At 42.6% G+C, this 144,179-nt stretch overlaps 1 protein-coding gene, 1 long non-coding RNA gene and 1 pseudogene across 2 annotated transcripts; all 3 read right to left on the reverse strand.

Annotated features, from left to right (window-relative positions):
• Window positions 1-13,334: 13,334 nt before the first annotated feature.
• On the reverse strand, window positions 13,335-76,828 carry zmp:0000001168 (signal-induced proliferation-associated 1-like protein 1). Its single transcript, XM_034179089.1, has 16 exons — window positions 76,733-76,828; window positions 75,734-76,670; window positions 75,364-75,488; window positions 62,771-62,959; window positions 56,708-56,882; window positions 56,309-56,412; window positions 49,021-49,178; window positions 47,316-47,910; window positions 45,237-45,511; window positions 40,535-40,900; window positions 36,787-36,913; window positions 36,566-36,698; window positions 23,042-23,140; window positions 20,231-20,303; window positions 19,091-19,169; window positions 13,335-13,627 (listed from the first exon to the last, which is right to left on the reverse strand). Exons 1-16 carry the CDS (start codon window positions 76,826-76,828, stop codon window positions 13,484-13,486), a joined length of 3,675 nt encoding a protein of 1,224 aa, XP_034034980.1. The 3' UTR covers window positions 13,335-13,483.
• LOC117517526 lies at window positions 41,405-43,307 on the reverse strand. Its single transcript, XR_004562751.1, has 3 exons — window positions 43,134-43,307; window positions 42,335-42,339; window positions 41,405-41,415 (listed from the first exon to the last, which is right to left on the reverse strand). It is a non-coding gene; the product is annotated as an uncharacterized LOC117517526 (long non-coding RNA).
• Window positions 76,829-110,267: 33,439 nt separating the features above from the next.
• LOC117517971 lies at window positions 110,268-110,755 on the reverse strand (annotated as a pseudogene).
• Between the last annotated feature and the right edge of the window lie 33,424 nt (window positions 110,756-144,179).

Genomic DNA, 144,179 nt, shown 5'->3' on the forward strand with positions numbered 1-144,179 from the left:
AAGATTTGAAGGAGCGTGCAATTGGCATGCTGACAGCAGGAATGTCAACCAGAGCTGTTGCTCGTGTATTGAATGTTCATTTCTCTATCATAAGCCATCTCCAAAGGCGTTTCAGAGAATTTGGCAGTACATCCAACCAGCCTCACAACCGCAGACCACGTGTAACCACACCAGCCCAGGACCTCCACATCCAGCATGTTCACCTCCAAGATAGTCTGAGACCAGCCATTCGGACAGCTGCTGAAACAATCGGTTTGCATAACCAAAGAATTTCTGCACAAACTGTCAGAAACTGTCTCAGGGAAGCTCATCTGCATGCTCGTCGTCCTCATCGGGGTCTCGACCTGACTCCAGTTCGTCGTCGTAACCGATTTGAGTGGGCAAATGCTCACATTCGCTGCCGTTTGGCACGTTGGAGAGGTATTCTCTTCACGGATGATGCGAAGGAGATGTGTTGCACTGCATGAGGCAAATGGTGGTCACACCAGATACTGACTGGTATCCCCCCCAATAAAACAAAACTGCACCTTTCAGAGTGGCCTTTTATTGTGGGCAGTCTAAGGCACACCTGTGCACTAATCATGGTGTCTAATCAGCATCTTGATATGGCACACCTGTGAGGTGGGATGGATTATCTCAGCAAAGGAGAAGTGCTCACTATCACAGATTTAGACTGGTTTGTGAACAATATTTGAGGGAAATGGTGATATTGTGTATGTGGAAAAAGTTTTAGATCGTTGAGTTAATCTCATACAAAATGGGAGCAAAACCAAAAGTGTTGCGTTTATATATATATATATACACACACATACTACACACACACACTTAAATAAATAAAATAAAAATCACAACATCCAGCCAGCATAGTATACAAGTGCAGTTACTAAAATGCTGTGTACTGTATTAATAATTAATAGTAAAATAAAAGTAAAGTAGTAAAGTAAAAGTAGTATTATCAGTAATAGTCTGACACTAGCAAGTAAATGTAAATATTGAGCTGTAGAAAGCTTTCTAATTTTCATTTTTTTTTTCTTTTTCTCATCTCATACAGATGGATGCTGCAGACAGCAGCTGGAGGCTGACGTAAAGGAGCTGGATAAAGATTTTAGCCGCCCTTCAAGATGACAGGTGGGCATGACACAAAATCAACATTTCAAATGAAAATTGTAACCGTTAGTATTAAGGATTTTAAAATGTGCAAATAATTGTTGCTGAAATAATAATATGTATATATGTCATGGACATGAACAAGCGAAGCTCTTCAGCATCTCACCATGTCATTTAGGTCCTTCAGACTTTTGTTTTGAGTAAATGCTTCAGGGGAGCATTAGCATGGCAAAAACCTTTCAGCTTCTGGGGGAGCGGAGCGCTTCCTGTTTGACTGGTTGTGACACTTGGATGCAATCCAGTGACCTCAGGTAATGATGGAATGCCTTTTGTACTAGACCTGCCTGAGGATTGTTGGGTATCACTGCAATGACTTTATGTCAAATGAGGGAGACTCAGATGAGGAGTATCACTTGCAGAATGAGGGAATGTTAGCTGCAACATTTTGGCCATGTGGGGTGTTTCTCTGGGCATCTTCGAGCACGTAGGTGTTGAGAAACTTAGCAGCTAGTCAAGGCCAAGGAAATGTTTCAGCTGGCTGTGGCAGATAGATGCTACTTTCAAGACATGGAGATGGACCAGCATTATACCTTGATGGTTGCCATCTCGGAGCCAAGATGGTTCTGTCGTGTGGTGAATGCGGTGATGCACAGTAAGAGCAAATGCTCTGACATGACCTGACCTGGTGCTGGGTGTGAAAGTGATAACTGTGTTGGGTAGAAACTACCCGACACATAGGCCTGTCATGATAATCGATATTGACTTATAGTTCGATATATAAAGATGAACATGATCATGTTGCTGGTCTATATATCGTTCTTTACATGCACATTTGTTGTTGTGAACATTCCAGTGACTCATGCTGCTTCTTTTGTCCCTCTCAGCCTGCTGTCTGCAGGAGGGGCTGTGGGCTCAGCCCACTCTCTGTGTGAAGAGCTCCGCCCACACACTCGCGGAGCAAAACAATGTGCCGCAATAAACAGTCACCCAAGTCGGCTGCAGAAAGTTTTAAAACCAGAAAGTTTTGAAGCGTACATGGACTTGGTTTCAAAGCCTAATTCCAATTTCAATTTCAATTTAATAGATAGATTGCTCATAACCAAATCCATGGTATGGAGCACAAACAAAAACAAATTCATACTTTGACAAAATGAAAACACTAGAAATCAAAATTCAGTACAAATCCAGAACCCCTTTCAAATAGGCACCAAGTTTACAAATAATTTTCCTGTTTTCAGATTGAAACAGTAACACGAACTTATGTTTAGATGGACACTTTCTATAAAAAACAGGGATATATTTTTCTCTTAGTCTCTTAACCTCATGATGTGTACAAACAAACAAAACATGGAATTCATCTCCCACAGAACCGCTATTACAAAGGTTACAAGTCCTCAGTGATCTGTCCAGGCCTTTGTATCTGCCAGTGACCTTGGGGATCTTGGTGTTATTAGTTCTCAGGTTGCAAATGGCCTGCCTGTATTTGAGGTTTTCACACAATAGATACTTTTCTAGTTTGAATTCTTTTTTTAGTTCAACGTAAACGTCACACGATGTCATTTCCCGTAATTGGCTTTTCCATTTTTGTACATACTGGTCCTTTAAAATCCGTTCCACAGTTAACTTAAGCCACTAAACACTACTGAAAGACTATAAGGACCACACGTAGGACAGACCACATTCATCCAGGGTGTTCTTGACCTCCTGCAGCCACGGGGACATGAAAACACCCTCACAGAACTGTTGATACAAATATTGATACATATGTTGTACTAGTTTGTTATCATTATTTACTATCAATCTCCCCCAATACCCAATGATTCTCTTTTTTACAGCGTGGATGGGGAATCTGCTGAGCTCACCATAAACCAAGTTGTTACATTTAGATACTCTAACTTTCAAAATATATTTAAGAAATCGAATGTGCATTTTTTCTAAAATATCAAATTTTCCATAACCCCAAACTTCACATCCATATAACATAACTGGCATTACTAACTTGTCAAATAAATCAAGGGTGACATCTAGTGGCAATTAGAGATTTCTACATTTCGTGAGCAAAGCAAACATTGCCCTTGAAGCAGAATCATGCAACTCTTTAATGGCCAACTTAAATGATCCATTGTAATTTAAAATCAGTCCCAGGTATTTAAAACTAGGTACAATTTCCAAATTATTTCCATTACACATAAAGCTGAGATTTTTATTATTAATTTTTCTGTTGCCAAATACTGTTATTTTTGTATTATTGCTATTCATTTTTAACCTCCACTTGTTACAATACTCACACATGTGATCAATGGCTTTTTGTAACCCTGTTTTTGATGTAGCCATAACAATAGTGTCGTCAGCATAAATCAGGACCAATAACTTTAAATAGGTATCCAACGTGGGGCTGTCAAAATCTACTGTCTGGCAACCGTTCTGGATTAAATAAGATTCTAAATCATTAATAAATAATGCAAAAAGTAACGGAGACAAATTTTCCCCTTGTCTCACTCCTGTTTGACTCACAAAAAAATCAGATTTTTTCTCTAATTTATACCATAATGCATCGCGCCACACTGTATCAAAAGCCTTACTGTAATCTATAAAAGCACAGTACAGCCTCTTTCTCTTACAGCAAAACAAATCAATGACTTGTTTCAGTAAGAAAATATGATCAACAGTGGAGTAACTTTTTCTAAACCCTGCCTGGTTTTTCTTCAAGACAGAAGTATTTAAACAAAAATTATACAGTCAATCATTAAGCACATTTGTAAATAGTTTTCCAAGACAACTCAACAATGTAATTCCTCTATAATTATTACAATTATTTTCATCCCCCTTCTTTTTATATATAGGAACAATTAGGCCCAAAAGCCAATCTTCAGGAACAATACCCGTGTGCAAAATCATATTAAATAAAGTAACATAAATAGGCACAAATATATCCATTGTACTTTTTATATATTCATTGATTATCTATTCCAGCTGCCTTTCCTGTCTTCAGTTTTTGTATTGCCTTTTTAATTTCATCCTCAGTAAAATCTTTATTTAATATACTATTGTCAACTGTATCACAATCGATGTCAGTCTCTATAAAATCATTTACTGATTCAGTTTGATCAGATGACTCTTTAAAGTATTCAAACAAGGCTTCAATTGGAATGGGGCATTGTTTCCTATTTTTATCCCCTTGGTTAAGTTTCTCCCAAAAAAGACTAGGGTTTTTGGATTTAAGAAACACAAGGTCATTGTTAAATTGCCTTGAATAACTACTTCGAGCTTTATTTAAAATTGCTCTATATTGTTTACATTTATGTTTTAGAAATTGTAAGCTCTGCAAGGTGTTGTGCTTGAGATGTGCTCTTTTAGCTCTTCGATATTGTTGTCTTATTTGCTTACACTCTGTTAAACCATTTTGCCTTTACCTGGTTAGTATATTTCTTTTTTGACTTCACTTTTAGTTTAAATGTTTGTTTTGCACTATTAATCATTATTTCACATATACTTTTTACTATTTCATTCACAGACATATATTTCATATTATGTGACAAATCATTGACTCTGTGTAAATGTATATTTTCTATAAATTCATTACATCTTTCATTTTTCCATTTCCCAATTATTCCGTCTTGTTCTTCATTTAAAACTATAACATTTGACTGGTTGTTGTCAGGCCTACCCAAAATATTTACATCGAGTATAATTTCTACAATACAGTGCTTATCTGAAAGCAAAGGGTCAAATTCATGCACATAAAAATGCTTAACTTTACTAAGAAGTGGTGATCCAATCATGTAATCAATCACACTATTTTCAACTGTTGTTACCTTTCCAATCAAGTCAAATCCACATCTACCATTGAATATACAAAGGGAGAGATTTTTACATATTTCCAATAGTGCTTTTCTGTAACCACCATGATCCTTATGCATGTCTTTTGACTTTCTATGTGTTGGAATGTTAAGCATTTCTAACTGACTTAGAACTGTCAAGTTGTCTTCATCTTCAATTTCATCTACATAAACAAGATCACAATTTTCTTGAGTATGTGCATTCAAATCCCCACATATCATAACTGTTTTCCAAGTCATTGTTAAGGATGACCTGAGCAAGCTCATCAAAAAGTCCTATACTGGAATATTTGGTATTATACGGGGAATGTACACTGCCAAAATTATCAGATCTTTATCGTAATTAAGCACTTTCTTATTTACTTTTACACATATTTCATTTTGTACATTACTTACAGTACATTTTTGTACGATATTATTACTGACAGCCAGTATTATTCCTCCAGAGCGCCAATTCGTCATCTTATGTCTATTACTAGCAAATATACGATAACCAATATTGGCAAATTTGGCACTCAATTCAGGTAGGTCAATATTGTCAGTTTTGGTCTCCGTTAGGCACAAAACATCATATTTTCGGCACATTTCAACAAAGTCAGGCAAATCGATCTTACTGCATAATCCACAAACATTTAGAGTACAAATCCTGAGCCCTGGCTGGCCAAAAAGAGGCTCATCAACAGGTGCTCGTGCTCCGGCTGAATCCTATATATCAATACCGAACATTTTATAGTCCAGCTGATCATATCCAATGAGGAACAAGTCATCAGGGTTATTAATAGTCACATATCGGCTCTCATACTTGCAAATAACTTTACCTTCCCTGATGAAAGTATGAGGGCTTTTTTCCTTCGCAAACTTGAAAAGTTTATATCTTAAGTTAGTGAGATCCTCGCTGATATAAACAGTCTTTTTAGAATCACTACTCTTGTTTCTCATCAAGTCAGCCTTTTTCCTCCTGCTCACAAACTGCACGATCACTGGCCTGATCTTCCCTGATTTCTTTGCGCCCCCCAGTCTGTGCGCTGTGGAGATGTCCTGACCAGTGACGCTTGTGCCTGCAACTGCAGCCAGAAGACACACCTTCTCCATGAGACGCTCTTCATTAACCTCTTCTTCAATCCGACTGATGCGCACATTTTCCAGGCGACTATATTGTTCCAGCCAGTCTTCCTTGTAGCGACTTTCCAAGATGCACTTGTTAAAGCGATTACAGTCCACTGATGACAGCAACTGCTTCTGCACAGCTTTCACAATTGCAGGGACTGCCGCTTTGATGGTTATCAGCACAATCCTGGTAAGATCCTCAGTTCCAAAATCTTTCATAATTGCATCTGTTTCAGCCTCAATCGCTGCAACTATAGCCGTGCGTAATTCTTCTTCTTGGCTCTCGCCTCGTGTGTTTCGTAATACTGCTGCGTTCTCGTCACTTACTGCAAATCGGTTCACCAGAAACACACCAGGCTGCCTGTCCTTCGGTCTGGGTTGCTGAACCATTTTACGTGCTCCACCGTGACTGTCGCCACTGCCATGCCGGGTCCCATGCTGAGCCTCACCCTTGCCCTGCACGTGTACACCCGGGCCGGTACCCTCGCGCAAACCCCCGGCTTCCTTTTCCGTAGTTGCCAAACTGGGCTCGGCTTTCCCTTTATTCCGCAAATCTTCTTTGGCATTAGCTTTTGTCTTTCGTGCGGCCATGTCCCAAACAAACACAATACGCCAGATCACCTTCACATCCGTTCCAAATGCAAATATGTGGGTTTATCGTAATCCTTTTATAATATCCTTAAGACACCAAAGCGTGCAACTTTCCAGTGCACTTTTTATGGTTCCAGATATTTTAAAAAAAGTACTATTTCTAAGTATTTTCCTTTGTCAGCCAACAGCAAAAACTCAGCGTCTTTCTCTGTCGGCCATCTTGTCCTCTCCACAACTCCAGTGTCGCAGACTGAATGCCCCCCCCCTAAAAATTGGTCCGCCCTGCCTCCACTGTACATGCATCATTTGGGACCACAGCAGCTCGTCTGAGATGTACTTTTTGCCCAAAGCGATCAAAGGGTATAATGTTAACCATCAGATGACAAAGTAAAACCTCTTAAATAATTCTAAAGTCAGTTTTAAACAGAAACGAGGTGATAATCGGTGAGTTGTTACTGACGCTTTGAAATGATGGAGGCCAGTGAACGCACCGGTGTGAGAACATTTTTCACTGAAGACAAACAAGCCGATATGTCAAATTTGCTTGAAAATAGTGGCAACGAAAAGTAGAAAAACAACCAACCTGAAAATGCACCGTAAAAAGCACCATTCCATCCAGTTTTCCCAATTGGGAACAAAAACCTGCAGATGGCTGTGTAGAGGATCCCCACCCCAACAGTTTGCCATTACGGATGCATTTTGCCAACAATGCCAATATAAACAAGACAACATAAAATGCTGCACACTCACCCAGTGTTACTCGTTTTATAATTCAAGAGGTGCAGCCATTCAACACCGCTGTAAGACCAGTGTTTGAAAGGATGTACTTGCTATGCTGTCATTTTATCCGTGATATAAAATGGTCTTAAAATAATATAGACAATAATATCGTGATATCAATTATCGTGATATTTTTTAGGCAATATATCGTCCAGCAAAATTTCTTATCATGACAGGCCTAACCACACTTTCACTGTGTGCTGCGATACTTTGCGGTGGGTGGAAGACACACCGAGTGTGAAGATATGCTGCTCAACACCTTCGACATTCAATATGATTTCATTGTAAGTCACATTGAGCACTGTTTCCCCTTTAATTCACTTTAAAATTTCACTTTGTCGCTTTACTTCATTCAACAATCTCACTGAACTGTAAGCCTACGTGACAACACAGGCCCATCATTTTATGTTGTTTTGAGACATGTTTCACTCAATTTCTTTTGCTCACACAGAGGATTAAATCTAAAAACCTCAGTAAGTACAACCAAAGACAGTGAAACAAGATCAATGAGCTGGGCTGAGATACATTACATTTTCATGTAGGCACAAAGTCAAAGAAATATTCCTTCAAATTCAACCTGTATAATCAGTCCAGTTTGACTAGTTCTTACCATTCACTCTCATTAAGGCGTACCTAATGCTTTTCCGAGCTATAACTGAAATAGTTGTCTTCACATCAACTAAGATTTGCTTATAGTATTGTCATACCATGCTATTGGTTTCCACAATTAAACCCGTCTTACCATTTTGTCGTTCCCGAGTTTAAACAGCTACAAGAAAATCCACATTTGCATGATTAATAAGTTACATTTTTATACGTACACACATACAGAGGGGAGCTTGAACAGTGCGTGGAACATTCTCATGCTTGACCAACCTCCTACAATCTACATATCTATATGAGAAACAGTAAAACAGGTCTTCTTCCACCAGCTTCTCCCTGTAGGTCATGAGGTTCAGGCATGTCAAACAGCCTGCACAGCTCTGATTAACACTCGTCTCTACAAAAGGAAGGCATACACGACCCAATGCACTAACATGTAACAGCTGTACATACAGTATCTTCACATACTGATAAAGTTCAGATTCATAATTTAATCTGTATATACTGTATCTTAATATGCTGGTACCAGGTATTCACAGTGACCCTAAAATAAAATTACAAGACTTTGTACAAGAAATGAGAGCAGTGACAGTGAAAGTACCGCATTTTCCGGACAATAAGTTGCAGTGTTTGTTTATTTATTTATTACTAGTTTGGGAGGGCCTGAGACTTAGATTCCAACATGACATAATACGAAAAAATACTTTATTATCATCTATAGCCACAAGATGGCACTATCTACACACATGATGAGTTGCTTGTTTATACTGAATGGAGCACCAGAAGAAGATGATCTGAATGAGACAGATGTTCTGTGTCTTAGAGAATGAGGTGATGTTTGTCTTTCTGGTGTCCCTGTTTCTTCAGGGTCACCACCGCAGAGCTGGTAGAGATCCGCATTAGGATTTGGCACAAGTTTCACACCAGATCTCCTTCCTGAAGTAACTCCAGTTTTACCTGGAGAAGCACACAAAGCCCCATGTCTTCCTAAGAGGTCTCCCATTCCAAGTACTAATCAGGACCTATCCTGCTTAGCGTCTGAGATCTGAAAAGATCAGGCATCCACAAAGCAGAGCATCTGCTGTGTCTTTGAGAATGAGTAAATTTAAGAAATCGTGCTCTAAAACTGAAAGACCACAATATAGAATAAAAAGAGAATATAACTTTGATACTCCTTGGCACAAAACATGTTTGGACTGTGTGAGATAACAAGAACAGCAATACTAGGGGACCCGTTCCATAAAACAGGATAACCAAATAAGCCAGGCTTATTTCATTAGTCTGTCCAGAGGACACTGTAAAATAAGACAGACTAATAAACTAAGCCTGCCTTATTTGGCAGTCCTGTTTTAGCTAAAGTAAGCCTATTATCCTTTGCAATTTTTGTTACATTATAAACATACAATGCTCAGAATTTTCAAATATTTGATTAGATTGCACATTTGCCTCAGCTGTGATCGTCTGCTCAGTGGCGACAACAAGCACTTTCCTCAAATTCTGTCTTGTGTAATAATATTAATTAGCTCATTAGCTTCTGCTCCCTAATGCAGTGTTTGTGTTATAAATAAATAATGTGCAGAGTTTTCAAATGTTTAAGTACATTGCACATTTACCTCAACCATGAGTTCTTGAGTGGCCCCAAACGTAGCTTACTCACAATTTGTGTCCCATACAATAACAACAATTTGCTTGTTAGCTTCTGCTCACTAATACAAATAAATACTGTACCAATTAAATTCATTTTGCTTCTTGTTGCATGAAGTGGCAGCCCCACATTTCAAAAATAAATGCAATTTATAGGCCGGTGTGACTTGTATATGTTTTCCTCTTCAAGATGCATTTTTGGACAGATGTAGCTAACAGTCCAGTGCGACTTATAGTCTGGAAAATATGGTAACTGGTGACCGTTTGGCATCCCTTTACATCAGAGTTAAGACTTTATAGTTCCAGTTCGCATCTGAGTCAGTTCATTTTAATTTCAAGGGAGGATTCAGTTTGTTGGCACTGAGGAGAAAGAGTCCAGCTCCTCTATATTATTGGCGCCATCAGCAGTGGTGGTGAAAAGGTGAGGTAAAGTGGGCAAGATCTCCACCATCATATTTTGAACAAAAGGGAAACCTCGGTAGGCTCAATAAAGTACAATATTTGCCCTGTCCAGTGTAGAATTTTACTAAAAAAGTGCAAGAACATCACAGAAACAGACACAAACACACATCAGGGTGGAATGGTAAGCTTTTGCCTAGTCTTGTGACTGCTACCACTCCTAAACCATACCGAACAATCACCCTATATAGTTACTGTAGACATCCGCCAAACACAAAACATTTAAATACAATAATCTGTATTTCACTATTAGTTTAAGGTGTTTTATTCAGACACCTAAAGCTATTTTGCCAGCTGAGAGAAAAGCTGCCTTTAGGCGTTTTGTGTTCAGGCCAGCAGGAGGACTTCTGCAGTGTGGCTGCTACAGTAGTGAGGTTAGAAGAAAATGGCTACAAGCGATCATGAGAGGAAGCTGAAGCAGTTTGCTGTCTGCATCTTCACGAGAGCGTTAACCCTATCTCTATATCTTTAAGACCTTGTTATTTCGACCCACTTTAGCTGAGCTGACCCCAGGATATAAAAAATTGTCCTTCCTTGCGTGCTTCCATGGATGATATGACATATCTCAGGACCCAATGGTTCTATAGTCTTAATGTTGGTGTCAAATTATTGGCAAAATACAGTCTTCTATGGACTCTAATGGAACACTTAATCAGAAACTGAAACTTTACAAAGTTTCTCTTTATTCCAGTTGAACATTTGTCCTGAAGATGGCCAGAAATTCCTGTTTTGATCTTTAAGAAGTTATGTTGCTTTCACACTGGCTATAAGCAGCACACAGTAAACTGAATTTGCCATTGCTTTCAATGAGAGGGTGACGGAAAGTTCCATTGCCGCCGGCTGTAGGTGTCGCAACCATGCACCACAATGCACCTTTGATCAAAAGTTTAAGATTTTAAACTTTTACTGCTTGCTTTAGCAACAATGACCGAATGGATATTGCTTTATCTTTAATGATGAGAAAAGATGGGCAGCGAGAGATGGACTGTTTAGATGCAATGAGTCATCATCATCATCATCAGGCCTCATGCTCGACAAGGGGGGTGTCGTCATGCGTAGAGCTAATTATATTCGCCAATCTTCTCCACTTGGGTCGGTCTAATGCTAGTAGGTCAGCTTCAGCTAGTAATAGGCTCAAATGGTGTAGGTCCCTGGCGACCACATCAATCCAGCGGGTGCGGGGGGCTCCGCGGGGGCATTTTCAGGGGGAGTCTTTTGATGTGTCCGTACCAGCGCATCCGGCGCTGTGCTGCCAAATGGGATGCAGGGGGTTGTTGGGTGTGTTCCCGGAGCGACATGTTAGAGACTCTATCATACCATTTTATGCCCTCTATTATGCGCAGTATTCATAGATGCAATGAGTCACCTGATTTTACTCAGGTAAACATGAACAATTTGCTTGAAATTACAGAGAGAAATTAAACTGGAGCATCACAATAGATAACTTTTTGAATAACCTTCAGAAACTGAGCTTTCCGCTTTAAAGGAGCTCAATCTATTTCTACGTATATTAAGTGTCCATGAAATACAGTGGGGTTTTGTTTGTTTGTTTTTTGCAGAAATATAAATCTGCCAAGATTTTATTTTGGAACTATTTGCTTACTCCTGTACAAACTGAAAAAACTTGCACCAGTGCATTTGAAAATCAAATGCCTTCTCTCATTTCTTAACACTTGATCTTGGACTTATCAAGGATCCAATCGTTGTTTTTCAACCACTAGCATTCATTTTCCTTGTTGTTTGCAAGTTTTCACAATTGCGCAAGATTGTAACTCTGATGACGTGGTCTTGTTCTGATAAACAGACGCACATGCATTGTTAACTATTAAGACACAGTTTGTAAAACAGATGAATTAGAGACACTAAGTCCGTAAACCAGGGTGGTTTCGCTGAGAAACCTTGCAATAAAACAAAATGAACTGATAGCGGGAGATAATCAAATAATGGAAAGTAATTTAGTACCTTCAATATAACACTGTACAAAACACTAAATGCTGTAATAGCTTTCAAGTACTCATAAGTAAATTATTGTCCTGTCTGTTAACAGAAAAATGACCACGTCTCCATCTACAGTTTGCAGTGGCAGTCAACAGTCATTATGCCATAATGACTGGCATACCAGTATTTCTATCATCAACACATGAAACCAGCATAAGTCCAACATAGTCTTGTTCAAATATAGACAGGTAGCATGAAGCACAGACCTGGAATCAAACCCCAGTTTTTATATTAATGATCCATCTACTACCTCACTGACCCACCTGCTTTGCAGGTTTTGTTTGACTTTTAAGCTCAACAAACTCATCCTAACCCTGAGAACAGGTTTTGGGATGCGGTTACTGAGACACTCCAAGTATAAACTGTTTGATTCAAATGAACATTTTCCTTAAAATTTCAGATTTGCCCATTTGAACCAGATGAAATGACCTCTCACTACATTTTAAGAAGAAGTCAGTAAAATTGTTCCTTTGAGAGATAAATTTAGCATAATATAAAGAGTCAGCGTTAAAAAGCTACAGGCACTTTCAACTGATGATGATGATCCAATGCAGAAGGTACATTGTTTTGGATATTGGGAATAATTTGACACCAAAAGCAAAACCATGTGCCACATCCAAAAATCTGCTTGGGGAAGGCAACTTGTGATGTAGTGGGTCGTCCAGTGCAGAAAAATGTTACTTGGTTGCAATATTGTCTAGTTTAAGATGATTTAATTGATGAGGTTCTAAAAACTATTCTGTCCGAAATACGTTCAGGATCTGTTTGATACAGTATTACTTCAAAGTGACTCAGGGAGAGAGTGATGTTACACGGCAGATATTCTGAGGAGAGATGGGTAACTTCTGAAACAGAAGGCGGCTTACTTGTTAGCATCACCCCCCCACCCCCACCCCACACACACTTTCTGTTTTATTTCATCTTATATATATAAATCAATTTGGTCATTTCCGATCAGATACCACCTGACATGCTATTCAGTGTTTATCAGTCTAAATTTCCAATTTTTATGCAAGTGCTTTTGAGCCCAGCTTGTCAAGTATTTGAAGCAAGATACAGTAGGAGATGTACTCACGCACACATGCAGCACACATCCACGCACATACCACACACACACTAAGAGAAGCACTCCACCATGGTGCACCAACACAGCAGCCGAGCGCTGCACGCCGGCCACTCTGTGAAAGTCCTTGTTACAAGTTTTTGTTTCAGTTGGTTTGCATACTCCCTCACCGATCAGCAGGTCTGGTGGGTTTCAGTCCAGACTGAAGAGTCGCTGTTTGTCTGCATTTCCAAATGAGTATAAAATGATGATGTATGATTTTTTTTTTTTTTCCTGCTGATTTGTGATGAAGCTAACAGGGTTTGTTGACGTTGCACAGCAGCTCGGTGACTTTGATGAGGCGGGCCACTGTGGTCTGCGACTCCTCCTGCAGCCGCTGATTGTTCTGCCTGAGACTCTGCACCTCGGCCTGCAGCACTGCTTTGTCCTCTTTCTCCTAAAAGGCATCAAAAACAACAACAAGTCTCCAATCACTGTGGCAGCAAAGTGAGGAGAGCGACATGGAAAGATGAGGTTTTCAAGTGAAGTAGCAGAACCAATGAAACGGTGCAGGTACTGAGGTGATCACTGTAGTATGGGAACAATATGAACAGAATCCAGAAAAGAGCAAAGGTTTCACTGGATTTACACTCACAAAATGACACTCCTGGTGTCACAGACCAAACGGTCGCCACTAAAAATTGGTTCGCCCTGCCTTCACTGCGCATGCATCATTTCAGAGCTCAGCAGCTTTTCTGAGACAGAGTCTCTTCACCCAAAGCGATCAAATGGATTATTAGGGTTATTAACCATCAGATGACAAGGTAAAACCTCTTAAATCATTCTGAAGTCAGTCAGTCACGAGGCTGTTTTAAGCAGAAACAAGGCAATCGGTGGCGCAGTGAACGCAACAGCTAACAGCTTGTCTGGCTGTGCTGCTCTGATCGCTTCCTCCCTCTTTTATTATGAAATAATGCTGAATTTATGTGGAAACGATTGTTGTACAAAAGCTTCAGATATCTGTTGCTGAGATAGATGATGACTGGAGTGCAGTTTGAAGCAGAAACGAGGTGATAATCAGTGAACCACGGCAGTGAAGGCAGGGCGGACCGATTTTTAGTGGGGGACTGTTCGGTCTACGACACCGGGACCTCATTTATCAACTATTCATATGCACAAATTTATCAGCTTGTACTTATTCTTAGAAATGTGTACACGGTTGCATGTACACTGCTCTGACCATCAAATCAAATCAAATCAATTTTATTTATATAGTGCCAAATCACAACAACAGTTGCCCCAAGGCGCTTTATATTGCAAGGCAAAAGCCATACAGTAATTACAGAAAAACCCCAACGGTCAAAATGACCCCCTATGAGCAAGCACTTGGCGACAGTGGGAAGGAAAAACTCCCTTTTAACAGGAAGAAACCTCCAGCAGAACCAGGCTCAGGGAGGGGCAGTCTTCTGCTGGGACTGGTTGGGGCTGAGGGGAGAGAATCAGGAAAAAGACATGCTGTGGAAGAGAGCAGAGATCAATCACTAATGATTAAATGCAGAGTGGTGCATACAGAGCACAGAACCATGTGGAATTCTGTTTTTAAATCCTTGCTGTAGCACTTTGAGATTTCTTTGAAATGTAAGGTGCAATACAAATAAAATGTATTATTATTACTATTATTATAACTCCATAATTAACCTTAGTCTGTGAAGAAGATTCCCCATTTACATGAACAAATTGTAATCTACTAGATAAATATGGTTCAAACCACCGCAGCGCAGTGCCTTTAATACCTATGGCATGCTCTAATCTCTGCAATAAAATTTTATGGTCAACAGTATCAAAAGCAGCACTGAGGTCTAACAGAACAAGCACAGAGATGAGTCCACTGTCTGAGGCCATAAGAAGATCATTTGTAACCTTCACTAATGCTGTTTCTGTACTATGATGAATTCTTAAACCTGACTGAAACTCTTCAAATAGACCATTCCTCTGCAGATGATCAGTTAGCTGTTTTACAACTACCCTTTCAAGAATTTTTGAGAGAAAAGGAAGGTTGGAGATTGGCCTATAATTAGCTAAGATAGCTGGGTAAAGTGATGGCTTTTTAAGTAATGGTTTAATTACTGCCACCTTAAAAGCCTGTGGTACATAGCCAACTAATAAAGATAGACTGATCATATTTAAGATCGAAGCATTAATTAATGATGCATAGGCCATTAATTAATTAATTAATGGCCTATGCACAGCAGCTATTGGTAGAAAAAGGAAACTGCAACTAGAAAACATTACTGCCCTCACAGCATGCAACCTCATCCACAAGCATTCTTCATTTCCTAGTAATTATATCAACTTAAAAACTTATGTGCAGCCTCATTTGTGTAAAAACCTCCAAAAGACACCTATCTCAACTAAACAGCAGCTTTGATCTCATAAACAAGCACCTCAATCTCAGCCTACTGCTATAAAGAATGCAGCAAATGGCTTATCTTGTGCAATTTTATAATAAAAACCAGACCACATAAATTTTACTCCTCAAATGTCATTAGGACAGATATAATCTTAATAAAGACAGCGGTGTGGTGACAACACAAGATCTGCCACAAGGATCCTACCACAACTGTAAAGATAAATAATTGTCTACTTATTCTGTTAATTGGAAGGTTTTATGCTGGTTCTTGTGGTTAACTTGTTAAATTGTGTTAAAGTTATGTCCAGAAGTAATTGTGATGTCTAAATTAAGAAGCAACATGTCACACCATGAGTGAATGATCATTATAAATGGATGAGTTCAAAATTACTGGTGGACAGGCCACCTAGTGTTGCTGCTCACTGCATTTATTTTGTCATCCCAGTGCTGTGACCACACATAAGCACCTCAGTCTCCATTTCAAAATTTTCTTCTTTGCTCTCCTTTTCCATTATTCCAGGGAAGAACGCAAGCAACATGTGGTTTTTAAGCCTAAACAGTAAAACCATCAGTGTAAAACTAACACTGACAGTGTTAAATTAACAATGTCAGTGTACATATCAATCAATCAATCAATCAATTTTTTTTTTATATAGCGCCAAATCACAACAAACAGTTGCCCCAAGGCGCTTTATATTGTAAGGCAAGGCCATACAATAATTATGTAAAACCCCAACGGTCAAAACGACCCCCTGTGAGCAAGCACTTGGCTACAGTGGGAAGGAAAAACTCCCTTTTAACAGGAAGAAACCTCCAGCAGAACCAGGCTCAGGGAGGGGCAGTCTTCTGCTGGGACTGGTTGGGGCTGAGGGAGAGAACCAGGAAAAAGACATGCTGTGGAGGGGAGCAGAGATCGATCACTAATGATTAAATGCAGAGTGGTGCATACAGAGCAAAAAGAGAAAGAAACAGTGCATCATGGGAACCCCCCAGCAGTCTACGTCTATAGCAGCATAACTAAGGGATGGTTCAGGGTCACCTGATCCAGCCCTAACTATAAGCTTTAGCAAAAAGGAAAGTTTTAAGCCTAATCTTAAAAGTAGAGAGGGTGTCTGTCTCCCTGATCTGAATTGGGAGCTGGTTCCACAGGAGAGGAGCCTGAAAGCTGAAGGCTCTGCCTCCCATTCTACTCTTACAAACCCTAGGAACTACAAGTAAGCCTGCAGTCTGAGAGCGAAGCGCTCTATTGGGGTGATATGGTACTACGAGGTCCCTAAGATAAGATGGGACCTGATTATTCAAAACCTTATAAGTAAGAAGAAGAATTTTAAATTCTATTCTAGAATTAACAGGAAGCCAATGAAGAGAGGCCAATATGGGTGAGATATGCTCTCTCCTTCTAGTCCCCGTTAGTACTCTAGCTGCAGCATTTTGAATTAACTGAAGGCTTTTTAGGGAACTTTTAGGACAACCTGATAATAATGAATTACAATAGTCCAGCCTAGAGGAAATAAATGCATGAATTAGTTTTTCAGCATCACTCTGAGACAAGACCTTTCTAATTTTAGAGATATTGCGTAAATGCAAAAATGCAGTCCTACATATTTGTTTAATATGCGCTTTGAATGACATATCCTGATCAAAAATGACTCCAAGATTTCTCACAGTATTACTAGAGGTCAGGGTAATGCCATCCAGAGTAAGGATCTGGTTAGACACCATGTTTCTAAGATTTGTGGGGCCAAGTACAATAACTTCAGTTTTATCTGAGTTTAAAAGCAGGAAATTAGAGGTCATCCATGTCTTTATGTCTGTAAGACAATCCTGCAGTTTAGCTAATTGGTGTGTGTCCTCTGGCTTCATGGATAGATAAAGCTGGGTATCATCTGCATAACAATGAAAATTTAAGCAATACCGTCTAATAATACTGCCTAAGGGAAGCATGTATAAAGTGAATAAAATTAAGCTGCCGCGCGCTTGCAGATGACCCGGTTGGGTTCCCAATGAGTTCTATCAGCATTGAAATTTTGAATCGTCCAAAATTTTGTTCCCGATTATCCCAATGATCCCGACACTACAGATGGTAGAGGACGTGCGACCATGTATGTATCGGGAAGCCAACCACAATGTAATGGGATGCATGTGCACAGGGGGTTTTAAACAGATGTTTTGTTACCATATATGGTTAACTGAGGGCGTTACTGTGTACAAATGACGAGGAATGGGCATGAGTACGGTGGTTTAGAACAGCATGTGACTGTTTTTTTTAACAACATTTTATTCAGACAGCAGGATTTAGAACCTTTTCTATGAACTGTTTGATAAATGAGCCCCCCCCCCAGTCACAATTATTGTCATCCCTGAGTTTTAAGTTCAGAATTTAAAATATGTTCATAAAGTGCCCTTCAAACGTGTTGGAACACTTGGTGTTTCACACATTTTTGTTTATGTCATTTCAAATACAAAAAATATATATTTTTTAATTATCTGCCTTAAACTCAAACTGAAAGCAAATCTCTACAACTTCAAATAAATTAATTAAAAGTATAAAAGCAAAGATGATGGGTTTTATTTCCCTTCATATTTATATTCTTTGGTGTTGAGCATTTATGTTCCCCTCCCTCCCTTGACCTAACTATTTCACAAAAATTAAGGTTCTCAACCTTGTTAACCTGCACTAGCAACCAGTAGACAGTGTATTAGGGAGTTACCACTGATTTACTTTTTGTATTTGAAATGGCATAAACAAATTAAATTGTGTAAAATATCAAGTGTTCCAGTACTTTTGGAGGGCACTGTAAATGCAAATGAACCAATTCAGAATATTTAATAAACTGTTCAAAGTTACTGAGCAACACAACAAAAATACAACATGTAAAATATACATGCAACAGTTATTGGCACAATTTGAGGAATTTACAGCAAGTCATCCCATCACAGCCAGTTTTCTTTAAACAAATCGGGAGATGGATTCATGACCCCTGTACAAACTGTAATTGGCCTTTGTCACAGTTTTTGCTGTTTTTACCCCATAACTCTATACGTTTAGGTCATACATAGACCAAACTAGTTTTTTGCAATTCTTATGTTTATACAAATGATGCATTATACTTTTCAAAATCATTGGAGAATTTTTAAATGTTGATCTCAGTGCAGTCCTCGCTTGGAAGGATACCAGATATTTGCATGTAGACCTTTGTGTTTCGAGACTAGACTGTAAATGTTGTCGTCACTTTAGGGAGATACCGATAAGGTCAAAACAGCTTTAACCATAATCCTAAATTTATTACATTTGACTGCTTTAATGTCTCTACAGTGTGTGACAACACTTGACTTGCAAATGTTCCATAGATGGGAAGGATTTGTAGATAACAGGCTGCATCACGGAATGCCGATCATTATGCAACAACAGCATCAAGACAAGATGCCTGAGGTAATGATACTACACCTGATCTCTCAAATGATTATCACAGAGCAAAGTGTTGAATGCATTCATTACAGTCAAAGCACCTTTTGAAGGTCATCCTGTAGCTTCTTCAGCATGGATTCCAGCTGTGACACCTTCTCCTCGAGGTGGCCTGGAGAGTCACTGCAGCAAAGAGATGCAGTGACATGCATCAAAATCCCTTATACCATTAATAATAATAATAATAATAATAATAATAATACAGTATATGAAAATCACACTCATTTAAAACATAGTTTCCAAACCAACAGGTTTGTGTCATTACTGTCATTTCTGGAAAGGTTTCTTCTTCTTGGGCAGCACAGTGGTTTAGTGGTTAGCACTGTTGCCTCATAGCAAGAAGGTCATGGGATCAATTCCCACCTGTGGCCTTTCTGTGTGGAGTTTGTATGTTCTCCCCATGTTTGTGTTGGTTCCTTCCGGATGCTCCGGCTTCCCCCCACATCCAAAGACATGCAGGTTAGGTGAATTGGAAACTAAAAAATGTCTGTAGATGTGCGTGTGAATGTGTTTGTGTGTCTGTATGTGGCCCTGTGATAGACTGGCGTCCTGCCCAGGGTGTACCCAGCCTCACACCCTATGACTACTGGGATAGGCTCCAACCCCCTTGTTACCCTTAAATTGGAGTAAGCGGGTACAGAAAATGAACGGATTTCTTCTACTGTAATAAAACTATCATGTACACTATTCACTTTTTAATTCTGGTGATTAGTATGTGAACTGCTTGACACACTGAAAGTACATGTTTATTTTTCTAATTTACATTATTTAAATTCACAACCATATGATGCACACACTGTAAAAAAGAATTTGGTATAACTCATTCAAAGTAACAAGATCACTCATTCAGGTGGAGTCAACAAATCCTTTTTTAAGGTGTTTGATGGAGTAGATTAGGCTGTGTGTGTGTGTGTGTGTGTGTGTGTGTGTGTGTGTGTGTGTGTGTGTGTGTGTGTGTGTGTGTGTGTGTGTGTGTGTGTGTGTGTGTGTGTACATAAGTGCATCACTAAGTTAACAAAACATCAAACAGCTGGATGTTGAGGATAACAACAAAATAACCAAACTGGAATAAAAGAACTGATGTTTTACTGAGTTCAATAAAGACATAAATCAGACAAAAAGAATACCTCTCTTTGGATTAATGACAGACACATTAAAACAGAGAAGCTCATTATGAAACCCACCTCTCCTTTGTGTCTTTTAGTTTGCCATCTGTCTGCTCAGCTCCGGCTTGGGACGTGTCTCCTGCTTTGCGGTCTGTGATGAAGCACATGATCATAATGTTACGAATTAAGAGTCACTGTCGATGAAACACTGAAAGGAAAAGATAAGACACAAATGGACTAATGCATACAGTTTCCACATCAGCCTTCTGCTGTACACGGAGATCAGGCCCACCAATTTACATCGTCACAACTGTTTTTCCAACTATACGCATTTATTATGCAAAACGTTTTTTTTAACTTTTGGAGACAGAGGAAGCCAAAGACAAATTTGATTGACATGAAACTATTTGAGTCTGTGTGGGACCACTTTGAGCCCACAGTGTCTTACCCATACCCAGCATCATGGGCAGGCCTTAGGGTGCCTTGATCCAGAATTTGGATTGGGATCCAGATCACCTCCAAAATGTAATGGAGTCTTCCATGGCCTACTATCTATCTGCAGTGCAAATTTGGTGAGAATCTGTGAAGTAGTTTTGACGTAATCCTTCAAAGCCTATATAAAGTAAAACATGATCATGAATCCGGATCCAGATTGCCTCAAAAATTTAATAGGTTCTTCCATGGCCTAATATGTATCTGTGGTGAAAATATTGTCAAAATCTGTGCAGTAGTTTCGACAGAATCCTGCTAACAGACAGACAGACAAACAGTGGGAGGTGATGGTCTAGTGGTTAAGCATTGGGCTTGAGACCAGAGGATCCTCAGTTCAAACCCCAGCCTGACCGGAAAATTACTAAGGGCCCTTGGGCAAGGTCCTTAATCCCCTAGTTGCTCCCGGTGTGTAGTGAATTCCTTGTATGGCAGCACCCTCACATCGGGGTGAATGTGAGGCATTATTGTAAAGTGCTTTGAGCGTCTGATGTAGATGGAAAAGCGCTATATAAATGCAGTCCATTTACCATTTACGCGCAACGGACCGCAGGTTGGACACAAATTTTGTATGTGTTGTCACCTACAGCCTGTCAACATGAACGCAGCACATCAAACAGTGCACTCTGGAGCGCGCGCATGTGTGTGTCAGAAAGAGAGAGGGAGAAGACAAAAGAGAGAGGATATAAGTAATCATGTCTAGCCTGTTGGATGCCATTTAGAGAGCCTGTATACGAGTATATCCAAATTATTAATTACTTAGTTGGATGTCTGCTTTGCCAGTTTTTGATCCAACCCTGTTTGCACCTGCAGTTTTTTTCTCACCAAGCGTACCCACACCTGCCTGACCTGTGGGTCAACCTGTGAGTCGGGTGGTTTAAATCTTCTTTACAGGTCAGTCGTCCAGATGAATGTGCACGTGTTTAGTTCTCAGTGTGTGTTCACTCCTATTAGCCTGGCGTTGAATGTTGACTGTGGATCTCTAAGACATCCATTTTACAAACTGTTTTACTGGCTGGTTAATTATGTGTTTATCTGTCATTGCTTGACCTTTGCTTGTTTGGAATAACGCAGGTATCTTTTAAACAAACACAGTGTGCCACCCGCATGGTTCAGATGCTTACAGAAGCACCAGAAACCCAAAAGACCTTCATCCTCCTGCAACATTACCTACATTATCAATCACCTCTCTCCATGGATGCCGTGACTCCATAAAACTGCAGGGAGTGAGACTGATGAGTTCATCAATCTCCAACACAAGAACATCACTGCCGAGATAAGTAAATGTCTACAAGTTCAGCACTTTCTTCACATACACACACTTTTGGTGGCTGAGTCCAGGAAGTCATTGAAAGCTTGGATTAGTCTTGATCCAGGACAATCACAAACAGAGACACTCCAACTCCTCACTCATCTTTTTAAATGCTGCAAGGCCGTCCATTGATTCCACCATGAGTGTCATCCACGAAGTCAAAGACAGTAACCCTGTCCTCATTCAAGGAAGCCCATTTGCTATTTATTTAGTCTTTAACACTGAACACATTTTGTGGCAAATTGTGTTATTTTAAAGGTTTTCATTATTTTTACAGCACTTTTTCTCCATTGAATTTTATAAAATCATGCCTATGATACACAAGCAAGATGTAGCCTTAAAATATGTTTAAATGCTTCATCTCCAAATCCACTGTAATATTTCAACGCAGTTGTTTGGAGCATGTTTGTGAGACATGGGCCCCATTTAGCACAGCTTGTGATTCCTTGCTATTAATACGGACTCCAAAACAATGTTGGAAACAGGTTTAGAATAGTTCCAAGTCAGCATCATTAATTTAAAGAACAGGTGAATGATTTTGGCACCATACGCTCTATCTATAGCAGGGGTGGGCAATTAATTTTTACAAGGGGCCACATAGGGAACCTGAATTATGGCCAAGGGCCACACCATCGATAACTCGGCTGTCTCCCATTAGAAATTTTACAAAAAATTACTTATTTAATAGCTTTCATAGGTAATTTTTATTATTGTAATAATATGTAAATATTTAAATATACCTAAATAAACCTCTCTAATGATTTGCAACACACAAGCTTGACATTTTTAATATATGTAGTTTATATATATATATATATATATTGCAAGGCAAAAGCCATACAATAATTACAGAAAAACCCCAACGGTCAAAACGATCCCCTATGAGCAAGCACTTGGCGACAGTGGGAAGGAAAAGGAAAGGATAAAGACAGTTGGATATTTAATTTGGTGAAGTGACAAGATGACAGCACTTATCGTTTTTGAGTTCATGTCTGCAAAAATTGGCCAGGATTGATTCACTCACTCACCTACCCACTCACTGACATTTTTACTGCCCGAGTTCAGGGATTAAATACACGTGTTCTCACCCTCTCTTGACAAAGCCTCCAAGATGCTGCGGCAGGCTGTTGCCAGGTCAGCGATAGACTGCCACTCCTCTTCTGTAGAATCCGTTGTCTCTGAGATAACTGAGAAAAGCAGGTCAGGATTTATGTAGCAGCTACATCTGGGCCAATAGGCCCTGGAGAACCAGAACACACTGCAGGCTTCATAATGAGCACTGGGCTTCAGCAGTAACATAGAGTCACCACTGGAGGGTGGTGTTGCTTGAATGCAGAGTAAGTGCATGGTGCCTTTACTGTCTTGGGTCTTTAAAGAGTCTCAGTAGGGGAAACCAGGGCACAGTGAATCAGTAGCTATATCTGCAAAACTACATATATGTTTGCAGCAGTTATGCCATATTTTTATGCATAAAGACATCCCCCTTATAAATTAGTGTTTTGTTTTTGAATACATTAAGGGTAAAACTAAGTGGCAAGTGAAGTCAGTTTTTCACTATCAAAAGTAAATTTTGTGGATGTCAGTGTCTTTGCATTTATTTCTCACAACAGAGGAAAGGTGGCCCCAAAAAAATAGTTATTAGTTAGAAGACTACCGGGTCATTCCATGTCAGTTCAACGAGGGCCTCACACACTTTGTCTCAGATTTTCTTCAAATTTTAATCAAATATTCCCAGACTATTCAGAACAACAAATCTGAAGTTTGAGGCCAGTAGGCCAAGTAGTTTTTGAGATATGGACGGTTTATTTAGTGTGCATGGGGTCTGCTGTTTTTTAGGCAAAAATTATGGCCGTCATTTCTGGAGCCATGTTCAAGGTAGAATATCTCAGCAAATAATGGACTTAGAGGCCTGTAATTTTCTGTGGCAGTTGTCATGGACACCCAGACTTGGACTATAGTCAAACAACAGACATTGACACTAAACTGTGAAGTTTATGTATGCTCAAACTATGGAAAATATTACATTGACCATTACGAGCATCCATGTTTGAGACACTGAAGCATACCATTACACTCAAAGAAGCCTCTCCATTTCTTGGCTCCTTAATGCGAGCTATACTGGCTATGAAATATGTAAATTTGGCATATCTGTGGTAAACAGTTATTGTGGGAGAAACCTCTGAAATCTGAAAAAAGCATTTTTGAGGTCGAATTTTATTAGAAGAAAAGCTCATGTGGGCAATAAATAAAACTCTTCAAACTGATTGCATTTGGAAGGTATTGATATCTACTTTATTTGTTATAAATATGGCCTTCTTTACGAAACTCTTTCCTGGGTAATTTAAGCATCCAATTATGGCTAATTTGTGCACTCGCGAATGTATTTCTAGTGCTGAAATGACAATTTCATTTTAATTGTGTGCACACACTGCATTCATATGATTCATGGCACACCCCAGAATGCTTGCACATAGATCTGCCAGGGGGATTCCCCAAGGTTTCCACAGTTACTAGACTTACTTACTAAACCTGCATGATGAGCAATGCAGTGAATGGGGTACTGCATGTTTCCAAATGTTTTTTTCATGTTGTCATTATGGGGTGTTGTGAGTTGAATTTTGAAGGAAATAATGAATTCAACCATTGTGGAATAAAGCTGTAACACAACAAACTGGAAAAAAAAATGAAGCACTGTGAATACTTTCCAGATGCATCGTAAATCAATCAATCAATCAACTTTTTTTTTATATAGCGCCAGATCACAACAGACAGTTGCCCCAAGGCGCTCTATATTGTAAGGCAAGGCCATACAATAATTATGAAAAACCCCAACGGTCAAAACGACCTCCTGTGAGCATGCACTTGGCTACAGTGGGAAGGAAAAACTCCCCTTTAACAGGAAGAAACCTCCAGCAGAACCAGGCTCAGGGAGGGACAGTCTTCTGCTGAGACTGGTTGGGGCTGAGGGAAAGAACCAGGAAAAAGACATGCTGTGGAGGGGGGCAGAGATCGATCACTAATGATTAAATGCAGAGTGATGCATACAAAGCAAAAAGAGAAAGAAACAGTGCATCATGGGAACCCCCCCACAGTCTACGTCTAAAGCAGCATAACCAAGGGATGGTCCAGGGTCACCTGATCCAGCCCTAACTATAAGCCTTAGCAAAAAGGAAAGTTTTAAGCCTAATCTTAAAAGTAGAGAGGGTATCTGTCTCCCTGATCTGAATTGGGAGCTGGTTCCACAGGAGAGGAGCCTGAAAGCTGAAGGCTCTGCCTCCCATTCTACTCTTGCAAACCCTAGGAACTACGAGTAAGCCTGCAGTCTGAGAGCGAAGCGCTCTAATGGGGTAATATGGTACTACGAGGTCCCTAAGATAAGATGGGACCTGATTATTCAAAACCTTATAAGTAAGAAGAAGAATTTTAAATTCTATTCTAGAATTAACAGGAAGCCAATGAAGAGAGGCCAACACGGGTGAGATATGCTCTCTCCTGCTAGTTCCCGTCAGTACTCTAGCTGCAGCATTTTGAATTAACTGAAGGCTTTTTAGGGAACTTTTAGGACAACCTGATAATAATGAATTACAATAGTCCAGCCTAGAGGAAATAAATGCATGAATTAGTTTTTCAGCATCACTCTGAGACAAGACCTTTCTGATTTTAGAGATATTGCGTAAATGCAAAAAGGCAGTCCTACATATTTGTTTAATATGCGCCTTGAATGACATATCCTGATCAAAAATGACTCCAAGATTTCTCACAGTATTACTAGAGGTCAGGGTAATGCCATCCAGAGTAAGGATCTGGTTAGACACCATGTTTCTAAGATTTGTGGGGCCAAGTACAATAACTTCAGTTTTATCTGAGTTTAAAAGCAGGAAATTAGAGGTCATCCATGTCTTTATGTCTGTAAGACAATCCTGCAGTTTAGCTAATTGGTGTGTGTCCTCTGGCTTCATGGATAGATAAAGCTGGGTATCATCTGCGTAACAATGAAAACTTAAGCAATACCGTCTAATAATACTGCCTAAGGGAAGCATGTATAAAGTGAATAAAATTGGTCCTAGCACAGAACCTTGTGGAACTCCATAATTAACTTTAGTCTGTGAAGAAGATTCCCCATTTACATGAACAAACTGTAATCTATTAGACAAATATGATTCAAACCACCGCAGCGCAGTGCCTTTAATACCTATGACATGCTCTAATCTCTGTAATAAAATTTTATGGTCAACAGTATCAAAAGCAGCACTGAGGTCCAACAGAACAAGCACAGAGATGAGTCCACTGTCCGAAGCCATGAGAAGATCATTTGTAACCTTCACTAATGCTGTTTCTGTACTATGATGAATTCTAAAACCTGACTGAAACTCTTCAAATAGACCATTCCTCTGCAGATGATCAGTTAGCTGTTTTACAACTACCCTCTCAAGAATCTTTGAGAGAAACGGAAGGTTGGAGATTGGCCTATAATTAGCTAAGATAGCTGGGTCAAGTGATGGCTTTTTAAGTAATGGTTTAATTACTGCCACCTTAAAAGCCTGTGGTACATAGCCAACTAACAAAGATAGATTGATCATATTTAAGATTGAAGCATTAAATAATGGTAGGGCTTCCTTGAGCAGCCTGGCAGGAATGGGGTCTAATAAACATGTTGATGGTTTGGATGAAGTAACTAATGAAAATAACTCAGACAGAACAATCGGAGAGAAAGAGTCTAACCAAATACCGGCATCACTGAGACCAGCCAAAGATAACGATACATCTTTGGGATGGTTATGAGTAATTTTTTCTCTAACAGTCAAAATTTTGTTAGCAAAGAAAGTCATGAAGTCATTACTAGTTAAAGATAATGGAATACTCAGCTCAATAGAGCTCTGACTCTTTGGCAGCATGGCTACAGTGCTGAAAAGAAACCTGGGGTTGTTCTTATTTTCTTCAATTAGTGATGAGTAAAAAGATGTCCTAGCTTTACGGAGGGCTTTTTTATAGAGCAACAAACTCTTTTTCCAGGCTAAGTGAAGATCTTCTAAATTAGTGAGACGCCATTTCCTCTCCAACTTACGGGTTATCTGCTTTAAGCTACGAGTTTGTGAGTTATACCACGGAGTCAGACACTTCTGATTTAAAGCTCTCTTTTTCAGAGGAGCTACAGCATCCAAAGTTGTCTTCAATGAGGATGTAAAACTATTGACGAGATACTCTAACTCCCTTACAGAGTTTAGGTAGCTACTCTGCTCTGTGTTGGTATATGACATTAGAGAACATAAAGAAGGAATCATATCCTTAAACCTAGTTACAGCGCTTTCTGAGAGACTTCTAGTGTAATGAAACTTATTCCCCACTGCAGGGTAGTCCATCAGGGTAAATGTAAATGTTATTAAGAAGTGATCAGACAGAAGGGAGTTTTCAGGGAATACTGTTAAGTCTTCTATTTCCATACCATAAGTCAGAACAAGATCTAAGATATGATTAAAGTGGTGGGTGGACTCATTTACTTTTTGAGCAAAGCCAATAGAGTCTAATAATAGATTAAATGCAGTGTTGAGGCTGTCATTCTCAGCATCTGTGTGGATGTTAAAATCGCCCACTATAATTATCTTATCTGAGCTAAGCACTAAGTCAGACAAAAGGTCTGAAAATTCACAGAGAAACTCACAGTAACGACCAGGTGGACGATAGATAATAATAAATAAAACTGGTTTTGGGGACTTCCAATTTGGATGGACAAGACTAAGAGACAAGCCTTCAAATGAATTAAAGCTCTGTCTAGGTTTTTGATTAATTAATAAGCTGGAATGGAAGATTGCTGCTAATCCTCCGCCCCGGCCCGTGCTACGAGCATTCTGACAGTTAGTGTGACTCGGGGGTATTGACTCATTTAAACTAACATATTCATCCTGCTGTAACCAGGTTTCTGTTAGGCAGAATAAATCAATACGTTGATCAATTATTATATCATTTACCAACAGGGACTTAGAAGAGAGAGACCTAATGTTTAATAGACCACATTTAACTGTTTTAGTCTGTGGTACAGTTGAAGGTGCTATATTATTTTTTCTTTTTGAATTTTTATGCTTAAATAGATTTTTGCTGGTTATTGGTGGTCTGGGAGCAAGCACCGTCTCTACGGGGATGGGGTAATGAGGGGATGGCAGGGGGAGAGAAGCTGCAGAGAGGTGTATAAGACCACAGCTCTGCCTCCTGGTCCCAACGCTGGACGGTCACAGTTTGGAGGATCCAAGAAAATTGGCCAGATTTCTAGAAATGAGAGCTGCTCCATCCAAAGTGGGATGGATGCCGTCTCTCCTAACAAGACCAGGTTTTCCCCAGAAGCTTTGCCAATTATCTATGAAGCCCACCTCATTTTTTGGACACCACTCAGACAGCCAGCAATTCAAGGAGAACATGCGGCTAAACATGTCACTCCCGGTCCGATTGGGGAGGGGCCCAGAGAAAACAACAGAGTCCGACATTGTTTTTGCAAAGTTACACACCGATTTAATGTTAATTTTAGTGACCTCCGATTGGCGTAACCGAGTGTCATTACTGCCGACGTGAATTACAATCTTACCAAATTTACGCTTAGCCTTAGCCAGCAATTTCAAATTTCCTTCAATGTCGACTGCTCTGGCCCCCGGAAGACAATTGACTATGGTTGCTGGTGTCGCTAACTTCACATTTCTCAAAACAGAGTCGCCAATAACCAGAGTTTGATCCTCGGCGAGTGTATCGTCGAGTGGGGAAAAACGGTTAGAGATGTGAACGGGTTGACGGTGTACACGGGGCTTCTGTTTAGGGCTACGCTTCCTCCTCACAGTCACCCAGTCAGCCTGCTTTCCCAACTGCTCGGGATCTGCCAGAGGGGAACTAACGGCGGCTAAGCAACCGTGGTCCGCACCGACTACAGGGGCCTGGCTAATTGTAGAATTTTCCACGGTGCGGAGCCGAGTCTCCAATTCGCCCAGCCTGGCCTCCAAAGCTACGAATAAGCTACACTTATTACAAGTACCGTTACTGCTAAAGGAGGCCGAGGAATAACTAAACATTTCACACCCAGAGCAGAAAAGTACGGGAGAGACAGGAGAAGCCGCCATGCTAAATCGGCTAAGAGCTAGTAGGTACGCTAACCTAGCGGATTCCTAAAAACACGCAAAGTGAATAATGTGTAAATAATTTAGAGGTGATTCAGCAGAAGGAGCGCTTCAGTCAAGGCACCAGACAGACCATGAAGCAGCACAGATAACGCACGGCAACAGCGCCAAAAAACAAAATAAAATAAAAATCCACCAGACAGGCCGTGGAGCAGCACAGGTAACGCAGGGCAAGAGTACTAAAAAATAAAATAAAATAAAAATCCACCAGACAGGCTGTGGAGCAGCACAGGCAACGCACGGCAGCAGTGCTAGAAAATAAAATAAAAATCCACCAGACAGGCCATGAAGCAACACAGGTAACGCAGGGCAAGAGTACTAAAAAATAAAATAAAATAAAAATCCACCAGACAGGCTGTGGAGCAGCACAGGTGACGCATGGCAACAGTGCTAAAAAACAAAATAAAATCCACCAGACAGACCATGGAACAGCACAGGTAACACACGGCAACAGTGCTAAAAAATAAAATAAAAATCCAATGGAATCCGTAAATGGAAGCTGAAAGGCTCCACTACAAGCACAGCTTCAAATATCATACATCTCTACACATCATTATGACACTACCTTCATTAAAAAAATGTCATATCTCAAAATGTTATAACAACACTAAAAAATATCTTTTGTCTGTCCAGACGGTCAGAATTCATCCATTACTTTTCCATTAAATTTTTCACCACGAACAAATTGAAAAACTGACAAGCTCCATCCTCCTCTGCTGTCATAAAATATATACCTTACCAAGTTTTGCTAAACTACATATTGCCTGTTTAACCAGTAACATGACAATTTTCATGTTAACCCCTGGAACTGTATGTTGTCATTTGAAAGCAGTCTGTTATTTTAGAAAGCTGCAGGCATCCGGTGAATTCATGGAAGACAATGAAAAGGATAAGAATCTGCCCCTGCAAACATCAGACTCTGACGAGGAGTGAGCTGGATCTTATGGCGGTTAAATGATGAGTCTGTCAGCAGAGGGAGAGCAGATGGTGGAAGAGGGGTTCCTTGACTTGGGGCTGCCTAAAATCCCACCCCTCCCACCACCCATCTGTCCCCCTTTTATCCCAGCCCTGGCAGGGGGTGGCAGCAAGGCAAGGGTAATGTAAGATTAGCCAAATGAGGGGCAGCAGACATGAAAGAAGAGGCACAAAGGGGATGCAGCGGGACAATAATGAAGCAAGGGGTTTGAGACAGGAAAGATCGTGGGGGGTGGAGGTGGAGGTGTTTTCATTTCACATCATTAGCTCACTTTTGTCTGCATTCTAAAAAGTAAGTTCTTTTGGCTTCTCCCTGTTTCACTTGGGGTCATCACTGCATGTTGATTTGACACAAGTTTTACAACAGATGCCCATCCTGACATAACTCATTACATGGACAACAGGCAGGGGTGGTCTTGAACCAGGAACCCAACATTTCTCGAGAATGTGTGAAGTTTTGACTCACTGGATGCAATGTTAAAACATGTTGGTTTCTCAGAATACAAAAGATGGAGAACAAGACCCTACTTTTTCTGGGTCAGGTTCAAAACCTCTGAATTGCCCCTCACACACACACACACATATATATATAAAAAACTCCTTTGTCCCTCAGGCCATCAGTAACAGGAAGACAGAGGTTAGGAATGAGAGGGACAGTAGTTGCCAGTAAACCAGTATTGATCAATATAGCTGGTATTTATATGTGTATTTATATTACAAACTGTTTTTCTTTTTTACTTTCACTTTTGATACTCTGTGTGCTTCTTACCCTGTGTGCTGCTATACAATGCTGCTGTAACCTCAATTTTCCTGAGGGAGTCTCCCCAAGGGATCAATAAAGTTGTACTATGTAGTCTAATCTAATGTATCTATTTCGTGTCTGAGATATATATATATATATATATACAAAAAATATACACACACACTAGTGTGTTGACCACGGAGATTGACGGGTGTGAGTCCAGGCCCGGATCCAGACCGGTTTGGGCCGATGCAGTTGCATGGATCAAATTTTTTTATGCATCGTTCGTCATCGGTAAAAAAAAAATCTTGAATAATCCCGAATAGTGCCCAACGTGTCCCCGCGGTGAACACAGCTTTGGTTTTCATGTCAACCTATAGTCTGTAAATTATATGAATTTTTTCGAGTTTCAGAGTCATACGGACGTACAAATAAAGTCGGATATTCAGGATTTGGTCTGCAGCGGCTCTGTAATCAACAGTTTCTGCAGCGCGACTCCACTTTGAAGCCGTAAAAAATTGAAGCAATGCTTCGATTCAATGGCTCATGGCTCTTTGATTCGCTGCTCTTCAGAAGCGGTAAGTCCGCTTCTTAACCCCTCTCAAAGCCATTAAAATATCATGAGTCACTTTTGTGTGTATTAAAGTCACTAACTGGGACTGTTGTCTTGTTGCAATCAAGAAACGAGAATAGTCCTACGTTCTGTTCACACAGCTCGAAACACTGCACGGCTCTCTGCCGAGACAGAGTCCGGTCGGAATTAATAACTTCAAAATGAATTGCCGCTTTAAATAAAATGACACCTCTTTCCAAACGTTGTAATACAGACAAGAAACTACAATCGACCTCCCAAAATAAGACGTGCTGTATTTCTTTATAAATTACATCCTGAAGTGAAACACTGCAGCTGTAAGAGCTCAGCTCAGATATATGGAAAGACATTCATGCCAATAATATCTGAAAGGAAATGCTTTTGACAAAAACTACAGATTTTGTTTATTCCTATTTATGTCCAGAGATCACGGATCCACCATGTAGAGTTTATTATGTCCAAAGTTTAAGGATCCAGTGACCAATGTCATATTTATTTACTTTAAGACTTAATAAAATGTTCAATTTCAATTCAATCGGCTTATAAAGTGCCACATCAATCAATCAATCAATCAATCAATCAATTTTTTTATATAGCGCCAAATCACAACAAACAGTTGCCCCAAGGCGCTTTATATTGTAAGGCAAGGCCATACAATAATTATGTAAAACCCCAACGGTCAAAACGACCCCCTGTGAGCAAGCACTTGGCTACAGTGGGAAGGAAAAACTCCCTTTTAACAGGAAGAAACCTCCAGCAGAACCAGGCTCAGGGAGGGGCAGTCTTCTGCTGGGACTGGTTGGGGCTGAGGGAGAGAAGCAGGAAAAAGACATGCTGTGGAGGGGAGCAGAGATCGATCACTAATGATTAAATGCAGAGTGGTGCATACAGAGCAAAAAGAGAAAGAAACAGTGCATCATGGGAACCCCCCAGCAGTCTACGTCTATAGCAGCATAACTAAGGGATGGTTCAGGGTCACCTGATCCAGCCCTAACTATAAGCTTTAGCAAAAAGGAAAGTTTTAAGCCTAATCTTAAAAGTAGAGAGGGTGTCTGTCTCCCTGATCTGAATTGGGAGCTGGTTCCACAGGAGAGGAGCCTGAAAGCTGAAGGCTCTGCCTCCCATTCTACTCTTACAAACCCTAGGAACTACAAGTAAGCCTGCAGTCTGAGAGCGAAGCGCTCTATTGGGGTGATATGGTACTACGAGGTCCCTAAGATAAGATGGGACCTGATTATTCAAAACCTTATAAGTAAGAACAAGAATTTTAAATTCTATTCTAGAATTAACAGGAAGCCAATGAAGAGAGGCCAATATGGGTGAGATATGCTCTCTCCTTCTAGTCCCCGTCAGTACTCTAGCTGCAGCATTTTGAATTAACTGAAGGCTTTTTAGGGAACTTTTAGGACAACCTGATAATAATGAATTACAATAGTCCAGCCTAGAGGAAATAAATGCATGAATTAGTTTTTCAGCATCACTCTGAGACAAGACCTTTCTGATTTTAGAGATATTGCGTAAATGCAAAAAAGCAGTCCTACATATTTGTTTAATATGCGCTTTGAATGACATATCCTGATCAAAAATGACTCCAAGATTTCTCACAGTATTACTAGAGGTCAGGGTAATGCCATCCAGAGTAAGGATCTGGTTAGACACCATGTTTCTAAGATTTGTGGGGCCAAGTACAATAACTTCAGTTTTATCTGAGTTTAAAAGCAGGAAATTAGAGGTCATCCATGTCTTTATGTCTGTAAGACAATCCTGCAGTTTAGCTAATTGGTGTGTGTCCTCTGGCTTCATGGATAGATAAAGCTGGGTATCATCTGCGTAACAATGAAAATTTAAGTAATACCGTCTAATAATACTGCCTAAGGGAAGCATGTATAAACTGAATAAAATTGGTCCTAGCACAGAACCTTGTGGAACTCCATAATTAACTTTAGTCTGTGAAGAAGATTCCCCATTTACATGAACAAATTGTAATCTATTAGACAAATATGATTCAAACCACCGCAGCGCAGTGCCTTTAATACCTATGGCATGCTCTAATCTCTGTAATAAAATTTTATGGTCAACAGTATCAAAAGCAGCACTGAGGTCTAACAGAACAAGCACAGAGATGAGTCCACTGTCCGAGGCCATAAGAAGATCATTTGTAACCTTCACTAATGCTGTTTCTGTACTATGATGAATTCTAAAACCTGACTGAAACTCTTCAAATAGACCATTCCTCTGCAGATGATCAGTTAGCTGTTTTACAACTACCCTTTCAAGAATTTTGAGAGAAAAGTAAGGTTGGAGATTGGCCTATAATTAGCTAAGATAGCTGGGTCAAGTGATGGCTTTTTAAGTAATGGTTTAATTACTGTGGTACATAGCCAACTAATAAAGATAGATTGATCATATTTAAGATCGAAGCATTAAATAATGGTAGGGCTTCCTTGAGCAGCCTGGTAGGAATGGGGTCTAATAAACATGTTGATGGTTTGGATGAAGTAACTAATGAAAATAACTCAGACAGAACAATCGGAGAGAAAGAGTCTAACCAAATACCGGCATCACTGAAAGCAGCCAAAGATAACGATACGTCTTTGGGATGGTTATGAGTAATTTTTTCTCTAATAGTTAAAATTTTGTTAGCAAAGAAAGTCATGAAGTCATTACTAGTTAAAGTTAATGGAATACTCAGCTCAATAGAGCTCTGACTCTTTGTCAGCCTGGCTACAGTGCTGAAAAGAAACCTGGGGTTGTTCTTATTTTCTTCAATTAGTGATGAGTAGAAAGATGTCCTAGCTTTACGGAGGGCTTTTTTATAGAGCAACAGACTCTTTTTCCAGGCTAAGTGAAGATCATCTAAATTAGTGAGACGCCATTTCCTCTCCAACTTACGGGTTATCTGCTTTAAGCTACGAGTTTGTGAGTTATACCACGGAGTCAGACACTTCTGATTTAAAGCTCTCTTTTTCAGAGGAGCTACAGCATCCAAAGTTGTCTTCAATGAGGATGTAAAACTATTGACGAGATACTCTATCTCCCTTACAGAGTTTAGGTAGCTACTCTGCACTGTGTTGGTATATGGCATTAGAGAGCATAAAGAAGGAATCATATCCTTAAACCTAGTTACAGCGCTTTCTGAAAGACTTCTAGTGTAATGAAACTTATTCCCCACTGCTGGGTAGTCCATCAGAGTAAATGTAATTGTTATTAAGAAATGATCAGACAGAAGGGAGTTTTCAGGGAATACTGTTAAGTCTTCTATTTCCATACCATAAGTCAGAACAAGATCTAAGATATGATTAAAGTGGTGGGTGGACTCATTTACGTTTTGAGCAAAGCCAATAGAGCCAACACATATCACAAATACATCACAATTGTACACGTATCAATCAATCAATCAATCAATTTTTTTTTTATATAGCGCCAAATCACAACAAACAGTTGCCCCAAGGCGCTTTATATTGTAAGGCAAGGCCATACAATAATGATGTAAAACCCCAACGGTCAAAACGACCCCCTGTGAGCAAGCACTTGGCTACAGTGGGAAGGAAAAACTCCCTTTTAACAGGAAGAAACCTCCAGCAGAACCAGGCTCAGGGAGGGGCAGTCTTCTGCTGGGACTGGTTGGGGCTGAAGGAGAGAAGCAGGAAAAAGACATGCTGTGGAGGGGAGCAGAGATCGATCACTAATGATTAAATGCAGAGTGGTGCATACAGAGCAAAAAGAGAAAGAAACAGTGCATCATGGGAACCCCCCAGCAGTCTACGTCTATAGCAGCATAACTAAGGGATGGTTCAGGGTCACCTGATCCAGCCCTAACTATAAGCTTTAGCAAAAAGGAAAGTTTTAAGCCTAATCTTAAAAGTAGAGAGGGTGTCTGTCTCCCTGATCTGAATTGGGAGCTGGTTCCACAGGAGAGGAGCCTGAAAGCTGAAGGCTCTGCCTCCCATTCTACTCTTACAAACCCTAGGAACTACAAGTAAGCCTGCAGTCTGAGAGCGAAGCGCTCTATTGGGGTGATATGGTACTACGAGGTCCCTAAGATAAGATGGGACCTGATTATTCAAAACCTTATAAGTAAGAAGAAGAATTTTAAATTCTATTCTAGAATTAACAGGAAGCCAATGAAGAGAGGCCAATATGGGTGAGATATGCTCTCTCCTTCTAGTCCCCGTCAGCACTCTAGCTGCAGTTGTACACATATCACAACTGTGATATGTGTACAATTGTGATGTATTTATTTTAGTATATTTAGTCATGGACATGATGAATATTGTTACCTGCTGGACTGTTTCTAATTCTGATTGGTATCAATGGAAAATGTCTTCTGTGAACTGTCTGTACTCAATATATTATTATTAAGAATATATGCAGTCATATTGTTATTGATTTTATCAATTGAAAAAAATAATCAGATATAGATTCTGGTATAATTGAAAGATTTTGGCAATAAATTTGATCCTGTTTACAGTCAATTTTTGTTATAGTGGGTTTTTTTAAGGACATCATATTTTATACAACTATGAAGTGTTCACTATGCTCCATGAAGTATAATAAATATATTAAAAGAAGTGTGATGCACACAAATAAAAGAATGAAAATTATTGAATAACAACATGCATACGATTTTTATTTTATCATTGGGCAAAAATGCATGTCAGATTTTCACTCTGGATCCAGCCCTGCAGACCTCAAACATTTTTACAAGAGGAGCTCAACCCTTTTATTTTCTGTTAATTATGTAATTTTTTAATGTTAATTTACTGGCTTAATGTATTTCTAAATTGTTTTGGTTCTTGTTATCATATACACATTATTATTATTATTACTTCTATTTTGTCATTTGATTTTTAAATGGACCACACTTTCACTTTCTTGTGTCATCCATGTATTTTTTTTAATTTTAATATTACTTAATTAATATACTACTATTACTAAGCTGCTGTTAAACTAATAGAAAATAAAAGTTATTTAATTTGTTTTGTAGTATTTTTGGATTTTCCTGCTGCAGCTGCTCACCAAAAGGGGGTGCTGCATCCCCCTCAGCAATTCAAATTCCAGTGTTCCTGCTCAAAATGTACTAACATTAATAAATGAATTATGCACATTATTTGCTGGACAAACATTAAAAGGGGAAGAGAGTTCTTACTTTTGGTGATGGAGTTATGGAGGCTCAGGGCCCGCGAGTTTCTTTCAGCACGGTCCACACATGACAACCGCGAGGACAGGAGGGATGAATCACTCACTGATGCTTTCTCCTCACCAAAGTCAGCCCCTGTAAACTAAGACACAAAGAGGGGAAGCAGCTCTGTCAGAGAGGGCGCAGGTGTCAGGGAGAAACCACTGGGATGTGGTTTGGTCTATAGTCACCTGCTCGTCCTCCAGGGACTCTTTAGTTTTGACAGCTAGGATGAGGTCGGGTGTGGCGTCCCTCAGCTCCCCAATGTTCTCATAGATGTGCCGCTCCACCTTCAGACTTATGTTGTCATACACATGGCTGTGATCCGAAAAAGGAATGGGGTGCAATTGCAGCAAGAAGACACAAAGCAAATCTGCAGTTGAAGTTTTGTGATTTAAAAAAAAAAAAATCCAGATGTGAAAATAAAAACCAGAGCATGTAGTCCAGTAATCTTCAGGATTGCTTAGATAGTATCTGCTGACTGACAGCTGCTATCCTGAGTTCACAAAATTATCCATTAGAAATATCACATCTGATACAGTTTCCGTACTTTATTCACTTTGGTTTTGTGTGACACAATAAAAGAAGCCGAACAGACTTTAATATAAACCTCATGAATATTTAGACTGAGCACAATTTCCTCCTCATACCGAAGGGGATTCTGTGGATTCTGAAGCTCCTTCTGCAGGCACTTCTGTCACATTCATTCCTTTTCTATACACACGTATTTCAATTAAGGGTCATTGGGGTGGGAGGTGGGGGCTGGACCCTATCCCCGCGGTGGGTGTTGCAAGGGTGGGGTGGGGGGGTGGAGGTCAGGGGGGAGGTCTGTATCTGCCGGATGGAGGAGTTCTGGTGGTCAGAGGACATGGAGGCGTTGCAGGATCAAGGCACACCACTGCTTCATCTCAGGGAGCTTTGGAGGCTGCTCCAGTAAGCTATATTCTTTCATGCAGTAATGTTTTGTGTGCAAATGTGTTTCCTAGTCTGAAAACCTCTCCCCTGAGTCCACCATTTAAACACAATGCACCAGTGACAAAGACACACCACATTTAAAAGGTAACAACTGATGACACAGAATCTGCTGCAAAATACTTTTATCCTGGACCTCCTTTCTACTGAAAAAGCATTCCCTATAAATAGTGCAGACAGCATGAGCTGTGTATTATTATGAACAACACAGACATTCTTTATGAAATAATGATGTTACTGCAGAATTTTTAAAAATGTGTTTTACGGAGCCTCTAGGCACCACAAGCAAACCTCGACTGTGTAGCAATGTTAAAGCTGTCTCAAATAAAACCAAAACTATTTGCATAAATAAACAGGGAGTGAAGTGAGGAAAAAAAATGATTTCTATGATATTCTTTAGCAAATCAAAAAATATAACAGTGCTAAAATACTTTTGGCCATATGAGCATAAAATTAGCAAACTAAATGTGACCTTTTGATCCCTTAAAATACGTCCAGGTTAGCCATCTTTGATCTTGTCCAAGGTCTCTGTCCCAAGAATGTTCCCTTTGAATTTGAAGACCCTGGCAGTAAGAGCAGGTAATAGTAACTTAGTAATAGTAACTTATGCTGAGCACAAACGGACAGACGCAAAGTCTTTGCAATACCCGATGGCCATATATTTTGGTCTTGGGTAGTGATGGCAAAAATCTGCACACTTCTTATGAAACTTGGCTTAATATTGGAAAAATACTGTGCAAACCATCTATTACCCCTTGGCCTTTGGTAAGATTTTTTTTCCATTTTGTTTGTAAAAAGTGCATGTGATGAACACACATGGTGCTGATTATCAAATATTTTTTGCATTAACATATTAAACTTAAAACAGTAAACATAGATGTTCATGAATTTCACTACAGGTGTTTAGGTTATATCTGTCAAATCACACTGTAATTTTCTTGCAAACAAACTATGAAAAAGAGTGGCAAGCATGGAAGAATAAGAAAAAATAATCTAATTTAGCTTTTGAAAAATATTTATTATTTGTGTCCTCTATTCCATGATGTTACAAGAACATCATACTGATCACTACATTATTCACTGATTATTTTCAACTGGGCAGCATGGTGGCTTAGTGGTTAGCACTGTTGCCTCACAGAGAGAAGGTCATGGGTCGATTCCCATCTGTGGCCTTTCTGTGTGGAGTTTGCATGTTCTCCCCATGTTTTTGCGTGGGTTCCCTCCTGGTGCTCCGGCTTCCTCCCACATCCAAAGACATGCAGGTTAGGTGAATTAGAATCTTTAAATTGTCCATAGGTGTGAGTGTGTTTGTTTGTCTATATGCGGCCCTGCGATAGACTGGTGCCCTGTCCAGCGTATATCCTGCTGGGATAGGCTCCAGCCCCGCGACCCGATCTTGGATAAGCGGTTGAAGATGAGGGTGTGTACTGTATTTTCAACCAGTTTGTTATTGTTGTTGAATCATGCATTGGGCTTTGAACCCACAAAATAATCAGGTTTTTGTTAATCACAAAAAAAAAATCTGTTACTTTCTTTAGTATAATACTTTTTTTTTTTTTTTTAAATAAAACAGACACATTTCTGTAAAATGTTATTTTTTATGGTACTGGTAATTGTATAATTTGGCCTTTTACTGACAAACTCATTAAAAAACAAACACATTTTAAGACAGTATGATAGGTTGGCTCCCTATGAGCTATGACCTATAAAAAGATAGGACACAAACATCCATATTGAGCATTTAGAGGTGCACCAGTTAATCCAAAGATGCTTAAATATCAGATATTTGATCAACTGGCTCTTTCCAGAAGATAGAGTGTTCATGCTGATGTATAGCTCTTTGTCACAGGTTGCAAGACATCCTGCAGGCTTAACTTCAGCTGAGGGGTTAAAAACTAATAATTTCCACATCAGATGTTCTTCTGCTGTAAGCAAAGTGACACATTGCTTCATATTGTTTTCATCCATGCCTCATCCTCTGCAGGAAAAGTGATGCACTAAGTCTATAATTAAAGTATGACACACCAGCTTCAGATGGCCAAAGCTTACAGTTCCACTAAGGGACAATTGGGGGAGGCTCTAAAAGTGAGTCAATCCACATAATAGCTAATGATAAATATCCAACCTTTCAGCAGAAATTAACATTTACAGCATTGGACAAAATGGTTTTACCTGTTCACGACAACTGTACTGGGAATTAATTATTACATAACTTGTCCTTTTAAACCATTTTAAGGCAAAAATGTATGACAAGTCAGTGGCTTGGTCACACTGACTGATAGCTTGTATGTATCTGGTCAAGGCAGCCACCCACTAGCCTCTAGCAGTGCATGTTAGCTGTTGTGGACTTGACTGTGTTTGTCCTTTCTGAGCATTTAATGAGAATTATCTGAGATCATATGATTTTCTATGCAGATAATTACACTAACAGCTCATTTAAGAAGTCTGTGCTCCAGTATTTCCATTGAATGAAATTTTAGTGTTGATAATTCACATATTAGCACTGTTAGCACTAATTAGCAGGTATTGATAAATGGTGACAATAGCCACCCTGATGGCACCAGTGTTCCTGAGGCAATTTGCCACCAAGCCACCCGGTATAAGAACCACTGCCCAATCTGCAACAATATACCTTAGTCAAACATCCAAAGTATGTTAACCGTGGCTTGCTCGATAACTATGAGATGAGGGTGTATTCTACTTTCATTCATCGTGTCCAGGTCACTGCGGTCTTGCTCATGCTCCACCTCTTTACCATTTATGTGTTGGCCTGAAGTCAGGCGGAGTCAAGCACTGTCAAAATTGTGACATTTAAAGCTGCTCCATTTCAACTTCAGACCCGCTCTTCAGACAACACATGGATGACATCATGGAGAGTTTGTCTAGGTTATACAGAGTCTGTAGTACGAATGTGTCGTATATGTTTATAAACCTTTATGAACACATAAGTGTTTATGAAAAACTCACCCATCAAACGTATCGCTAAAACATGGCTGCCTTTCCAAGGAATAGCTGCGTATGAGTGGGGGGGTGGTGCTCTCTTGCTTCTGATTGACTGGATGGTCTTGCAGAGAAGTTGCGCGTGACAGAGGGAGGTTGGGCGGGGTTAGGAGCGATCGCTGCACTTTGTTCGCCGGTTGCTCTTCACCGTCTTCCCCTTTTACATGTACCTCCATTATGTTAATCTCTTCGCCATCGCTCGCATTCAGCATGTCCTGGCGGGACTCCTCCTGCTCCTCCCTCTCGTCCAGCACCCAGGCCTCTCCAGACTGATCCTCGCCCGGCTTACACTCTGCATCTTTGATGGCTTTCTGGTACAGCTCAGAGAAACTTCTGCAGGATGCAAAACAACAAAAGAAAAACACATTCGGATGAAAAGGGCTCGTTTATTCTTGCAGCACTGAGTCACACAGGAGGACACAGGAAGCCCAAAACAAAGACGAATGCAGAATAAAAACAACTATATTTAGCTCAGCGTCTGCTAAATTCCTTTGAAATCACAGAAGCCACACTGTTTATCAAATATGTCACCTTTGTGCTGTCACCGAGGAGCATTTCAACCCTAAATCTAAATAAAGTACAGTGCAGTCATTGAGGACGCCTCTGCTGAATCCTTTCAAATAGTGCAGAAACCTTCAGATGAGTCCAGTTTCATGCTGGTTTGATGAATTCGAACAGCTCAGTTTAAACCCCGCAATGCTTGTCTGAATACAGACAGCATGCAATAGTGAGACGGACTGTGCAGGTCGTTAGAGGGACCGAGTAGTTATTAACCAGCTGATGTGACACTGAATGTTTCCCATAATTAGCGCCAGACTGAGCTATAACTCTACCACACACACACACCTCTTCACCCACCACTTTTTTTTTTTTTTTTTTTAACTTGGTGGGTTTTTTCATGGTTTGTTTTACACTCATGCCTCTCTTTATAAGTGTCACTCTGGGTACGTTCACATTACCAGCTGAAGTGACAGAATTGCACACCAGACTGAATTTTTTTTTTCTAGTCTAAACTGGTGTGTCTGTTTTTCTACCTAACCCAGCAGTACAGCATGCTGTGTGTCTGTCTGTCCAATTGTCCCTATGACCCAGAATGCATTATGTTATCACATCCATTGTTAACAGATCAGCTATCTTCTGGTAGCAGTGACAATTTTCACTTTGCATCACCTGGCTTCTTCTTCTTCTTCTTCTTCTTTCAGCTGCTCCCATTAGGAGTCGCCACAGCATATCAATCACTTCCATCTCACCCTGTCCTCTGTATCTTCCTCTGTCACACCAACCACCTGCATGTCCTCCCTCAGCAAATCCATAAACCTCCGCTTTGGCTTCCCTCTTCTCCTTCTATCTGGTGGCTCCATCCTCAGCATCCTTCTCTCTATATACCCTGGGTCCGTTCTCTCCACATGTCCAAACCATCTCAATCTCACTTCTCTGACTTTGTCTCCAAACCGTCTCACCTTCATTGTCCCTCTGATATATGTTCATTCCTAATCCTGTCCATTCTCGTCACTCCCAAAGAGAACTGCAACATCTTCAGCTCTGCCTCCTGTCTTTTTGTTAGTGCCACTGTCTCTAAGGTGTACAACATAGCTGGTCTCACTACTGTCTTGTAAACATTCCCCTTCCCTCTTGCAGATATTCTTTGGTCACAAATCACTCCTGCCACTCACTCCACCCTGCCTGTACTCTCTTCTTCACCTCTCTACCACACTCTCCATTGCTTTGGACAGTTGACCCCAAGTATTTAAACTCATCTACTTTCACCACTTCTATTCCTTGTAACAGCACTATTCCACTGGACTCCCTCTCATTCACAAACATGTACTCCATCTTGCTCCTACTGACTTTCATTCCCCTGCTCTCCAGAGCATATCTCCGCCTTTCTACACTAGACTCAATCTGCTCTCTACTCTCACTACAGATCACAATGTCATCTGTAAACATCATAGCCCATGGAGACTCCTGTCTGACCTCATCCATCAACATGTCCATCACCATTGCCTTTGTAGTTACTGTAGCTCTGCACATCAGCCTTGTTCTTAAAAATAGGAACCAGCACACTTCATCTCCACTCCTCAGGCATCCTCTCACTTTCCAAGATTTTATTAAACAGTCTGGTTAGAAACTCCACTGCCATCTCTCCTAGACATTTTCATGCCTCCACTGGAATGTCATCTGGACCAACTGCCTTTCCACTTTTCATAGGTGCCCTCACTTCATCCTTACTAATCTGTTGCACTTCCTGATTTACTCTCTCCACACAATCCAGCCTTTTATCTCTCTCATTTTCTTCATTCATCAGGGCCTCAAAATATTCCCTCCACCTTCTCAACCCACTCTCCTCGCTTGTTAGTATAACGCAGGCCAGCAGAGTCGCTGTGTAACAGTAGTTTGTAAACCTCACTCCCCAACAGCGAAAAGGATTCTCTGGCCACAAGGCCAGAGCCTTGGGCTTTAGCTTTCTGGTTAGAGAGTCCATCTCCCATGCTGGAGACTGTGAGTTCATGTTCCAAGGGGAGCGAATGGAAGGAGTCAACAACACAACACAGATTGCAGCCATTACATCAGTCCATTACCATCTGCATATTTTATCACCCTAACCTGTTGCACATCCTTTCAAGCTCTGTCTCTTTGTCTGGCCAATTGGTACAAGTCCTTTTCTCTATCCGTACTATTCAACGTCTTGTAAAGCTCACAAAATGCCTTTTCTTTAGCTTCTGTCACTTCTGCTTTTGCCTTACGCTACATCTCTTGTACTCCTCTCTACTTTCTTCATCTCTATGACTATCCCAAACATTTTTGCCAACCTCTTTCTCCTTAAGCTTTCCTGGACATCTTCGTTCCACCACCAAGTCTCCTCGTCTTCCTTCCACTGTCTAGATGTCACACCCCGTACCTTCCTAGCTGTCTCCTTCACCACATCTGCAGTACTTTTCCAGTTGTCCAAAACTGCTTCCCCTCCATCCAGTGCCTCTCTCACCTTCTCACTGATTTCACACAACAGTCTTCCTCCTTCAGCTTCCACCATCTGATCCTTTGTTGAGCTCTGACTCTCTTCTTCACCTCTGAAGTCATCCTACAAACCACCATCCTATGCTGTCTTGCTACACTCTCTCCTGCCACCACCTTACAGTCTCCAATTTCTTTTAGCTTGTATCTACTACAAAGAATGTACTCCACCTGTGTGCACCTTCTTCCACTCTTATGTCACCCTGTGCTCATCCCTTTTCTTAAAGTATGCATTTATCACAGCCATTTCCATCCTTTTTGCAAAATCAACTCCCATCTGCCCTTCCACATTCCTATCCTTGATACTACATCTACCCATTATTTCCTCATCACCTCTGTTCCCTTCGCCAACATGCCCATTGAAGTCCACTCCAATTACCACTTCTTCATGCTTAGGCACACTCTCCACCACCTCATCTACTGTAGCTCACTCCATAAATCTTCTTTCTCCTTTGTCTCGCAACCTACCTGTGGGGCATATGCACTGATGATATTCATCATCACCCCTTCAATTTCCAACTTCAAACTCATCACCCTGTCACCCACCCTTTAAAATGACCCCAACACCATTTCTCTTCCTATCCACACGATACAACAACTTAAACCCACTGCCTATGGTCCTGCTCTTACTTCCCTTCCACATGGTCTCTTGCACATACAATATGTCAACCTTTCTCCTCTCTATCATGCCAGCCAGCTCTCTCCCTTTACCAGTCATACTGCCAACATTCAAAGTCCCAACTCTCACTTCCACCCTTCTAGTTTTCCTCTTCTCCTACTGTCTGTGGACATGCTCTCCTCCTCCTCTTCTTCTTCTTCATTCAGGAGTAGTCCAATAGCAATAGCACCGGTGGCTGTTGTTGTTAACCCGGGCCTTGACCGATCCAGTATGGACAATTGATTTGTACTTTGCGTGGTTTTTCTTTTTTGGCTTGTTTTACACCAGATGCCCTTCCTGACACAACCATACTCATTCATCCGGGCTTAGGACCAGCACTCAGAGCGTACTAGCTGCACAACCTATGTGGCTGATATTGGACAAACTTTAAGGTTAACGCCCTGCCTCCTTCTACCCTCCTCATTAATTTTGTCATTATTTTATCATGAAGGAGTGCAAAAATTTCAGGAATATGACAGAGTTGGAGAGATGTGACAGTGGGTGACGACGGCAGATACACTGGTCAGCCAACCTTGGAAAATTCAAACAAAAACAAATCATGCACCTCCTATGGCGGTACATAAGTACCTATATGCGGTAGGGACAACTGAGTGTGAGCAAAATAATTGTGATTTTCATTTATTCAGTTATTCATTTTCTATACCCGCTTATTCAAATTCAGGGTCATAAGAAAGCCTGAGCCTATCCTAGTAGTCACTGGGTGAGAGGCGAGGTATCCCCTACACAGGCTGTCAGTCCATAGCAGAGCCAAGTTTAGACACACAAACACATTCACAAGCACACTGATACAACTATGATTTTAATGTTAGTCTGTGCGTGTTACTGTTTCTATAATTGTATTATATTCAGCTATTTACAAATGGATTTGTGTTCAGTAAAAGTCACCAGATTTGTAGCTAGGATTTTTTTAGTCACTAGTAAAGGTCAAAAAGTTGCTAAATCAAGAAAAGGTTGCTAAACTGGTAACACTGTACCCACCTGCGAGGCTTTCCGTTCTCATCCGGTGGGATGACCGTGATGTGGATCTTGTGTGCGGTACGGAGCAGCTTGGTCCTCTCCTCTGAGCTCAGGTGAACCAGGGAGTGGCCGCACAGCCGCACCACGCGAGCCCACAGCTGCAAACCTCCACTCTCAGCATAACAGAACCGCTGCAGCTCTGTCACGAATCCCTCCTCATTCATTAGAAAACCGGGCTGTCCCACTCCATCACGCAGAGGCGTGACCTCCAGCGCCTCACAGCCTCTGGTAACCAGCTGCAGAAAAGAATGTGCCACAGTGAGTGTGTGTATGTGTGTGTGTGTGTGTGTGTGTGTGTGGGGGGGGGGGGGGGGGGGGGGCATCAAATGTTCATGATTCACGATCCACTAGGTCACAAGCAGATTTGTAGAGTTGGTATCAAATTTTGCTCAACCTTTCTGCATTACATCACTGTGAACTGAATGAAACTGTCAGTGTCCAACTGCAATTCTTGGTATGTTGTTAAGTGTTATCCTTTCACTTGAAAATTTTTCCTGCCCTGATATTGACACATGCAGCAGTTGACCTTGGTGGCCTCCAGACAGGCTGTGGAAGTGAAAGAAACAAACAAGCTTCAAGCTACATGGATCTTCAACCAGACCAACCATCACGCATGTGACAATAAGAGAATAACCTGCAACATTTGTTCAAAATGTTGAAATTGATCAAACAGTGCATAGCAGGTGACTCAGTGGGATATGGAGCTAACCTGACAATGAGTAGAGCTTGGTTTGATTCCCCATTGTGCTATCTACAGTGCATTTGAACTTCTTTCATTTACGGATGATGGAGGCCACTGTGCTCATTGGGACCTTCAAGACAGCAGAAATGTTTCTGTACCCTTCCCCAGATTTGTGTCTTGAGACGATCCTGTCTCTGAGGTCTACAGACAAATCCTTTAACTTCATGCTTGGTTTGTGCTCTGACATGCACTGTCAGCTGTGGGACCTGACATGTAGACAGGTGTGTGCCTTTCCAAATCATGTCCAATCAACTGAATTTACCCCAGGTGGACTCCAACTAAGCTGCAGAAACATCTCAAGGATGATCAGTGGAAACAGGATGCACCTGGGCTCAATTTTGAGCTTCATGGCAAAGGCTGTGAATATGTATGTACATATGATTGCTTAGTTTTTTTCTATTTTATTTTATTTTTAATAAACTTACAAAAATCTCAAAAAACTTTTTCACGTTGTCATTATGGGGTATTGTGTGTAGAATTTTGAGGGGAAAAATGAATTTCATCTATTTTGGAATAAGGCTGTAACATAACAAAATGAGGAAAAAGTGAAGTGCTGTGAATACTTTCCAGATGCACAGTGTCTGTGTACTTTGACAAGCCCCACCATCTGCATTATCACTGTCCAACCAGCTGTAAATGGGTGATGGCCTTGGTTGAGTAAGGGTTAGGGAAGGAACCTGCTCCTTCCACCAGCAATTCCTAAGATATGGCACAACATCAACAGAAGTGCACATGGATTGGCTGAATTTTATGTATATGTGCATTTTATTTTATATGTGCATTTGAATTAGGGATGGGATGACTAGTCGTAATAGTAGACAACAACTAGCAAACATCCAACTAGTCAACTATTATTTATCAGTCGACGAGTGGAAAGCCATTTATTAAGTTTATTTAACCCTTAAAAGAATAGACCTGATGGAGCTGCCATCACCCAATGAAGAAAGTGTGAGTTTTGGCAGGTGAATTAGTCAGCTGAAATGGGTAGTCTATGCTAATGCAGGTATTGTCTTCATACAAATACCGTTTTTTGTATTTGTGATTTTGTGCTTATATTTGTTAAAATAAATGTCATATCTGAGTTTCACCATGAAGATTTGAAATTGTTTCATTTCATTCAATGTCAAATTTAGTTGTCGACTAGTCATTGACTAATGGTACCCGACAAGTCGACGAATGATTTTCATTAGTTGTCCCAACCCTAATTTGAATTCATTCTTCACATAGTGAACTAGTTGAATTGGGCCTTTCAATATGCGGGTTGTGCAGTTCCACACAGCGGTGACATAATCACCTACCTCAAGTCTCTGCACCACCTCCCGTATGTCCTCGGCCTGGGTCTCCATCATGCTGATTGACACCGACTCCCCACGCTCATAGAAAATATCCAAGGAAGGGCCGGCCTCCTTGGTCTCCGTCACTGCCTTCCAGCCAATGACATCGCGACAGGAGCAGTTGAAGATGACCCTGCGCGTGCACCTTTCAATGAGCACCACTGACTCAGCCGACACCCCGAGCAGACAGGGGAGCTTGTGTTCTCCTCTCTCCCCATCGACCACCACGGCCCACACCAGCGCCCCGGCACTGTGCAGCTCAGCTCCTTTGGCGCCCTTCAGCTTGTCTTTGCGTTTGCCACCCAGAGACAGCAGGGGGAACTTTGTGGAGGAGTCGATGGGTGTGGTGGTCACATAGTTTTCAGCCAGGTCTTTCAGGTATTCCTGTCTTGTGCGGGTGGCCATCGAGCGGAACTTCTCTGACTTCTCTGCTGCGTTTTCAGCGTTCACGGCCTTTGCCAGGAGGAAGTCTCTGAAGGCAGGGGAGCGTGGAAACCGGGCGCCCTTAGGGAAGAGTGGGCCAAATAATGGCATGTCTTTGGACCGTGTCACAGCCACCCTGAAACAGACAGAGAGAGAGGTGGAGCCATTTTTGATCGTAATGAATGCTGGGAAACATTTCAAAATCAACTGTTTTCTCATTACCCCAGTTATTATTAGAAGGTGATGTAAGATTAATAACATCTGTCAATCTGTGATATTTGTAAATGATATCGAGTCATAAATATCAAGCAAGACAGCATCAAGATGGCTAGAAGGGCACTCAGAGTGCACACCTACACCAAAGTCCAATATCTGAAACACAACCCAGTCTCACAGCAAGTCATGAGTCAGCAGCACGAACTATACATTAATCTATTGGTTGGTGATATTGTGAAGAAAAGCGCCTCATTTTTGTCACAGCAGCACAAATTCATTCTAATTCATTCTGTGATGGCTGCACGAAATTAAAAGTGAAACGGGGGTGGTTATGGTTAGGGTGGGGGGAAGGAGTAGAATTAGGTTATGGTTAAGATTAGGGTCCGGGGAAGGCGTAGGACTAGGTTATGGTTAAGGTTAAAGTCGGGGGTAGGAGTAGGATTACGTTATGGTTAAGGTTAGGGTTGGGGGAAGGAGTAGGACTAGGTTATGGTTAAGGTTAAGGTCGGGGGTAGGAGCAGGATTACGTTATGGTTAAGGTTAGGGTTGGGGGAAGGAGTAGGATTAGGTTATGGTTAAGATTAGGGTCAGGGTAGGTGTAGGACTAGGTTATGGTTATGGTTAGGGTCGGGGAAGGAGTAGGATTAGGTTATGGTTAAGGTTAGGGTCAGGGGTAGGAGTAGAGTTAGTAATAGTAAGTTAAAAAAAAAAAAACCCTGTCATGAAAATGTGGCAAATTAAAACGACTCTGACTGGAGTGCTCGGGGGATTTGTATCATTAGCTTTCACGGCAAGTTGGGTTCAGTGCCTTGCTCAAGGACACTTTGACACACAGACAAGAGAAATCAAGATTCAGAGCCCTTTCGTTGACCCGGTCTCACTGACCCGGACTTCCCAGGGTAAAAAACAAAGTGCTAAAATGTAATATTTCCAAAGGCAAAAAACTTTCTTTTAAAAATGAAAACTCAATAAATAAAATTCTGAATCCCTGCACATTGATAATGTCTTAACAATCAGGAGCCACTCCAACCTGTAAGAGGTGTTGTCAGTGCAGGGTTCATGAACCTGGACGATAATGAAGACATGCTGGAAATGGGAGCGGATGGATTTTGGAGTGAACGGCACAGCGCCTGGCTCCTGAAACACGATGGTCACGATGTCGTTACCAATGTGTCGCTTTCTCAACAACTGATGAAAAAACACAGAGAATAAAGAAGCACACAAAAGATGTCAACTAGAAAAGGACAAAGAAATGTTTAAATTTAGTTATTAACTGTTACGTAAATGCATCAAAAGGCAGTATCTATCTATCTATCTATCTATATCAACAAAATGCTGCTTGCTGTCTGCACTGTAATATGGTGTTATGTTTCACACATATCCCTGGGTGTGACGAACCAAACCCCTTCATGGCTGCGAACCTTCTCCAGAGCCTCACGCGCACTTGCTAAATAACGGAGACCGAACAGGGCTATGATTTGTCACTTTTCTGGTTTTAGTCCTTCCTCTCCCGTCATATTTTAAAAGTTTTTGCAGTCCGGCCGATGATTACATTTTGATCATGGCTCAAATACGTTTGGCAGAAAAATCTGCAAATATGACCAACTTCTCACAACACGGTGTCCAAAAAAGAGCCTCAAATGACCCGCAATTCATGGAGAGAAATTGTACGTATCATAACATTGGTTTGGAGGTTGATGATTGTATAAAGAAGTGGAGCTCATTGAGGAACAAAGTAATCCAGAAAAAGCCGCTCCTCCTGTGTTAAACTGCATAAAGACGTGATGGAGAACTTTAAAAGGATCACGGACAAGTCAATGTCTTTGCATGGCCATGGAACTATGGCCTTGCAAAAGCATTAATCAGGCTTTAGGATTTTAAGGTACCACTCCGCAGCAGACTTGACCAAATGTACAGTAGTGTTCAGAATATTAGTAGTGCTATGTGACTAAAAAGATTAATCCAGGTTTTGAGTATATTTCTTATTGTTACATGGGAAACAAGGTACCAGCAGATTCAGTAGATTCTCACAAATCCAACAAGACCAAGCATTCATGATATGCACACTCTTAAGGCTATGAAATTGGGCTATTAGTAAAAAAAAAGTAGAAAAGGGGGTATTCACAATAATAGTAGCATCTGCTGCTGATGCTTCACACAGGCGTCTAACTGTCACAGCACTTACAGGTAACTCCAGACTGTCTCTGATCATCCTGGAGCTGATCAATGGGTGAGCCTTTGCCATTCTGGCTGTTCTTCTATCCATTTTGATGGTTGTTTTCCGTTTTCTTCCACGCGTCTGTTTTTTTTTTTTTTGTCCATTTTAAAGCACTGGAGATCATTGTAGATGAACAGCGTATAATATTTTGCACCTGCATATAAGTTTTCCCCTCTCCAGTCAACTTTTTAATCAAACTACGCTGTTATTCTGAACAATGTCTTGAACATCCCATGTTCCTCAGGCTTTCAAACAGAAAAGCATGTTCAACAGGTGCTGGCTTCATCCTTAGGGGACACCTGATTCACACCTGTTTGTTCCACAGAATTGACAAACTCACTGACTGAATCCCACACTGCTATTATTGTGAATACCCTCTTTTCTAATTTTTGTACTAACAGCCCAATTTCATAGCCTTAAGAGTGTGCATATCATGAATGCTTGGTCTTTTTTGATTTGTGAGAATCTACTGAATCTACTGGTACCTTGTTTCCCATGTAACAATAAGAAATATACTCAAAACCTGGATTAATCTTTTTAGTCACTTAGCACTACTTTTATTCTGAACACTACTGTAGTCTTTCTAATGCACATAATGTCCGGCGTCGCAGACAGAAGGGTCTCCCCTAAAAATCGGTCCACCCTGCCTTCACTGCGCATGCGATATTAGCCGCGGCTCACGGATTAACAGCTCGTTTCTGCTTCAAACTGCACTCCAGTCATCATCTAGCAGTCATCATCTAGCTCAGCGACAGATAGTTGAAGCTTTTCTACAACAATCATTTCCACATAAATTCAGCATTATTTCATCATAAAAGAAGGAGGAAGCGATCAGAGCACCACGGTTACACAAACTGCTAGCTGATGTGTTCATGCACTGTGTTAGAAAACAACAACAATCCATTATTTTTTTCAAAGCGTCATGGAGTTTCGCCAAGTTTCTGCTTAAAACTGACATTAGAATGATTTAAGAGGATTTACTTTATCATCTGATGTTAATGTGCTGACAAGTGAGGAGTGTGTGCTGAGAAGGTGGAGGGAATATTTTGAAGAGTTGATGAATAAAGAAAATGAGCGAGAGAAAAGGCTGGATTATGTGGTGAGAGTAAATCAGGAAGTAAAAGAGATTAGCAAGGACGAAGTGAGGGCTGCTATGAAGAGGATGAAGAGTGGAAAGGCAGTTGGTCCAGATGACATTCCAATGGAGGCATGGAAATGTCTAGGAGAGATGGCAGTAGAGTTTCTAACCAGATTGTTTAATAAAATCTTGGAAAGTGAGAGGATGCCTGAGGAGTGGAGACGAAGTGTGCTGGTTCCTATTTTCAAGAACAAGGGTGATGTGCAGAGCTGCAGTAACTACAGAGGCATAAAGCTGATCAGCCACAGCATGAAGTTATGGGAAAGAGTAGTAGAAGCTAGGCTTAGAAAACAGGTGAAGATCTGTGAGCAGCAATATGGTTTCATGCCGAGAAAGAGCACTACAGATGCAATGTTTGCTCTGAGAATACTGTTGGAAAAGTACAGAGAAGGACAGAAAGAGTTACATTGTGTGTTTGTGGACTTAGAAAAAGCTTATGATAGGGTGCCAAGAGAAGAGTTGTGGCATTGTATGAGGAAGTCTGGAGTGGCAGACAAGTATGTTAGGGTAGTGCAGGACATGTACAAGAATAGTGTGACAGCGGTGAGATGCGCAGTCGGAATGACAGACTCATTCAAGGTGGAGGTGGGATTACACCAAGGATCAGCTCTGAGTCCTTTCTTGTTTGCAGTGGTGATGGACAGGTTGACAGATGAGATCAGACAGGAGTCCCCATGGACTATGATGTTTGCAGATGACATTGTGATCTGTAGTGAGAGTAGAGAGCAAGTTGAGGCTAGTTTGGAGAAGTGGAGATATGCTTTGGAGAGAAGGGGAATGGAAGTCAGTAGAAGCAAGACTGAGTACATGTGTGTGAATGAGAGGGAGCCCAGTGGAATAGTGCAGTTACAAGGAGTAGAAGTGGTGAAAGTAGATGAGTTTAAATATTTGGGGTCAACTGTTCAAAGTAATGGAGAGTGTGGTAAAGAGGTGAAGAGAGTGCAGGCAGGGTGGAGTGGGTGGAGAAAGGTGGCAGGAGTGATTTGTGACCGAAGAATATCAGCAAGAGTGAAGGGGAAAGTTTACAAAACAGTAGTGAGACCAGCTATGTTGTATGGTTTAGAGACAGTGGCACTAACAAAAAGACAGGAGGCAGAGCTGGAGATGGCAGAGCTGAAGATGTTGAGATTCTCTTTGGGAGTGACAAGAATGGACAAGATTAGGAATGAACATATCAGAGGGACAACTCAGGTGGGACGGTTTGGAGACAAAGTCAGAGAGGCGAGATTGAGATGGTTTGGACACGTGCAGAGGAGGGACCCAGGGTATATAGGGAGAAGGATGCTGAGGATGGAGCCACCAGGCAGGAGGAGAAGAGGGAAACCAAAGAGGAGGTTCATGGATGTGCTGAGAGAGGACATGCAGGTGGTTGGTGTGACAGAGGAAGATACAGAGGACAGGGTGAGATGGAAACGATTGATCTGCTGTGGCGACCCCTAACGGGAACAGCCGAAAGACAAAGAAGACTTTATCATCTGATGGTTAATAATCCCATGAATCCATTTGATTGCTTTGGGTAAAGAGACTCCATCTCAGACGTGCTGTTGTGGTCCAAAATGACACATGCATAGTGAAGGCAGGTGGACCGATTTTTAGGGGGGGGGCGCTCAGTCTGCAACACCGGCGCATATTTAAGGCAGGTGTTTATTTTCTTCAGACGTTTTGACCCGGTCATTAAATGACGCAGATCCCGATTCAAGGTCACGTGTTTAATCAAAGAAATACATAAGTCTAAAGCCCTTTTCACACCGGGGCTGCTTTGAGTTCCTTCATGTGGCGTCATGACGACGAAGGAATGTCTGCGTCAGGTGAGCGCAGCAGGGGGGAGAGAGGAGGTGACAGTGTCTGCGCTCTGAGTTTGGTTATAGTTGCGCGCGTGAATGAACTGTCCATGTGTAAATGCGGAGATGTCTGGAGTTATACTTGATGTGGACATGTCCTGTCTCTGGCAATCAGTCTGTGAGCAGAACTTATGTCTTTTTTTGTCCTTTATTTAACACAGTGATGAGAGAGTTTGAGGGGAGAGTGAGGAACTGCAGCAGCCAGACAGTATTTTTTCTTTTAATTGTTCACATGTGCGCACACGAACGAATCGTCCGTGAGTGGACTGGAGATATCTGGACTTTTTACTGGATGTGGACATGTCCTGTCTCTGGCAATCAGTCTGTGAGCAGGACTTTTATGGAATTTATTTAAACACATTTGTGAGAGAATTTAAGAGCGAGTAGCTGCTGCAGCAGAGTCAGGCTGCAATCAGCATTTTTTTTTCTGTGCTCTTTTTGAGCGTGTAGTTTTACTGCATTGTGTACACAGTATTAAAAACAATACTGCGTGATTTATACTTCAGGAACAATGGAACACAGCAGGAATCAAACTGGCGTTGAGTAACGTTATATTGTGAGGGTGTGGCTTCCGGTCATGCTGAGTACTGTTGCTTTGCCCTGACTTGCGCTGAAACCACTTAATTTCTGCGTCCTGTGCTCGGCACAGAAAAATTAAACATGTTTAATTTTTGGTGTCCGATTCGCTTCGTCCTTTGCGTCCCTCGCGCTGTTGTGGCAGCACTGGGTTGCTTCCACGTGGCGTTGTCATGATGCCGCAACTCGAAGTGGCTTATAATATATATATATATATATATATATATATATATATATATATATATATATATATATATATACATACGAGGGCTGTCCGTAAAGTATAGGTCCTTTTTATTTTTTTCAAAAACTATATGGATTTCATTCATATGTTTTTACGTCAGACATGCTTGAACCCTCGTGCGCATGCGTGAGTTTTTCCACGCCTGTCGGTGACGTCATTCGCCTGTGAGCACTCCTTGTGGGAGGAGTCGTCCAGCCCCTCGTCGGAATTCCTTTGTCTGAGAAGTTGCTGAGAGACTGGCGCTTTGTTTGATCAAAATTTTTTCTAAACCTGTGAGACAAATCGAAGTGGACATGGTTCGAAAAATTAAGCTGGTTTTCAGTGAAAATTTTAACAGCTGATGAGAGATTTTGAGGTGATTCTGTCGCTTTAAGGACTTTTCACGGTGCGAGACGTCGCGCAGCGCTCTCAGGCGGCGTCATCAGCCTGTTTCAAGCTTAAAATCTCCACATTTCAGGCTCTATTGATCCAGGACGTCGTGAGAGAACAGAGACGTTTCAGAAGAAGTCGGTTTCAGCATTTTATCCGGATATTCCACTGTTAAAGGAGATTTTTTTAATGAAAGACGTGCGGACGGGTCCGTGCGGACGGGTCCGCGCGTCGGGACGCAGCCGACGCGGCGCGGCGGCACAGGAAAAACACCTCCGTGTTGATAACCATTTGTTAAAATCCAGTTGGCTTTTGATGGCTTTCAGTGGAGCGAGTATATGAGAAATTGTTTATCAGCTGGAGATGTTCCAACTTGTCCTTAAGGCTTCCAGCAGAGGTGTTTTTCCTGTGACGGAGCGTCGCGGCGGCTGCGAGCCGACGCTGCAATCCGCCCGCACGTCTTTCATTAAAAAAATCTCCTTTAACAGTGGAATATCCGGATAAAACGCTGAAACCGACTTCTTCTGAAACTTCTCTGTTCTCTCACGACGTCCTGGATCAATAGAGCCTGAAATGTGGAGGTTTTAAGCTTGAAACAGGCTGATGACGCTGCCTGAGAGCGCTGCGCGACGTCTCGCACCGTGAAAAGTCCTTAAAGCGACAGTATCACCTCAAAATCTCTCATCAGCCGTTAAAAGTTTCACAGAAAACCAGCTTAATTTTTCGAACCGTGTCCACTTTGATGTGCCTCACAGGTTTAGAAAAAATTTTGATCAAACAAAGCGCCAGTCTCTCAGCAACTTCTCAGACAAAGGAATTCCGACGAGGGGCTGGACAACTCCTCCCACAAGGAGTGCTCACAGGCGAATGACGTCACCGACAGGCGTGGAAAAACTCACGCATGCGCACGAGGGTTCAAGCATGTCTGACGTAAAAACATATGAATGAAATCCATATAGTTTTTGAAAAAAATAAAAAGGACCTATACTTTACGGACAGCCCTCGTATATCTATATATATATATACACACACACACACACACACACACACACACACACACACACACACACACACACACACACACACACACACACACACACACACACACACACACACACACACACACACACACACACACACACACAGAGGGTGATTCAGAGGTTTTGTGAGGTTTTAGCACAAAAAAATGCTGCTGGATTGGTTTAAAACATATTTATTTATTTATTTATTGGAAAGTACAGCAGTTTTACACCATTAAAGATATTTACAGTGCATCTGGAAAGTATTCACAGTGCTTACTTTTTTTCCACATTTTATGTTACAGCTTTATTCCAAAATGGATGAAATTTATTTTTTTCCACAAAATTCTACACACAATATCCCACAATGACACTGTGAAAAAGTTTTTTTTGCAAATTTATTAAGAATAAAAAAACTAAGAAAATGAATGTACATACGTATTCATTTTTAAAGTTCATTTAAAAACCTATTTTTTTCTCCTTGGCTTTTTGGCCCCAGTGAGACTTGTATTTCTTATTAATTTTTTTAAATGTGTGTTTTAATATTTTAATGTATGCTTTAATGTACATCACTTTGTGTCAGTAGTGGTTGTGTTAAAGTGCTTTATAAATAAAGTTGGCATGGTACATCCTTTGCTCAATAAAAGCCTTTTCTCACTGTATGCATGTATTTTTATGGCATGTTTTTATTTATTTATTTATTTATTTATTTTCCAGAATTGTTCCGGCAACCATAGCTGTCAGTTTTTTAAATGATTAAAAGCAATGGATTGTTGTTGTTTTCTAAAACAGTGTGTGAACCTCAAGGTTCTAGGTTTTGGGACAGAGCTTCGGCACAGTAAAGGACAGGATGCTTCAGTCATACAGGAGGTTAATTGTGCAGCAGAAATACATTGTGTTTGGTTTGGATTACCTGCTGTGTGTTGTTAGCTGTATAGGGCAGCATAGTGGACACATGAAACATAATCTCATAGTCCTGGTAGCGGGTGTAGAGGGAATGTGTTCCGGTTGAGTCGGCTGCAACACAACGATCAAACAGAGACAGACAGGTAGCGGCTCAGAAAAATCTCTGAACAACTTGACATGAAAGACTAAACCTCTGTTTGCTGCACTCTGCTGTCCTCTGAGAGGAAAACAGCGCTGTGATAATCAGCAGTGACGCTGCTATTTTGCAAGCATTACTCAGAATACATATGAGCAGATAGGAGTTATCTCAGGTGCCAGCGGTGCGTCGATGCCCTTTGAATAATGTCTCTGTGACAAGGTGGGATCTGACAAATAGATGTGGGTGTGGCGCATGGTTTCAGCTCACTCTTGTTGTCCAGCTGTGCTCTGTATTTCTCCCAGCCCTTCAGCCGCACCCGTTCCCCGAGCAGATCCAAAAACTCCTCAAACGCCGGCCCCGAGCTCTCGTTGTTGTACATGTCTTCCTCTGAGCTCTGCCCAGCCCGACAGTACATGACTCCAACCTTTCGCTGGAAATTCAGCTACAGTAGAAGACAGAAAAGCAATTAGTGCAATGCTAAAATCCTTGCTGCATTCTAACATTTGCATACTTAGAACATTTTTACTGTTCAGCCTAATGAGGAGTTTTACGAGCTCCCAAATGTTTAATTTGTTGAAGCTGTTCATTGCTTTGATGAACTCGGTAACCTTAAAAGTGGGTCTAGTGTAGGATTCAATTTTATGCAACTGTTATGACTACAATAGCACATCAGGGCTGGATCCAGAGTGAAAATCTGACAGATGCATTTTTGCCCAATGTTAAAATAAAAATCATACACGTCTTGTTATTCAATAATCTTCATTCTTTTATTTGTGTGGAACATACACTGTCACACTTCTTTTAATACATTTATTATACTTCATGGACCATAGTGAACACTTCTTATCTGTATAAATATGATGTCCGAAAAAACAACACTATAACACAAATTAACTGTAAACAGGATCAAATTTATTGCCAAAATCTTTCAATTACGAGGTCTGTTAGAAAATTATCCGACCTTTTTATTTTTTGCAAAAACCATATGGATTTGAATCACGTGTGATTGCATCAGCCAAGCTTGAACCTTTGTGTGCATGCGTGAGTCTTTTCACAGCTGTCGGTTGCGTCATTCGCCTGTGAGCAGGCTTTGTGTGAGCAGTGGTCCACCCCTCTCGTCGGATTTTTATTGCGAATAAAATGTCTGAACGATTTGGAGCTTTGCTGCATCAAATTTTTCCAGAAACTGTGAGAGACTTCCAGGTGGACACCATTCGGAAAATTCAGATGGCTTTCAGGGACGATTTTATGGGGATTACACAGATTAAGGAGTGCTCCAGCCGGTTTAAAGACCGCCCACAGCGTCTGAGAGCGCGGCGCATTCCGAAAGTCGATCGACAGGCTGAAACCCCTCTGAAACAACCAGATCATTTCCAAAGTGAAGGCTTTGTTGATCCGGGATGTCGTCTGACTTCCACAGAAATGGCAGAAGATGTGGACATCAGCACTTTTTCGGCACATTCCACTGTTACAGGAGTTTTTGTCATGGAAAGAGAAGCGGAGGGATGCGCCACGGAGCCGCTCATGGCGCGGGACAAAGCACCTCCGTGTTGGTCTCACAGGACGGCTTTCAGACGGCTTTCGATGGCTTTTCAGTCGTGTGACTATCCGAGAAATTGTGGATGAGCTGGACATGCCAGAACATGTCCTGTGAGGCTTCATCATGGCGTTGCTTTGCGCCATGCGGCTCCGTCCCGATGCGCGAATTCCTCTGCTCCTCTTTCCATGACAAAAACTCCTGTAACAGTGGAATGTGCCGTTCATTTCCAAACTGAACGCTGTGTTGATCCGGGACATCGTCTGACTACCACAGAAATTGCAGAAGACGTGGACATCAGCACTTTTTTGGCACATTGAGACAGACGTGTGGAGAAATTCACGCGTCGGGACGGAGCCGCATGGCGCAAAGCAACGCCGTGATGAAGCCTCACAGGACATGTTCTGGCATGTCCAGCTCATCCACAATTTCTCGGATAGTCACACGACTGAAAAGCCACCGAAAGCCTTCTGAAAGCCATCTGAAAGCCGTCCTGTGAGACCAACATGGAGGTGCTTTTGTCCCGCGCCATGAGCGGCTCTGTGGCGCATCCCTCCACTTCTCTTTCCATGAAAAAAACTCCTGTAACAGTGGAATGTGCCGAAAAAGTGCTGATGTCCACGTCGTCTGCCATTTCCGTGGAAGTCAGACGACGTCCCGGATCAACAAAGCCTTCACTTTGGAAATGATCTGGTTGTTTCAGCGGGGTTTCAGCCTGTTGATCGACACTCGGAGTGTGCCGCGCTCTCAGCCGTTGTGGGCGGTCTTTAAAGCACTCCTTAATCTGTGTAATCCCCATAAAATCATCCCTGAAAGCCATCTGAATTTTCCGAATGGTGTCCACCTGGAGGTCTCTCACAGTTTCTGGAAAAATTTGATGCAGCAAAGCTCCAAATCGTTCAGACATTTTATGCGCAATAAAAATCCAATAACAGGGGTGGACCACTGCTCACACAAAGCCTGCTCACAGGCGAATGACGCAACCGGCAGGCGTGAAAAAACTCATGCATGCGCACAAAGGTTCAAGCTTGGCTGATGCAATCACACATGATTCAAATCCATATGGTTTTTGCAAAAAATAAAAAGGTCGGATAGTTTTCTAACAGACCTCGTATACCTAAATCTATATATGATTTTTTATCAACTGATAAAATCAATAAAAATATGACTGCATATATTCTTAATAATAATATATTGAGTACAGACAGTTCACAGAAGACATTTTCCACTGATACCAATCAAAATTAGAAACAGTCCAGCAGGTAACAATATTCATCATGTCCATGACTACTAAAATACATCACAATTGTACACATATCACAGTTGTGATATGTGTACAATTGTGATGTATTTGTTTTAGTATATTTAGATTTTGTTGTTGTGATTTGGCGCTTTATAAGCCGATTAAATTGAAATTTAATTGAAATTGAACATTTTATTGAGTCTTAAAGTAAATAAATATGAAATTGGTCACTGGATCCTTAAACTTTGGACATAATAAACTCAACATGGTGGATCCTTGATCTCTGGACATAAATAGGAATAAACAAAATCTGTAGTTTTTGTCAAAAGCATTTCCTTTCAGACATTATTGGCATAAATGTCTTTCCATATATCTGAGCTGAGCTCTTACAGCTGCTGTGTTTCACTTCAGGATGTAATTTGTAAAGAAATACAGCACGTTTCATTTTGGGAGGGAAAAAACATTTGAATCGATTGTACTTTCTTGTCTGTATTACAACGTTTTAAAGAGGTGTCATTTTATTTAAAGCAGCAATTCATTTTGAAGTTATTAATTCCGAAAGATGATTCTCGTTTATTGACTGCAACAAGACAAGAGTCCCAGTTAGTGACTTTAATCCACACAAAAGAGACTCACAGTATTTTAATGGCTTTGACAGGGGTTAAGAAGCAGACTTGCTGTTTCTGAAGAGCAGTGAATCAAAGAACCAACAAACTAGTGGTTCAAAGCATTGCTTCATTTGGTTCACGGCTTGTGGAGTGGAGTCGCGCTGCAGAAACGGTTGATTACAGACTCACTGCAGACCAAAACCCTGAATATCTGACTTTATTTGTATGTCCATATGACTCTGAGGTTGACATGAAAACTACCGAAAAGCTGTGTTCACCGCAGGGACACGTTCGGCACTATTCTGGATTATTCAAGTTTTTTTTGTTTTTTTTTTACCGATGACGAACAATGCGTAAAAAAAATTTGACAGATGCAACTGCATCGGTCCAAACTGGTCTGGATTAACTGAAGTTATTTGAAGAAGTCTGAAGTTATTTTTAAAACAATTTTATAATAAACCAGCATTCAGAGAGTTTATTGTCTCATCCCGAGCCATCTCCCATTACGTATGTTGGCAAATAGCTCTTCTTGTTTCAGAGTCACTGAGAAAATGTGGTTTGTCACATGACAGAATAAGGTGATGCCTTCATGACATCACGTACAAATCAGCTTACGACAACCTGACTGCTTACTCACATCATGTACTTACGATCATCCTTCTAGCTCTGTTTCAGTGTTATTGTGGTAAAACTAATTGATAATTTAATGTCACTTCGCGATTCACCATTACATCACTTAGAAATCAGCAAATGGCAATCTGTTTGCTGATTCATATGCACTTGAGATCACCCATTTAGGTCTCTCTGTTTCAAAATGTGATTTTTATTTTTAGTAATTTAACGTCACAAAACATCATTATACAAATAATGAATGTTTATGAGTGCTTTGCTTCAACAAATGAAAATATACCTTTCATTGAGCCAATGGAAAACATTCATTATTTGTTTTATATGACACCTAACAGATCATAGTCTCTGCAAAATCCATGTGATATAAATGGCTTCCTTTTAAGGTAGTGGAAACAAGATGAATGGCAAATGTAACAAAACTGCATATAAAATTATGTAAATAATACAAAGGACTATTTTTCTATACGATGGGACAAATGCTCAATGTCATGTGACATACAATCCACCTATCATATCCCAAGGTTCTATTTTAGGTGTTATGTGGTTGCCATTTGTCATCACAATTCCACATGCAGATCAGCAGATGGTGTTTTGTTTGCTGCTTCATATACATTTAAAATTTGAAATCATTCTTTGAGCAGTCTTACACAATTCAATGACCTCGATTGACTGTAACCTTTAAAGTGTAGGTGACACTATATGTAATGTTTTTTGAGTATTTAAGACTAAAATTAAACAACAGTTTTAAATTGATCCTTTCCTGGTGTGCAGTTACTGAAGAGATAAATATTTGGGTTTTGAACTGAAAACCAGGAACTTCTGAGCAAGTCCCGACATTGGAGAAGAAGGAGGAAGTGACATCAGCACCAGAACCATTATCTTAATAGCCCCATTCATTTATGGATTAATTTATGGATTTTTACAGGCTGCTGACAGCCCCATTTCTGCCGAGTGATTCGGATTGGAGCTGCACTTCGTTTTCGGTGTCAGAACAATCATTTCTCGCTGGCAAAATCTTTTGATTGGCAGGTGGAACACCTATACTGACGAGCACGCATGCAAGGTGTCTGCGGTTTCTCCACTCCACACAGAGGCAAAACTGAGAATTTTCGCATTATTTTATTTTACTGTTTTGTAGCTCATGGGATAATTTTGTCGTGTGCAGACTGAGATGTTATGAGCGGATGAGGTGCTAGGAGTCTTTCAACTTGCGGTACAAAGCGGCTCATTAAAGCAGAAACTCAAACCATCATGGACTTTTCTTCAGCCAGGACAAGGAATTATTTTCAGGCATTTTCAACAGAATGAAGATGATCTCACTGAAACGGACAGGTAAGACTATATTATTTACTCCTTGTGTGAATGGTTTTAATATTTAATAATAGCATGTTTATCACAGTACACTACCTGTATTCAAGAAGGAAACAATATTTATTTTAAAAATAGCTGATATTTTCAGTCCCTCGTGTAATTTTTCAGATTTGAAATGTATGTCCCTGTTTCTAAGAAAAAAAATATATAAAAAATCTGCACTTCCTCATCACTTTTTTCTAATGTCAAGGATAGTAAAAGAAACTTTTTTTTATCGATTATTTGTTGATTATGACCACAGAGCTGGGAAAAATGTTCATCATATCCTGAATGCCGAAATGACCTGTATTATTTATTTATTTTTTATAATCACCATTCTGTGTTCTGAACTCTGCCAATATTGTCACTGTTGTCAGACTGAAGGTTTTCCTCCAAGGTTTCAGCTCCCTCAGTGTCATGTAAATAAGGCTCAAAACCATAAGGCTGTGTCCTCCACAGCTTCTTCAGAAACACCTTCAGACTGAACTTAAAAAAAATGTTCCACACTAGAAAAAAAAAAAAAAAATCGTCTGAAAACAGCTCGAATTCGCTGTGTTTATGAGTACAATTGTTTTGGGCTCGAATCAGCAGGTGCCGTTCTGGTGATGACATAGCAACAATATGGCCGCGGCTGAGGGCTGAAATAGAGTGCAGGCTTCAGACAGATGTTGTTTATCCTTCACCTGCGCAACTATCATCAACTTTTATTGTTCAGGATTTTTTAAAATATCAACACTTCTACATTTTTAGTGATTATTTGTGCACATTGTTTGGTGTCACCTACACTTTAGCCTTCATATTAATATCATGCTGAGATGTTATCACCAGCGGTTCAGATGTGCAATATGAGTGAAATCGGCTAATCATCTGGGGGCTCGACTAATGAATTATGCGAGTCATGCATGTATGAAACCCACATTAGAGGCTTCTTGAAGTGCCGGCACTCTCTGATTATTACTAACCCCCTGTTCGTCCAGCTTCAGCAGGGTGTCACGGACTTTTGGCGAATTGGAGGCCAAGCGAAGGCATTGCAGGTTCAGTTCAGGCATGATGAACTCCAGGAGTCTCTTCGGAGACAAACCCCGCGGGGTTGTGTGACGGGCAGCAGAAGGCACAGACTCCTCCAAGATGGAACCACGCAGTGTCTTCATCTGCATGGGGGTTTAGATCGTAAAAAACACACAAGGGGATTCATCCTGTTATATTGCTGCTAAACCAAATTGAAGTAGCTTTATGTTGTGTGACACTGTTTTTGTTTTTTATACAGTAAATGTGTACATGCACCACAGTACGGCGGTAGAAGCATTTTGCAGTGTATTAGCACGGGGTCACAAATTTGACCTTGACCTCTGATCTTGGTGGTTGACTGATCCTAACCAAAATCATACTTCTTCCCATCCATAGGTCCATTGTACCTTCCAGGTTTGACCAACATCAGTTTCAGCATTCTTAAGATAACAGAATGCTAAACACTGAAAATGAGGACCCTCATGTTTTCGATTCTGCTTACTAATGGCACTTTGACAGTTACACAAATTTGATACCCAGATTTGATCCCTGCACTGCTGCGCAATTCGTTGTACCAATGCGTCCCGCTTTGTCCTGCTTGACACCACTCTATACAAAAAAAAATAAGAATTTTGTAGCCGATGACAAGTTTCTCTCAGAACTTGGCTGATGAAACCATCTCTCATCGCTCTCAAAATTACAGAGAAATTATCTACAGATACAGGTTGTCTCGTGCGCGTTGTGCGGTGTAGCATGCATTTGGAATCTTGTCTCAAAGGTAATTATTTAGAATATATATTGTAATTGATTAGTAAAACAGTTACATTTTCATTTCTTCTCATGAGTTAGATAATGTATCTGTAAAATTATTCTAAAATAATTTTTTTTAATTTAATTATTCTAATTTCAGGTTCAGATGCCCTGCGCACAATGACACGCATTGACACACAGTGTTTTCGAAAAGCAGTGTTCATGACTAGTTCACCCAAGCGGTGCAAAGTTTATGTGTGCTAGAAATTGTGAACATTTCAAAATTTTCTTTGTGCACAGTTCACGCACAGTTTATGAGAAGTTTACACATTGTATCAAATTTGTGCAAGTATCACGGTGGCTTAAGTAACTCATTTTTAGGGTTAGGTCATTTAAAGTGTTCATAGTAAGTCCCTTCGTCTGCTCCCTTGTTTGCACTTGGGGTCGCCACAGCAAAGTTTTATGCCGGGTGCCCTTCCTGACGCAACTCCACATTACATGGAGAAATGTGGCAGGGGTGGGATTTGAACCAGGAATTTAAAGTGTTCATGTTTGTGATTAATATAGAGCATGTTCATATCCTAACTAGTGCTGTGGTGTTTCTATTTCTCCCTCACTGGCTGCAATGAATGAGAAAACACATCATGTTACTGTTACAGAACATTAATGGAGCAATGACAACAGCATCACAGCACACCTTATTAATGAAAAGCATTTAACGGTGAATTAAATTGCAGAGTGTTGTGACACTCAGTCATGTTATAGTATGTCATAAAATTATAGTACGTTCGACAGTACTTTCATATAAACACCCTTCCTCTGTGGTGCACAGTTTAAAAAGAACTGTGAGTGTATTGTTGGTGCAATGGCCAAATGTTGCATTTGGAGCCTGTCAAATGTTCGGGTGTTCAGAGGAACACAACCCTTTTATTTCCTGTTAATTATGTAATTTTTTAATGTTAATTTACTGTCTTAATGTATTTATAAATTGTTTTGGATCTTGTTATCATATATGTTATATGGCTGGGGGGGCCTGGCTGCCGGTTTGTTTCTGTCTTTTGGTTTTCCTCCCAGGTGGCGTGCGTTTGGGACTGAGTGGCTGTGTTGCTGAGGCTGTCAGGACCTCACCCTGATCACCTGCGACTCGTCAGGACTCACAGCTGTGGTGCATCTGGATGGATTGGAACATGTTGGCATTTGGGACTGGAGTGCACAGTGTGTATTTGCCAGAGACTCGACCTTGTGACCAGACGGGTGAGATCGTCGTCTCGGGAGCCATCTCATCAGCAGCGGATGCTGAGAACGTCCAGGTTTGATGCACAGTCTGTGAAAGAGGAGGGGGTGAGGTTTCACGCTCGTCAGCACACTTCCTGAGGTACGTTAGATTTTGTGACTAACAGTTATACAGTCAGTAAATGTGGTGTCCCTCACACCTTATTGTATTGAGCTGTTTGTTAGTCATGTATCAGCTTCCACTGCAGTGGAGTTTTGTGAACTGGATGTTCCATGCCTGCAGGTTGGGAAGCTGATCAGTAATCAAGCCAGGAAGTGTTTGCTGTTTGTACACCTTTAAGTGTTCTGTGTGTAGAGTGTGGACTCACATAATGGTTCCTTCTTTCACAGACTCGGTTGTTGCGGCCACCTGGGGGGTGTCGGCGGGGTCCTTGGGTCCGAAACAGCTTCTGGCTCCGGACCGTTAGCGCTGCTGGGAGCGCACCACGCCAGGCCGCACCTTTTTGTTATTATATTATCACTGTTATGTATTAAATTCAGTTAGCCTTTGTACCGTGCTCTGCTTATTTCATACTGGGTCCTTCAAACGCTGGTCGGTTCTCCGGGCTGCGTACCGACACATAACAGTAGTCTCTGGCCAAACATCACGGACCCAGCGGTAGCAGAGACGGTAACAGCGCCGGGAAGGCGGCAGCAGACGTTCAGTGGTTATCCGGATCAGTTGCGGGGCTCTCCGCCCGGAAGGTGCGTGTTTGAGAACCCATTACTGGATACTGATTTGTGCTCTCTTTGCAGCCGTGTTCCTGTGTTGTGCCTTATCCGTGGGTCGTGGTGGAGTGTGACTGGCGACGGCTTCGCGTCACACTCTGACCGGATAAGAGGTTTAAAACGGGAGCTGCAAGAGTGCGTTTGTAATGGGTTCACAGCGCACGGCGGAGCTCTGTTAGCACGGGTCGCTGGGCTTCCTGTGTTACAGTCGTAGCCCCGTTTCCTCCGGACAAAGGTAACTACTGCGTCTGTTGTTTCAGCTCCGGCGTTATTTAGTTGAGCACATTTTGGTTGTGTGTTGCACTCAGCTGCGCACATAAAAGCAGCTCGTTTGTTTTTTCTGTCGCCAAAGGGGTTTTTTTTGTTTTTAGCACTCTGGCTCCCCCTTGTGGTGACTGAATCACGTTACCGTCAAGCTCTTGAGTAGGAACAGGTGTGTTCCATTGGTTGAGCTTGACGGTATAACTCACTGATTTGTTTTGTGTTAGTTCATTTTGTGTGGGTGTTGTTTGAGTTGGTTTTTGTGTGGGCTTTTATTTTTTGTTTTCCACTATATGTCTGGGGTTGTGACCCTGCAGCCTGTCTGAAAAAGAACAAAAAAAGAAAAAAAAAAAAAAAAAAAAGGGGACCCAAACAACTGTGTGTTGGTCTGTTTGTTTTCCTTTATATATTTTTTTTTGTTTCACTTCCCCAGGGTTAGATGGACGGTCCCCTGGGGGGTGATGGTGTGGTACTTGGGTTTGTTTTTTCTCTTTTTGTTTTTGTTATGCCCTCTCTTCTCCTCTGACTCCAGCCGGGTGTGCCGTGGTGTCGGCATTGCTGAGGGGTGCAGTTGGGTTGTGCTGGGCGTTCCCAGGTAGCCTCTGCACCCGGGAGGGGAGGGGGGGGGTTTTGGGGTATCTTTTGGTTTTCCCCCCCCAGTTTCCGCCCTCAGGGTTTGACTGTGGTGTCCTCTGGGGGGGAAAGGGCTGTGGGTCCATCTAGCCGTGGACGGCCGGGGCTGGGTCCATTGGTCATGAGGGGAGGCGTCTCCTGGGGTTGACGAGTGGTCCTCTGGGAGGCGCTGGTAGTCCCGTTGGTGACGTTGGATCCCAGAGGGACCTCGGCCGTGGTTATTACTCCTGGAGCTGGCGGGAGGCCCTCTGGGGGGTGTTGGTCCCTACGTGTCGTTTTGGGGGGAGGAGGTGGGGTATTTTGGCATTTTTGTTTGTGAGCTCAAGTTTGGGTTTTTCTTTTCTCCCTTCCCTGGGGTTTGATGGAACGGTCCTCTGGGGGGGGGGAGGGGGGGTATTTTGGCATTTTTGTTTGTGAGCTCAAGTTTGGGGTTGTTTTTCTTTTCTCCCCTTCCCTGGGGTTTGATGGGAACGGTCCTCTGGGGGGGGGGGGGGGGGGGTGTTTTGGTTGTTTGTGTTTTGTTTTATGACTAATTACACTGTTTGGATAAGGCCTGACCGCACAGGTGTAGGAAATCCTGGCCACACCTGTGCTAAGAGACTGGTCAGAAACAAGGGCAAAGATGCAGCCAGTTCAACCAACTGTTGGAGGATGAACGCAGACACGGTTTCCAGCCATGGCCCTGGAGGGGGGTGTTTCTCCTGGGCCAGGTTGTGTGTGGTCGCCGGGAGGCTTCCCGTGAGGGTGGGGTACTGTTTATATGGCTGGGGGGCCTGGCTGCCGGTGTTGTTTCTGTTTTTGGTTTTCCTCCCAGGTAGCGTGCGTTTGGGACTGAGGGCTGTGTTGCGAGGCTGTCAGGACCTCACACCTGATCACCTGCGACTCGTCAGGACTCACAGCTGTGGTGCATCTGGATGGATTGGAACATGTTGGCATTTGGGACTGGAGTGCACAGTGTGTATTTGCCAGAGACTCGACCTTGTGACCAGACGGGTGAGATCGTCGTCTCGGGAGCCATCTCATCAGCAGCGGATGCTGAGAACGTCCAGGTTTGATGCACAGTCTGTGAAAGAGGAGGGGGTGAGGTTTCACGCTCGTCAGCACACTTCCTGAGGTACGTTAGATTTTGTGACTAACAGTTATACAGTCAGTAAATGTGGTGTCCCTCACACCTTATTGTATTGAGCTGTTTGTAGTCATGTATCAGCTTCCACTGCAGTGGAGTTTGTGAACTGGATGTTCCATGCCTGCAGGTTGGGAAGCTGATCAGTAATCAAGCCAGGAAGTGTTTGCTGTTTGTCACCTTTAAGGTCTGGTGTAGAGTGTGGACTCACATAATGATTCCTTCTTTCACAGACTCGGTTGTTGCGGCCACCTGGGGGGTGTCGGCGGGTCCTGGGTCCGAAACAGCTTCTGGCTCCGGACCGTTAGCGCTGCTGGGAGCGCACCACGCCAGGCCGCACCTTTTTGTTATTATATTATTATTATATTATTATATTATCGTATTAAATTCAGTTAGCCTTTGTACCGTGCTCTGCTTATTTCATACTGGGTCCTTCAAACGCTGGTCGGTTCTCCGGGCTGCGTCCGACACATAACAGTATACACACTATTATTATGATTATTAACATGTATATGTCGAGGACATGAATGAACAAAGCTCTTCAGCATCTCACCATGTCATTTACAGTGAGGAAAATAAGTATTTGAACACCCTGCGATTTTGCAAGATCTCCCACTTAGAAATCATGGAGGGGTCGGAAATTTTCATCTTAGGCGCATGTCCACTGTGAGAGACATAATCTAAAAAAAAATAATCCGGAAATCACAATGTATGATTTTTTAATAATTTATTTGTATGTTACTGCTGCAAATAAGTATTTGAACACCTGTGAAAATCAATGTTAATATTTGGTACAGTAGCCTTTGTTTGCAATTACAGAGGTCAAACGTTTCCTGTAGTTTTTCACCAGGTTTGCCCACACTGCAGCAGGGGTTTTGGTCCACTCCTCCATACAGATCTTCTCCAAATCTTTCAGGTTTGGAGTTTCAGCTCCCTCCAAAGATTTTCTATTGAGTTCAGGCCTGGAGACTGGCCAGGCCACTCCAGGACCTTGAAATGCTTCTTACGGCACCCCTCCTTAGTTGCCCTGACTGTGTGTTTGGGGTCATTGTCATGCTGGTGTTATGTGTCGGACGCAGCCCGGAGAACCGACCAGCGTTTGAAGGACCCAGTATGAAATAAGCAGAGCACGGTACAAAGGATAACTGAATTTAATACATAACAGTGATGTGATAAAAAACACAACAAAAGAGTGCGCGGTCTGGCGTGGTGGTGACACGGTGCGCTCCTAGCAGCACAAACGGTCCGGAGCCAGAAACTGTTCGGACCCAAGGACCCCGCCGACACCCCCAGGTGGCCGCGACAAACCAAGTCTGTGAAAGAAGAAATCATTATGTGAGTCCACACTCCACACACAGAGAGACCACTCAAAGGTGTACAAACAGCAAACACTTCCTGGCTTAATTGCAAATCAGCTTCCCACCCTGCAGGCATGGAACACCCTGTTCACAAAACTCCACTGCAGTGGAAGCTGATTAAACGACTAACATACAGCTCAATATAATAAGGTGTGAGGGACACCACATTTACTGACTGTATAAATGTTAGTCACAAAACCTAACGTACCTCAGGAAGTGTGCTGACGAGTGTGAGACCTCACCCCCTCCTCTTTCACAGACCATGCATCAAACCTGGACGTTCTCTGCATCCACTGATGATGAGATGGCTCTTGAGACGACGATCTCACCCGTCTGGTCACAAGGTTGAGTCTCTGGCAAATACACAGTGTACTCCAGACTTAAATGCTACCATGTTCCATGTAGATGCACCACAGCTGTGAGTCCTGAACGAGCTGCACCTGATCAGCCTCAGGTGATCAGGGTGAGGTCCTGGTAACTCAGCCACACAGCCACTCAGTCCCAAATGCGCACCACCTGGAAGGAAAACCAAAAGACAGAAACAGAAGACAAACAAAAGCCAGCCAGGCACGCCAGCCACAACAGCTGGAAGACCCAGCCATGACCCATCTTCAGTGCTCTTACTGAGGGAAGGAGGTTGTTTGCCAAAATCTCCCAATACATGACCCCATCCATCCTCCCTTCAATACGGTGCAGTCGTCCTGTCCCCTTTGCAGAAGAGCACCCCAGAGTATGATGTTTCCACCCCCATGCTTCATGGTTGGGATGGTTTTCTTGGGGTTGTTCTCATCCTCTAAACATGGTAAGTGGAGTTGATTCCAAAAAGCTCTATTTTGGTCTCATCTGACCACGTGACCTTCTCCCATGCCTCCTCTGGATCATCCAGATGGTCACTGGTGAACTTCAAACGGGCCTGGACATGTGCTGGCTTGAGCAGGGGGACCTTGCTGCCCTGCAGGATTTTAAACCATGACAGCATCATGTGTTACTAATGTAATCTTTGTGACTGTGGTCCCAGCTCTCTTCAGGTCATTGATCAGGTCCTCCTGTGTAGTTCTGAGCTTTCTCAGAACCATCCTTACCCACAAAGTGAGATCTTGCATGGAATCCCAGACTGAGGGAGATTGACAGTCATCTTGTGTTTCTTCCACTTTCTAATAAATAATCATAACAGTTGTTGTCTTCTACCAAGCTGCTTACCTATTGTCCCAGCCTTGCGCAGGTCTACAGTGTTGTCCCTGGTGTCCTTAGACAGCTCTTTGCTTTTGGCTATGGTGGACAGGTTGGAGTGTGATTGATTGAGTGTGTGAACAGGTGTTTTTTATACAGGTAAAAAGTTCAAACAGGTGCAATTAATAGAGGTAAAGAGTGCAGAATAAGAGGGCTTCTTAAATACCTCCGTGTTGATAACCATTTGTAAAATCCAGGCGGCTTTTGATGGCTTTCAATGGAGTGAGTATCTGAGAAATTGTTTAACGGCTGGGCATGTTCCAACTTGTCCTTAAGGCTTCCAACAGAGGTGTTTTTCCTGTGGCAGAGCGTCGCGATGGCTGCGAGCCGACGCTGCAATCCGTCAGCACGTCTTTCATTAAAGAAATCTCCTTTAACAGTGGAATATCCGGATAAAATGCTGAAACCGACTTCTTCTGAAACTTCTCTGTTCTCTCACGACATCCTGGATCAATAGAGCCTGAAATGTGGAGGTTTTCAGCTTGAAACAGGCTGACGACGGCGCCTGGGAGCGCTGCACGACGTCCTGCTCCGTGGGAAGTCCTTAAAGCGACAGTATCACCTCAAAATCTCTCATCAGCCATTAAAATTTTCACCGAAAACCAGCTGAATTTTTCAAACCGTGTCCACTTAGATGTGCCTCACAGGTTTAGAAAAATTTTTGATCAAACAAAGCGCCAGTCTCTCAGCAACTTCTCAGACAAAGGAATTCCGACGAGGGGATGGACGACTCCTCCCACAAGGAGTGCTCACAGGCGAATGACGTCACCGACAGGCGTGGAAAAACTCACGCATGCGCACGAGGGTTCAAGCATGTCTGACGTAAAAACATATGAATGAAATCCATATAGTTTTTGAAAAAAATAAAAAGGACCTATACTTTATTGATAGACCTCGTATGTTACAAGTTGGCCTGTTTCAATAGCCCCCTGGGTGCTCCAATGAGTACATCCAGTGCGCCCTGCGCCATTATGCACAGCGATCAGTGAAAGCAGACGGAGCAGACGGAGCAGACGGAGAGCCTCTGATGGCAATCTCACATGCTCAAACAAAGAGAGTGTAACTATCAGGATTGCTCCACTAGTTTGCATGTGAATGTTACTGGATAACTCTGTTGCTTTCTCAGCGTAAAGCACTGTTTACCATATCATTGGACAACAAAATGCATAGACCATTTTGTATATATTGTTCAAAATGTTTGTGTTTATTCTTTGAACCTTTTTGTTGTACAGTCTTTCACACAAGACCTCAAATTACCTTTATAAAGTGTCAAAACAGTTGTTTATTATAGTTTGCTGTGTGTTTTGAATAAATGTGTGTGGAAAATTATTTTCTGCTTTACTATTTTCTTTCTTATTTTTATAGTAAACCTTTATTACACTTATAAAACACAACAAAAGCATATATATTCTGAAAGCACAGGTTGTCCTGAAAAAAAGAGACATAAAACTTGATTGTGGGATGCAGGGAGAGCTGTTAACAGCAATAATAAAACATTTATGCCAGGCGAGTGAACTGTTCAAAAAATGCCCTCGGACCCCAGAGGGTTAAGCTTCTGGGGGCTTCATCCCCCAGATCCCCCAACTTACAGCCCACTTAACCCCCCACCATTTTAAGCATTTTTATTTATTTGCAGCTTACATGCCTGGAAAGTCCTCACCATCTCATTTAGGTCCCTGAGACTTTTTTCAGTAAACGGTTGCGGGAGCGTTAGCATGGCTAAAAACCTTCATCCAGACTACACACTAAATAGTCACTGCCTGACCTCATGTGCTGTCAAGGTGTGCGCTGCCTCTCACTTTAGCATTCCCGGATTCAATGTCAACTCAACATTTAGCATGTCCTGTTTCAGTGTTGACTGTGTACTGAATTCCCGCAAGATTTCCTCTATTCTCGTGACATCTCCTTTTTCTTTTAAAATTATTATTATTTTTTTTTTAATTGAGACAAACAAAAAGTTACACAAAAACCTTGCAAGGATAAAGATACGCACCAACGCAAAAACAACATAATGAAAAACAGGTTCATATCCAGGAAGTGTTCAACATTTTACATTCCCTGTTTCACTGTGGGCTCAAAATGATCTCCTCTATTGTCTATCCAGGAAGTGATCAACATTTGACATTTCCTGTTTCACTGTGGACTCAAAATTTGGCACTTCCTGATTGGGACTCCCTGTAACATGTGCGAGCTTGCGCCACCTGCGCGACACTTAGCTCATCACTTCACTCGTATTATTTTATTTCGACTTCTCTTTTGTCATTTGATTTTTAAATGGGCCACAATGGGAATAAATGTTTTCACTTTCTTGAGTCATCCATTTTTAACATATTTATAATTATATTATGTACTTACATTGAACTTACTAAAAAAAAAAAAAAAAATCACTCACCACACTCACACTTTTAATATAAAGACGACTTACTGCCCTCTGCTGGAATGGCATGTGAGTTAGTTAGTTAGCAACATTCATTGTTCAGTGTTGTTATCCGTCACTTTTCCAAAAATATTAGTCCTATCAATATTTCATTTTCACAGCATTAATCCTTGACCCAAAATACATAAACATACCAAACAGCAAATGTCAGCTGTACACAGTTTGTCTGTGATTGAAGTTGCACACCTGCACAGCTGCTGTAAGCAGGTGCTTTTAATTTGACAAAAAAATGGTGGCAGAAGACATTAAGACCACTATACATTTCACTCATGGTACCAACATGAGACTTAACTCACTCATGGTAAGAGCAACATAACACTTAACTAAACTGACTAAATCAATTGAACTGCAAAAACACAATAAATCAATAACACTAACACACTGTTAAACTAACATGACCCACAATAATATTTAAAACATCAAAACCCCCCAACTCCCATGGTGCATTGTAGCACAATGTCCATTGTTTACTGCTTAGTTAAACTGCTAATTTCAACAAAAATATTTGTCCTATCAACTTTCTGTTTTCACAGCGTTCATCCTTGACCCAAAATACATACAAATACCAAACAGCAAATGTCAGCTCTCCCTGTTTTTTGCGTGATTAAAGCCATGCACACGCACACAGAACCACGTAGACACCCACACAGGCCACTTGGCAATTATACTATATACAGTGGGGCAATAAAGTATTTAGTCAGCCCCTGATTGTGTAAGTTCTCCGACTTAGAAAGATGACAGAGGTCTGTAATTTTCAACATAGGCACACTTCAACTATGAGAGATAAAATTAGAAAAAAAAATCCAGGAAATCAAATTTCAGAGTTTTTAAAGAATTTATTTGTAAATTATGGTAGAAAATAAGTATTTGGCCCCTACAAACAAGCAAGATTTCTGGCTCTCACAGACCTGTAACTTCTTTAAGAAGCTCTTCTGTCCACCACCTGTTACCTGTATTAATGGCATGTTTGAACTCATTATCTGTATAAAAGACACCTGTCCACAGCCTCAAAGAGTCAGATTCCAAAGTCAACCATGGCCAAGACCAAAGAGCTGTCGAAGGACACCAGGAAGAACATTGTAGATGCGCACCAGGCTGTGAAGAGTGAATCTACAATAGTCAGGCAGGTTGGTGTGAATAAATCAACTGTGGGAGCAATTGTAAGAAAATGGAAGACATACAAGGACATTGATAATCTCCCTCGATCTGGGGCTCCACACAAGATATCATCCCGTGGGGTCAAAATGATCATGAGAACGGTGAGCAAAAATCCCAGAACTACACAGAGGAACCTGATGAATGACCTGCAAAGAGCTGGGACCAAAGTAACAAAGGTTACACACTACGCCGAGAGCGACTCAAATCCTACAGTGCCAGGCGTGTCCCCCTGCTTAAGCCAGTACGTGTCCAGGCGTGTCTGAAGTTTGCCAGAGAGCATGTGGATGATCCAGAAGAGGATTGGGAGAATATCATGTGGTCAGATGAAACAAAATAGAACTTTTTGGTAAAAACTTAATTCGTTGTGTTTGGAGGAAGAAGAATGCTGAGTTCCATTCCAAGAACACTATACCTACTGTGAAGCATGGGGGTGGAAACATCATGCTTTGGGGCTGTTTTTCTGCAAAGGGGACAGGATGACTGATCCGTGTTAAGGGAAGAATGAACGTGGCCATGTATCATGAGATTTTAAGTGAAAACCTCCTCCCATCAGTGAGAGCACTGAAGATGCAACATGGCTGGGTCTTCCAGCATGACAATGATCCCAAACACATTGCTCAGGCAATGAAGAAGTGGCTCCATAAAAAGCATTCCAAGGTCCTGGAGTGGCTTAGCCAGTCTCCAGACCTCAACCCCATAATTTACAAATAAATTCTTTAAAAATACTACAATGTGATTTCCTGTACTTTTTTCTCATTTTGTCTCTCATAGTTGAAGTGTACCTATGATGAAAATGCCAGATCTCTCTCATCTTTCTAAGTAGGGGAACTTGCACAATCAGGGGCTGACTAAATACTTTTTTTACCCCAGTGTGTGTGTATCTAGATAGATAGATAGGTAGGTAGGTAGGTAGGTAGGTAGGTAGGTAGGTAGGTAGGTAGGTAGGTAGGTAGGTAGGTAGATAGAGAGGATAGATAGATAGATAGAGTAGATAGATAGATAGATAGATAGATAGATAGATAGATAGATAGATAGATAGATAGATAGATAGATAGATAGATAGATAGATAGATAGATAGATAGATAGATAGATAGATAGATAGATAGATAGATAGATAGATAGATATAGATAGAGTATACTCTCTGTGTGAGGTCTGCATGTTCTCCCGTGTTTGTGTGAGTTCCTCTGGGTGCTCCGGCTTCCTCCCACATCCAAAGACATGCAGCCACAATTTTGACCTTATCCTGTAATGTGTTTCAACATTTTTTTCCTGAAAATCAAATAATTTAGCTTTTGACTAGTTTTTGACATTTCATAAATTTTTGTACAACTTTGTACAAAAGGTCTGAAGACAGTATTGTCGCATGTGGACATAACATTAATTGACTGAAATGTGCTCCAAAAAATCTTGTCAAATGTTGCCCTTTGAGCAGCTGACCTTTCTACAGACTCGACATAATTGGCTGACCTAACGATGTGTGCTCAATTAACACTAAATTGTAGCGAAAATAAATAAATTGTGATGTGGATCAGGGGCAGTGTACACTAATGTGATAGTGGCAATCAAAGCTCCTGATTCTCCTCTGCTAGTTTACCTCTGTGGTGCGAAAGATGATTCTGTAATTATACTGAGCTCCACTGGATCCTTCTTTCTCCTCTCTGCGAAAACTGATCGCTACTGGACCGAGGCGGTCATCCATGCCAAAGAAATTCTGATGTTCTGTCAGGACACATAAACACTGTCACTTGAAGAACAACACATGATGTATTGATTTAAAACCTGCAAGTGTAATAAAGGAATAAATAGATGATGGAAATCTGTTAAGAAATTAAAATGTTCATACATGGTAAAATTATTGCTCATCAGATTGTTCCGCATTGTTAAGTTTTAAAGATGACTTTGCCCAATTTTGTAATGATCTCTATTACTGTGCTGCATTAAGTTACAGCAGGAACTGGACATACCTTTCATGTAGAAATATTTGCGATAGTAATGGGCTCCCAGATCTGCATGTTCAATAAAGTAGTTGCTCTTGCCCTGCTGCTGGACATTACTCTCTCTGGGCTCCTCTAGGACTGAAACTGCATCATTGGGGGTTCTCAAGCTCGACCACAGGCCTCGTCTTCCCTGGGATCGCCCTAGGCCAACCTGCTCTTCTCCTCCTGTCTCGTTACGGAAATGGGGACAGCTGAGCAAGAGCTCGTTGTCATTGCCATCACCTTCGTCCAGAAGCAGTGACTGTTCGGGGTCATCTGCACTGCCCCCATTGCTGGCCCCTCCTTGTGTGGGAGAGGATGGGGTGGCATGGGACAGGGGACGCAGCTGTGAAGCAGCTGAAGCCCCAGAGGTGATATTCTTTTTCCGTCCAATGCTGTCTCTGTTTGTGGCTGCCTCAGTGAGGTCAAACAGGATGCTCTGGACATCGTAGTGGGCAAAGTTCCTCACCCAGGCTCCACCTCCGATGCTGTCATAAGGGCCAGGTTGGGGTATCTGAGGGGGCACAGATTTGGTCTTCTTACTAAGACCTTCAGGCTTTGGAGGCTTGGCAGGTTTTGGTGAGTCCGACAGCCCACGAAAAAATCCATCAGGTTCTGGAGGGGTGCCCTGTAGACCTAAAAGCAGGAAAGGGTCTTTGAAACGGAGGGCGCTTGGACTCAGTGTCCCATGGTCATCTGCACTTTGTTCCTGGGCTTGAGTCTGTCTCTCCAAAGACGACAGACTACCATACTCCCTATGAAGCAGGACGCCTGAGTCCCCCTGAGCCCCTGAACCCACCTTCTCCCCGACTGCTTTCCCCCCCCCCGACTTCCAGAAGAATCCAAATCTCCTAAGGTTACATCGCTGTTGCTTCTCTGCATAATGTGACCCCTGCCAACCGACCGTAGGTTCAGCCCCACACGGCTAGGAGTGAGGCTGTCTGCGTCCGTCACTTCACCATCCCGCCTTGGGGGCCACTCCACTACACCTCCTTCCCGTTTGGGGTCAAAGTTGACTGTGGCAACAGGCGGCCGCACAGTCTGACGGCGAAACTTGCGGATGAAGAGGTCATCTGACTGCATGGTGTCGGACAGACAAGCTTCTCTCCACAATGGTCCAGTCAAACCTCTACCCCGCTCTCTATGGGGCCAGTGTGCAAAGGGCGTGCTAAATCCTGATGGGCGAAAGCAACATGTATCATCCTCAGTCACGCCACTTAAGACAGTCGAATCTTCTCCACCTTTGGAATGTCATACACACGTGACCATTTATCACAAGTCAATGATTTGTGTGTCGGAAAATGATAAAGACTGAATTTCCAATCAGAAGAACGTGCAGCTCCGTCTTGTTGCCAGGGTCCCTTTAGGTGTACAGATGTGTGTTTTGGTGGAAGTCCAGCAACCGGGTGCTCCTTCCTGCGGAGTGAGGTTGAGAGCTGTGTGACCATCACTGGAGCCGGACTCTGTCCTCAGTGTAGGAGAGGATCCGTGTGTCTCAGCCTTTCTAACATGGCTCCCATCAGTCTGCACTCTTCAGTGCCCGCAGCTTCCGTTTTGGCCACCTGCAAACACAAGCATGAAGAGAAAGCTCCAGTTTTCATTGACGTCACTCACCCTCACTGACACATTTAAGCAAAGACCAAGAAAAGTTGAAGCCTGAAAAACACAAGTTGAATTTCAAAAAAGAAAACACTAAGCAAGTCTGAATTCATTATTATTCTTTCAACACTTTCCGTTAAAGGTTTCTCTAAATAATTGTGCTGACATGACATCCACCCTGCACACACTGACGATACAGCAAACTAACACACAGGAGGGGGCCTTCCTGGTGTAGTAAGTACCAGGCAAAATACAGAAGTAACAGCACACACACACACACATCTGTTGCTGTTGCACCCATACTCCAACAATAATCACACTGTGCCACATTAAAATACATTAAACACTTTACCTCCCTCATATAATTAAGCTTTCAAAGTCCTGAATGCAACTTACCAACCACAAAACAGATGTGTTTTTTAAACGCTTCACTTCAGCCACTTTCTGTCATCAGTATTCCTCTGCTTCTGACCAAACTGACGTCAACCAGCTCAGGCTGAAACCTTTCCTGTTGCTCTCACCGAGGTATACGACTTCTTCTTCCTGTCTCGCTTTGCAGCCTCAAGTGCAGGTGCAGTTGTTCAGCGCTGCATGAAAACGCTGCAGGTTTGAGTGAGGAAGCAACAACCAATCACTGTTTCCCGTCTGAGCTCAGCCTCTCCTCTCGGTTTCAGCTGAGAGCTTCAAATGTCCCTCAGTGAAATCATTTAAAGAGCTGTGAGTGACAGTGCTGTGCAAAGCTCTCATGCACACTCAGAGAAAGAGAGAATGAGGTGTGTTGTGCATTTTATACTTCTTATTTTGTTTTCAACTAACCGGTGACAGTGATGCTGAAGTGAAGAGGAACATAGAGAACAAAAAGATTTTTTGTGGTTTTACTCATTCAGCTCTGAAACAGTAACGTTTTACTTTGGGTGGTTTATTATTCGCCTCAGTTTCAATCCCAATTTCACAATTGAGGAAACTCAGCCAGATTAAACTCGGCAAGAACAGCAGGCGAATTTTTTATTACCTACCATTTAATATCCGCTTACATACGAGTGTAACCAAATATGACTAAAATACACCCGAGTCTGTATGAATCCCATTACATTTCTACATTTTCCTTCACTTTTCCAAGAAGCTAAAATGTCTGTTAACATCTCTAAAGTTTCTTTTGTTGAAGACCGCAGCACGCTTATCGTGGGTTTCATGTTGCGGAGGAGGATCAGTTTAGTGATGAGAATCAAAGATCAGGCTCCACATCTTAATCCTGACTCCTTTGGTCCTGAAGGGTGGATCTTATGTTTGATCCTGATTCTGTCAGTCTTGATACAGGATCAAAGCAAATAGTAGTCAGCATCTAAATTCAGTAATAGGCATCAAACCTTTAAATCCTGACTCCTTTGTTTCTGATCAAAGGGAGGATCCTGTTTTAAAACCTTGATCTTTGATCCTGATTTTGCCAGTCATGATTACAAGATCAAAACAAGTTCTAGAGCTAATGATCAAAGTTCAGACGAAAACAAAAATATAACCTATTTGGCTAGGTTCAGCGACAAGACCGGTGATAGGGATTAAAGATGAATGATCGGGATCTAAGAATGTTGTATGATCAAAGAAATAACATCAAAATGAAAAAGTCAAAAGAAAAGGAAAATGTCAGATGTAACCCTTGTTGGACATGGCAGAGGTATGTCCTCACTGGGTGCCGTTCTAGTAAAAACATTTTTTCACACAGCCTCGCCCTGTGCTGATTCACCTGCTAACGACCACAGTGATCCTCATTTAAACTCAAATCACTCAGGGATGCAATCACAGCGTGACTAATTACCAGCAGACAATCTGAGCTGGGCTGCAGTTTTCATTTTCTCTCAGCACCTCTGGTGGGTCCCAGTTGTCCTTTTGTGTGACTTACTGTGTATGTGAGACACTAGTGGCGATGGGGGGTCCGTTTGACACAGGACCATTAGTTTGCATAGAGAGTCCTCTGTGGAGTGACTGCGCAGGGCCAAGGATGCCCAAATTAAAACCCAGCTCAGGTTTGTCTGTGAGAACCTTCAAGCAATCCCAGTCATCACAAGCACAAATGATCCTTATTCCTCTGGAATGATGAGCTGCAGTCCATCTGTGTGTGTGTTCACGATGCCCCGAAAACTGTTTCTCTGCACCATCTCTAAGTGTGGATTAATCACTGAGTCACAGACTGCCGTCATGCTCAGAAAACAAAACGTCCTTGCAGAAGGTGTTCGACACAGCGTGAGACTAATCACTCACATTCTACACATCACATCTCCAAGAGCCGCAGAAGACCCTCAACTCATCAGCCCAACCCTGTTTCCATAGCAACCTGTCTGGTGCCACCCTCTGCCTGTGTGGCATCATTGCTCTTTAATAACTGTGTACTTAGTGAACTACGTTTGTGCAGCGATCTTCCTGATAGAAATGAAGAAGTTTGTGTCATAGGCCCGTGGGCACATTCCAAATCAAAACAGAGTAACATCATAACCAATTCCCCACCGCCGTGGGATCGCTTTGTTATAGGTTAAGAGGAACTGACAGAAAAAAAAAAAAAAAAAAAATCCCTACTTTGCAATGATACATTTTATCTCTGTATACACACCAGAATGGAGCTGAAATGAAACAATCAAGATATGTTTGTAGTGTCGTCTTTCAGCTTTAATTCAACAGGTTAACAAAAATATTGCATTTAACTGTTTAGGAGTTATGAGCATACACAGTCCCTCCATTTTAAGAGGCCAGGGGGAAGTGACAATTACAGTTAGTTTTCTTTAGACAAGATATGGGATGAATACATGAACATTTCCAGGTAACTGAATATGACTTACATATTAATTACATAAGTCATGAAAACAAATCCAAACACTATGGTCCTATTTGGTAAATCTGTCTGCAGTAGGCAGCTCTCAAAGATTGAGTGAAGGTGCAAGGAGAGTGGCGAGGGGAGCCACCAAGAGACACAGACCAGTGCAACTTTTGTCTGTTTTACTACCAGTTACACAGTTTTATGATGGAGTGGAAAAGAAGATGTCAAATTTAATCTGCAGTTTCCCAGCAGACCCAAGCTTCGATTTGATCTGTTTTCTTGGATTAACATCGTCAAATTCATCAACAACTGGTTTGTGTTGTCCGCTTAATTTTTTACTTATATTTTTCATTTTTTTAATTTTATGTTTATGTTTGTCAATGAGCTTTCTAATTTGATAACTGATTAGGGTAATTACAGCTGTGATTGCAAAATAATAAAATGTTAAAAAGTCCTTTTGTTCAAACAAAATGAGCAAATGTAGAAATTATTTTTCTCACCGTTACAGATGTATAATGTCCAGTCTTCACCATCACATCTATGACCTCCATTTAACGACAAATAACTGTCGACTGCTAGAGTCTCTACCCACCACAGAGGTGTGCGAGATACAGTAGTTACAAGAGGAACTCATTTGCTGATTCCTGTCTCATGCTGTACTTGTGTTTGTATTTTCAGATTATTTGCTGACAGTTTAAATGTCAATGGGCATCCTCCCAACACAACTGCTCTTAAAATACTGATTCCTTCAACACAAAAGTACATAAAAAGTGAATTTTTAATAAGTAACTTAAAGATACTTATTAATAAAGTTATAGGCAGTGCTATGTTGCATTACCATGTTGATACAATAGACCAGAAGGGACATATTTACTCCAACTGTCACATTTTGCATTGTGGCTGGAAGATGAATAAAATACAAAGAAATACTAAAACTACTCTTGGCCGTATGAGCACTGTTTTCTTTATAATTTTCAGTTGTTTAATTGGTATCCCAGTGTGTGTGTGTGTGTATATATATATATATACACACACATATACATAACACAATGATTTGCAAATCCTCTTCAACCTATATTCAATTGAATACACCACAAAGACAAGAAATTTAATGTTCAAACTAATAAACTTTGTTGTTTTTGTGCAAATATTTGATCATTTTGAAATGGATGTCTGCAACACATTTCAAAAAAGTTGGGACGGGGCAACAAAAGACTGGGAAAGTTGATGAATGCTCAAAGAACACTGAATTGGAAACAGGTGAGTGTCATGATTGGGTATAAAATGAGCAACCCCAAAAGGCTCAGCCATTCACAAGCAAAGATGGGGTGAGGATCACCATTTTGTGAACAACTGCATGAAAAAAATAGTCCAACAGTTTATGAACAATGTTTCTCAACATTCAATTGCAAGGAATTTAGGGATTCCATCATCTACAGTCCATAATATAATCAGAAGATTCAGAAAATCTGGAGAACTTTCTACACATAAGCGGCAAGGCCGAAAGCCAACATTGAATGCCCGTGACCTTCAATCCCTCAGGTGGCACTACATTAAAAACCATCATCATTGTGTAAAGGATCTTACCACATGGGCTCAGGAACACTTCAGAAAATCATTGTCAGTTAACACAGTTCCTTGCTACATCTACAAGTCCAAGTTAAAACTCTATCATGCGAAGCGAAAGCCATACATCAACAACATCCAGAAACGCCGCCGCCTTCTCTGGGCCCGGGCTCATTTGAAATGGACAGACACAAAGTGGAAAAGTGTGCTGTGGTCTGATGAGTCCACATTTCAAATTCTTTTTGGAAATCGTGGATGTTGTGTCCTCCAGACAAAAGAGGAAAAAGACCATCCAGGTTGTTACCAGCGCAAAGTTCAAAAGCCAGCATCTGTGATGGTATGGGGGTGTGTTAGTGCCCATGGCATGGACACCTTACAAATCTGTGATGGCACCATCAATGCTGAAAGGTACATCCACCTTTTGGAGCAACATATGCTGCCATCCAAGCAACGTCTTTTTCAGGGACGTCCCTGCTTATTTCAGCAAGACAATGCCAAGCCACATTCTGCATTGTTACAACAGCGTGGCTTTGTAATAAAAGAATGCGGGTACTAGACTGGCCTGCCTGCAGTCCAGACCTGTTGCCCATTGAAAATGTGTGGCCCATTATGAAGCGCAAAATACGACAACGAAGAAGCAAGAATGGGAAAGAATTTCACCTGCAAAGCTTCAACAATTAGTGTCCTCAGTTCCCAAACACTTATTGAGTGTTGTTAGAAGGAAAGGTGATGTAACACAGTGTGTAACATACCACTGTGCCAGCTTTTTTGAAATGTGTTGCAGGCATCCATTTCAAAATAAGCAAATATTTGAACAAAAACAATAAAATCTATCAGTTTGAACATTAAATACGAGGTCTGTGAGAAAAGAATCCGACCTTTTTATTTTATACAAAAAATATATGGATTTGAGTCATATGTTTTTACGTCACCCCTCTCGTCGTTGTTTCATTGCGAGGAACTGGCCGAATGATTTGGGCTTTTTTTCCAACAGAATTTTTTCAGAAACTGTTAGAGACAGGCAGCTGGAAACCATTTGAAAAATTTATCTGGCTTCACAGAGAATAAGGAGTGTTACTACAGCTTTAAGGACTGCCCACAATGGCCGAGCCGCCATCGAGAGGCAGAAACCACCACATCATTTCTAAACAGATCACTGTGTGGAGCCGGGACCGTCGTGTGCAATTTCTCTGTTTATCACAAGAGCTGGACATCAGCCATTTTCCGGCAGATTTCACTTTAACAAGAGATTTTGTCATGAAAGCCGTGCGGAGGCTGTGCGCATCACGGCCGATTCGCTGATGGAGCGAGACAAAGGAACACCTCCATTTCAGAGTGTTAAAGGACAAGTTGGGACATGCTATCTCGGCTTTCAGTGCTTACAGTCGAGTGAGTATAAGAGAAATTGTGGAGAGCTGGGCTTGTCCGCCATTTCATTCCGCCATTTCCTCGGCAATGTGAAACCAATGACGAGAGGGGTGGACCAGTGCTCACTCAAAGCCTGCCCACAGGCGAATGACACAACCGACAGGCATGGAAAAACTCACGCATGCGCACGAAGGTTCAAGCTTGGCTGACGTAAAAACATATGAATCAAATCCATATATTTTTTGCATAAAATAAAAAGGCCGGATTCTTTTCCCACAGACCTCGTATCTTGTCTTTGTGGTGTATTCAGTTGAATATAGGTTGAAGAGGCTTTGCAAATCATATCACTATGTAGCAAATTTTTATTTTTGTTTTGTTCCTGGGTACACAGTGTGTTTTCCTAACCTGTTATGCCTTAAATAAATAGAAAATAACTGTTATTCCACAGAAACTTTGCTTCTGTGATCAGGACAATGATATTTTGAAATTTGTCTGTTTTTCTCGATTCGCCTTCACTAGTACTGAGTAGTCTTCTAGAAATTATTTAACTGCTAGAACTGTCCAGAAGTTTCCAGAATTATCTAGAAATTTCAAGAAACTTTTAGAACTTTCTAGAACGTAAAAAAATAAATAAATAAATAAAATCAAAGTTTGTGCTGAATGTAGTCATTTTCCATAGACTTTAGACATAAGCAGTGGAAATATAACACTTAGATGCCAGGAACAAAAATTGTGTTACATAGTGTATTCTGTTTTTATATTTTCATTTTACACAATGTCCCAACTTCATTGAAATTGGGGTTTATATATATATATATATATATATATATATATATATATATATATATATATATATATATATATATATATATATATATATATATATATAGGGACTAGAAGGAGAGAGCATATTTCACCCATATTAGCTTCTCTTCATTGGCTTCCTGTTAATTCTAGAATAGAATTTAAAATTCTTCTTCTTACTTATAAGGTTTTGAATAATCAGGTGCCATCTTATCTTGGGGACGTCATAGTACCATAATCACCCCAACAGAGTGCTTTGCTCTCAGACTGCAGGCTTACTGTAGTTCCTAGGGTTTGTAAGAGTAGAATGGGGAGCAGAGCCTCAGCTTTCAGCTCCTCTCCTCTGGAACCAGCTCCCAATTCGGATCAGGGAGACAGACACGCTCTCTACTTTTAAGATTAGGCTTTAAAACTTTCCTTTTTGCTAAAGCTTATAGTTAGGGCTGGATCAGGTGACCCTGAACCATCCCTTAGTTATGCTGCTATAGACTTAGACTGCTGGGGGTTCCCATGATGCACTGAGTGTTTCTTTCTCTTTTTGCTCTGTATGCACCACTCTGCATTTAATCATTAGTGATTGATCTCTGCTCCCCTCCACAGCATGTCTTTTTCCTGGTTCTCTCCCTCAGCCCCAACCAGTCCCAGCAGAAGACTGCCCCTCCCTGAGCCTGGTTCTGCTGGAGGTTTCCTCCTGTTAAAAGGGAGTTTTTCCTTCCCACTGTCGCCAAGTGCTTGCTCACAGGGGGTCGTTTTGACCGTTGGGGTTTTTCCGTAATTATTGTATGTGTGGTGTGTTGGGGGGTTTGGCTGGATGTTTTTGTGTTGTCTTCTTTTCTTTGCTCTCCAGGTGGTATGCAAACTGGTTTTTGTCTGTGGAGAAGGTGCTGGCAGAAGAATCCTTCACCCTCATCAACATTATTGGCTGCACTTGTGGAGAATGTCCACGTGCAGGCCTAATGACTCGCAGCACCTGTGGATGATGCTCACGTGCAAGGACTTTCAGCTGAAGGAGATAATTAGATGGCATTCTGCATTTAAGCCATGAGTAGTTCAAGCAGAATTGCCGGGAACTCGACCTTGTGATGTTCGTTTGTGAGACGCTGAGGACCGCGCCTGGGTTTGACACATCGTGCCTATGAAGGAGGACGGGTGAGGGACACATGCTGTCAGCACACATCAGAGGTGATTGATTGTCTGAATAAGTGTTAATAGTAATTTGGTATTTTGTTACGCAGTATATTTGAACATTGATGAGAATTGTGCAGCTCGCTTCTCACGGCCGTCGTGTGCGGACTGATGATCCTCCACCTGTTGTGAGAAGCTGCTCATTTACATAAAGCTTAAAGTCAGACCTGAATGTGTTGCTGATAGCGTGTGCCTTTGAAGGATATTAGTTGTAGCTGTTGACTTACCTCACCTCTTCTATCCTTCACAGAATCAGTTTGTCGTGTCCACCTGGGGGGTGTTTGGCGGTGAGTTTGAGTCCAGAAGCCTCGGGCTTCGATCCCTTTGGGCGCTGGAGAGCGCGCCGTCCTTCACTCCGCCAGACAAGCCATATATTATGTTGTACACAATTATTGCACAGAAAGGGAAATAAATGTTTTGTTTTTGGAACCGCTTTCTGGTTATTTAGCGCTGGGTTCAGTCAGACGCAGGTCCGCTCCTCAACCCGCGTTGGCACATAACAGTAGTTCCCGGCCATTCTAAAATGGACCCAGTGGCAAAAGCGGTTCCATTTGCCGAAAGAGTTCAAGAACACTTGGAGAAAATATGGAAGCAATTACAGCATCTCGCAAACCAAATTAAACAAACAGATGCCCGCGTTACGGAGCTTGCAGCGCAAGCCGTTCCACTTCCTGCTGCTCCAGCTGCGGCACCATCGATACCGGTGCAGATAACTCCGTCACCCAGAGATTCGGTCATCCGGAGCCTTATGCGGGAAACGTTGAAGCTTGTGCTCCGTTTCTGATGCAATGTTCTCTGGTTTTTGCTCAGCAACCGGCTTCCTTCTCTTCTGATGGTAGCCGTGTCTCATATATGACAAATTTGCTCCGAGGTGACGCCTTAGCTTGGGTCACTGCGTTGTGGAGTAATAACTCTCCATTGTTAGGATCCTTTAAGGATTTTTCTCGGGAGTTCCGATTGGTTTTTGACCATCCGGTGAAAACAAATACCGTTGCCCAACGGTTGCTGAATCTCAGGCAGGGGAGGCAGAGTGCGGTGGATTATTCCGTGGATTTCCGAATTTTTCTGCTCAGTCCGGTTGGAATACCGCAGCTTTAAGAGGAGTGTTTGTGGATGGTTTGAACGATTCATTAAAAGACGAGCTAGCAGTCCGTGACGAACCAAACGATTTAGATGAGCTAATATCTTTGGTTATTCGTCTAGATGATTGGATAAAGGAGCGTGGACGCGAGCGAGGGCGGACATCAGAGCGGGTCTTTTCGTCTCGGGGCTTTCCCCGACACAGATCTGGGCTGCCTCTTCTTCACCCCACTGAGACTCCTCCGATGGGACCTCTGGCTCCTCTTACGGATGAGCCCATGCAGCTCGGAAGAGCTGAAGCCGCCATATTGCCCCGGTCACATAAGCGTCAAGAAAGACAGTGATGACGTATCTCCAGGTGTTCTGGGACAGGCACAATAATGGACACAAAAAAAAAAAACATAATTAGTTATGTGGGCTGTTTTTGTTTTTTTTGTGAGGGGTTATAAATTGTTTGGGTGTTTAGAGGCGGTTCTGGTGAGTGAACGACTGGCGGGTCGGAGCTCGGCTGGACTCAGCCAATCGTCGGTTTTTATCATTTGAACTTAGGTATTTTCTGTTTGGGATTGGATCGTTTTGTTTTGTTGTTTTTTATTTCCCTGCTTCCCTAACCCCAACCTCACTTGCCCTAAGACCGTTCGTCTTGTGGGGTGGTGCAGGTTGGTCACGCTGAGTATTTCTCAGAAGACCTCTGCACCTAGGGGGGGGGGGGGGGGGGGTTGTCAGGGGCCTTTTTTTGGGTTTGGTTAGGGCCCGGTTCCACTCCAGCCTCGGTGGGCCTTTGACCGTTCGTCGTTGGTGTTACCGGGGTGTGGTGCAGCGGGAACATACCTCAGTCGGAGGGGTGGGCCGATCTGTTGCTGTTCGCCATTTCGGTAGTTCCGCCCCTCCCGATAGGCTGGTGGTATGGTCGAGTAGGGGCACCGGACGTATTTCCGGTTTTCCGCTGCGCTTAGGGGTTGGGACCGGGTTAGTTTTTCCTGTTTCCTTCCCCGGCTTAGTAATATTGTGCCGTTCGCCAAAATGGAGCTAACGACTGGCTCTGGGAGTGATCTGGGGTCTTTCGGGGTGCTGGGGGAGGTAACAGGGTTTTCCAGTTTTTTATTTGCCCCCGGGGTGTTTTAATGAAGTCCGCCGGGGGTTGGATTTTTGTGTTTTTATGCTTCCTTCCAGGTTCCACCTCCAGGGTTGATGGGACGGTCCTCTGGGAGGGGGGAATTGATTGTGGGGCCGACTCACCAAATGTGGCCAGGTCTGGGGTTCCTGGGTTGTGGGGAGGGGGCCTCCTGGGGTTGATGGTACGGTCCTCTGGGGGGCGCTGCTCCTCCATGTAAACCTGGGGACCTCTGTGGGATTCTGGTTTTGGTTGTCTCTCCTAGAACTGGCGGTAAAGGTCTTCTGCATATCGTTCTGGGGGGGGGTTGGTTGTTACTTTTCTTTGTGAATTTGTGTTTGTATTGTGTTGTTGGGGCTGTGTTGAGTTTTTGCATTTGGGAGTTTTTCTTTTCTTCCCGGGGTTGGATGGGACGGTCCCCTGGGGAGGTTTTGGGTGGGTTTTGTTTTTTTGTATGTTGGGTTGTATGTGGGACTTTTTTGGGGTTTTGTTGATGCCAGCCGGCCTTCCAGCCACGGTGCCCTGTCCTGCTGTCTGCTGTGGACCTTGGGTGCGTTACGCCGTCTGCTTGCTGTCATGGACCCCGGAGGGAGGTGCTGTTCTCGGGCCTGGTCTGTTCGGTCACTGGGAGGCTTCCCGTTGATGGGGGGGTACTGTGGTGTGTTGGGGGGTTTGGCTGGATGTTTTTGTGTTGTTTTCTTTTCTTTGCTCTCCAGGTGGTATGCAAACTGGTTTTTGTCTGTGGAGAAGGTGCTGGCAGAAGAATCCTTCACCCTCATCAACATTATTGGCTGCACTTGTGGAGAATGTCCACGTGCAGGCCTAATGACTCGCAGCACCTGTGGATGATGCTCACGTGCAGACTTAAAGACTTTCAGCTGAAGCAGATAATTAGATGGCGTTCTGCATTTAAGCCATGAGTGGTTCAAGCAGAATTGCCGGGAACTCGACCTTGTGATGTTCGTTTGTGAGACGCTGAGGACCGCGCCTGGGTTTGACACATCGTGCCTGTGAAGGAGGACGGGTGAGGGACACATGCTGTCAGCACACATCAGAGGTGATTGATTGTCTGAATAAGTGTTAATAGTAATTTGGTATTTTGTTACGCAGTATATTTGAACATTGATGAGAATTGTGCAGCTCGCTTCTCACGGCCGTGGCGTGCGGACTGATGATCCTCCACCTGTTGTGAGAAGCTGCTCATTTACATAAAGCTTAAAGTCAGACCTGAATGTGTTGCTGATAGCGTGTGCCTTTGAAGGATATTAGTTGTAGCTGTTGACTTACCTCACCTCTTCTATCTTTCACAGAGTCAGTTTGTCGTGTCCACCTGGGGGGTGTTTGGCGGTGAATCTGAGTCCAGAAGCGCCGGGCTTCGACCCCTTTGGGCGCTGGAGAGCGCGCCGTCCTTCACTCCGCCAGACAAGCCATATATTATGTTTGTAACAATTATTGCACAGAAAGGGAAATAAATGTTTTGTTTTTGGAACCGCTTTCTGGTTATTTAGCGCTGGGTTCAGTCAGACGCAGGTCCGCTCCTCAACCCGCGTTGGCACATAACAGTATGGCCTTGCCTTACAATATAAAGCGCCTTGGGGCAACTGTTTGTTGTGATTTGGCGCTATATAAATAAAATTGATTTGATTTGATTATATACAGTGAGGAAAATAAGTATTTGAACACCATGTGATTTTGCAAGTTCTCCCACTTAGAAATCATGGAGGGATCTGAAATTTTCATCTTAGGTGCACGTCCACTGTGCGAGACATATAATCTAAAAAAAAATCTGGAAATCACAATGTATGATTTTTTAAATAATTTATTGATATGTTACTGCTGCAAATAAGTATTTGATCCCCTGCCAACCAGCAAGAATTCTGGCTCACACAGACCTGTTCATTTTTCTTTAAGAAGCCCTCTTATTCTGCACTCTTTACTTGTATTAATTGCATCTGTTTGAACTTGTTACCTGTATAAAAGACACCTGTTCACACACTCAATCAATCACACTCCAACCTGTCCACCATAGCCAAGACCAAAGAGCTGTCTAAGGACACCAGGAACAAAACTGTAGACCTGCACAAGGCTGGGATTGACTACAGGACAACAGGCAAGCAGCTTGGTAGAAGACAACAACTGTTATGATTATTTATTAGAAAGTGGACGAAACACAAGATGACCGTCAATCTCGCTTCGGTCTGGGATTCCATGCGAGATCTCACTTTGTGGGGTAAGGATGATTCTGAGAAAAATCAGAACTACACAGGAGGACCTGGTCAATGACCTGAAGAAAGCTGGGACCACAGTCACAAAGATTATATTAGTAACACATGATGCTGTCATGGTTTAAAATCCTGCAGGGCACCAAGGTCCCCCTGCTCAAGCCAGCACATGTCCAGGCTCATCTGAAGTTCACCAGTGATGATCTGGATGATCCAGAGGAGGCATGGGAGAAGGTCATGTGGTCAGATGAGACCAGAATAGAGCTTTTTGGAATCAACTCCACTTACCGTATTTAGAGGATGAGAACAACCCCAAGAAAACCATCCCAACCGTGAAGCATGGGGGTGGAGACATCATACTCTGGGGGGTGCTCTTCTGCAAAGGGGACAGGATGACTGCACCGTATTGAAGGGAGGATGGATGGGGTCATGTATTGCGAGATTTTGGCAAACAACCTCGCTGGGTCTTCCAGCATGACAATGACCCCAAACACACAGCCAGGGCAACTAAGGAGGTGCTCCGTAAGAAGCATTTCAAGGTCCTGGAGTGGCCTGGCCAGTCTCCAGACCTGAACTCAATAGAAAATCTTTGGAGGGAGCTGAAACTCCAAACCTGAAAGATTTGGAGAAGATCTGTATGGAGGAGTGGACCAAAATCCCTGCTGCAGTGTGTGCAAACCTGGTGATAAACTACAGGAAACGTTTGACCTCTGTAATTGCAAACAAAGGCTACTGTACCAAACATTAACACTGATTTTCACAGGTGTTCAAATACTTATTTGCAGCAGTAACACACAAATAGATTATTAAAAAAAATCATACATTGTTATTTCCAGATTTTTATTTTTTTTTTAGATTATGTCTCTCACAGTGGACATGCACCTAAGATGAAAATTTCAGACCCCTCCATGATTTCTAAGTGGGAGAACTTGCAAAATCGCAGGGTGTTCAAATACTTATTTTCCTCACTGTATATATATATATATATATATATATATACACACACACACTTAAAAATATAAACGCAACACTTTTGGTTTTGCTCCCATTTTGTATGAGATGAACTCAAAGATCTAAAACTTTTTCCACATACACAATATCACCATTTCCCTCAAATATTGTTCACAAACCAGTCTAAATCTGTGATAGTGAGCACTTCTCCTTTGCTGAGATAATCCATCCCACCTCACAGGTGCCATATCAAGATGCTGATTAGACACCATGATTAGTGCACAGGTGTGCCTTAGACTGCCCACAATAAAAGGCCACTCTGAAAGGTACAGTTTTATCACACAGCACAATGCCACAGATGTCGCAAGATGTGAGGGAGCGTGCAATTGGCATGCTGACAGCAGGAATGTCAATCAGAGCTGTTGCTCATGTACTGAATGTTCATTTCTCTACCATAAGCCGTCTCCAAAGGCGTTTCAGAGAATTTGGCAGTACATCCAACCAGCCTCACAACCGCAGACCACGTGTAACCACACCAGCCCAGGACCTCCACATCCAGCATGTTCACCTCCAAGATCGTCTGAGACCAGCCACTCGGACAGCTGCTGAAACAATCAGTTTGCATAACCAAAGAATTTCTGCACAAACTGTCAGAAACCATCTCATGGAAGCTCATCTGCATGCTCGTCGTCCTCATCGGGGTCTCGACCTGACTCCAGTTCGTCGTCGTAACCGACTTGAGTGGGCAAATGCTCACATTCGCTGGCGTTTGGCACGCTGGAGAGGTGTTCTCTTCACGGATGAATCCCGTTTCAGGGCAGATGGCAGACAGCGTGTGTGGTGTCGTGTGGGTGTGCGGTTTTCTGATGTCAATGTTGTGGATCAAGTGGCCCATGGTGGCGGTGGGGTTATGGTATGGGCAGGCGTCTGTTATGGACGATGAACACAGGTGCATTTTATTGATGGCATTTCGAATGCACAGAGATACCGTGACAAGATCCTGAAGCCCATTGTTGTGCCATACATCCAAGAACATCACCTCATGTTGCAGCAGGATAATGCACAGCCCCATGTTGCAAGGATCTGTACACAATTGTTGTGAAAGTGTAGTGACACGGACCCACAACAGGGGGCGCAAATGAACGGTCAATAGATGAGCCAAAAATGTAACAATTTAATGTTGTGACATGTGCACAACGAACATACAGACAATCTCAGAATATAATTACAGTCAATCCACAAAGGTGACATGTGGGCAGGCTCGAGGATAGAAGATGTCTGTCCTGAGAAGAGCCGGAACCACACGATTTCCGCCGCCACAGAACCTGGTGAATACTGGAGCCGCCAAGTCCCGAATTCCCAGGTGATCACCGTCCCCGACTGTCGGCTCTGGTACTGCTGGCGAGAACAAAGACAGTCAAGTGTGGGTGTGTGTACACCCAGTAACAACAGCGGTGGGAATGCCACCTCCACCTCTCACTCAATAACTGCAGAGTACTGTAGATTCCTCAGGGGAAAAGAGTGCCTTCAACGCTCTCTCGGCTTTCACCGACAGAGGTACCAGTACTCCTGCAAACACTCACAATATACAAATATTGCAATCACAAATGGCTGAGGATATTACCTCCAATGAAGTATGATATCTCGGCAACGAGGTGGAGATGACGTCTGGTCTTTATGGAGTGAGAGGACGTTGAGTAGATGGGTGACAGCTGTCAAGAGGTAATGAGTGACAGCTGTCACCCCCGGCTGTGTCCATGGCGGCAGCGCCCTCTCGTGCCTGAAGCCCACACTTCAGGCAGTACCTCCTCTTCTGGCGGCCCACACACAACAACAATTCTTGGAAGCTGAAAATGTCCCAGTTCTTGCATGGCCGGCATACTCACCGGACATGTCACCCATTGAGCATGTTTGGGATGCTCTGGACCGGCGTATACGACAGCGTGTACCAGTTCCTGCCAATATCCAGCAACTTCGCACAGCCATTGAAGAGGAGTGGACCAACATTCCACAGGCCACAATTGACAACCTGATCAACTCTATGCGAAGGAGATGTGTTGCACTGCATGAGGCAAATGGTGGTCACACCAGATACTGACTAGTATCCCCCCAATAAAACAAAACTGCACCTTTCAGAGTGGCCTTTTATTGTGGACAGTCTAAGGCACACCTGTGCACTAATCATGGTGTCTAATCAGCATCTTGATATGGCACACCTGTGAGGTGGGATGGATTATCTCAGCAAAGGAGAAGTGCTCACTATCACAGATTTAGACTGATTTGTGAACAATATTTGAGGGAAATGGTGATATTGAGTATGTGGAAAAAGTTTTAGATCTTTGAGTTCATCTCATATAAATGGGAGCAAAACCAAAAGTGTTGCGTTTATATTTTTAAGTGTGTGTATATATATATATATATATATATATATATATATATATATATATATATTAATTACACATTTATTGAGATAATTGAGATCCTATTGTTTTACTTACAATTTGTACTTGTTCACTAAAGCCCCTCTATCAATCAATCAATCAAACAATACGAGGTCTGTGAGAAAAGAATCCAACCTTTTTATTTTATGCAAAAAAATATATGGATTTGATTCATATGTTTTTACGTCAGCCAAGCTTGAACCTTTGTGCGCATGCGTGAGTTTTTCCACGCCTGTCGGTTGCGTCATTCCCCGGTGGGCAGGTTTTGAGTGAGCACTGGTCCACCCCTCTCGTCGTCGTTTCATTGCGAGGAAATGGCGGAATGATTTGGGCTTTTTTCCATCAGACTTTTTTCAGAAACTGTTAGAGACAGGCAGCTGGAAACCCATTCGAAAATGTATCTGGCTTTTGGTGAAAATTTTACGGGCTTCACAGAGAATAAGGAGTGTTACTACAGCTTTAAGGACTGCCCACAATGGCACACGGCGCGCCGCGCTCCGAGCCGCCATCAAGAGGCAGAAAACACCAGATCATTTCTAAACGGATGGCTGTGTGGAGCCGGGACCGTCGTGTGCCATTTCTCTGGTTATCACAAGAGCTGGACATCAGCCATTTTCTGGCAGATTTCACTTTTAACAAGATATTTTGTCATGGAAAGCCGCACGGAGGCTTTGCGCGTCACGACCGAGTCGCTGATGGAGCGAGACAAAGGAACACCTCTGTTTCAGAGTGTTAAAGGACAAGTTGGGACATGCCTATCTCGGCTTTCAGTGCTTACCAGTCGAGAGAGTATAAGAGAAATTGTGGAGAGCTTGATATGCCCACACAGCTGGTGGGAAACAGCGCGATGTCACCTGTCCCGAGTGCCAAACTCCAGTGCTGAAAAATTAAGCCAATGTGGAAGTGCAAAAAATAAATAAATAAATAAATAAATAAATAAATAATAAATTTAAAAAATTGCACTTCCTTGAATGGCCACATCACACTGGCACCAAAACACAGTCAATCCACATGGAGCTCCTTTTCACAATGTTCAACTTTAGAGCAGAAATAACATTTTAAGCCCTATTTGGGCAGCTCCTTTCCATTTAAAGGGGTCATGGAGTACCCAATCAGTTTTCATCAAACATTTAAAGTTAAATATGACTAGGTTTTTTTTTATATATATACAACCTACTCAAAGTCCCAAAACCCTATACATCATATGTGAAAACTAATTTTGTGGCATATAGACTCATTTTAGACTTTTGTGACACATGTCACAGACTAAGCCTGTATTTGGACTTATGTTTTCTCTGAGACATTCCGCTCAGCCCATCTATAACCTTTTTGACACACCCATTATGGGAAAGAGAAGATAGGTACGTGGCTCACTGCAGTCTTTTTCCATTTAAAGCAACAGCCACAGAAACAGGTTATTTCTCAAAGAACTGAAAAAAGTGTGTTTCCAAAGCCAAAGAGCATATAAAGTGGATAAACATTCAAATTTAGTTAAATTTGAGGCCTTAGATCAATAGAAAGAGCAATTTGGTGTTGTGTGGGCCGCCAGAAGAGGAGGTACTGCTGGCCCACCACCAGAGGGCGCCCTGCCTGAAGTGCGGGCTTCAGGCACGAGAGGGCGCTGCTGCCACGGACACAGCCGGGGGTGACAGCTGTCACTCATTATCTCATGACAGCTGTCACCCATCTACGCTTCATCATATTACTCCATAAAACCCGGACGTCATCTCCACCTCATTGCCGAGATATCATCTACCTGTGAAGGTAATTCTCTGCTAAACTGAAAACACTAATAGTCTGAACTTCTTTGCAGCTGTTTTCCTGTAAGTGTTTCCTTATCTGTGGGATTGGCGTTTGGTGTGATCAGCGACGGCTTCGCTTCACACTCCAACCAGATAAGTGGTTAACAGGAGCTGCACGAGTGTGTGATTAGAGGTGGAGGTGACTTTCCACCTTCTGACTGTTTTTGTTACTGGGTGTGCACACACCCACATCTCACTGTTTGTGCTCCTCACCAGCAGTACCAGATCCGACAGTCGGGGACGGTGATCACCTGGGAATTCGGGACTTGGCGGCTCCAGTATTCACCAGGTTCGGTGGCGGCGGAAATCGTGCGGCTCCAGCTCTTCTCAGGACATCCTTGAGCCTGCCCACACGTCACCTTTGTGTATTGACTGCTATCATATTCTGAGATTGTCTGTATAGTCGTTGTGCACATTCACAACATTAAATTGTTACTTTTTGGCTCATCTATTGACCGTTCATTTGCGCCCCCTGTTGTGGGTCTGTGTCACTACACTTTCCCCAACATTTGGTTTTGCTTATTTAATATAACACATACCTGTCGCATGGACATGTCTGGGTTTGTTGCAGGGAATAATCTGATCATCATCACATGCATGTTTTAATTATTTACACGTGTGTTGAACTATATTAGAAGATGAAAGGGTGTATTATACTGTTCATTAACAAATTCAACAATAAATCTCCTGAAGCACATTTAGCATAAAGTAAACAAACAAACAAAAAACTATCAGTGTATACACGTTAAGTGAGCATAGAAAAATTGATTTAATACATTTACACTGAATCAAAGACCTTTTTGTTGGTTTTTATGTCACAGCGGCTGTATTGCTGCTGTTTATATATCATCTTTCAGTTCGTACTGCATACAAGTTGCTCCCCAAAGTCCACAGCACTGACACATTTCTCCACGATTCACCTCTGCCACCAGCATAGCCGTTGATGGAGACAGTGCATGATCCACCTTGCTCTCCAAACCACAACTCCACCACCACACCAGCAGACACGGGACCTTTTAGTGGGCTGGTTAACATAAATCACTTAAAACACTGTGCTTACTTTTGGCATGCATTGTTTTTCTGATGGCATAGCTCCTGCTGTGTCATTTTTCAGTGTCAATTAATCGTTATGACGTCTGATGAGGACAGGGGGGAAACCTTTCAGTCATGACTACTGCGATGTACCAACTTAAGACCAGAAATGGCAGAAGAGGTAGACATACCACTTTTCAGCACATTCCACTGTTACAGGAGTTTTTGTCATGGAAAGAGTAGCGGAGGAATTTGCCATGGAGCCGCTAATGGCGTGGGACAAAAGCACCTCCGTGTTGGTCTCACAGGACATGTTGTAACATGCCCAGCTCTTGCACCATTCGGAAGATTCAGACGGCTTTCGGTGGCTTTTCAGTCGTGTGACTATCCGAGAAATTGTGGACGAGCTGGACATGCCACAACATGTCCTGTGAGGCTTCATCACGGCGCTGCTTTTTGTCCCGCGCCATTAGCGGCTCCGTCCCGACGTGCGAATTCCTCCGCACGTCTTTTCATGACAAAAACTCCCGTAACAGTGGAATGTGCCGAGAAAGTGGTATGTCCACCTCTTCTGCCATTTCTGTAGTAGTCAGACGATGTCCCGGATCAACAAAGCGTTCACTTTGGAAATGATCTGGTCGTCTCAGCCTGTCGATCGCCGCTCGGAGCACAGCGTGCCCTCCGCCATTGTGCACTGTCTTTAAACCGGTTGTAACACTCCTTAATCTGTGTGATCCCTATAGAATCATCCCTGAAAGCCGTCTGAATCTTCCGAATGGTGTCCACCTGGCTGTCTCTCACAGTTTCTGGAAAAATTTGATGCAGCAAAGCTCCAAATCATTCAGACATTTTCCTCACAATAAAAATCCAACGAGGGGGGTGGACCACTGCTCACTCAAAGCGTGCTCACAGGCGAATGACGCAACCGACAGGCGTGAAAAAACTCACGCATGCGCACGAAGGTTCAAGCTTGGCTGATGCAAGCGCACATGATTCAAATCCATATGGTTTTTGCAAAAAATAATAAGGTTGGATAGTTTTCTAACAGACCTCATATACTGCAGGAGCAGTAAGTAGACCTGTTGTTTTTGGATATTTGGGGAGGCCATGAGATTTTTTTAATCGTTTTAGTGGTCCTTGTTCTGAAAAAGTCTGAGAAACACTACCCCAAGCCACCGTGCCACCCTAGGGTATGGACCATTATTTATTTATTTTTTTATATTAACATACAGGGAATTTTGGGCTTTGGTGGAAATATGCTCACTTAGTCCTCCACTGCAAAATATGACAAATTAATCTAACTTAAACAAGGTAGGGTAGGGGTGGTGGCCAAGTGGTTAATGCACTTGGTTTCAGTGCGGAAGGTTCCCGGTTCGAATCCCACCCCACCACATTTCTCCATGTAATGTGGAGTTGCGTCAGGAAGGGCATCCGGTGTAAAATTTGTGCCAATTCAACATGCAGATCCACCTTGGATTTGCTGTGGCGACCCCGAGTACAAAACAAGGGAGCAGCCGAAGGGACTTACTAATCTAACTCAAACAAATGTTTCAATGATCAAAGGTTAGTTCATAAGTAAAATAAACATTATTAAATACTAGTACGACTACTACTGCAACTCTAAGAAGAAGCTAGTGTTGTGCAGTATTACAACTAGGGATGGGTATTGATAAGGTTTTATCGATATCGATGCCATTATCGATTCTGCTTATCGATCCGATTCCTTATCGATACCTCGTGAATTTTGTACTAAAAGTAGGCTTTACAGGTTTTCTATGTATTTCCTTGAGTCTTAAAGTAAATAAATATGAGATTAGTCACACACACAGCGGTGTTTTTCTGTATCTGTTAGCTGTTTAATCTGCGCAGTTAGATTGATCTAGTTATCTAGATTACGATTTGTTTCCCAGTGTAATCTTTACGTGCCTTAACTAAAGCACTCCTTCTGCTGAATCACCTCTAAATTATTTACACATTATTCACTTTGCGTGTTTTTAGGAATCCGCTAGCTTAGCGTAGCTACTAGCTCTTAGCCGATTTAGCATGGCGGCTTCTCCTGTCTCTCCCGCACTTTTCTGCTCTGGGTGTGAAATGTTTAGTTATTCCTCGGCCTCCTTTAGCAGTAATGGTACTTGTAATAAGTGTAGCTTATTCGTAGCTTTGGAGGCCAGGCTGGGCGAATTGGAGACTCGGCTCCGCACCGTGGAAAATTCTACAGCTAGCCAGGCCCCTGTAGTCGGTGCGGACCAAGGTAGCTTAGCCGCCGTTAGTTCCCCCTGGCAGATCCCGAGCAGCCGGGAAAGCAGGCTGACTGGGTGACTGTGAGGAGGAAGCGTAGCCCTAAACAGAAGCCCCGTGTACACCGCCAACCCGTTCACATCTCTAACCGTTTTTCCCCCACTCGACGACACACCCGCCGAGGATCAAACTCTGGTTATTGGCAACTCTGTTTTGAGAAATGTGAAGTTAGCGACACCAGCAACCATAGTCAATTGTCTTCCGGGGGCCAGAGCAGGCGACATTGAAGGAAATTTGAAACTGCTGGCTAAGGCTAAGCGTAAATTTGGTAAGATTGTAATTCACGTCGGCAGTAATGACACCCGGTTACGCCAATCGGAGGTCACTAAAATTAACATTAAATCGGTGTGTAACTTTGCGAAAACAATGTCGGACTCTGTAGTTTTCTCTGGGCCCCTCCCCAATCGGACCGGGAGTGACATGTTTAGCCGCATGTTCTCCTTGAATTGCTGGCTGTCTGAGTGGTGTCCAAAAAATGAGGTGGGCTTCATAGATAATTGGCAAAGCTTCTGGGGAAAACCTGGTCTTGTTAGGAGAGACGGCATCCATCCCACTTTGGATGGAGCAGCTCTCATTTCTAGAAATCTGGCCAATTTTCTTAAATCCTCCAAACCGTGACTATCCAGGGTTGGGACCAGGAAGCAGAGTTGTAGTCTTACACACCTCTCTGCAGCTTCTCTCCCCCTGCCATCCCCTCATTACCCATCCCCGTAGAGACGGTGCCTGCTCCCAGACTACCAATAACCAGCAAAAATCTATTTAAGCATAAAAATTCAAAAAGAAAAAATAATATAGCACCTTCAACTGCACCACAGACTAAAACAGTTAAATGTGGTCTGTTAAACATTAGGTCTCTCTCTTCTAAGTCCCTGTTAGTAAATGATATAATAATTGATCAACATATTGATTTATTCTGCCTTACAGAAACCTGGTTACAGCAGGATGAATATGTTAGTTTAAATGAGTCAACACCCCCGAGTCACACTAACTGTCAGAATGCTCGTAGCACGGGCCGGGGCGGAGGATTAGCAGCAATCTTCCATTCCAGCTTATTAATTAATCAAAAACCCAGACAGAGCTTTAATTCATTTGAAAGCTTGTCTCTTAGTCTTGTCCATCCAAATTGGAAGTCCCAAAAACCAGTTTTATTTGTTATTATCTATCGTCCACCTGGTCGTTACTGTGAGTTTCTCTGTGAATTTTCAGACCTTTTGTCTGACTTAGTGCTTAGCTCAGATAAGATAATTATAGTGGGCGATTTTAACATCCACACAGATGCTGAGAATGACAGCCTCAACACTGCATTTAATCTATTATTAGACTCTATTGGCTTTGCTCAAAAAGTAAATGAGTCCACCCACCACTTTAATCATATCTTAGATCTTGTTCTGACTTATGGTATGGAAATAGAATAATCATATCTTAGATCTTGTTCTGACTTATGGTATGGAAATAGAAGACTTAACAGTATTCCCTGAAAACTCCCTTCTGTCTGATCATTTCTTAATAACATTTACATTTACTCTGATGGACTACCCAGCAGTGGGGAATAAGTTTCATTACACTAGAAGTCTTTCAGAAAGCGCTGTAACTAGGTTTAAGGATATGATTCCTTCTTTATGTTCTCTAATGCCATATACCAACACAGTGCAGAGTAGCTACCTAAACTCTGCAAGGGAGATAGAGTATCTCGTCAATAGTTTTACATCCTCATTGAAGACAACTTTGGATGCTGTAGCTCCTCTGAAAAAGAGAGCTTTAAATCAGAAGTGTCTGACTCCGTGGTATAACTCACAAACTCGTAGCTTAAAGCAGATAACCCGTAAGTTGGAGAGGAAATGGCGTCTCACTAATTTAGAAGATCTTCACTTAGCCTGGAAAAAGAGTCTGTTGCTCTATAAAAAAGCCCTCCGTAAAGCTAGGACATCTTTCTACTCATCACTAATTGAAGAAAATAAGAACAACCCCAGGTTTCTTTTCAGCACTGTAGCCAGGCTGACAAAGAGTCAGAGCTCTATTGAGCTGAGTATTCCATTAACTTTAACTAGTAATGACTTCATGACTTCTTTGCTAACAAATTTTAACTATTAGAGAAAAAATTACTCATAACCATCCCAAAGACGTATCGTTATCTTTGGCTGCTTTCAGTGATGCCGGTATTTGGTTAGACTCTTTCTCTCCGATTGTTCTGTCTGAGTTATTTTCATTAGTTACTTCATCCAAACCATCAACATGTTTATTAGACCCCATTCCTACCAGGCTGCTCAAGGAAGCCCTACCATTATTTAATGCTTCGATCTTAAATATGATCAATCTATCTTTGTTAGTTGGCTATGTACCACAGGCTTTTAAGGTGGCAGTAATTAAACCATTACTTAAAAGCCATCACTTGACCCAGCTATCTTAGCTAATTATAGGCCAATCTCCAACCTTCCTTTTCTCTCAAAAATTCTTGAAAGGGTAGTTGTAAAACAGCTAACTGATCATCTGCAGAGGAATGGTCTATTTGAAGAGTTTCAGTCAGGTTTTAGAATTCATCATAGTACAGAAACAGCATTAGTGAAGGTTACAAATGATCTTCTTATGGCCTCGGACAGTGGACTCATCTCTGTGCTTGTTCTGTTAGACCTCAGTGCTGCTTTTGATACTGTTGACCATAAAATTTTATTACAGAGATTAGAGCATGCCATAGGTATTAAAGGCACTGCGCTGCGGTGGTTTGAATCATATTTGTCTAATAGATTACAATTTGTTCATGTAAATGGGGAATCTTCTTCACAGACTAAAGTTAATTATGGAGTTCCACAAGGTTCTGTGCTAGGACCAATTTATTCACTTTATACATGCTTCCCTTAGGCAGTATTATTAGATGGTATTGCTTAAATTTTCATTGTTACGCAGATGATACCCAGCTTTATCTATCCATGAAGCCAGAGGACACACACCAATTAGCTAAACTGCAGGATTGTCTTACAGACATAAAGACATGGATGACCTCTAATTTCCTGCTTTTAAACTCAGATAAAACTGAAGTTATTGTACTTGGCCCCACAAATCTTAGAAACATGGTGTCTAACCAGATCCTTACTCTGGATGGCATTACCCTGACCTCTAGTAATACTGTGAGAAATCTTGGAGTTATTTTTGATCAGGATATGTCATTCAAAGCGCATATTAAACAAATATGTAGGACTGCTTTTTTGCATTTACGTAATATCTCTAAAATCAGAAAGGTCTTGTCTCAGAGTGATGCTGAAAAACTAATTCATGCATTTATTTCCTCTAGGCTGGACTATTGTAATTCATTATTATCAGGTTGTCCTAAAAGTTCCCTAAAAAGCCTTCAGTTAATTCAAAATGCTGCAGCTAGAGTACTGACGGGGACTAGAAGGAGAGAGCATATCTCACCCATATGGCCTCTCTTCATTGGCTTCCTGTTAATTCTAGAATAGAATTTAAAATTCTTCTTCTTACTTATAAGGTTTTGAATAATCAGGTCCCATCTTATCTTAGGGACCTCGTAGTACCATATCACCCCAATAGAGCGCTTCGCTCTCAGACTGCAGGCTTACTTGTAGTTCCTAGGGTTTGTAAGAGTAGAATCGGAGGCAGAGCCTTCAGCTTTCAGGCTCCTCTCCTCTGGAACCAGCTCCCAATTCAGATCAGGGAGACAGACACCCTCTCTACTTTTAAGATTAGGCTTAAAACTTTCCTTTTTGCTAAAGCTTATAGTTAGGGCTGGATCAGGTGACCCTGAACCATCCCTTAGTTATGCTGCTATAGACGTAGACTGCTGGGGGGTTCCCATGATGCACTGAGTGTTTCTTTCTCTTTTTGCTCTGTATGCACCACTCTGCATTTAATCATTAGTGATCGATCTCTGCTCCCCTCCACAGCATGTCTTTTTCCTGGTTCTCTCCCTCAGCCCCAACCAGTCCCAGCAGAAGACTGCCCCTCCCTGAGCCTGGTTCTGCTGGAGGTTTCTTCTTGTTAAAAGGGAGTTTTTCCTTCCCACTGTAGCCAAGTGCTTGCTCACAGGGGGTCGTTTTGACCGTTGGGGTTTTACATAATTATTGTATGGCCTTGCCTTACAATATAAAGCGCCTTGGGGCAACTGTTTGTTGTGATTTGGCGCTATATAAAAAAATTGATTGATTGATTGATTGATTGTATCCTTGATCTCTGGACATAAATAAAAATAAACAAAACTGTGTTTCGCTTTGAAGTTATTAATTCAGACTGAATTCTATCGTTCTATCTTGACTCATCAGAGAGCCGCGCAACGTTTGGAGCTGTGTGAACAGAACAGAGGATGATTCTCGTTTCTTTCTCGCAACGAGACAGGAGTCCCAGTTAGTAAGTTTAATCCGCACAAAAGTGAATCACAACTCATATTCAGGGATGAAAGTGGTGAAAACCAAAAAAAGCTGAAACCCAAAATTACCCCCAACACCACCTGCACGAAAATGTTTCAATTCTAGAAGCTCTGAAATGCAATCTGGGACTATTCCAGACAATAAACTGGAGTGAGTGCAGCATCCATTTAGTGAGAAAAAAAAATACAACTTTCCTTATTCGGATTCATTCCAGTAGTATTCTGCTCTTACTAGGATGCAGCAGTTTTCTAGTTTGGCAGATAGTTCTGGAGGAAATAACTGAAGAAATTAACAAACTGAATATGGTTTGACCGACACAAACTGTCATTAAACTTAAATAAGACAGGGATGAAATGGAGGTGTGAGAGTCACTAGGTGTTCACAGGAAACACTTATTTCTGTATGTATGTATGTATGTATGTATTTATTTATTTATTTATGTTCATTGTTAGTTGCTGTTATATATTTTCTGTTGTGTTTCTATTCAGGTTCTTTTTGTCTCTTTCTCTAAAATTGTATATAATAACCATTAGATTATTAATATATAAGCAAAAATAAATTTAAGGAATATTACAATTTGAAAACAAATGCACCCGAACGTGATGACAGCTGCAATTGCTAAATGCTAACTTTTAACATTGAAAATGCCATAGACATGGTAACGCGTTAGCATCGCTCCCGTTTTTAAGTTAGAAAATACATCTATCAACTGTTTCAGAAGACCATAACAGGTCGGTTTAACATAGAAAAGGTAAATAATACTCACAGACGTATGCTATTTAGGGTTTTAGCGGGGGGAAATTAAGCGAAAGAAAGAAATAAACGAAGCAATCGACCGAAGCATTGCTTCAATCTGCGAACCACGCTTCGATTGGTTCAAGGTTCAAAGCAAAGCCGCGCTGCAGAAAAGTTGATTAAGGACCCGCTGCAGGGTCTGTAATCAATGTAGAGAAATGATCATTTTCCTGACAAACACCCGCCAAAACAACGGCCACTCTGAAGGACCGATAGCAGAATCGTTAAGCACAAAGCTTATTTATGTCGGTGGATCGAATAATTTCTTAACGATACCCGAAAGGAACCGGTTCTCGATACCCATCCCTAATTACAACCAATAAAAGAACAATCAAAAAGGAAATATACAAATGCACCAATTAAGGCAATAAAAAGTAAAATGTAATGAAACCAAAATAAAAAAAGTAAGATAAAAATTACACACCTTCAAAGAGTTTAGGCAGCTGACAACAGATGAATCTTGATTCCCATCTTAAGAGCCTCAAGTGAACTCAGTTGCCTGACTTCAACCAGTAATCTATTCTACATCAATGGTACAACAATGAAAAATGAGCTATTTGGTGTTAACTGAATTTAAATTAACAAGATAAGACAAAGTCTACATCTAAATATATAGCTTACTGTAAAGTAGGCAAAAAGTAGTACATCATAATTGGTAGGGTATCCGAATACTCAGGCATTTAGTAGTAGTACTGGAAAGGTACCCGGATGACCTACCACTCATATAATGTGCAAACATACTACACTATGCTATCTTATTTTGCTCATTCCTCTTTGCAGCACCTTTCAAGCTCCATCAGGTTGGATGGGGAGCATCGGTACACAGCCATTTTCAGATCTCTCCAGAGATGTTAAATCTGATTCAGGTCTGGACTCCGGCTGGGCCACTCAAGGACATTCACAGAGTTGTCCTGAAGCTACTCCTTTGATATCTTGGCTGTGTATTTAGGGTCATTGTCCTGCTGAAAGATGAACCGTCACCCCAGTCTGAACTCAAGAGCGCTCTGGAGCAGGTTTTCATCCAGGATGTCTCTGTACATTGCTGCATTCATCTTTCCCTCAATCCTGACTAGTCTCCAAGTTCCTCCTGCTGAAAAACATCTCCACAGTATGATGCTGCCACCACCATGCTTCACTGTAGGGATGGTGCCTGGTTTCCTCTAAACATGACAAAGAATTCAATCTTTGTCTCTTCAGACTAAAGAATTTTGTTTCTCATGGTCTGAGAGTCCTTCAGGTGGCTTTTGGCAAACTCCAGGCGGGCTGCCATGTGCCTTTTACTAAGGAGTGGCTTCTGTCTGGGCACTCTACTATATAGGCCTGATTGGTGGATTGCTGCAGAGACGGTTGTCCTTCTGGAAGGTTCTCCTTTCTCCACAGAGGAATGCTGGAGCTTTGACAGAGTGACCATTAGGTTATTGGACACCTCCCTGACTAAGGCCCTTCTCCCATGATCACTCACTTTAGATGGGAGGCCAGCTCTTGCGCCAGCCCCAGAGTTCTTGTGGATCTGAACAGATGATGGAGGCCACTGTGTTTTTTGGAACCTTGAAAGCAGTTTCTGTACCCTTCCCCAGATTTGTGCCTTGAGACAATCCTGTCTCTGCGGTCTACCGACAATTCCTTTGACTTCATGTTCGGTTTGTGCTCTGACATGCACTGTCAGCTGTAGGACCTTATATGTAGACAGGTGTATGCCTTTACAAATCATGTCCAATCAACTGAATTTACCCCAGGTGGACTCTAGTTAAGCTGTAGAAACATCTCAAAGATGATCAGTGGAAACAGGATGCTAATTTTTGAGCTTCATGTCAAAGGCTGTGAATACATACGTCCATGTGTTTTGAGATGTTAGATTCATAATCAATCAATCAATCAATTTTTTTTTTATATAGCGCCAAATCACAACAAACAGTTGCCCCAAGGCGCTTTATATTGTAAGGCAAGGCCATACAATAATGATGTAAAACCCCAACGGTCAAAACGACCCCCTGTGAGCAAGCACTTGGCTACAGTGGGAAGGAAAAACTCCCTTTTAACAGGAAGAAACCTCCAGCAGAACCAGGCTCAGGGAGGGGCAGTCTTCTGCTGGGACTGGTTGGGGCTGAGGGAGAGAACCAGGAAAAAGACATGCTGTGGAGGGGAGCAGAGATCGATCACTAATGATTAAATGCAGAGTGGTGCATACAGAGCAAAAAGAGAAAGAAACAGTGCATCATGGGAACCCCCCAGCAGTCTACGTCTATAGCAGCATAACTAAGGGATGGTTCAGGGTCACCTGATCCAGCCCTAACTATAAGCTTTAGCAAAAAGGAAAGTTTTAAGCCTAATCTTAAAAGTAGAGAGGGTGTCTGTCTCCCTGATCTGAATTGGGAGCTGGTTCCACAGGAGAGGAGCCTGAAAGCTGAAGGCTCTGCCTCCCATTCTACTCTTACAAACCCTAGGAACTACAAGTAAGCCTGCAGTCTGAGAGCGAAGCGCTCTATTGGGGTGATATGGTACTACGAGGTCCCTAAGATAAGATGGGACCTGATTATTCAAAACCTTATAAGTAAGAAGAAGAATTTTAAATTCTATTCTAGAATTAACAGGAAGCCAATGAAGAGAGGCCAATATGGGTGAGATATGCTCTCTCCTTCTAGTCCCCGTCAGCACTCTAGCTGCAGCATTTTGAATTAACTGAAGGCTTTTTAGGGAACTTTTAGGACAACCTGATAATAATGAATTACAATAGTCCAGCCTAGAGGAAATAAATGCATGAATTAGTTTTTCAGCATCACTCTGAGACAAGACCTTTCTGATTTTAGAGATATTGCGTAAATGCAAAAAAGCAGTCCTACATATTTGTTTAATATGCGCTTTGAATGACATATCCTGATCAAAAATGACTCCAAGATTTCTCACAGTATTACTAGAGGTCAGGGTAATGCCATCCAGAGTAAGGATCTGGTTAGACACCATGTTTCTAAGATTTGTGGGGCCAAGTACAATAACTTCAGTTTTATCTGAGTTTAAAAGCAGGAAATTAGAGGTCATCCATGTCTTTATGTCTGTAAGACAATCCTGCAGTTTAACTAATTGGTGTGTGTCGTCTGGCTTCATGGATAGATAAAGCTGGGTATCATCTGCGTAACAATGAAAATTTAAGCAATACCGTCTAATAATACTGCCTAAGGGAAGCATATATAAAGTGAATAAAATTGGTCCTAGCACAGAACCTTGTGGAACTCCATAATTAACTTTAGTCTGTGAAGAAGATTCCCCATTTACATGAACAAATTGTAATCTATTAGACAAATATGATTCAAACCACCGCAGCGCAGTGCCTTTAATACCTATGGCATGCTCTAATCTCTGTAATAAAATTTTATGGTCAACAGTATCAAAAGCAGCACTGAGGTCTAACAGAACAAGCACAGAGATGAGTCCACTGTCCGAGGCCATAAGAAGATCATTTGTAACCTTCACTAATGCTGTTTCTGTACTATGATGAATTCTAAAACCTGACTGAAACTCTTCAAATAGACCATTCCTCTGCAGATGATCAGTTAGCTGTTTTACAACTACCCTTTCAAGAATTTTTGAGAGAAAAGGAAGGTTGGAGATTGGCCTATAATTAGCTAAGATAGCTGGGTCAAGTGATGGCTTTTTAAGTAATGGTTTAATTACTGCCACCTTAAAAGCCTGTGGTACATAGCCAACTAACAAAGATAGATTGATCATATTTAAGATCGAAGCATTAAATAATGGTAGGGCTTCCTTGAGCAGCCTGGTAGGAATGGGGTCTAATAAACATGTTGATGGTTTGGATGAAGTAACTAATGAAAATAACTCAGACAGAACAATCGGAGAGAAAGAGTGTAACCAAATACCGGCATCACTGAAAGCAGCCAAAGATAACGATACGTCTTTGGGATGGTTATGAGTAATTTTTTCTCTAATAGTTAAAATTTTGTTAGCAAAGAAAGTCATGAACTCATTACTAGTTAAAGTTAATGGAATACTCAGCTCAATAGAGCTCTGACTCTTTGTCAGCCTGGCTACAGTGCTGAAAAGAAACCTGGGGTTGTTCTTATTTTCTTCAATTAGTGATGAGTAGAAAGATGTCCTAGCTTTACGGAGGGCTTTTTTATAGAGCAACAGACTCTTTTTCCAGGCTAAGTGAAGATCTTCTAAATTAGTGAGACGCCATTTCCTCTCCAACTTACGGGTTATCTGCTTTAAGCTACGAGTTTGAGAGTTATACCATGGAGTCAGACACTTCTGATTTAAAGCTCTCTTTTTCAGAGGAGCTACAGCATCCAAAGCTGTCTTCAATGAGGATGTAAAACTATTGACGAGATACTCTATCTCCCTTACAGAGTTTAGGTAGCTACTCTGCACTGTGTTGTTATATGGCATTAGAGAACATAAAGAAGGAATCATATCCTTAAACCTAGTTACAGCGCTTTCTGAAAGACTTCTAGTGTAATGAAACTTATTCCCTACTGCTGGGTAGTCCATCAGAGTAAATGTAAATGTTATTAAAAAATGATCAGACAGAAGGGAGTTTTCAGGGAATACTGTTAAGTCTTCTATTTCCATACCATAAGTCAGAACAAGATCTAAGATATGATTAAAGTGGTGGGTGGACTCATTTACTTTTTGAGCAAAGCCAATAGAGTCTAATAATAGATTAAATGCAGTGTTGAGGCTGTCATTCTCAGCATCTGTGTGGATGTTAAAATCGCCCACTATAATTATCTTATCTGAGCTAAGCACTAAGTCAGACAAAAGGTCTGAAAATTCACAGAGAAACTCACAGTAACGACCAGGTGGACGATAGATAATAACAAATAAAACTGTTTTTTGGGACTTCCAATTTGGATGGACAAGACTAAGAGACAAGCTTTCAAATGAATTAAAGCTCTGTCTGGGTTTTTGATTAATTAATAAGCTGGAATGGAAGATTGCTGCTAATCCACCGCCCCGGCCCGTGCTACGAGCATTCTGACAGTTAGTGTGACTCGGGGGTGTTGACTCATTTAAACTAACATATTCATCCTGCTGTAACCAGGTTTCTGTTAGGCAGAATAAATCAATATGTTGATCAATTATTATATCACTTACCAACAGGGACTTAGAAGAGAGAGACCTAATGTTTAATAGACCACATTTAACTGTTTTAGTCTGTGGTGCAGTTGAAGGTGCTATATTATTTTTTCTTTTTGAATTTTTATGCTTAAATAGATTTTTGCTGGTTATTGGTAGTCTGGGAGCAGGCACCGTCTCTACAGGGATGGGGTAATGAGGGGATGGCAGGGGGAGAGAAGCTGCAGAGAGGTGTGTAAGACTACAACTCTGCTTCCTGGTCCCAACCCTGGATAGTCACGGTTTGGAGGATTTAAGAAAATTGGCCAGATTTCTAGAAATGAGAGCTGCTCCATCCAAAGTGGGATGGATGCCGTCTCTCCTAACAAGACCAGGTTTTCCCCAGAAGCTTTGCCAATTATCTATGAAGCCCACCTCATTTTTTGGACACCACTCAGACAGCCAGCAATTCAAGGAGAACATGCGGCTAAACATGTCACTCCCGGTCTGATTGGGGAGGGGCCCAGAGAAAACTACAGAGTCCGACATTGTTTTGCAAAGTTACACACCGATTTAATGTTAATTTTAGTGACCTCCGATTGGCGTAACCGGGTGTCATTACTGCCGACGTGAATTACAATCTTACCAAATTTACGCTTAGCCTTAACCAGCAGTTTCAAATTTCCTTCAATGTCGCCTGCTCTGGCCCCCGGAAGACAATTGACTATGGTTGCTGGTGTCGCTAACTTCACATTTCTCAAAACAGAGTCGCCAATAACCAGAGTTTGATCCTCGGCGGGTGTGTCGAGTGGGGAAAAAACGGTTAGAAATGTGAACGGGTTGGCGGTGTACACGGGCTTCTGTTTAGGTCTACGCTTCCTCCTCACAGTCACCCAGTCAGCCTGCTTTCCCGGCTGCTCGGGATCTGCCAGGGGGGAACTAACGGCGGCTAAGCTACCTTGGTCCGCACCGACTACAGGGGCCTGGCTAGCTGTAGAATTTCCACGGTGCGGAGCCGAGTCTCCAATTCGCCCAGCCTGGCCTCCAAAGCTACGAATAAGCTACACTTATTACAAGTACCGTTACTGCTAAAGGAGGCCGAGGAACAACTAAACATTTCACACCCAGAGCAGAAAAGTGCGGGAGAGACAGGAGAAGCCGCCATGCTAAATCGGCTAAGAGCTAGTAGCTACGCTAAGCTAGCGGATTCCTAAAAACACGCAAAGTGAATAATGTGTAATAATAAACATAACTTTACAGATGCATTATCTAACTCATGAGAAAGAATGAAAATGCAACTGTTTTACCAATCCATTACTATATATATTATAAATAATTACCTTTGGGACAAGATTCCAAATATATTCTCCACCACCAAGGTTGGGTAGGATTACTTTGAAAGAATACATGTGGATTACATGTATGTATGTACATACATTTGGATTACTTGTAATCTGATTACTTTTGGATTACATTTCAAAGTAATCCTACCCAACCTTGTCCACCACACAATGCACAAGACACACCCTGCATCTGTAGATAATTTCTGTGTGATTCTGGGACTAATGAGAGAATGGTTTCATCAACCACGTTCTGAGAGTAAATGCTTCATCGGCTATTATTTTATATAGCATGGCGTCAAGCGGGACAAAACAGGATGCGCTGATACTGCAAATTGCATGGCAGTCCGGGGATCAAATTTGTGCAAGTGTCAAGGTGTCTTAACTTCAAGTTCAGATGTGCTGTGCACAATGACACGCATTGACATGCAGTCACACACAGTGTTTTCAAACAGGATGCGCAATGTTCATGATTAGTTCAAGCAAGTTACACAAAATAAATGGGTCTCGAGACGTTTTGAACATTTCTAAATTGTCTTTGCGGACTTGCAAGCAGCTGCGGACAGTTTACAACAGTTTACAACGAGTTTACTCACTGGCACGCAAGATCGTGTGCCAGTGCAGGGATCAAATGCGTGCAAGTGTCAAGATTTGTCTGGTAGACACATTGAGATCACTTTAAGCCCTCTCTCAACAGATGTGGTGCCAGCTGGATGTCTTTGGCATGATGGTGACCCTCTTGGGGTGGATGGCACACAGGTTGGTCTCCTCAAACAAGGTGAGCAGGTGTCTCCTGCAGAGCCATCACAGTGGAACTCTGGAAACGCCAGGTGCTGGAAGGGCAACTTGCGGATCAGCAGCTTTAGGGATTTCTGGTAGCGATGGATCTCCCGCAGTGCCACGGTACCGGGTCTGTAACGGTGAAGCTTTTTCATGCTGCCGGTAGCAGGAGCGGTCTTACGGGCAGCCTTCGTAGCCAGCTGCTTTCTGGGTGCTTTGCCACCAGTTGATTTACGGGTGGTCTGCTTGGTTCTTGCCATATTTGCAGAGCAACAGCTTTCTTCTCAAAGAAGAGACGACACTTGACCGTAACGCACATGTTGCAGTTGCGGGCGGTAATGGTTCGAAATTCAGCAGGGGTGGGGCAGGCACAGCTGCAGGATGAAGATAATAGTCCCACACAGGACTCTACTTTACACTTCTGGCATAAAAAATGTGCTCCCCTCAGAGCAATGCAAGGCCCCTCTGCAAATCTGTGGCAGGTGCCCAGACTGAACCAGGACCAGCATCACCCAGGGATTCTCTAGACAAACATAGTATGAAAGACATCCTGTTGTTGACTCAGGTCAGTGGTTAAAGGGTGGCAGGAAGAAGCCGGACAATAAAGAATAAAGGGTCTTCATTCTCCAGCAAGGTTTGCTGGAGAAAAGACCAAACACCTCTGTCCAGAGACGAGAATGTCACTGCCGAGTCAAGGAGCACTGATCAGTTATCACGATGGATACTGATAGAGTTCAACTTTGTAACTACCTTTGTCAGAGCCAGTGGTTGCATTAAAACTGCTGATCACCTCTGAGGGCATCATCAATCACTGAGTGAAGCTGTGAGTAAAACGTCTCCCTCACTGAGATGTCACTCACTGCAGCAGGAGATGACACAGACAACTGGCAAGAATGCTGAATAAGAATAAGAAGAACTTTGAAGTCTGAGCCTTATAATACACTCACTTATGGAGCTAATGCCATCAGAAGGAGCCAGTCCACCACAGTAACTGCCACTCCCTTGGTGCACCAACAACTGAAACCACCAAAACAAAAGCAGATGTATCCACTCAAGGGGATCTGGCTGCTTCCAGATCTGCAGAGCTGGAAAGAGAGAAAGGATGGTCCAGATGGCCACTTACTTGAGCTGGGTCATGTATGGACCTGGGCACTGGTGTGGACGAGTGGTCAGCATCACACCAGTCACTATACCCTCTAACAAGACCCTTGGTGTTCTCTGATGGTTTCTTTGCCGGGATGAGGATTCAAAAGGCCTGTGCACCACTTTTAAAAACACCTGAAAACCACCTGAAAGAAGGCAGAAGAGCTACTTCAAGTGGTTAACAACCCACAACCCCACTGAATCAATCTCCAGTCTGTTGGTTGATAGTTCAATTCCTATGCCACAGAGCCACCTGCTCTACAGGTTTCTTCACACAAAAAAGTTAAACAAAAAACAAAAACCTAGCGGCTGTTCAACCGATGTAACTCCAACATAATCTTTGTATTTTTAAATCTAAGTATTTTCTGAGAAGTTGAGCCTGGCATCGCCAGACTAATTCCAAATAAGAATTTGTTATATGTAATTAATCTGCCAGATTAATTTCTCTGGTTCTCAGGCTAGGAGAAACTTCCATGAAGAAAGAAAAGGAGAAAAAAGTATTTTGCGTGTCTAAAATGTTGTTTAGATGAGTGTTAATGTTGATTAAATGTGGTGCATTTCAGCCTTATATTTAATTCTGAATTGCTCATGAATTGATGTAGTTGGAAGTTGTCGTTGGGTCAGAGTGTCAGGGTTTTTAAAGTAGGGTGTGAAAACTTAATTTTTGCTTTTACTTCTGCTTTTACAAGGACAAAATTGGACAAAAAGCCACATAATAATCCATTCACTAATGTAAACACCTCATGCACATTCCCGTGTCCTTGTCAATAAACACAGAGCGGGAAGCAAGAGGTAGTTTTATCGAAAATTTTCTCTATCAGTGAAAGAAGTACCAGACTGTTTGGATTGTCCCATAACAAGGCAAAGACCCACAGCTCTCAGTGACTTCAAGGACTATTAGAAGTGTGTCTTTGTGCAGTGAACGAGTTGAACTCAGAGACATTCACTTATCTGAGCAGTGACATTCATGTTTCTGAGTCCATTGCCTTTGAGATTGAGAGACACCTGGTAACAGCTTATGGAGTCATGAGGTCCAGAGGTATTTGGTGATGCTGATATTTATGCAGAAGCGCAAAGGTCCAAATCTTTAGACACCTGCTTCTTGTCTTACTGTGTGGTTAGAAGCTAACCAGTGACCTAATGTAACAACTAGATGCCTTTGGTACTAGGTCTCTTTGGACAATCCTTGGTTAACCACTGTAATAATTTAGGGACACTCAGATGAGACATGTCACTTGCATTGTGAGTGAGCGTCAGTTAACACATTTTAGCCATGTGATGCATTTCTCTGGGCATGATCCGGCATGCAGGAGCAGGTGGTGAGGATCTCACTGGCTGGGGAAGGTCACGTGAATACCCACCTGGCTGCAGCAGATGCATGGTTACGTTGTCTGCCTGTGTGGTTGCCATGCAGGAACCAAAGCGGTTCTGTAGTGTGGTTGATGTGGCAACACACCACACCAGTGCATGCTTCCAGAGTCCTGATCTGGCCAAATAAGAGTTAAATAAACTCCAATAAAGTGTTGAATCAGCTCTATCATATTATTAATAAGAATCATGTGGGCTGCACGGTGGCTTAGTGTTTAGCACTGAAGATCATGGGTTCGAGTCCCACCTGGGGTCTTTCTGTGTGGAGTTCTCCCCATGTTTGTGTGGGTTTCCTCTGGGTGCTGCGGGTTCCTCCCACATCCAAAGACATGCAGGTTAGGTGGATTGGAAACTTTAAATTGTCCATAGGTGTGTGTGCAGGTGTGACTGTGTTTGTTTGCCTATATGTGTCCCTGCGACAGACTGGTGTCCTGTCCAGGGTGTAAACCGCCTCGTGCTCTATGACTGCTGGGATAGGTTCCAGCACCGTGTGACCCTTAATTGGACTAAGTGGTTGAAGATGAATGAGTGAGTGTCATTTATACTATATGGAGTGGGACCAAATGTAGCAAAAATGTGGCAAAATATACTTTATGTCAGAATGTGAGGCATCACTGAAAAGCTCTTTGAGTATTTATGTCGGTTGGCAAAGCAATATTAATACCGCCTGTTTACCTTTTAAATACATTTAAATTAATTCAGCACCGGCCTACCATTCATTTGGGAAAATAACGCTATGTAACAGATTTTTATTTTGTTTTGTTCCTGGGTACACAGTGTGTTTTCCTAACCTGATAAATAGAAAATAGCTGTTATTCCACAGAAACTTTGCTTCAGTGATCAGGACAATGATATTTTGAAATTTGTCTGTTTTCAAGAATATTCCCGATTTGCCTTCACTACTACTGAGTAGTCTTCTAGAATATTCTTTAACTGCTAGAACTGTCCAGAATTTTCTAGAAGTTTCCAGAATTATCTAGAAATTTCAAGAAACTTTTAGAACTTTCTAGAACGTAAAAAAAAAAATAAAATCAAAGTTTGTGCTGAATGTAGTCATTTTTCAATAGACTTTAGACATAAGCAGTTGAAATATAACACTTACAAGCCAGGAACAAAAATTGTGTTACGTAGTGTTATTAATGATGCTTGATTTATTTGACATAACTAAACAAATTGCAAACAACATGAATTTCCTCAGCCCTGTGACAGACTGGCGTCCTGTCCAGCGTGTACCCTGCCTCATGCCCCATGACTACTGGGATAGGCTCCAGTAGAAAATGGATGGATGGATGGATGAATTTCCTCAAATCCATAACAAGTGTCTCAACATTCTCAAAATCTTCAAAAGTTGTATTCCAGTTTTTCTGCTTTTAAGTCACTTGAAAAAGCAGATACTGGCTAAATGACCGAATTTCTAACTACCGTAAGCTACTTGACAAATGTGTCTATAAATTCAGCGTACGGCAGGATGTTTTGACAAAGTATGATGGTTTATCAAAACACCATCATTATTCTGACTCAACACTTCCACACCTACAGCAGACCACCTGTCTCACTGAACTGTATTTTGCTTCCTGACAGCAATTTCAACCTGCATGCTTTCATCGTATGTAACAGTGATGGTATTTACCTGCAGTTATTTGCAGATCCGAATGACTAATGAAAAACTGTGTTCTGTTCAGCCATTGTTTTACCATCAAATAACATGAAATTATTTATTTCATTATTTATTATTATACATTTATTATGATTATATTATAATATTTATTATAATAGAAATAATTTAATATAATTCTAATTAATAATATAATAATAATTATTACTATATTATGTCATTATATATTATTATTGTTATAAATTATTTATTTATTTATTAGAAAGCATATAGAGTATGGATTTTGTCTTCCTATAGTAAGCCAGCAGGGTGAACTTTAGATAGATACCTAAAACATATTACATCATAGCTTCTGTTTCTATAATAAAATAACCATATTTATAGCTTAGCCTACAAGCCCTAATTTAATTTTACAACAAGTCTACAGACTAGGTAAATGTATACCACAATCTTCTCCTGTGTGAATATTTAGGTTTTAGAAGCTAACTCCTATAATATGTAGTAACTACGAGGTCTGTCCATACAGTAACGGTCCTGTTGGGAAAGTGTAGTGACACGGACCCACAACAGGGGGCGTAAATGAACGGACAATGAAAGAGTCGAATATGAACACTTTACTGTTGTGAATGAGCACAACCACAATACAGAGGAATGTACAATTTTGCAAACAGTCAATCACAAAGGTGACGTGTGGGCAGTCTCGAGGATAGAAGACGTCTGTCCTGAGAAGAACCAGAACCACACGATTTCCTCCGCCACCGAACCTGGAGAATACTGGCGCCGCCAAGTCCCGAGTCCCCAGGTGGCCACCGTCTCCGAATGTCGGATCTGGTACTGCTGGCGAGGAGCAGAGACAATCAGATGTGGGTGTGTGAACACCCAGTAACAACAAATGTGGAGATTCCACCTCCACCTCAAATCCAGAAAACTGGTACGTGCAGTAGTAGTTAGAACTTATCAATAGTTTGGCGTGGGGAGCGAAGACGTCAGCTCTCCACGTATCACAAACTCAGCTTCCAGCTGCGAGTACTCACAGAACTGACTGCAAACGACACAGAAGCAAACACTGTCTGAAAAGACAAAAAACAACGGCTGAGAAAGTTACCTTCACAGGTCGAAGATATCTCGGCAATGATGTGGAGATGACGTCCGGGTTTTATGGAGTAGCATGATGAAGTGTTGATGGGTGACAGCTGTCATGAGATGATGAGTGACAGCTGTCACCCCCGGCTGTGTCCGTGGCGGCAGCGCCCTGTCGTGCCTGAAGCCCGCACTCCAGGCAGGGCGCCATCTGGTGGTGGTGGGCCAGCAGTACCTCCTCTTCAGGCGGCCCACACAACAGGACCCCCCCCCTCAACGGGCGCCTCCTGGCGCCCGACCAGGTTTATCGGGGTGTCGGCGGTAGAAATCGGCCAGGAGGGCCGGATCTAGGATGAAGCTCCTCTTCACCCAGGAGCATTCTTCAGGTCCATACCCCTCCCAGTCCACCAAATACTGGAACCCCCGGCCCATTTGACGGACGTCCAGGAGCCGGTGTACTGTCCAGGCCGGCTCCCCGTCAATGATCCGGGCAGGAGGTGGCGCTGGACCAGGAGCACAGAGGGTGAGGTGTGGTGTGGACTCCCAGCTTCACTGCGGCAGGGCTGAGGATCTTGAGGATTTTGAAGGGTCCGATGAACCTGTCCATCAACTTAGGGGAGTCCACTTGGAGGGGGATGTCCCTCGTCGATAACCACACCTCCTGCCCGGCCTGGTATGCAGGGGCCGGGGACCACCGGCGGTCTGCATGGGCCTTAGCCCTCGTCTGGGCCTTCAAGGCAGAACGGGTGGTGCGCCACACCCGACGGCACCTCCGCAGGTGGGCCCGGACCGAGGGCACACCGACCACTCCCTCCACCACGGGAAACAACGGGGGCTGGTACCCCAGACACACCTCAAATGGGGAGAGGCTGGTGGCAGAAGACACCTGGCTGTTATGTGCATACTCGATCCAGGCCAGATGGTCACTCCAGGCCGTCGGGTGCGTGGATGTCACACAGCGGAGGGTCTGTTCCAACTCTTGGTTGGCCCGTTTTGCCTGTCCGTTCATCTGTGGGTGGTACCCGGACGAGAGGCTCACGGTGGCCCCCAGTTTCCTGCAGAAACTCCTCCAGACTTGAGAGGAAAACTGGGGACCACGATCCGAGACTACGTCAGTTGGTATCCCATGCAGACGGACGACGTGGTGGACCAGGAGGTCCACTGTCTCCTGGGCCGCTGGGAGCTTCGGGAGGGCCACGAAGTGGGCCACCTTGGAGAATCGGTCCACTATCGTGAGGATGGTGGTGTTGCCCTGGGACGGTGGGAGGCCCGTGACGAAATCCAGGCCGATGTGGGACCGGGGCGATGAGGCACAGGAAGCGGCTGGAGCAGTCCTTGGGACCTCCTGTGGTCTGCCTTGCCCCTGGCACAGGTGGTGCAGGCCTGGATGTACTCCCGGACGTCGGCCTCCATAGACGCCCACCAGAAGCGCTGCCGGACAACCGCCACGGTCCTTCGCACCCATGGATGACAGGAGAGCTTGGAACCGTGACAGAAGTCTAGGATCGCAGCCCTGGCCTCTGGTGGGACATACAACTTGTCCTTCAGACCTGTCCCCGGGTCCGGGCTCCGTGTCAGGGCCTCCCGGACGGTCTTCTCCATGTCCCAGGTGAGGGTGGCCACGACAGTGGACTCCGGAATGATGGGCTCCAGTGGATCCGACAGCACGGTTTTGACTTGGTTTCGTGTACCCGGGACAAGGCATCCGATCTCTGGTTCTTGGTCCCGGGACGGTAGGTGATCCGGAAGTCAAAACGTCCGAAGAACAGTGACCAGCGGGCTTGCCTGGGGTTCAGCCGCTTGGCGGTCCTGATATACTCCAGGTTCCGATGGTCGGTGAAAACCGTGAACGGCACAGACACTCCCTCCAACAGGTGTCTCCACTCCTCAAGAGCCTCTTTCACTGCAAGGAATTCTCGATTGCTGACGTCATAGTTCCGTTCGGCCGGGGTCAACCTGCGAGAAAAGTAGGCACACGGGTGAAGAACCTTATCGGTCTCTCCGCTCTGGGATAGCACGGCTCCTATCCCTGAGTCAGAGGCGTCCACTTCAACCACAAACTGGCGGCTAGGGTCGGGCTGCACCAGAACTGGTGCAGTTGAGAACCGTTGTTTCAACTCCTTGAACGCGGCTTCGCACCGATCCGACCAGGTGAAGGGGACTTTTGGAGAGGTCAGGGCTGTCAGGGGGCTAAACACCTGACTGTAGCCCTTAATGAACCTCCTGTAGAAATTTGCAAAGCCGAGGAACTGTTGCAGCTTCCTACGGCTTGTTGGTTGGGGCCAATCTCTCACCGCCGCAACCTTGGCCGGATCAGGGGCGACGGAGTTGGAGGAGATGATAAACCCCAGGAAGGACAAAGAAGTGCGGTGGAACTCGCACTTCTCGCCCTTCACAAACAGCCGGTTCTCCAACAACCGCTGCAGGACCTGACGTACATGCTGGACATGAGTCTCAGGGTCCGGAGAAAAGATGAGTATATCGTCCAGATATACGAAGACGAATCGGTGCAGGAAGTCCCGCAAGACGTCATTTACCAAAGCTTGGAACGTCACGGGGGCGTTAGTGAGGCCGAACGGCATGACCAGGTACTCGAAGTGACCTAATGGGGTGTTAAATGCCGTCTTCCATTCATCTCCCTTCCGGACCCGAACCAGGTGATACGCATTCCTAAGATCCAGCTTTGTAAAGATTTTGGCTCCATGCAGGGGGGTGAAAACGGAATCTAACAACGGCAACGGGTATTGGTTGTGAACCGTAATCTCATTCAGCCCCCCTGTAATCAATGCATGGACGGAGTCCGCCATCTTTCTTGCCCACAAAAAAGAAACCTGCACCCATCAGGGAGGTGGCATTCCGGATCAGCCCAGCAGCTAATGAGTCCTGGATGTAGGTCTCCATTGATTCGCGCTCAGGTCGTGAGAGGTTGTACAGCCTTCTGGACGGAAACTCCACGCCTGGAATCAAATCAATGGCACAATCGTACGGACGGTGCGGGGGAAGGGTGAGTGCCAGATCCTTGCTGAAGACGTCAGCAAGATCGTGGTACTCAACCGGCACCACTGTCAGATTGGGAGGGACTTTGACCTCCTCCTTAGCATGTAAACCGGGAGGAACCGAGGATCCTAAACACACGCGATGGCAGGTTTCGCTCCACTGAACCACCACCCCAGACGGCCAATCAATCCGGGGATTGTGCTTCAGCATCCACGGGAAGCCCAAAATCACGCGGGAGGTAGGAGGAGTCACAAAAAACTCCATCTCCTCCCGATGATTTCCAGACACCACCAGAGTTACTGGTTGTGTCTTGTGCATGATTAAAGGGAGAAGGGTGCCATCTAGTGCCCGCACCTGCAATGGTGAAGGGAGCACCACCACAGGGAGCCCTACCTCCCTAGCCCATCTGCTGTCTAGCAGATTCCCTTCCGACCCTGTGTCCACCAGTGCTGGGGCTTGAAGGGTTAAATCCCCGCTCAGGATTGTAACTGGGAGTCGTGTGGCAATATGTGTGTGTCCCACGTGAATGTTATGACCCCCCTTAGCCCAGTCTCTAAGGGCAAGTGTTGTCGTTTTGGCCGTTTGGGGCAGTTTTTCTGTATGTGCTCTTTTGAGCTGCAGAGAAAACACTCCAGCCTCCTCATTCTGTCATCTGTTCTCATTTTGGCCCTGTGCGTTTCCCTAGCAACATCAGCAGGGGGAGCTGTTGCCCCACGGAGCGCTGCGGCTGTGGCGGGTGGGGAGGGCGGAACCCTTTCGGAACCGGAAGGGAGAGGGACGGCGCGTACCCGGCCACGTCCTTCATCTCGCTCCCGACGGCGTTCCTCCAACCGATTGTCCAACCATATAACGAGATCAACAAGCCCATCTAAATCCCACGGTTCTTCAATTCGCTACCAGGTGCTCCTTCAGGACCGATGACAGTCTGTTTATGAAGGCGGCGCGGAGCGCAACGTCATTCCAGCCGGACCTCGCAGCCGCGATGCGGAAGTCGACTGCATATTCGGCTGCGCTCCGGTGCCCCTGTCTCATTGACAGCAGCACTGTTGAAGCAGTCTCTCCTCTGTTAGGGTGATCAAAAACTGTTCTGAACTCCCTCACAAACCCAGTATAAGTGGTAAGGAGCCGTGAATTTTGCTCCCAAAGCGCCGTATCCCAAGCGTGTGCCTCACCACGAAGCAAGTTAATTACATAAGCCACCTTACTGGCGTCAGACGCGTACATTACGGGACGTTGTGCAAAGACGAGCGAACACTGCATAAGAAAGTCCGCGCACGTCTCCACACAACCTCCGTACGGCTCTGGGGGACTTATGTATGCTTCAGGGGATGGTGGGGGGGTTCGTTGAACGACCAGTGGAACGTTTATATCCTGCACCGGGTCGGCAGGAGGAGGAGCCGCAGCAGCGCCCTGAGCGCGCGCTTCCACCTGTGCGGTGAGAGCCTCCATCCTGCGATTACGGATGACGTTTTGCTCGGTCATCAGATCCAACCGAGCGGTAAAGGCGACTCACCAATCATGCCTCCTGCAGACGCCTGTGCACCCTGCTCTTCCATTGGGTCCGCGCGTCGGGACGCAGCTGGCGTGGTGCGGCAGCACAGGAAAAACACCTCCGTGTTGATAACCATTTGTAAAATCCAGGCGGCTTTTGATGGCTTTCAGTGGAGTGAGTATATGAGAAATTGTTTAACAGCTGGGCATGTTCCAACTTGTCCTTAAGTCTTCCAACAGAGGTGTTTTTCCTGTGTCGGAGCGTCGCGGCGGCTGCGAGCCGACGCTGCAATCCGCCCGCACGTCTTTCATTTAAAAAATCTCCTTTAACAGTGGAATATCCGGATAAAATGCTGAAACCGACTTCTTCTGAAACTTCTCTGTTCTCTCACGATGTCCTGGATCAACAGAACCTGAAATGTGGAGGTTTTCAGCTTGAAACAGGCTGACGACGGCACCTGGGAGCGCTGCGCGACGTCCCGCTGTGTTGGAAGTCCTTAAAGCGACAGTATCACCTCAAAATCTCTCATCAGCCATTAAAATTTTCACAGAAAACCAGCTTAATTTTTCGAACCGTGTCCACTTTGATGTGCCTCACAGGTTTAGAAAAAATTTTGATCAAACAAAGCGCCAGTCTCTCAGCAACTTCTCAGACAAAGGAATTCCGACGAGGGGCTGGACGACTCCTCCCACAAGGAGTGCTCACAGGTGAATGACGTCACCGACAGGCGTGGAAAAACTCACGCATGCGCAAGAGGGTTCAAGCATGTCTGACGTAAAAAACATATGACTGAAATCCATATAGTTTTTGAAAAAAATAAAAAGGACCTATACTTTATTGACAGACCTCGTATATTTGATTTCATTAGTGTTTCAGTTGAAATTTACATTTTCAAATATATGCAATGTTCATTTACATTTTCAAATAAAACTTTGCTTTTAAGCGGTTTTTGAATTCATTTTTGGGTTTCACATATACCATGCGATTAATCATGATTAATCACAGAAAGTCATTGAGTTAATGCGATTAAGATTTTTTATGTTTGCCCACGCCTAATATATATATATATATATATATATATATATATATATATATATATATATATGTTCTCCACTCAGATTGCAATAGCCAATCACAGATTAGCCTTTCTGTCCATCATTTACCTGTATTTTGGCATGCTTGGCGCCAGAAAGTTATGTTGGATCCAAAAAGGCTAGGACTAAAAGTTATATTGGATCGGTTCCCACTGACCAATAGCGTTAGAGCTTAATGCCAAAAGCTAGCCAATCAGAGTGCGGCATACGAAGGTCAGGAACTAGCTGACAGACGCTGGTTGAAAAAATGGCAACAAACATGTCAACAACAGCAGAACTCGAACAGTCTTCCTGCGACCGTGAGGCATTCTGAGTCTGTGGACATTTTAAAGTCAAGACTCAAAACCTATTTTTATTTGTTTTATTCTTTTACTTATATTTTTATTTATGTATTTGAATTTTTTATTCATTTTTAATTATTTATTCAATTTTATGTTGACTTGTTTTATGTAAGGCGTCTTGAGACGGCTTTTGCTGTGATTTGGCGCGTTATAAGCTAATTAAATTAAATTAAATTAAAATCTGCCAGCGAGGATTGCGGAGTTCACAGAGGAGGAACTGGTGGAAATATTGAACTCCAAGGATGCCAAAAACACTAAGAAGGTAGACAAGCACACTACAGACGTTTTAGAAGCATTCATCGCATCAGAATCAATCATATGCTGTTCACATCAAAATAAATTGATCTAATTTACTTGACTCTTTGTTGTTTGCTTAATTTGGGAGGGGGGTGGAGAACATAACAATTGGTGGATGGCAAGTCGTCCAACATAGAGAAATATTGGATTCAGAAAAGTTATATTGGACTCCTTACCATCCATTATTTGTATAATATATATATATATATATATATATATATATATATAAAATTGTTATTGGAATTATTTAGATTTATATTTAGAACCTTTAACATCTTTGATTCATGAATTTCCAAAATAAGACTTTTTTCTGCTCAGGACTGTATGTGATTAAACACTAACAATTATTTAACCAAACTATGAGATGTGCATCATTTATTAAAATTGTCACAGTCATGGAGTGGAAGTTAGCTGTAACGTCACTGTCTGTTTTTATAGTTAAAAGCTGCCTGGCTGATTCTTAACCATGAGGTCTAAATCGACTCCTAACAGTGATTGATTCTGGGAAATTTAAAGCCAGCTTCAGTCTCACTCTCCTTATCGATCCCATGAAACCAAGTTACGCTCCATATCAGGTTGCGTCCCTGTTTTGTTGCTGAATATGTGACACTGAGCTGAACTGGTTGCAATGCTTTTGAGAAAGTAAATTTCTATCAGTATGAGTGAATTTAATTATTGCCCAGCATTTCTTCTAAATAACCTCAGTCCTCGCCACCACCCCATTACTGGACTGCGGACAGCAATCTGGGCCGTGTCCAGAGGCTGTTAAGTGCATGCTGCTGCAGCACTCTTTCTTTTTTTTTATAATGCATTTTATCTCTTTTTTCAGCCAAGCAGTTTTCACGCTTCAATCTAAGTTACTGGTCCCCAAAGACACTTAAGATATCCCTGGCATCTAGGCTAAAAAACAACAACAACAATAAAAAGTAAAAGCAGTTAGGAGAGAAAAGGAGGAAGTGTTTAAAAAATCTCAAAATCAAAACACAGTCATCCACGTTGCTTTTATTTCCACTGAAACACACACACACACACATACACAGAGAAAGAGAGAGAGAGATAGTATTACTGTTGTGTGACTTTCATATTTTCACTCTGTTCTTATTGTGTCAGCACAAAATCCAGTTATGTACAAAAGCTGCTGGATATATTTTTGATTCAAGTGTCACAACAGTGAAAATGTAAAAGATAAACAGCAATAGCAGCTATATTGCCCCCCCCTTGGCTACAGCTTATTAGACTGAAATGGCATCTTTTAAGGATAGAGACAGCATGCGTTCACCACCAAACGTGACCAGAACGTGTCTTGTTTACTGTAAGAAGTGCAGCGAACCCATGGCGCCCAGGGCAAGCAGTGCTAAACTTACCATTGAGAAGTGACGTTTTTCTGTCGAAGGTTTTTACAAAGTACTCTTTACTGATTTTGACCTTTGACCTGTTGACCCCAAAATCAAAAGGTTTCTTAGGGTCACCAAGTTTCACACACATACCATCTTTGGTGACAATCAGGTCATTAGGAAAGAATTTATTGCAGTCACATTTTTTACAAAGTACATTCCAGTGACCTTGACCATTAAACTCCAAAGACAATATGCTTCTTGAGGTCTATATACCAAACACACATACCAAGTTTGGCAACATTTGAGCAATAAAAAAAAAGGTACTGCACTCACAAGATTTTGTACACTCCAGTGGCCTTGACCTTTGGATCCCAAAATTAATAGGCTTCTAGGATCCCTACACTGTACATAATGGATATACCATGTTTGGTGAAAGATGGGCCAGTACAACTATAATCTCAATCACAAATTTTACATAGTCTTCTTCTCCTTTCGTCTGCTCCCGTTAGGGATCAGTTGTTTCCATCTCACCCTGTCCTCTGTATCTTCCTCTGTCACATCAACCACCAGCACATCCATAAACCTCCTCTTTGGCCTCCCTCTCCTCTTCCTGCCTGGATGCTCCATCCTCAGCATCCTTCTCCCTTTATACCCTGGGCCTCCTCCTCACATGTCCAAACCATCTGAATCTCACCTCTCCGACTTTGTTTCCAAACCATCCCACCTGAGCTGTCTCTCTGATATGTTCATTCCTAATCTTGTCCATTCTCGTCAGTCCCAAAGAGAATCTCAACATCTTCAGCTCTGCCACCTCCAGCTCTGCCTCCTGTCTTTTTGTTTGTGCCACCGTCTCTAAGCCATACAACATAGCTGGTCTCACTACTGTCTTGTAGACTTTCCCCTTCACTCTTGCAGATATTCTTCAGTCACAAATCACTCCTGTCTCCTTTCTCCACCCACTCCACCCTGCCTGCACTCTTTTTATCATCTCTCTACTATACTCTCCATTACTTTGGATAGTTGACCTCAAGGATTTAAATTCAACTACTTTCACCACTTCTACTCCTTGTAAGTGCACTCTTCCACCGGGCTCCCTCTCATTCACACACATGTACTCAGTCTTGATCCTACGCACTTTCATTCCCCTTCTCTCCAGAGCATATCTCCACCTCTCCAGGCTAGACTCAAAAGCAATAGGTTTCTTGGGGTCACTGAGCATAACATACACCAAGTTTGGTGACAACTGAGGTAGTATAACTGAAGTTGACTGAAGGATTGACTCACTCACTCACCACACACTGATGTCTAGCTCACTGAATGTGCCATGGTAAAAAGGGAATGTTTGCTTGAAAAATGTGGTGAAGAAACTTAAGCAATGAAAGTGTCTGATGTGTAATCATGTCGCTTGAAGGCCTGACAATCTGTAGGTTGTTAAACATCACACTGTCACACATCCCTGGAGTGTATCTAAATGCATGAAATAGACAAATTCTAAAGAAGTCAGGGAGTGGCTACCTTTGTCTGCACCTATTTAGTTTATATTATAGATGTACACTCACTGACCACTTCATTAGGTACAAGTTGATTGTCTGAGACCCTCTTTTTGCCTTACTGTGTGGGTGTGAGACTTGGATGCTAATCAGTGACCTAAGGGGGTGACTGGATGTTTTTGGTATTATTAGAGTACTGCAGAGGTCAGTAACTCCGGCTTCAGTGACTAAAAGTCCCACCATGTATTGTGTCTACCTGTGCACCTAAAATAGGTGATTTCACTGGTTAGCTCATCTACCTGCCTAAAGAGTGGGACTAATTACAAACAGCTGATTTAGTGGGTGGATGGAACAAATATGTCGTAGGACCTATACTTTCTGAAGCTGGGATCCAGTACTGACTGTAAAGGTGGGGACTAGGAAACGAAAAGGGTTATATTTATCCTCTTCATTTGATAAGGGTGTCTTGTGGGCCCAACATAATTCAATTAATCAGAGTGGCACCTGCCACTGCCTTTAAGGCGCAAATGTCCCAGGTGCTTGTGGCTTTGATATTCATAGAGTGTATTCACAAGTCAGAAATTCTGTGGCAAGGAAAGAGGTCTGCACAGACAGAATACATGCACATGGAACGAGCTGGCAAAAGAGACATGATGGTAGAAGTTACAATGACAGTTTGATTAACATGTATGCAAATACTACATGACCAGCATTGGCAGGTTTCAGCCTTTGAGATGGCCCTCACATGCATATTCCTGAATGAAAAGAAGCACTGTGACCACATCATCTGCAGTACTTTTTAAGGTAAGTTAACAACTGTTCACTTTGCTTTAAAGTGGAAATTTGCTGAAGCGGATGCTGTCGTGTGTGTTGTCATGCCACGTGAATCAATCCCAGATAAGTGGTTGAAGATGAGAGTGTTGTCATGCAGTCTGTTTCTGATACATGATCGGTTGATTTTGCTTGAATGGTCAGTTGAAAAGGTGTATTTAAGGAAGTGGCCAGTGAGTGTATGTTGAATTTAACCTTTCGATTGTATGTTAGGATAACACATTCCCTGTAGAATAAGTATAGAATAGATGCCTTTGGTGTGGGCAATGAAAAATTATTTCCTCAGTAACTGTGAATTAACTGGACCCAGCATTATCAAGCTACTGATAGCTACTAACAGCGCTAATATACCAAATTAAATGGTAAGTCCCTTTGGCTGCTCCCTTGTTTGCACTTGAGTTCGCCACAGCAAATCCAAGGTGGATCTGCATGTTGAATTGGCACAAGTTTTACGCCAGATGCCCTTCCTGACGCAACTCCACATTACATGGAGAAATGTGGCAGGGGTGGGATTTGAACCAGGAACCTGCTGCACCAAAACCAAATGCACTAACCACTTGGCCAATACCCCTGCATGCTTAAATATGTCATACTCCACAAAATATATTTTGTCTACCTTTTAGATAATGTTGGGGTGCCAAGGCAGTTAACCCCAAACACCACAACACTCTGCCTATGCATGTAGAAATTGTCCAACTAAAGACAAAATTTAGACCTGAAACAGCATATTTGAGATTTCTGTAACGGTCTGTGCTTCGTGCAACGTGCTGCTCCCCACGCCCACAAAACACCTTCCCTAAAAAATTAATCATTATATTATATTATATATATATATAAATATATATATATATATATATATTTATATATATATATATAAATATATATATATATATATATATATATATATATATATATATATATATATATATATATATATATATAATATATATATTGTCATTTAAGGCAAGAAGCACAGAAGCAGGTCACTTCCAAGCACCAATCTCTGGACGTCAAAAACTTTTACCCAGAAAAGGGTTAAAAAACAAGAAAAAAGTTGCAGCTCCTTGAATGGCCGCAACCCAATCTCATGCCATTTCATGATGGCATCACCAAAACTAAATGAATTTATTAGTTTGTGATACCGTCAAGAAATGCACCACTTTTGTTTGACAGTATCACAAATTCATTTCGTGACGGTATCATGAAATATGGAGTGAAGCGCGGGGGGTGGGGGGGGAGGGTGTCTGTGGGTGTTAGAGTTAGGAGAAGGGGTGGGGTTAGAAATTGTAAAATAAAAAAATTGTAAAATAAAAAAATGCATCACGAATATGTCAAATCAAATCAAATTTTATTTATATAGTGCCAAATCACAACAAACAGTTGCCCCAAGGCGCTTTATATTGTAAGGCAAAAGCCATACAATAATTACAGAAAAACCCCAACAGTCAAAACAACCCCCTATGTGCAAGCACTTGGCGACAGTGGGAAGGAAAAACTCCCTTTTAACAGGAAGAAACCTCCAGCAGAACCAGGCTCAGGGAGGGGCAGTCTTCTGCTGGGACTGGATGGGGCTGAGGGGAGAGAATCAGGAAAAAGACATGCTGTGGAAGAGAGCAGAGATCAATCACCAGTGATTAAAAGCAGAGTGGTGCATACAGAGCAAAAAGAGGTGAATAAAAAGAAACACTAATGCATCATGGGAAACCCCCCAGCAGTCTAAGTCTATAGCAGCATAACTAAGGGATGGTTCAAGGTCACCTGATCCAACACTAACTATAAGCTTTAGCAAAAAGTAAAGTTTTAAGCTTAATCTTAAAAGTAGAGAGGGTGTCTGTCTCCCTAATCTGAATTGGGAGCTGGTTCCACAGGAGAGGAGCCTGAAAGCTGAAGGCTCTGCCTCCCATTCTACTCTTACAAACCCTAGGACTACAAGTAAGCCTGCAGTCTGAGAGCGAAGCACTCTATTGGGGTGATATGGTACTATGAGGTCCCTAAGATAAGATGGGACCTGATTATTCAAAACCTTATATACGATGTCTGTTAGAAAACTATCCAACCTTTTTATTTTTTGCAAAAACCATATGGATTTGAATCACGTGTGATTGCACCAGCCAAGCTTGAACATTCGTGCGCATGCGTGAGTTTTTTCACGCCTGTCGGTTGCGTCATTCGCCTGTGAGCAGGCTTTGTGTGAGCAGCGGTCCACCCCTCTTGTCGAATTTTTATTGCGAATAAAATGTCTGAACAATTTGGAGCTTTGCTGCATCAAATTTTTCCAGAAACTGTGAGAGACCTCCAGGTGGACACCATTCGGAAAATTCAGATGGTTAGATAGATGATTTTATGGGGATTACACAGATTAAGGAGTGCTCCAGCCAGTTTAAAGACTGCCCACAGCGTCTGAGAGCGCGGCGCACTCTGAGCGCCGATCGACAGGCTGAAACCCCGCTGAAACAACCAGATCATTTCCAAAGTGAAGGCTTTGTTGATCCAGGACATCGTCTGACTTCCACAGAAATGGCAGAAGACGTGGACATCAGCACTTTTTCGTCACATTCCACTGTTACAGGAGTTTTTGTCATGGAAAGAGAAGCGGAGGGAAGCGCCACGGAGCCGCTCATGACGCGGACAAAAGCACCTCCGTATTGGTCTCACAGGACAGCTTTCAGACAGCTTTCGGTGGCTTTTCAGTCGTGTGACTATCCGAGAAATTGTGGATGAGCTGGACATGCCAGAACATGTCCTGTGAGGCTTCATCACGGCGTTGCTTTGCACCATGCGGCTCCGTCCTGATGCACGAATTTCTCCGCTCCTCTTTCCATGACAAAAACTCCTGTAACAGTGGAATGTGCCGTTCATTTCCAAACTGAACGCTGTGTTGATCCGGGATATCGTCTAACTACCATAGAAATTGCAGAAGACGTGGACATCAGCACTTTTTCGGCACATTGAGACAGACGTGCGGAGAAATTCGCGCATCGGGACGGAGCCGCATGGCGCAAAGCAACGCCGTGGTGAAGCCTCACAGGACATCCACAATTTCTCGGATAGTCACACGACTGAAAAGCCACAAAAAGCCGTCTGAAAGCCATCTGAAAGCCGTCCTGTGAGACCAACACGGAGGTGCTTTTGTCCGCGCCATGAGCGGCTCCGTGGCGCATCCCTCCGCTTCTCTTTCAATGACAAAAACTCCTGTAACAGTGGAATGTATTCGAAAAAGTGCTGATGTCCACGTCTTCTGCCATTTCTGTGGATATCAGACAACGTCCCGGATCAACAAAGCCTTCACTTTGGAAATGATCTGGTTGTTTCAGCAGGGTTTCAGCCTGTCGATCGGCGCTCGGAGTGCGCCATGCTCTCAGACGCTGTGGGCGGTCTTTAAACCGGCTGGAGCACTCCTTAATCTGTGTAATCCCCATAAAATCGTCCCTGAAAGCCATATGAATTTTCCGAATGGTGTCCACCTGGAGGTCTCTCACAGTTTCTGGAAAAATTTGATGCAGCAAAGCTCCAAATCGTTCAGACATTTTATTCGCAATAAAAATTCGACAAGAGGGGTGGACCACTGCTCACACAAAGCCTGCTCAAAGGTGAATGACACAACCGACAGGCGTGAAAAAACTCACGCATGCGCACAAAGGTTCAAGCTTGGCTGATGCAATCACACGTGATTCAAATCCATATGGTTTTTGCAAAAAAAATTAAAAGGTCGGATAGTTTTCTAACAGACCTCGTATGTGTCAGATTGGTGCTTTGTATGTCGCATGACATGCTAGTTTAGTGAAAAACCTCCGGGGGCGCAGCCTGCTGCTGACCTTGCACCCACTGTTTGTTTCACTGTTTGTCTGTTAGCGTTATTAAATTTGTTTTAATGTATTTTTTTAAGCAGTTCATTGGTTTAATGTGGATGTGATCTGTCAGAACTTCACTGCACTTTGCACTTTGCACCTTATCGTCGCAATGAAAATCGCACTGCTGTGGATCATTTTCTGCCTATCAGCGTTTGCGCACGGGAGCTGCCTCACAAGCCGGCAAAGCTTCCTTACCTACACCAGAGAGCATCTTTTGTCACTTCGCTCACCTGGTGGGGTTCCTTCAGTTTGTCTACCTGCGGACTGTCAGGAAATCCGACGGCCTCTTAAATGTCTGGGGAAGAGGAAAAAGCGTGGCTCCAGCGGAGGCGTGAGGCACCGGCTCTGGAGACGCCGCAGCAGATTCTGCTGCCTGTCATCACTCTGTCTAACGTCCGCTCGGTAAGCAATAAACTCGATGAACTTGCTGAGAGTCGAGCATGACAGTGAATTTAGACAGAGCAATCTTGTGTGTTTGACGGAAACATGGCTTAAAGATCATCACGATACACCGAGCCTGTCAGGCTACACCGCTGTCCGAGCGGACAGGGACGCGCGCACTGCGCACAAATCCATCGGAGGGGGTCTGTGTTTGTTTGTGGATAATAGCTGGGCCACTCAATATAGCATACGAGAGCAAGTATGCACACCTGACTATGAGATACTGACTGTATCTTTTAGACCCTTTTATCTTCCGCGGGAGTTCGGACAGATCACTGTCATTCTCGTATACGTGCCCGGTCCAGATGACGACGCAGCAAGAGAGAGAATAGCAGAGAGCTATAATAATGCACTCACCTGCTTTGCTGACCAGCCCGTTTTCATTCTGGGTGACTTTAACTCCTGCAGTCTGTCTGACCACCTGCCCACTCTACAGCAATATGTAGACTGTCCCACACGTCTACATCAGACGCTTGACCGTTGCTATAGCAACATCCCAGAGGCTTATAAAGCGGTATGCAGACCGCCTCTTGGAAAATCTGACCACAATGTGATTCATCTTTTGCCTAAATACAAAGCTGTGGTCAAAAGAATTAAAACAGTTAATAAGCAGGTACAGGTGTGGTCCGAGGAAAGCAAAGAGCAACTCAGAGACTGTTTTGATGAAACAAACTGGGACATTTTCTTTGAATCCTGTCAGGATGGAGATGAACTCACTGACACCATCACATCTTATATTAAGTTCTGTGAGGATAACGTGTCAGAGACTAAAACTGTGAAAATATTCCCAAATAACAAACCCTGGGTGTCCAAACAATTGAAAATCTGTCTTAATGAAAAGAAGGCAGCCTTCTGCTCTGGTAATGTGCAATTAATGCAGGAAAAAAGGAGACAGCTGACAGGGAATATATTTAAGGCAAAAATTGAGTACAAGAATAAAGTAGAAAGTAAATTTTTCAGTGGCAATATAAAACAAGCCTGGGAAGGTCTAAATACACTGATGGGCAAAACCAGTAAGAAATGTGCTTACAACAAGAAATGCTCTTACAACCACTAATCAATGTTTTGTTGATGAGTTAAACAGTTTCTTCTGTAGATTTGATAAAGTGGATGATAAACAGGAATGTGATGAGATCTGTAAAAATCTTCCTGCAGGAGCCCCCACAGCTATCACTGAGGATGACGTGGCTAAAAGTCTTTCTAAACTGAAGCCAAACAAGGCCACTGGCCCAGATGGCCTGAAAGCCTGTCTACTCAAAGACTGTGCTCCTCAATTAAAAGGAGTATTTTCCAGATTGTTTAATTCCCTTCTTGTCACAGGAGTGCCCAACTCTTTGAAATTCTCCATAATAAGGCCTATACCAAAAAAGCCAGGGGCAAGCAAACCTGAAGTTTTCGGCCCATTGCCATAACCTCCATATTATGCAAAACTATGGAGAGAGTTTTAGTTGACCTCCTGACCACCACACTGGTCAGTGAACTAGACCCTCTGCAGTTTGCCTATAAGAGGGACAGAGGTACTGATGATGCCAGATTGATCTTGCTGGACATGATCTCAAAGCAGCTTTCACTTGCTGAAGCATATGCTCGGGTTTTGTTTGTAGACTTCAGTGCAGCTTTTAATTCTATGAAATTACACATTCTTCTGAAAAGGCTGGCTGATTTAAATGTTGAAAAGGGCCTGATGCTCTGGATCAGAGACTTTCTGTCTTGTCGCGCTCAAAGAGTTTGTGCTAGCAACATTCTGTCAGGAGAGCTCATCATAAGCACTGGCTGCCCACAGGGTAGCGTTCTTTCACCTCTGCTCTTCTCTCTTTTTACAAACGAATTTGCAGTTAATGACACAAACTTTAAACTGATTAAATATGTGGATGACATGGCCCTAGTCGGCCTACTACAGAAATCTGACTCCTCTGGTGAAGCCTCCTATCTCGTTCACACTAAGGCTCTTGAAGCTTGGTGTCTCGACAGCCAGCTGGAAATCAATGTGTCTAAAACAAAGGAGCTTGTTTTTCACACAAAGCAAGAACTGACCGTGCAGCCAGTTTCACTCGATGGCCAGCTTGTTGAAACGGTTGAAACTTTTAAATATCTTGGTACAGTTCTTGATAGTCACTTGAGCTTCTTTGAAAACACTGATTTTATCTTTAAGAAATGTTCACAGCGACTCAGTCTTCTCAGAAGATTGAGTTGTCTTGGTGTTAATCCGCAGATTTTAGAGCTTGTGTATTCTGCACATATTGAGAGTATTTTAACATTTCATCTTTGTGTTTGGTTTGGTCATTTGAGTTGTAAATGTAAGGACAAATTAATTAGAATTGTAAAAATGGCGGGGAAAATTGTGGGAAAACCCCATAAGACTCTGGCCCACATTTACACTGACAGGATGAGGAGGAAAGCTGAGAGAGTCCTGGCAGACAGCTCTCATCCTTTATTTATTTTACTAGGTCTTATTCTACTTCTTCCTTTACTTCCATGTATTTTATGTATCTTATTTTTGTTTTATTCGTGTGTTTTTATGACTGTTTTTTTTTTTTGTCTTTTTTGTGCTGGTGAGCCGAAGACAATTTTCCACATAGGTGGACAATAAAGAATTATTCTGTTCTATTCTATGGATTAATTTGTCCCATTTGTGTTGCATTGCATTTAGAGTGCAGTTTGGTTCCATTTAGAGTGCAAATTTGGTTCCATATGTTTGGTATCATTGCACTCTGCACACGCACGCACACACGCATACACACACACACACACACACACACACACACACACACACACTTGTGCACGCACATGCTTGTGCACACACCTACATGCGCCCACATGTGCTCATGCATGCACATGTATGTCCGCCCACACGCACTGGACTGAGGAACTACACAAACTCTTTTTTTCTTTTTCTTTTTTTATAGAAGTCTGAAGTCAGTGCACAACATCACTGGACTACACGTCACAATTTGGACTTTTGCAGCAATGGAACACGAAAATTTAAGTCCCTTTTCTGTTGTTTATAAATTAATAAAATATCAAATGACAAGGATCTATTTAGCCATTATATAGAACAAACTAGAAGCACTCGGAGAGCACAAACCGCTGCCAAGGCCATAGGGTCACTGATGTCACATGGAATACCCTTTGGCAAAGAGATTTATTCCATGTTGTTTCACGCATCTACCATCATGTTTCAGATTCAGTGACCCTCTGGGGTCTGAGGGCATTTTTTGGACAGTTCAATTGCCTGGCATAAATGTTTTATTATTGCTGTTAACAGCTCTCCCTGCATTCCACAATCAAGTTTTATGTCTCTTTTTTTCAGGACAACCTATACTTTCAAAATATATATGCTATAGTTGTGTTTTATAAGTGTAATAAACGTTTACAATCAGAAATAAGAAAGGAAAAAAAGCGGAAAATAATTTATTCACACATTTATTCAAAACACAGTAAACTATAATAAACAACTGTTTTGACACTTTATAAAGGTAATTTGGGCTCTTGTGTGAAAGACTGTACAACAAAAAGGTTCAAACAATAAACACAAATGCAAATTTTGAACAATATATACAAAATGGTCTATGTGTAGAAGAATTTTTAGGTCCATATTTGAACTGTGATGAACTATCAAGTGTCCTGATCCGAACTGTATGTCCTCTGGTTGAACTAGCAGGTGTTCAACCCACAAAAAGGGCTCTATTAGTCATTTAGTCTGTCAGGGGCTTTCCAAGGCCTTTTAGGTGCTTTCCCGCAGGCCGCGTGCAGGGGCCTCAGGCCAGCTGCACGTGTGGCTGAGGCCACGTGCGGAGGGGGCCTCAGGCCAGCTGCACCTGTGGCTGAAGGTCTTTTAAAAAAAATCAGTTGTAAATCCTTCATGTTTTAATGGGAGCGTTTGTCACATTGAAATAATGGCCTAACACCTGCTTAGGGTTCACTAGAGGACGCTTCCAATAGAAAACCATGTCTTGGGAATGAAATAAATAAAAAAGTCGAAGGAGGAGCGATGCCCGCGGGTCTCCAATAAATAGACGAGCACGGTTGTCATATTCAGTCTCTCTAGAGGACTCAGTTTGTCTAAGCTTTGTGTCGAAGGCTTAAATAAACTTAAAAACTCTGTGCATTTTATCTTGCTTAAGGCTGAATTATTCTAAAGTGTTGTGTCATTTTCTAGCATATCACTTGCAATTAGTTTGTGTTATCTAAAAGACGACATCCTGAGAAGACTAAAGACGAGCCGCGACAGAACTTGGCGAGCCAGCTTCAGGAGGGTCCAGGGGCATTCCGGCAGCCTGGGGCAGTCCAGCTCATCCCTCCAGACCGTAAATAACAGTGATCACGACTAAAAGGTAAGCAGAAACCTTTTATAACTTCTGCACGATCTGGAGGAGTGAGTCGGGATTTCCGCCCAAGTTGACAGGTGATATTTTTTAATTGCCTCTTACCCAAAAGAACCTGGACTAAGAAAATTGATAAGAGACTAAAAAAGATAAGATTGAAAATTATCAGGCCTTGTAGATAAAATGCTCAGAAGGTGTGTGTGTTCCCGGGAAAAAGAATGTCTATGTGAGTGAAAGGTCAGGAATGTTCATGAACTCTGGTGCGGAAAGAGTGCGTGGAGAACTAACCTGGATGCTTGGGGAATAATTGGTGTTGAAATTCGTTACTAACGTGCTGGCTGATAGCATGCGCTGTAGGGGTTAATTTAGGGGAGTATACTGACAAATAGATACAAGGTAATACAAGGTTATTTAAAGAGTTTAACAGAGACTGAAGTGAAATAAGTGAGAAAAAAGAGTTTAACAAGAGAATACGTGCAGAGAAAGCACAAGATAAGCGCCTGAGGGGGCGCAGTAGAAATACCGTACGTGATAAAGAGATTTAAAAGTGCAAAGTGGCACAGCTGATAGTAAGTAAAAGAGCTCAATAAAGGACGTCATTTTTTAAGAAAAGAGAAAAACTATAAAAAATAAAATAAATGAAGAGTTAGTGTAGAATACATGAGAATTAATGAAGCAGAAAATAGTGCAGTAAGGCACCAGATACACGCTTGTGGGGCGTGGGAGAAGAATAAGTAATTAAGTACACAGTAATATGAGTTTTTTATAAGAAAAGAAAAAGAGAATATTTTCAGTGCAAAGGCACATTAAGCTCACGAGGAGCTCAGTAAGTGAAGAAAAAAAGGTAGAAGAAAGTGCAGAAAGGCACAGGATACGCACGCGAGGCGCGGTAAGGCGTAGAAATAAATGAAATATTGTATGCTCAGAAAGGAGCTTGTGAAAATAATATAGTAGGCACAGGATACGCACGCGAGGCGCGGTAAGGCGTAGAAGTAAATGAAATATTGTATGCTCAGAAAGGAGCTGGTGAAAAATAATATATTAAGCACAGGATACGCACGCGAGGCGCGGTAAGGCGTAGAAGTAAATGAAATATTGTACGCTCAAAGAGGGCTTGTAAAAAAGTAATATATGAAGTTGCTGACAGCGCCGGAGAAGCTGTCTAACGTGAAGAAGAGATACATGCTTAAACAGAACACATTGGTGTTAAGTGAATAAAAAGGTTGTTTAAAGCCGCGGAGTGAAAAGTGGCAGAAGTCTAGATAGAGATATATAGAAAGTTGTTTTTAATAATTTTTGTGTATAAAGCTGTTGAAAATTGTGTGTGGGAGAGTGGAGAGTAAGCGGGGAGGTGCAAGCAAAAAGCTGTGGGCTTGCAAGCTGGCTGACATACAAGATTAATGTGAAAGAGTACGAGGGGGAGGTATTTAGACCCAACAGGAGGACTTGGGAGGGGCATGACAGGCAGAGAGTAAAGTGTGAAACAGAGACAGTGAAGAAAAAGACAGGAGAAGAGTGCTATGTAAATACAGAAAAGGTAGATATTATTTCAAAGAGAGAAAACTAATAAACAAACATAGCAGAAAAAGAAAGAAGAAGCAGAAAGTTAAAAAATTAGAAGGAAAATAGAAGAAAGTCGGGAGCAAAGACATTAGGAAGTGTTAGGGTTGTAAGAGGATTAAATAAATAAAGTTGGTTATAAATCAAAAGAGATAAAGCTTAGATTATAGTGAAAAAGCTGACAGACTGATCAATGCTTGGGACAGTCTTTGATGGGAGACTTAAGTGATGATGAAATAATACTCCCAGAACATTACTTGACTGACGGAGACATCGAAACCCAGGGAATCAGGACACATTTTTGGCTGGAAAGGACCTATTTTGACAGGGTAGGAGCAGAACATTGGCAGGACGAACAAGAGATCAATCAGAAATTATGGCAGATTACTAAGGTAATCAATCTGAAGCAAAAGAAAGAACAATTCCCTCTAATTAATTGGGAGCTGCTGATAAGACGTCTGTGGCATCAGGGTTTAACCCCGTGGCTGGAGCTGCTTTGTGCTGACCCTAATAAAGAACTTAGCATACCATTAAATCATTTAGTAACACTACCAACCGATCCAGGTGAAGAACTGTTTCCTAGGTTGACTCTGACTGTGGTCCCAAGGAAGGTTCGGTGGGAAACAGGTAAATTTTCATATTTAGTTAAAGAAAAAGAAGACGGACATAGCAGTTGGAAATTTAATCCTTTTAAGGGTTTAAAATACAAAACAGGTGTTACAGCCAGCAAGTTATTGGTCTGGATCAGGACAGCCCCTGAGGGACTACCAGAACACCATAGAAACACCTCACATAGCGTTTGTCAGGGTTACATGGGTAACTCTCAAGGTCAAGGTCGGGAAAGTACCCCGCTAGACTTAGTACTAAGAAAATATCCAGGAAAACGCATTAAGGCCAACCAATGTATGAAAAAGTGGCACAAAAGGTCACATGGGGGCAGGCAATGGCCTTTGGAGGGATCATTTGATCCCGTGATGTGTGAAGCAGTTGCTGTAGAAATACAGAAAAAAGAAATTAAAGATCAGCAGAAGAACGTAAATAACAACAAAAAACGCACTGAAGAAAAAGAAGTTTTGGCCTTGTTCAAGCAGGAAGCACAGAGGCTACAGCAGAAAAGAGAAAAAATGACAGAGGAAAGATCCAAAGACACTAAAGCCAGTGCACCGAGCTGGGAATCAGAGCCACCCCCATATAAACGTCATGATATGGGAAAGACAGCTGGACAATTTGTATTAGGAACTCGTGAAGAGGACCAAGGCATGGATGTGGAGGGCAAATTCACACTGACACTAAAAGCTCGAGAGCCACAAGGAGACAGGTCCTCAGTCTGTCAAATGGATCATACAAGGTCTCCAAGTCCGAAAGTAAGTGGTCGCTCACCACGACCAGCAGGGGGGGCCACAAATAACAGTGACACGGAGGCAGACGAGGATAAAGAGAGAGACCTGAAGGCTCCGCCTGCACATCGAGGTCCACTGAAAACCGTCCCCTCCCACCATAAGTCAGCCGACTGGACCTTCACAGGCTATAGAGGCTCCGAAGAATGGCACAAGAGCTTCTGTGACACATTGGATCTGGCCAGAAGAGATAATGAAGAACTAGCTGAGCAGCTTCGGCTAGCGAAGGAAAGAACACAAAGACATAGGGACGCAGAGGAAAGAAGAATATTACAAAAATCGACGCCCAATCAAGGGAATCACATTATAGAGCCACCCACCCGAAAAATTTCTGGTGAGATCATCATTGAGAGTGCAAAAGAGGCCCGACTCAGGCAAAGACAACGATGTGTAGCCAAAGACATAGCGGCTTTAGAACAGAATATAACCGACTGAATGGACTGCCTGGAACCAGTCAGTCGCACTCGATCTGGAAGACAGTATGGAGCCCCCACAGAAGAAGAGGAGGACGAAGACCTCATATGCCCATTGGTGGTTAGAAATGGTCATCATGTGTATACCCCATGGAGCTGGACAGACATGGTGGGGCTGGCCAACAGGCTGCCAGACATCACCCAAGGAGCTGGGAGATGGATAACTGCCTTAGAAGAGGGCACTGCAGGGGTAACCTTGTCTTTAGGTGACATAAAGCCTTGCTAATGCATGTCATGGGAAAACATGACACTGAAGAATTAGCAGGAAAGGTTGGACTAACACAGATGATGGGCACAAATCAACATGATGAAGTCCCCTTTAATCGCTATAGAAACTCCATGTGGGAAGGACTGAGAAGAAAGTACCCTGAGGTCTTGGATCCCTCTAAATTGGATGATGAGGAGTGGACACCTGAAGAGTGCCCAAAGAAGTTCCTGCACCGATTCCAGAAGAGATGGGCGGAGGAAACAGGAAATGCATGGAACCATTCTCCAGCAACTGAAATCCTGTTTAAAATAACTGTAAAAAAGGCTCTACCAGATGAGGTTCAGAAAGCCCTAGATGGAGTTGTGGGACTATCGAAAATGAATTGGGCTTTATACTCTGAGCATATTTGTCACCATCTTGAAATCTACAAGAAAGAAAAACAAAAAGAAGAAGATGCAGCAAAATCCCTGACGAAAAAATTGGTGCAGATGCAGTTGGGAGAGCTAACCAAAGTCAAGAAAGAAAAAACAAAGACCCAGGCACCAATGATGACCCCTGTTCCTTCTGAGTCGGCAAGCCTAGGCCCTACGGCAAACACTGCTGCCACCATACAGGCACCTGTGGTAACAGCCACACAGAGCCCCCAAGGAGCAGCAGGGAGCACTGCTGCAGGAGAAGTCTCGGCACCAGTGGAGCATCACTATCACTACCATAGCAATGGCACACCCGGAAATGGACCCACCTACAGTCAGGGGTGGAGAGGAGAGTCACGGAACTTTCAAGGTCAAAGAGGAGGGTGGCGAAGAGGATCTCGCCAACCTTCATTTGGAAGCAGATTCCAAAACTCAGCTCCCAGGAACAGTCAAGCGGGACCGCCTATGGGACCAACACCCCCAATAGGGGATCAACCCTCTAATGAGTGTTGGAGCTGTGGACAACCTGGACATCGAATGAGAAATTGTCCAGCCCGGCCTTGGGTTGGACCCTCTGCCTATTGGCAATAGGGGGGCCTAGAGAAGACAGAGGGGGAAACGGTGGCATTGGCTATTTCGATGATACCTAAGGAAGAGCCAACCGTCACTGTTAATATACAAAACAGAGATTTCCCTTTCATGGTGGATACAGGGGCAACATACTCTTGCATAGGGAAAATGGGCGCTCATCTCCCCCTCTCTGGGTCTGTAATTAAGACCATCGGCTTCTCTGGGAAGACTCAAATAATACCGTTTACACGCCCACTTCCTGTAACGATTGCAGGAAAAACAATTGAAGCACCCCTGTTATACTCACAAAATACACCTGTGAATTTGCTGGGAAGAGACATTTTATGTAAGCTACAAACCCAGATAGTGTGTACCCATCAAGGACTGCAAATACACTTTCCTGACGAAGCACTCGCCAACATTATGGTGCTTATGGACATGGAAAATAAGGTCCGACCTGTGCAACCCATGGTATACTGGCTGAAGTTACAACCAGAAAATTCAAATCTTCAACTGGAATGGGAAAAATGGAAGCCCTGGGCAGAACAACACTATGAAGCAGTATGTACACCTAGTTTACCTTTACATGTCACCCTGATGTTCGATGCCAAACAAGAACAAACTGACTATGCATGCTGCTGGGATGCATTGATGAATCAACGGCTGTTTCACATAACCACCACAGAAATTTATTTAGGCCCCAAGGGGCCGCAGCTTCTGTCAAGCTAACTTCAGCTGAACAACAATGGTATCAAGTGCCGAATGCCATGCCTCATGTGACCCTTTTAGTCTCAGAAAAGTACGAATCCCATGACCTAGGTCCAATGGTAAAGACAGCCTCAGAAGTTGAAGAATGGCAAAACATGGAAAGTCCACAAGTACATCTGTCAAAAGACCAGCAGTTTATACAAATTAATTTAAAAGTAAATGATGAGGCTATAGCTCAAAAAGTGGAGCTCAATCCTAGATCAGAGGGACAGATGGTGTTATCGGCCCAACAAGAGAAATTGTTAGAGCAAATACCACCAGTGGTGTGGTCCAAAAGCAAAACGGATGTAGGACTAGTAAAAACAGCCTTACCAGTAAAAATAAAAGTAAAACCGGGAGCAAAACTGCCTCACCAAAGGCAGTATCCATTAAAACCTCAGGCTATTGAAGGCATAAAACCAGTAATTAAGGGACTAATGGCAGCTGGAGTTTTAATAAAAACTGCAAGCCCATGCAATACTCCTATCTATCCTATCCCTAAAAACAATACCAAAGAGTATCGGCTGGTACATGATCTGCGTCCTATCAATGCAATAATAGAAATGGATGCACCTATAGTACCTGACCCGCATACTATACTATCAAGCATCCCTGCTGGAGCAAAATGGTACACAGTAATAGATCTGTGTTCAGCCTATTTCAGTGTGCCTGTGCACCCAGACTCACAACATTTGTTTGCATTCACATTTCTGGGACAACAGCTAACGTATACACGGCTACCTCAGGGACTGAACCTGTCCCCAGCCATCTTTAACAAAGTCCTGGCTGAAGATTTACAACACCTTGACATACCCAGTACACTGGTGCAATATATGGATGATCTCCTTATTGCATCAGAGACTCAAGAACAGTGTGAAAAAGATTCATTAATTGTATTGCATGCATTGGCAGATGGAGGTCATAAAGTAAGTAAGGACAAATTGCAGTTCTGCAAACAACAAGTAGAATACTTGGGAAGACAGTTGTGTGGGACCACGCGATGTATAGCCCCAAGCCAAGTGGAGGCTATAATCAAGGCTCCCAAACCCCAAACAGTGGGACAGATGCTTTCATTCCTTGGGATGGCAGGGTACAGTCGGCCGTGGATTTGTGATTATGCTATAAAACTGCACCTTTGCGTGCCATGATTAGAGCAGTGGGGCAAACAAGCAATGCAGCTCTCCTCGTCTGGACAGATGAGGCAACGGGAGCTTTTGAGGCCCTAAAAACAGACATGCAATCTGCTCCCGCGTTAGGTAACCCAGATTATGGGAAACCTTTCCATTTGTATGTTACTGAAAAAGCTGGTTATGCTTGTGCTGTACTAATGCAGGAAACAAATGAAGGAAAACAACCATTGGCCTATTATAGTACAAAGCTTGACAACATTGAAACAGGATTGCCACCATGCTATCAGGGTCTAGCAGCAGCTGCCTTTGCATTTCAAAAAGCATCATCCATAATCATGGGACATGCAGTAACGTTGTACACGTCGCATCAGTTACATGCCCTGCTAACCAGTCAACGTTTTGTCTTAACACAAGCTAGACGCACTGGATATGAAGTTGTGTTGTCCGCTCCAGAAATAACAATACAACGTTGTCACACGGTGAATCCCGCCACCAAATTGACCACACCGTTAGATGGTACTCCACATAACTGTGTGGCAGAGACAGAGAAATTTTTGAGAGCCAGAGAACATTTGTATAATCACGCCATAGATGCAGATCTAACCCTGTTCGTGGACGGCTCATGCTTTCGGGATGCCACAGGATTGCATGCGGGTATGGGGATTGTTAAACTAAACACGGATGGCGAAACCTTTGAATTACTGGAGTCCCAAGGAATTGATCAGCCTTGTTCAGCCCAACTGGCAGAAATCAAAGCCTTAACTATGGCTTGCCAGATAGCTAAAGATCAACGTGTTAATATCTACACAGACTCAGCCTACGCTTATGGCGTATGTCATGTACATGCAAACATTTGGAAACAAAGGGGATTCCTGAGAGCAGATGGCACCCCTGTCACTCATGGAGAAGCGATTTCCCAACTGTTACAAGCTCTCCAATTACCGTCTGAGGTAGCCATCATTAAATGTGCAGGTCATCAAAAGAATAATAACATCATAGCTCAAGGTAACAACCTAGCAGATGACGCAGCGCGCAAAGGAGCACAAGGAGAAAATATGTTTCCCCTGCTAACCATCCAAGATTGTGCCCCACTGGTTTCACTTGACGCACTGATAGTGGCTCAAAGTAGGGCCAGTGGAGAAGAAAAACGAATGTGGGTTAAACGAGGCACTATTGAGACATGCAGTCAGGGGCCAGCGGACAAGCTGTGGCGCAGTAGTCATGGACATTTTGTGTTACCCACCAATTTATTACGACATGCAATCATTTGGGCCCACGGACCCGATCATTGTTCGCGAGTCCAAATTATGAACAAACTAAAAGCTGTCTGGTGGTCACCATATATGGCAGCAACAGTGGACCGTTTGTTGAATGAGTGTGAGGTATGTGCACAGTACAATGTCCGGAAATCATTCACAGCCCCTTTAGCCCACATTCCGGTCCCTGATGGGCCATTCAGACATCTTATGATGGATTTCATAGACATGGGAGCTGAAAATCGAGTTAAACGAATGAGATATGTTTTGGTAGTGATATGCAGATTCAGCCGATGGATTGAGGCAGTAGCCTCTGCAAATCAAGACCATAAAACGGTAGCCAAATTCTTGTGCCGAGACGTCTTTCCAAGATTTGGCATTCCAGATACTATCTCATCTGACAACGGTAGGGCTTTTGTAGCCAAGGTTACACAAGAAACATTCAAACAATTGGGTATCAAACAGAAGTTTGGGTGTGTTTATCACCCCCAATCAAATGGGGCGGTGGAACGGGCTAATGGCATTTTAAAGAACAAACTAGCAAAAATCATAGCAGACAGCAATGGCAAACTAACCTGGCTGGATGCGTTGCCGCTTGCTTTATTGTCAATGCGCTCACAAACTAACCGACTAACCCATTTGACACCATTTGAAGCTCTTACAGGTCGGCCGATGCCTATTCCATACCTGAGAGGACCCTACGAAGGACCATCGCTGGAGCAGCTACAAGACGAATGGCATAATTATCTGAGACAGTTAACCCAAATACACAAAACTATCTTTTTGCAGGTCAAAGGTGCTACAGAAGACAGAGAAGCAGAGATTCCACTCGAAAATCAGAGCATCCAGCCTGGTGATCTGGTTTACGTCAAAGTGTTCAAAAAGAAGTGGGACAGGCCCCGCCGAGAAGGTCCTTTCAAAGTTATTCTTGCCTCACGTACAGCAGTCAAAGTAGACGGTAAGGACACTTGGTTTCATTTAAACCACTGCTGTAGGGTTGGTGGCCCAGCGCCCCTGCGGCCTCGGCAAGCTCGTCTTGGCAGGGCCGCCGGGCCAAGGGGGGAAGCAGGAGAAGCCAGAGACCCTACAGCAGCACCGAGGGACGGCCACGCCTCCCTGCAGCCAGAAGAAGCACCGAGGGAAGGCCACGCCTCCCTGCAGCCAGGCGAACACTGGCCAAGGCGCTCACAGAGACTGATTGAACAAAGACGACGCACAGCTTCAGAGAGTAGTGGATCCCTGCCAGATAGAGCAGCGACAGACTCAGATGCAGACTCAGAGACAACTGGAGACGCAGGCCAACAGACAGACAGAAATACAGACCGACAGATAGACAGGCCACAGGAGACATCAGACTCGGACAGCAACTCAGTAGATTTACCGACAGAAGAACCGCAGGAAGTACAACCCAGACAAAGCACAGATACACCACACATCCCTAGTGACAGCTCATCTAGTGACGGCTCACTTAGTAGCACATCTAGTAGCACATCTCAACAGTCATCAGAGCAATGATTAAGGAATTATTCAAGGGATTGACAATACTACTGGTGGTCAGTATGGGAGAAAATAGACATCCAAAACATACAACGGACTGTGCCGTGGCCATGGCCGCAATAGCAGCTAAACAAGGCATTCTAAACACAGGAAAAACATATAATTTGGTATACATTAAATCAAAAGCCTACAAGAACATAGGAATACAGGGAAAGCTGGGGGATTACATATTAGGCGAAGCCATTAGCATCAAATGTGAAGAGGAGGGAACACTCAACATAGAGGTAATTTGTGATAAAAGAGGATGCAGGGAAACCAAGCAAGACGTAACTGTTACAGTACATGAAGCCACAAAATTAGTAAAATCAAACCAAGGAAAAAGAGGACAATTAGAAGCCTAGAAACAAGCAGTCACTTAGGGAGATGGGATCCCAGTACAGACCTAGCCCGTACACAAGGGTTGAAGACCAATTTATTTTACCAATGGTTGAAATTTTCGGCTAGGCAGATCAGTGAAAAGCCTTGCATAGCCTGTCACCGGAAAGGTGTGATACCTCAGGCTAAACCCCTACCTGATATCAACAACTGTTATAGGAGTCCCCAACATAACTCAGACCAAGCAGAATGCTATACACAATGTGTTATGAAAATGGCAGTAGGTGATGAAAAATATGCTGCCGACAGTAAACTTTGTCCAGTGCCCCTAAGTACTGAAGGAACCGTTCCACCTATGATTAAAATAGAGAAAGGGATGATACACCCATTCTGTATAGCTAAAGGCTTAGTAGCACAATACATAAGCGATTGGCAGGTAGGGACGACCCAGCCAAAACACCACATACAGTGTATGCA

This window comes from Thalassophryne amazonica, chromosome 9, assembly GCF_902500255.1.
Source record: "Thalassophryne amazonica chromosome 9, fThaAma1.1, whole genome shotgun sequence".
NCBI classification, from domain to species: domain Eukaryota; kingdom Metazoa; phylum Chordata; class Actinopteri; order Batrachoidiformes; family Batrachoididae; genus Thalassophryne; species Thalassophryne amazonica.

Bases quoted from the DNA above. Each gene is read 5' to 3' on its own strand.
- zmp:0000001168 (XM_034179089.1), bottom strand. From the start codon at position 76,828: ATGCAGTCAGATGACCTCTTCATCCGCAAGTTTCGCCGTCAGACTGTG. The intron at 49,179-56,308 runs GTAATCCAAACC...TTTTTTCATCAG, and splicing joins CAGCTAACAACACACAGCAG to TTGTTGAGAAAGCGACACAT. The intron at 13,628-19,090 runs GTGCTTTGACTG...GATGCCTTTTAG, and splicing joins TACAGGATGACCTTCAAAAG to GAGAAAGAGGACAAAGCAGT.